General features: G+C 41.4%; 9 protein-coding genes across 9 annotated transcripts; 4 read left to right on the top strand and 5 right to left on the bottom strand.

Moving 5' to 3' along the window:
- The first annotated feature begins 36,225 nt into the window (after positions 1 to 36,225).
- On the top strand, positions 36,226 to 39,397 carry fmc1 (formation of mitochondrial complex V assembly factor 1 homolog). The gene is made up of 2 exons (XM_080723773.1): positions 36,226 to 36,357; positions 38,614 to 39,397. Exons 1-2 carry the CDS (start codon positions 36,229 to 36,231, stop codon positions 38,815 to 38,817), a joined length of 333 nt encoding a protein of 110 aa, XP_080579899.1. The 5' UTR covers positions 36,226 to 36,228; the 3' UTR covers positions 38,818 to 39,397.
- A 1,885-nt stretch (positions 39,398 to 41,282) lies between these two features.
- On the top strand, positions 41,283 to 63,767 carry LOC308283840 (heme-binding protein 1-like). The gene is made up of 4 exons (XM_080724342.1): positions 41,283 to 41,619; positions 50,205 to 50,364; positions 59,650 to 59,833; positions 61,606 to 63,767. The coding sequence occupies exons 1-4, from the start codon at positions 41,542 to 41,544 to the stop codon at positions 61,781 to 61,783; spliced, it is 600 nt and encodes a 199-aa protein (XP_080580468.1). The 5' UTR covers positions 41,283 to 41,541; the 3' UTR covers positions 61,784 to 63,767.
- Positions 63,768 to 63,923: 156 nt separating this feature from the next.
- wbp2nl (WBP2 N-terminal like) lies at positions 63,924 to 75,861 on the bottom strand. Its single transcript, XM_080725029.1, has 8 exons — positions 75,776 to 75,861; positions 72,235 to 72,343; positions 71,932 to 72,070; positions 71,689 to 71,781; positions 70,078 to 70,272; positions 69,609 to 69,716; positions 66,047 to 66,123; positions 63,924 to 65,636 (listed from the first exon to the last, which is right to left on the bottom strand). Exons 1-8 carry the CDS (start codon positions 75,832 to 75,834, stop codon positions 65,586 to 65,588), a joined length of 831 nt encoding a protein of 276 aa, XP_080581155.1. The 5' UTR covers positions 75,835 to 75,861; the 3' UTR covers positions 63,924 to 65,585.
- A 1,296-nt stretch (positions 75,862 to 77,157) lies between these two features.
- LOC308282857 (zona pellucida sperm-binding protein 2-like) lies at positions 77,158 to 82,665 on the top strand (the record flags this gene model as incomplete). Its single annotated transcript, XM_080723245.1, has 7 exons — positions 77,158 to 77,316; positions 77,996 to 78,101; positions 78,776 to 78,959; positions 81,098 to 81,236; positions 81,698 to 81,767; positions 82,009 to 82,143; positions 82,658 to 82,665. 7 exons carry the CDS (start codon positions 77,158 to 77,160, stop codon positions 82,663 to 82,665), a joined length of 801 nt encoding a protein of 266 aa, XP_080579371.1.
- Positions 82,666 to 82,811: 146 nt separating this feature from the next.
- rrp7a (ribosomal RNA processing 7 homolog A) lies at positions 82,812 to 85,470 on the bottom strand. The gene is made up of 7 exons (XM_080724194.1): positions 85,397 to 85,470; positions 85,000 to 85,142; positions 84,784 to 84,906; positions 84,370 to 84,493; positions 83,995 to 84,092; positions 83,704 to 83,911; positions 82,812 to 82,982 (listed from the first exon to the last, which is right to left on the bottom strand). Exons 1-7 carry the CDS (start codon positions 85,461 to 85,463, stop codon positions 82,897 to 82,899), a joined length of 849 nt encoding a protein of 282 aa, XP_080580320.1. The 5' UTR covers positions 85,464 to 85,470; the 3' UTR covers positions 82,812 to 82,896.
- A 1,589-nt stretch (positions 85,471 to 87,059) lies between these two features.
- poldip3 (polymerase (DNA-directed), delta interacting protein 3) lies at positions 87,060 to 100,257 on the bottom strand (the record flags this gene model as incomplete). Its single annotated transcript, XM_080724707.1, has 10 exons — positions 87,060 to 90,218; positions 91,235 to 91,301; positions 91,507 to 91,636; positions 92,200 to 92,277; positions 92,976 to 93,242; positions 94,204 to 94,284; positions 94,417 to 94,461; positions 94,708 to 95,156; positions 99,082 to 99,182; positions 100,187 to 100,257. 10 exons carry the CDS (start codon positions 100,255 to 100,257, stop codon positions 90,002 to 90,004), a joined length of 1,506 nt encoding a protein of 501 aa, XP_080580833.1. The 3' UTR covers positions 87,060 to 90,001.
- Positions 100,258 to 102,268: 2,011 nt separating this feature from the next.
- On the top strand, positions 102,269 to 112,498 carry fam234b (family with sequence similarity 234 member B). The gene is made up of 13 exons (XM_080724277.1): positions 102,269 to 102,362; positions 103,725 to 104,261; positions 104,643 to 104,759; positions 105,098 to 105,349; positions 106,597 to 106,712; positions 106,997 to 107,147; positions 107,431 to 107,572; positions 108,037 to 108,231; positions 108,706 to 108,784; positions 109,977 to 110,144; positions 110,253 to 110,373; positions 110,945 to 111,171; positions 111,775 to 112,498. Exons 1-13 carry the CDS (start codon positions 102,326 to 102,328, stop codon positions 111,775 to 111,777), a joined length of 2,145 nt encoding a protein of 714 aa, XP_080580403.1. The 5' UTR covers positions 102,269 to 102,325; the 3' UTR covers positions 111,778 to 112,498.
- A 2,879-nt stretch (positions 112,499 to 115,377) lies between these two features.
- ndufa6 (NADH:ubiquinone oxidoreductase subunit A6) lies at positions 115,378 to 117,139 on the bottom strand. Its single transcript, XM_080723977.1, has 3 exons — positions 116,996 to 117,139; positions 115,963 to 116,078; positions 115,378 to 115,595 (listed from the first exon to the last, which is right to left on the bottom strand). Exons 1-3 carry the CDS (start codon positions 117,132 to 117,134, stop codon positions 115,464 to 115,466), a joined length of 387 nt encoding a protein of 128 aa, XP_080580103.1. The 5' UTR covers positions 117,135 to 117,139; the 3' UTR covers positions 115,378 to 115,463.
- Positions 117,140 to 120,021: 2,882 nt separating this feature from the next.
- triobpb (TRIO and F-actin binding protein b) lies at positions 120,022 to 140,474 on the bottom strand. Its single transcript, XM_080724016.1, has 13 exons — positions 140,110 to 140,474; positions 137,022 to 137,078; positions 135,933 to 136,001; positions 135,589 to 135,678; positions 135,141 to 135,250; positions 133,718 to 134,168; positions 132,828 to 133,086; positions 128,736 to 128,847; positions 126,020 to 126,179; positions 125,035 to 125,148; positions 123,856 to 123,942; positions 121,368 to 121,564; positions 120,022 to 121,066 (listed from the first exon to the last, which is right to left on the bottom strand). The coding sequence occupies exons 1-12, from the start codon at positions 140,113 to 140,115 to the stop codon at positions 121,403 to 121,405; spliced, it is 1,677 nt and encodes a 558-aa protein (XP_080580142.1). The 5' UTR covers positions 140,116 to 140,474; the 3' UTR covers positions 120,022 to 121,066; positions 121,368 to 121,402.
- Positions 140,475 to 144,179: the final 3,705 nt, after the last annotated feature.

Raw genomic sequence — 144,179 nt, 5'->3', positions numbered from 1 at the left:
GGTAATACAAGGCTCTGGGCTACACTAAGCAACAGTGCATTTTGGCTTCAATAGGGCTGCACGCAACAATGCCTCCAAAGATTTTCAAAGACTGAAACTAAGTCATTTCCTATACAAACATGCGTGCATGTGACATAATTAAAAATTATTCACCAGGATCCTGGATGGCATGATTTGGATTTTCTTTTTGGCACCACGCCCACTGCTATGCCCTATACAATTACAATACCAGTGGTTATCAAACCTTTTAATTTCAAGGACCACATATAATGAAAGTGTACATTTGTACAGACCTGCAGGGTCCATTTGGAACCCAAAATGGTTACAATCCGAAATGATCCCCAACCCTAGGTTCCATCTTTACACTCTCAGAATGAACTTCTACTGTGTAAGAGGAGAGGCAGTGAAAGGAAAACAGGGTACAGTAGAGAACATTTCTACTTATTTTTGGCTTCAGTTTCAATGGCTCACTGCAGTGCTCTCTGATTTTCTTCTGCCTTGCTCTGTAGGTGCTTGTGTGTGCGTGTCTGTGCATGTGTGTGTGTGTGTGTGTGTGTGTGTGTGTGTGTGTGTGTGTGTGTGTGTGTGTGTGTGTGTGTGTGTGTGTGTCTGTCCTACTGTGCTCCTATTCTTTGTCACTCTCACTGACTGTTTTGTTTTAGGTCTGGCACACTAACAATCACACACACGCATGCACACAAAATATTGAATGAAGCATGCATACACATACTATAAAAAACAATTACACATAATCAATTGCACATAGTCTTGGTCTTATGAACATCAAGACAGCACCTCACAACGTCTAATTCATACTACAAAAATAGCCAATCTACAAGATCACTACACGTTGCTTTGCAATGAGTTGTGAGCATGTAGATCAGATCCACAATTTTGTACGATAATCTATGAAGTATGTACATCAGGATAACTATTTCACCATGGCAAAACTGCCTCTTACACAACTACAACTATGACACATAATATACCTGTACAGTACACAATAAAAAGGAAAAATATACACAGCAGATTGCGTTCCATAGCATGACTGTCTTTGAGCTTGATCAAAAATACTATTTTCTATTTTTGCTTAAGCCTGTGAGGATTTAGGTTTAAAGGACAACGTTGTTTTTTATCTGGTGGAAACCAGATCAGTAATCACCTCACTTTCTTTGACGACCATTGATTACCTCTTCTGGATAGGCTATTCATGTCACATGGTAGAGCTAAGGGCCAATCGCAGGACAGTACCCCAGGAGTGCCCTTCCAGACAATGGGGCGAGAACCAGGCTATGGGGGAAATTAGCAGTGTTGGCAAAAGTACTCAAATGTTTGTTGTCCCTGCTTAGCATTGACTTAGCATTGACAACATTGTCATGATCGTACAACTATCTAGTTTTAACGTTCAGAACGTTTTCTTTTTGGACAATAAAACATTGACAGGCAGGGGGAAAAAAATCCATGAAGGACACGGAATGCAATCGTTCACTCGCCGTTGGAAAATTGACTTATTAGACTATTCTGGATGTGTGGCTAACGGCTAACGCTAACGTTAGCTGCAGGCTAACGCAGGCATGTTATACACAATTAGTCATGGAATAAAACGGCGACCCAATTCACTAAAATGTGATAAAGCCACAAAAGCATCTCAAAATATCTAGGCTACATTTCACATAAACGCCAGAGCTTAACTCTGCATGTAAATAGGACTTTTTTTAAATTAATGTGAGAGATCGTGACATATTTTTGTTGGTCCTCCCAGAATATGGCTAACATGCTAGTCCTAGCCAGCCTGTATTAGCCCTTTGTAGCCAAATGCGGTAATATCGAGACTCCATTACTTAGCGATATTTATTCCGGTATTTATTCCGTTAATGTAATGCCACGTATGTTCCAAATGAACAATTATTAACCACGTAATGTTGTTATAATGATTTAATCTATTATTTATTTATTATCCCGTTTTCTTCTTCTCTGGCTTTGGAGGGAAAAATGATCCGCTTGCTTCCTGCCTGGAGGCGTCTGTGACTTCCTCAAATGCTGCGGTCCTTTCCTTTGTTGTTGAGTTAGCTTAGCATTGAATAGAACAGTATCCACGTCCAGAGCGTTTTTTTTTGGACAATAAAACATTGACAGGAATGACAGCCAGGGGGAAAAATCTATCAGAAGGACACATGGAATGTAATCGTTCCTTTGCCGTCAGAAAGTTGACTTATTAGACTATTCTGGATGACTGTTTATTAGTGGCTAACGGCTAACGCTAGCTAGCGCTAGCTGCAGGCTAATGTAGCTATCGTATAAACAACTGGGTTACTGGAATAAAACGTGATCCAACTCTATTTTTGCCAATCTATGAAAATCTACAAGCTCACAATGCGAGGTGGTTGAGCCTGTAGATTGTGGTTTATTATCAGAGTCAGATGATCCTTCACAAAGTTACACAAACACTGAGACCCATGTTACACAAAGCACTTAGCATAGCTACAGTTAGCTATTTTAGGTGTTGATGTCCAGTTTCGAGCAGTAATTCACACAGTTACTGTGTGTGAATTATTTAGAAACTGACCATTAACACCTGAAGACTATTGGCAAACGTGGGCTTATGACAGCAGAACAAAGGATTACATTTGGGCATTATGAGAAAGAGATAGAATAGTAGTTCTCGTTTATTGATACCAGTGGTGGAAAAAGTACTCACATACTATACTCAAGTAAAAGTATCAGCACTAACTAAAGTTTTCAAGTAAATGTAGTGGAGTAAATGTATGATATTTGGATCTGAGATGTATTGTGGAGTAGAAGTAAAAGTATTGGAAATAGGAAACAGGTACAGTACAGTAGGCCTACATGTAACGGAAGCTTTTCCCCAATAAATAAATAAATACATTCACAACAAAATACATGCTAACTCGGTATCATAGATGTATGTCTATAAGCATCCACACCACAGTTGCACATAATTATTATTTAAAGCAGGAAAATGTAAATAATATAAGGAATAGACAGGACATTCACAGGCGTCTACTGCAGATTACATCCCACAATAGTCAGTCAGTTATATGTTCACTTTGTCACGTTCATTCAAAGCATTATGGGAACATTGAGCAGTCATCATCATCTTCATCTCAATATACTTTTCCAAATACAAATGTGTTTAAAAGCATCGCCTGGTCTTCCTGGTTGCTGCTTCTTCTTTTCTTTGGGGTTTATTGGTGGTTGGTGTAACCTTAAAGGTGCATTACCGCCACCAACTGGAGAACCCACTCATGAAAACCCATTTTATTTCAATGGCTGAAGGACAAAATGTTTGACACTGCAGTGGTGTAATAAAAAAACAATCCACCATAGAACTAATTTATTCTTTGTCAGAATATCTGAAAGAACCAGGGAATTTGTGTCTGAACAGCCAATTGATAGGATTATAGCAGAACGATTCGAATTGGAATGGAATTGTGTTAAGTGGCCTTTAATAGCTTGCATTCGACGAATTTCAATCTGAAAGAACCAAAATGTGTTGGGACAATTAGAAGTAGCCTACACTAGTATATAGACATGCATCAAATACTCATCTTTTAAATACATTTGTATCCCTTGCCCCTCTTACTGTTTTAGACATATTTTTTATTTTTTTATTTACATATCGACTGCATAGTACTGCGTTCTATTAGTCATTCAATGATATATGAGATACTTTAATGGTTTCCTGTGGAAATAAGCTTAGTCTTTTCATGGATCTCCTTTTAGTGGACATTGTACCAGTGAACGGTATCATCCTGAAACTGTACCCTTTCCTATGCAAACTTCTAATAAATAAAAATCAATGTCTTTTAAATGATACATTATTTACTGCACTTTTATTTTGAAGGCTGAGTGAATCTAAGCAAACAATGTATCGCACAGTTATTTGTAGGCTATATAAAATCCAAAACTTCAAAACTTCAGAATATGATTGTCTCCGACCTATCCGAGTAACTGCTGCATGTAAAGTTATTCTTGTAGTCAGGCTCGTACAACGATGTAATCCGAAGTCTTGTATTTTTATATATTTAAATATTTATGTGGTTATAAAGTAGCAGATTTAGCAGCTACAGTGGTATGGCCAGCAGAGGGCGATAGAGATAATGGTAGAACATAGGAGGAGAACAGTGGCGTTCTATCCCACATTTCCTCACAAGGTGGCAAAGGCCACCCGTGTATTACAGTAAACATTAGCCACGTATTATGTTGCAAATGGGAAATTAATAAATTAATCTAAGGTAAATAATTATCAATGTATTGTAAAGGTTTAGCTACTTTCACATAAAGCCGACAGTGAATTCTAATATTATGCAACATCGATGATAGGAAACACCACCAGTAACTTCAAATGTGCAATTTATTACAAAGGAACAAATCACCCAAAATACTTCAATAAAAGGCTGAGTGAATCTAAGCAAACAATGTATCGCACAGTTATTTGTAGGCTAGATAAAACCCAACTATGAAAAAAAACTATGCAACATTACTTATAATATTACTCCGTTCACGCCCCACTCATTATCATTATGGATAGACTGTTCAAAGTCCCCGACTTTTCACCACACCATTCCACCAGATTTTATATTGACTGTGTCAATTCTTGTTTCCAACAAGGGTTCATGTTTTAGATATAGTACTTAGAGCAAATAAAAGATTTGTGTTAAAAAAAATCATGGCTACTGCTTTCTATCGTTTTAGCGATTTTACTTTTATTTTGAGTGGGTGGAGGCATGCGTACAAGAGGCTAGTTATAACTCAATAAGCCGACGATTTATGTATTACTATTACTGTAGGCCTACTAGCTCCCAATAAGTCACAATATCCCATGAAGGACCATGGGGCATCTTGGGAATGTGGGAGGTGACCTGACTATAGGCTCGAGTCCTACACAGTATAGCCTACTGTGTAGCGGTCGAGTCAATGCTCACCTCTCCATCTATTCTTCTAGTTAGAGGACTCATGAACACAGACATCAGAAGCATATTAAAATTGGCAAATGGGAGGGTGGGCCGGCCAAAGGACCAAGGCCATGTCACTATGACGCTGACATAACCATAAATAAACCCGAAAGATCCATATATAGGCATGTCACTATAACTCATACATAAACAGACTCCGTCCGAACCTCTAGTTGCGACCGTATAGGACTCAGTTTTACATGAGAAACGGCACAGCTTGTCCGTGTCCGTCCGTCTGGAGGACGTGTACACTTTTTTACGGTCTATGTGTTTGTCACTCTGACATCATGCTCTGATGTCACTGTGATGTCAGGGGAACCACTCTAACAGAATGGGTTTGCCGCTCTGACATCACGCTCTGGCTTCACTGTGATGTCACACTAACAGAATTCCTTTTATGCCCATACAGTATATGGAGTTCCCTGATGTCATCAATATTAAGCCCATATCTAACAGGACTTCATATGGGAATGCCCATATACTTCTTTCGTGTATCATCATCCTTGATGATTGGTTGACAACATTTTATTTCACAAGATTTCTTGTTACTTAGGGGAGGCCTGTATGGAGGCCACATCGGCCACATACAGTACCAAACTAACAGAATCCATATATGGCCAAGACAGATTTGTCCATATACAGCAACAATAAATGGATCAATATCACCCTATACAAACTTCCAAGAAATAAGGTAGCATAAACAATGAGTATTTCCCCAAAATGCTCTCTATAGTACTGATCCTCAGTAGTTATCCTCCCAGTTGACCCTGCCTACCCCCATTTGTTTTGCAGAATCTGTTAGAGACTTGCGCAAACAACCTAGCTGTGTGTTTTGTAAAAATAAATGTGTGTTTTCGATTTCGACTGGCATGAAGTAAAGTAAATAATTACAGAATTTCATTGTGTGTGAAGTTTATTTTATTTAACACATGAGCCTTCTGTACAGATTTTGTATTTACGGCCTGTTCTCTCAAACTCCCTATCAAGGATTTGATGAACATGGCCTGGAATCAGGGGTTCTGCAGGTTAGAACTCTTGCCACAATTGGTTATTTAGGTTGGAAATAAATCCTTAGATGGTTTGAATATTCTCTTTGAGAATATATAGAAGGAATTAGTGATTAGACTGAATAGTTAGAAAACTTCTAGCAAACAACGATAATAACCAGAACGAGACATTCTGCCTAATACGAAGGCTTATAAAGTTGAGGAAGGGTGAGAAACTTCTTCCCTAATCCTCAGCCTCTTCCCTCCACCGTTCCAAGACTGACTTGACCTAAAGCATCCTTGAACCCCATCTTCCCCCTCTGCCTTCATTTCATCCTTCACTCCCCTCTGACTATATTTCCTCCTCCCCATCCATCTCTCTCTCTTTTGCTTTTTCATCCTTCCCCTACTGCCCCCCCCCCCCCCCCATCCCATCTCTAGTCATGGTTAATTAATTGGCAATCTGTTGCCATCTGATGCCAACTGTAACAGAGACAAACCACTCGTTGAATCCCCCTTTTCATTATTACCATTACTTTAGTGGGCATTAGTGTGCAATGGCACAGCGCAAGTGTTGGACAGGCCTACAGAACTACAGAGGGGTGACGGGGGTCCGACAGGGTTCAGTTTCAGGAGGTGTTAGGGGAAGCTTGTATTGAAGTTGTTCATCCAGGTCTGTCTGTGCCTTGCAGGTGTGGTGAGCAGCAGCCTCAGAAACAACAATGAAAGAGGTCAACTCTTCCTCCTGGCAGATCTATCCTGCCTAATTTGGGAAGGGATGTTTTCAGCATGAGAATGTTTGACAACATCTCACTGAGAAAATCCATTGCTTTGGCAGACATGAGTAGAGGCAACTTTAAGGGGTTAATAGTCTGGGTGTTATTATGTTTCTTTTCCCTCAACAAAATGTAACAAGAGTGGAGAAAGTCATTATTTAATACTACAAATAATGCATAATCATGTTTGGGTTTGAATCTGCAGTTATGGGGGGGGGGGGGGTAAGAAATGACACTCAAATCAGCATGTTGCTTATTAAGATCAGCAGTTGTACCGAACATCATGAGTTATTCTTGCTCCTATGCAAAGACATTTCACAGCTTGGCAGTTTTTATTTTTTGTCTCCACCAGGCCGAAGGCATGGGGAGGCCTGGTCGCTGCCAAACTGTGCACACACACTTGGATGCCAATTCAGAACCTCTGCCCCACATTTTTCAAATGGGCCTGTTCTAGACTAGCACCATAAGGAGGCCGATTTTTGCAAAACTAACTTTTGCCCAGTACTCCTACAGATTTTGTCCAAAAAAGCAAATCGATAGACAGTATCTCTACAGTCATGTGATCGACATGGATCTGTTCGATTTTCCATATTCCATCCTGAATGGCTAAGATTGGTTTCCAAAGTTTGCAGGATTGGTCGGTTTAAAATGCCTCAAATCATGAACACAGCGTGCGATTTTGGTGAAATTGTGCACACACACATTCCCAATAGGCAAGGCAAGGAAGAAATGCCACTTTAACATTTTCAAATCAGCGTCATGGTGGCGCTATAACAGGCCAATTTGTGTTTTAACCTATAACTCCACCGATCAGTGTAAAACATCTGCATTTTATAGCGCCACCAGGAGGCCAACTTATATATAATATATATTTTCCTATTATTCCCTTAGATTTGATCCAAAAATCACGCAAATCAGTGAATAGTATCTCTATAGTCATGTGATCAAGACGGATCTGTCCGATATTTCATATTCTATCCTAATTGGCAAACATTGGCTTCCAAAGTTTGCAGGATTGGTCCATTTTGAACAAAATGACTTAAATCATGAATGCAGCTTGTGATTACAGAGAAATTCTTCACACACAGTCCCTCTAGGACCTAGGTCAAGGAACAAATGCCACTCTTTTTACATTGGACTTTTATAGCGCCACCAGCAGTTCGACTTTTGCCAAACTCATTTTTGGAACAAAATGCCTCAAATCATGCATGCAGCGTCACATTGCCGTTAAAGGCAGAAGACATGGCACCCTTCTCACATTGGCCTATTATAGCGCCACCAGGAGGCCACAATAACTTACCTGACCTGGTGGAGACCTGTACTCAGAAGAGCACTGCTTCTAGTTTATTTTTGTTTTTATTACTTTAATTGTAATTGTTTGCACATATCTTTCTATTTCTGGTGTCATACGTGAGACGCCTGCATGACCAGATACAACTGAAATATTGTTATGTTGTAGGTTGATTGTCCTAAAATGGACATTTACTCTGAAAATATTGAACACTGATTAGTTCGGATGCCATCTTGCCCTGTATCACTTCTACATACGATTATTATCAGTATAGTGAGTGTACCCAACTGCTCTGGGCAAGACCCCAACCAAAAACAGACATCAACTGGGTACTGTCAGCCACAAAAACCCCCATCACCTGGAAGAAGTGATGTATCTATCACACATTACATGGGGTGTCAGTGGCTCAGAACACTCAGGAGGTAGAGCAGCCCTACCCAGTTCCATCCCCAGCTCCTCCTGGATGGATATAAAAGTGCCCTTGAGCAAGACACTGACTGAACCCCTACAGCTACTCGATGAACACATTGGTGCCTTTCATGTTTGCCTATGCTGTTTGCGTGAGGATGTGTGAGAACGGGTGCAACACACATTATAAAGTGCTTTTGATAAAGTTGCTATAGAAATAGGCTATTTACCATGATGTAATATTAAAAAGACATGCATCTGGTGCTTGATTATATCGGTAAGCAATTACAAATTGACAGATACCGGTACTAGTCTTTCTCTGCGACTCCTGCTTGGTTCATTGCTTTCTTTCTTTTCTAGTCTATGTCTCACTCTTTCCCCCTCCCTCCCTGCCTCCCTCCCTTGCAGCCTGCCTGCTACATATCACCCATCTTGACAGTATGTGGAAGGAGCTCCCTCAGGGGAGCATTAGCTCCCTATTGGGAGTTCTTTTGCTGAACTCCTGGAGGGCATTTTTCCTTAACGCAACCCAATCAATAACTTCTAATATTATCTACTAGCGAGTCGAATCGCAGGCAGGGCTGGAGCAGCAGCCTCCAGCCCTGGCTGAGTGCGAGGTTGTTGAGAGGCGGGGAGGTGGTGCGTGGTGGAGGCAAGGCCAAGCCGTGGTGTTCGGTTGGTGCACACAGTTGCCCTGGCGGAGTCACTGAGGTGTACATTAGCTATGACATTTTCACCAGCAGAGACCAGAGCTGTGGCCCGGGTGGTCTGCACTTCTACTCAGAGAATAAAGCACAACCAGGAATGGTCAAGCCGAGGGTCACTGAGCATACTTGACCATTTCATCTCGTTTACATTGCCAAAGCAAGTGCGAATAAATACAAACAAAAATAAGAAATGTATACAACTTAACTATTTTATTAAAATGTACTAGAATAAAGAAATGTCTGAACATAGCTCTCCAACATTGCAACTTTCCCATCAAATACACTGTGTAGAAAAGTTTAACTAACTACAAATACAGCATTAGAATTTAGCCTTTTCTGTTAAAAAATATACATATTTAGGAAAAAGATAACTCTCTTTCTCTCTTTACTCTCTCTCTCTCCTTCGCTCTCTCTCTCTCTCTCTCTGAATCTCTCTCAATATACTGTATGTGCCACCAATCTCTCATCCCATGCTGTGCAGGAGGTGCAGGCCAATCCTTGCAGAACACTGACTCTGGGTGAGAAAAATAAAAATAATCCTTGGACTGATTTATTGTCCACCACAGCTTTCATAAGGATGGAAAGCAAAACATTGCTTAGTCGAGTGGAGATAAAAAAGGGGGAGAGAGAGTTTAAATAACATTACTTAGCGGCAGCGTCTGCACAACAAGACATTAATCAAGTCCAACAAGTATATCATTAATCACCAGCAATGAAACAGGTGTTATTATTGGGGACTAAAGCTGGATCTGTGGATTTGTCCCTATATCAAGGATGACAGCAGAGACGTACTGTACATGGTACACAGTTATGTAAAACATATATATATCTGGCTTAAATAAAAGTTCAAACGCTGTCGAGAAATATTACAAATATACAGCCGTATTGGAACAGTAATCTGAAGTTGGCCTGTTTTACTCTTGACTGCTGTGTAATAAGGGTTTTACAGATGTATAGTATACACTAAGTCTAAGTAGTAAGTACAGTATATGAAAGGAGGATTCCAGGGCTTTATTGTCCTCAATGTAAAGCGGTTTACAACAGCAAAACCAACATTAGCTTCCTGCCAAATGAAATCAATAGTTATCACTATTGATGTCTCTATGTCTCACCAGATGCATGTAATAATGATAACAATAATACAATTTGTTGTATGTACAGTATAGTCCTTTTGAAGTGATCAAAGTAATTATATAGACATTTAAAAATACCAGAAAAAGAACAAATAAAGGGCAAGTAAAACACAACACATGGAGAAAAATAAAATGGAATCAGGATTGGGATTATAACAACAGAAGCACAGACAATAAAACACGGCAGCATTGTTTTGAGTTGAGATTCAAAACCAGACTTGTACTGGTGTTACAAACTGTACTACAACACTGGTTCTCAATGTGGGGTGCTTGGACACCCATGCAGGGTCCTTGAGGGTCCATGATCAGGCGATATAGTGCCAACTATCTAACAAAGATAAGTTCTGGGAAGTTGGAACCCATGGGAGGAGCAAGCGGTGCCGTTCCTATTAGGAATGGGACGATACGCGATATTATCGTTTATCGTGATAATCGTAAATCGTATCGTGGAGATTTAAATTATCGTGATATCGTCCTCTCTCATGCACTGGGATCAATTCAGCTTGTATTTGCCAAGCTGCATATCCGGCACCACTTAAATCCTCTATTGGTAAAAGGTACTTATAATATACGTACTTGAAACAGTCTTTTTTTTCACTCTCTATCAAATGTCTTTGCCAAAAAATAGCCGAGCTTGTAGATCTGCTATTTTTTGGCATATGTTCCGCCCCAGGATAATGGATTTTGATTATCGTGATAATATCGGAGAATCGCGATTTCTTTTGTCACAATAATCGTGATATGAAATGTTCATATCATCCCATCCCTAGTTCTTACTTCTTATGACCAGAGCTGCGTCTCAGGTCCTTAATCTGATCTTTCCTATCTCCTACATCCCATACTGTAGCTCCTACAGGAAGTAGAATTCGATCTGCCATTTTTTTCCTCGTGTCAAGTCTCTTGACACGAGGACATGTCCTGTTCGAAGGACATAGGAAATAGGATCAGGAGGCATCAATGAGGAGGTAGGACGTAGGAAACCTTGATGCTTCCTACAAGGAAGATGATCCCGCACCTCCAGCTGACAATGTAACGCCCCTACAAGGGAGTTTGCCTGTCACCTGTGAAGTTGTCATCAGAAATGGAAGTCACACGACATGACACTTCTGAGGAATTGACGTCCCACCACTTCTCTTAACCCAAATGTCCTCTTTTCCTCTCTCCTCTTTCGCTTCCTACATGCTTACTCAGTGGGCAGGACTAACATACAAGGAAAGGATAGAAGTAGGGACCTGAGACACAGCCCTGGTCATGCTGAGGTGACGACACTGGAACCACAAGTTAGAGCAACACAACAACACCACTTACGTACAGTAGTATGTTATACTTTAAAAGATCTACATGCCTACATAGAAACTGAAAAACTGTGAAAAACTGATAATGGACAACGTTTTTAAATGACGTACAATCGTACATCCACCTTCAGGGGTTGTTCTGGATATAACTATAATAGACACTACTACACTTACAGGTCTGTAACTTTGGTTCTTCTGATTTAACAATGTAGATTGGGGTCCCAACAAAACATGAAAATGGGGATCCATACGCTTATCAAACTCGGGGTCCTTGAAATGTAAAAGGTTGAGAATCACTGCACCTTGCTTATTAGTGCCTTGGGATATTCTCTATAAACTGTGCCGTAAAGCCCACACTGAAGCCTAATTTAAACTATGTGAAGGTGTTGTGCGATGTAGTATAGGCTAAATTGAGCATAACATGTTTAGCGTAACAAGTAACAACCATAAGCCGACCACGCTATGAGAACAAGGGCTTTCCGCCAACTGTGACAGTGTAAAGATGCTGACCTGTTTCCTTGTTGAATTCACTGAAACAAATTATTCGCCCGGTGAAATAACACAACCTCCAGGTTACACCGCAAAGAAAGTCAGCTGAACCCGAGCCTGGAGTTGGTATTACAGACAATTACGCATATCATGTACATGCTTACAATTCACTGTACAGACACACACACACACTCACACATGCTCCAAGACATACAGTACACCCCAATAAACACAGTTACACATGGCACAAACAGATACACAGAGATGGAAATATTATCCACACTACAATAAACACGAGCACGCGCGCGCACGGACGCACGCACGTGTGCGCACACACACACACACACACACACACACACACACACACACACACACACACACACACACACACACACACACACACACACACACACACACACCTCTGCAACAATTGGAGCATGTACGTAGTACGTACACTGACAGCACCTGAAGAGTCCCCCCGAGCAGTAGGTGGAGGACGTAGCCAGAAGAGAACAGCTGTCACCAAAGCAAATGTTGGAAATGCAACGTTCAGCTAATGATTGGATCTGCGGCCTGTTTTCCAGGTGACTTATGTTATTGCTCCTCTGCTGGAGACAGGGATGAGTGAAGCCGTATTGATCCGGTGTTTTGCGACCCAATCGATGCCCCCTCGCAGACCCCGGCCATGTTTTTTTAGGTCAAGCTGTAAACTCTGGACCCTACAGCGGAAATTCAATTAATATTCATTGATGGCATTAGTCTAAGATAAATAACCATAGGAGGCACACAGTCCCTCACGTGAAGTCGTGTGCGCTGCTGTATCGTGCCAATTTATTAAATTACGTTTTAACTGAACGCAGGCAACGCTTAGGTCAAGCACTATCAATAGTTTGCATTCCATAGAGGAAACGGGTGCAGGGTAAGTAGTGTACTGCTAACATGGAATAAGACTGAGTTATTGAATTAATGAGATGTCAACCCCATACTGTAGCATAATCTTGCACAAGGATGGAGCAGGCTTATCAGAAAGTCTTCGTTCAGGAAACACACAGCTGCACTATTCCTCTACGAAAACCACAAAAAAACAAAACACTTACCGCCTCTCTTATTATTCTCCTTGAGACTACCTTCCGTCCTACAACTTCCCTCCATCAAAAAGCCACATAGCTCTGCGGCTCTTGTATTTTTGCTCCAGTTTATGCACGCACGTTTTAAGTAAATAAATAAATAAACGCTGTACCTATATCCAAGCTATCCAAGGATAAAAAGAATCGTGTCAGTTATTGAATGCCTACCCTCCCAAAAATAGGCATGCTGGGCCTGTTCAGCAGGAGAAGAAAGCAACGATGTGGCCTGTGAAACACTTGATCAGGTAGACAGATATGCCACAGGCAGCCTCATTCCTCACACTGTTGCAGAACAATAAGTGACCGGGGGGTGGGTTTGGGGGGGGGGGGGGGCGGTGCTGCCTATTACTCTAACTCATCCTTCGTTAATTAGACTCTCTACAGGAGAAGGAAGAGACAAAGATGGAGATCATGTTGATCCTAGAATATTTCTTATTGTGTGTCAGAGCGCATTTAGCTGGTACATGATAAAATACAGAGCGCTCATTAACTGTGAAAAGAGTATGAGTATGTAACCAAATGGACCGTTACAAGTTATATTTGTAGTGTACACTCTCAGTTTACAATTTAGTTATTTAGCAGACATTCCTACCCAGAGCGACTCACAAGTGCGAAATTGAAATAAGCAGAGTAAGCATGAACTGAACTCTAGTCAATAAACGAGGCAACGTGTCACATAAGTAGAGTGCAGAGAGAATAATGTAGAGCCTCAAAGAAAGTAGGATAAATAATAAACCTAAACAACAACATGCTATCACAATAACAGAGTTACAAATGGAGTCATATAGCATGCAGGGGAAGACATGTGACGCAACTCAGGAACCCGCCACAACATCATCATAGCTAGGTTCCGCTGTGGTACGCGTTCCACCAGGTGCCTGCATGCTGACGCATACCAGGTGGGGAATCAAGCCATGGTTTATTTTTAAAATGGCTTTGATGACTTAGTAAAAGAAAATGCCATTTCTAAAAAAGGGCCCCTTTTCAAATTGCCCATTCGGCCACCTGTTCTCTTGTTTGCTCCTCTCTGTTTGGACCTCATCTTTCTCTCTCCGTCAGTCAAAGGACAAACTACTCTCATAAAAAAGGCCACAGTCATAAAGTCCCATTTAGAATTTTATGCACAGGGCTGTTAGATAAGTCTCTAAAAGGATTCACGTGCCACAGCAGTATTCGTCCTATTCTACATTATGTCCTCATCTCAACCAACCATTTTTACAACCAGCCAATTCTCTAGAAGAAAAGGTTTATAAAAGAAAGGCAAAAAGTTAATGTAATTGAATATGAGACCTAATGGAATCATCATCAAAGACATTATGGTGAGAGAGATAGTGCGACGATTCGTAAGGATCAAAGCGAGTTCAGGGGGCGGTCCCAAGGGAGCGCGCGCGCGGAGGGGGGTGGGTCACTAGGTCCTGCCCCCCCCCTTACCCATAGTTCTTAGGGAAGTCAGATGGTGGGACTCAGTCTTGTTGCATAGCACTGCTGCTGCTACCACGCTGCAGTACACACACAAGTGCCACACTTGTGGCTTGCAGGTAGCTGTGCTGTTGCCCACCGCTTGGAGAGGGTGCCTAACTTGGCTGAGTATTTCTGGCTGTTTCTGCTATTTTACTATCGCTCAATTCATGTTCTTAGCTGCCAAACTAAGAAGCTGTGTTCTTGGCCAGGTTGTATGGGAAGTTTGAGATTGTTATTCTGGTAATCGCTGAATTCTAAACTGCTGTTTCAAGGTTCAGATTTCTTGCTATCGTTGCTGGTGCCTAGCTGATTTCTGTACTTTCAGTTGTTTGTTGCTAAAGCTATTTCAAAGGTGCTACAGGCTTGCTAAAGTTGCTAAAGGTAAACTCAGTATCATAGAAGTTGGCTGTGGCTACGGGCTAAATGCAACTTATTTCGTGCCCTGGTGGGCCTTTACTGGGCTACCATGAGTTAAAGTAATCTCAGTTGTTGGGTTTGTCGATAACAATGTCAGTACTTTGCAACGGCGCGGGCCGTATCGGCTAGCGCGGAACAACAGGTTTAATGTACAGTCAGCTTGGAGCTAGCTGGTGGCTATTGCTAGCCGGCTATTTCGGTAGAGCGGCGGCCCGCGTGAAAACATGGCCCCGTAGCAAGTAATGAATCACGCTAGGAGGATTCAGTTTGTAGGTTGCAGGTGGCTGTAAACGGCAGCGTTCACCTAGCTCTGAGCTAGCCGAGTCACGTCAAGCGGTGATTTACGGCATGACGTTCGGCAGCGATTACTAAGCGCTGCGTGTGGGAAATGTAGTTCTCTATCATGCCAAGCCTCGGCGTCGTGCTAGTAGCAAGAGTCGAATTACTTTCGATTCAAGCTTCGCTCGCAGCATGCTTAATCTAGTTAGTATGGGGCCTATATTGCTTCTGCCTCGCCTCGGGTTATGTGTATGTTTGTAGGTTGCAGGTGTCTGTAAACGGCAGCGTTCACCTAGCTTCTGAGCTAGCAACTCAGAACTCATGTAGCTAAAGAGGTTTGCTAATGTTCCGTAATGACTCTTCAAGCTGCATATTCCATGGGGGTTGCGTGTGTCCGTGGTCAGCAGCTACCTAGCATACAGGCTAGCAGAGGGTAGCGTCACGAAGCGAAGGGTGGCGCACGTTCTGCGCATACTGAGCGCATGGGTAATGTGGCTCTCTAGCATTCAACCTCCTTGTCACCTGGTCCGTTACGATTCTTTTTCGTTATTATATTATTTTATGTGCACGCGCAGTTCAATAGGGCAGGGATGCGCATGTATTATCAATGTCTATGCTTCGCTTGTGCCCACTGTTCAAGCTTAGCATACAGGCTTCGTTTGCTGTTCATGAGGATTTGCCTGGTCTCGGTTAATGCTAGCTTTGCCCAAGCTGCGGCTGCCTGCTGGCATAGCAGCTGATGAGGGCTGCCGATGCTACGCTTGGTGAAAACGCTAACATAACATGTCCCCGTGGCGTTTCCGTAGCTGCGGCACTCGAGCTAATAATTACAGCTAGGGCTACTGCTAGTGAAAAGTTTATCGTTACAAACCATGTTAAAGCGGCTACAGGACTGTTGCTATCACGTTCACCATTGCAGCTCCAGGATAAAGGCTGCTAACGCCATGCTTTCTTTTCAGCTTCAGGCTAAAGTGCTACATGTCTGTTGCTAACATTACTTTATCACTACAGATCCATGCCGGAGCCGCGGCAGGCCCGCTACTACAGCATCAGGTTATCATGGCAGCTTTATGCTAAAGCGGCTACATGTTCCACTAATCGTGTTTTACTTTATAGCTTCTTGCTGCGGCTGCTACATGTCTAACTGCTAACATGATTTCTATACTTTCAGCTCGTGCTGGAGCTGCTGCATAGCGGCTACAGCAGCAGGTCGCCATAGCAGCATGGCGCTGCAGCTGCTGAGGTTTCTGCTAACAGATTTGTCATTTCAGCTCCAGGCCGGAGCTGCAGCATGCCCCTGCCACGGCATCAGGTTAGCATTGCGGCTTTGTGCTAAAGCTGCTACATGTTCCACTAAATCGCGTTTTTCTTTGTAGCTTCGGGCCACGGCTGCTACATGTTGCTGCTGACATCATGTCTGTCCTTTCGGCTTCTTGTTGGAGCCGCTGCATAGCGGCTGCTACAGCATGCCATCGTTGCAGCGTCGCGCTGCAGCGGCTGAGTGTTTTCTGCTAACATGTTTATTCTTATAGTTTCGTCCACTACTGTATAGTTCCATGAGACCAGTCAGGAGTCGGTTGGCACTGGAAAGGGCGTCGCTACTACAGCTTCCGCTGCTTCTGCCGCTGCCATGGGCTGCCAGCCTGCCCACCCGCCCTCCCGCCTGCCCGCCTGCCCGCCCGCCTGCACTGCCTGCCCTCCTGCCCGCCCGCCCTCCCGTCCGGCTGCCCGCCCACCCGCTACAGCATCAGTTGATGCTATTACCGCTGCTACCATGAGCATGAACCAGCGCTGCGTCGTGCTGGAAGCCTGGGGTGCCGGCCCATCTTCCGGGGGCGCTGTCAGGCTGTGACCGTCGTCGCCACCGCCAGGTCGCAAGGGAACATGGGAAGCTGCAGTTTCAGCACCAGCGGTGGGAACTCCATTCCTCTCGCCAGCTGCAGCTTTCCCAGATGCACTGAGGAGCCACACTCTAGCAGGTAAATAGCAACGCATTTGCTTGTTCGATTCTGTGAGCGTTCAGCCGCTCTCTAAGCTGCTAATAATAGGCAACCATAGTTACATAGCAGCGACTTACTTGTACTGAATGTTGGGCTTTAGCCGCTCTCTAGGCTTGCATAGCTTGCCTTTAAAGGTCAAGACGGGTATCTCGTGGAGATTCTTATATGTGCAGCAGCAGACTCTGCAGCAGAGCGCTCTGTGGGCTGCAAAAAATGTCTCGGTGATCCTAAAAAATCAGCGACCCTAGGCGTGGTTTCATTGCTATGGTCAGCTAAAGCTAAGATTGTATTTCTGCAGCAAGCACATGCGGTCACCAAGGCCAGGCTTAAGATGTGACTAGCACATGGCCTCTGAAGATTGCAGCTCGCAGTTAAACCAGGGAAGGTACACCAGTGTCAGTCGCAGAACTAACTCTCCCTTCTGTCCTTTCATGTCCATGCTGAACACCGGGCTGTCTGCCCGACGTCCTCGTCACACGACCCCGGAGAGAGCTGCTAGATTGGCGGCCCGCCCCTCTTCACTCTGCATTCTCTCCGGATCGGTGCAGCCACACCACCAGCACTTCTGGTGCCCTCAGCTAACTCAAGATCCTGCACGCCCAGCTATCAAGCACACATAACACAGGACTGACCAAAGCGTGATGGTTCCAAGCTGGAGTTGGACGCGCTTCAGTTAACGCTTCTGCTGCTGATGCTAATAGTGCTGCAGGCACTATTAGCAGGGTTGTTCCATAGGGTTTCACTTTGCTGCTTCTGCTGCGTTACTCGGGGCACGCGCCCCTGATAGGTTGCATGTTTTCTTTGCTGCTTCTGTTGCGTTACTCGGGGCACGCGCCCCTGATAGGTTGCATGTTTTCTTTGCTGCTTCTGTTGCGTTACTCGGGGCTCGCGCCCCTGATAGGTTGCGGGCCACGATAAATTTTACGCTTTAATATTTCAATCTCCGGCTCAGCAGTAATCGCACATCCATTCGCTGTTGCCTTTAGTATTCCATAGCGCTCTGAAGCATTAGGTTAGGCGGTACATAGTTTAGTTGCCCCCCGCTCCGCAGTAAGGTTAAAAGGTATTTGCTTAGAGTACAGCCAAGCTGCCTCCTTCGCCGTTGGCTAGCACTGGCATAAGATTATTATTCTGAATAAACGGTGCTCACCACTGCTTCTGGTTCTGCTGTCAGTTATATAGTTTTCAGTGATGCTGCTCCCGTTATTCACTTGGGCCGTTTAGCAGTACTGCAAGTTAGATAGTTTCAGTATTGCTGCAAGTTAGATATGTCAGTGCTGCCGCACTATATTAGGCCACTGTGTTGCTGATAGGTTTGCTCGTTCTAGGTTAATTGCATCGCTGCACGCTCCAATATTTCTATCATGCAAAAGCTAGGTGGTTGCTGGGGTGTTAGTTAGGTAGGATGTGAAGCTGTATGGCGCTGTAGTTATATGAATTAAAGGTTTCATCGCTGCTTCTGGTTCTGCTGTCTATATATATATACGTCCATGTTGCTGCTCCCGCTTTTCTCTAGGGTGTTTTAGTATGGCTTCAGTCAGATTGCAGTATATCGTTATAGTCAGCAGTACCACCTTCCTCACCGTTGGTTCGGTCTGCCAGCTGCTAACATTCTTAATTATTAAATTGCTTTAGCAGTACTTATAGCGTTTTTGGCAAGCTGCCAATATCATTGCTTAGTATTTTGCCTTAGTAATATTCGCTCTGCCAGATGCTAATATGCTTAATTATTATTTTTGCGTTAGCAGGAAAGGCAGTTCATAGTTTGCCCCGCAGTAATGATAACTTAATCGCTAGAGTCACAGCAGAGCTGCCTTCCTCGCAGTTGGCTAGCACTGGCATGGGATTCTGAGATTTTGGCGTGCTTTGGGGGTTTGTAGTTTTGGGGGGTATCGGGCCAGGGCTCGCTGTAATTAGATTATGCCCTCGATGCTCATGGTAACATGAGGATCGTGGGTTCAGCGAGCCATGGCCCGAGGCAGAACCCCATGCCAAACCATGCTAACTTAGGCTATAGATTCTATGCTGTCTTATAGTAGAGCTAAGGTAGGCTGCCAATACTATGCGCTTAGATATAGGCTTAGATTCTATGCTGTCTCTATAGTAGGGTGCTCAATATGCCATGCTGTGTGATGCTTGCTTTCTGCTTCATTCTGGTCAATAAAGTATATCTTAACCCAAGTGATCGTCTCCTGAAATAGTGCGACGATTCGTAAGGATCAAAGCGAGTTCAGGGGGCGGTCCCAAGGGAGCGCGCGCGCGGAGGGGGGTGGGTCACTAGGTCCTGCCCCCCCCCTTACCCATAGTTCTTAGGGAAGTCAGATGGTGGGACTCAGTCTTGTTGCATAGCACTGCCCCGCCACCACCCCAGCGCCACCTTCAGGTTCTGCCTTAGATCCCCCTCGGGGGGTATCGGGCCAGGGCTCGCTGTAATTAGATTATGCCCTCGATGCTCATGGTAACATGAGGATCGTGGGTTCAGCGAGCCATGGCCCGAGGCAGAACCCCATGCCAAACCATGCTAACTTAGGCTATAGATTCTATGCTGTCTTATAGTAGAGCTAAGGTAGGCTGCCAATACTATGCGCTTAGATATAGGCTTAGATTCTATGCTGTCTCTATAGTAGGGTGCTCAATATGCCATGCTGTGTGATGCTTGCTTTCTGCTTCATTCTGGTCAATAAAGTATATCTTAACCCAAGTGATCGTCTCCTGAATTAAATATATGCTGTTGAGTGTTTAAAGAAGGTGGGGTTGCGCTAAGGGTAGTAGTATTCTTAATAAGATTCAACGGCGCTGTTAATTCATCTATATGGAAATGCTTTATGACGTGAAGGCGATAGCGGGCAATCTGCTGCATCAGCAAACGAGACAGCTGTGTGACATTCAGCCAATGGCGGAGGGCTGAGGAGGCTGTTCATTCAGAGCAGCGCTTCTCTACTGTCGGATATGGGTGCCTAACCTAAGAACCAGCGTTAACAGCGTGATAGCGGCATTTGTAGCATGCTCACGCCAGAGGCTATCACCCACACCACCAGCATCCAAAAAAGGAGAAGAAGAAATTAGTCTCACACTTTCACTCCTCTGCACTCAGGCTCTTAAACGTCACAGCTGATTAATAGTGCATGGACAGAGAGGAAGAGAAGGAGGGAGGGAGGGTAAGGAGAGATAGTGGGGGGGGGGCAATCGCTTAGCAAAAAAAGTATGAGTAAATAAAAATAGCAACTGAGGAAAAAAATGTTTTAATGGAGTTAGCGCCAGGGAGAGGAATGAAGAAGATGAATGCACAGTAAAACGGTTACATGCTGATATGATAACGGCCCTTCGTGGACCGTTGTGGCAAGTACAATTGCTGCGTAATTTGGTCCAGGGATTTTAAAGAGTTACATCTCTATAAGAGAGTTAGTTACACACTCTATTATCCTCTCAATCTTTCATAAAACACACACATGCACCTCTTGTGAGTGGTTGGTGTGTGGACATGCAAAACCATCTAGATGGCCAGATACTTTTGACACCAAATTTCGTCCAACAAATCCTTTAATTGCCAGATCAATACTTGCAGAGCCATGCAAATGAACCAGATAGTCAATAGGGGCTGGGTCAGGTTGAATATCCACACGCTGACACACAACCATTGATCAAAGTGGCCCCTGTGCTAAAAACCCAGGATTAAACCATTTGTCTATACGCTCCACCTTGAACCATTATCCTGACCCTCAAGTAAACCTGGCGTGAGATACACAGCAAAAAAGGCTTTGGTACTCCTATATCATCCATCATAGAGCTTTAGGAAAGGCACGTGAGCTCACAGATGTACTGTATAACACTACGCGCACAAACACAAACTCCCCTCCACACACACACAGATACACAAGGTTGACAGGGATAAAAGCAGAGAATTAGCAATAACTCCAGGTGTATAAAAGGCCCATACATGCATCCCTGTTGTCTTACCTTGTGTTTTGCCAGCCAAACTCTCATCCCAGCTTCTCAGAAGTAGCATGATGGTGTGACCTGGGACTTCTCTCTCCCTCTCATAGCCTCAGACAGAGGGAGAGTGAACTACAAATATAAAATACATTTGAGTTAGCAATTATAAGCAGTCAAATAGATTTTAGTATAATCTAATGATATTTGACACAAAATGTAAAAAGTAACTTTTTATGCACCGTTAAGGGAGTTACTTGCCAATTCCATTTTGCATGTTTTCTAAAGCAAAAAATAGAAAGCAATAATGACAAAGTAACCCGCGGTGACATTGAGGAACGAGTCATTAGTCCCAATCAACTAGATGAAGCTGAATCTGTATACCTCCACTGAAATAACTGAATATGGGATTAACAGAGGTCTCCCCTTCCGTGGACACCTCATTAGGGGTGAAGGGTTTTTCACCAAAAACCAGATGTCCACAAATAACAAGATTAAAGAATATGAGCTGCCACTCTATTTATCTCCCCTCAACATAATAATCCATTCACTGTTGATTGAGAATGAGGGTGTGGGGGGTTTTATGGTGTGGTGGTCTATAATCACCTAAAAGAAAGCAATCCAGACACGCTCCATAACATAGCCCTCAACCATAGTGAAAACCTATAGGGTTGCCCCCTCAGTCAGCTGGCCCAGGGACAAACAGAAGCACAACTACCAAACGGAAAACACTCTGTACCAAACCAGATTATAAGGAGAAAAAAAAAAAAAGAAAGCTACCTAACATACTGGAAAGAGACAAACCAAAGCAAAATGGAATGCTATCTGGCACTAAAAAGAGAATATAAATTAGCAGAATATCTGAGCACAGTAAACAACCCAAAACCTAGGAAAGCCTTGACTAGGTACAGACTCAGCGAACACAGCCTTGCAATAGAGAAAGGCCGCCACAGACTGACCCCGATCCCAAGGGAAGATAGACTATGCCCACTGCACACAAAATGTAGTAGAAACAGAGCTACACTATCTAACCACCTGCCCACTATACCAAGACATCAGAGACACATACCTCCCACAGATTATACACACCCGAAGTGAGTTTAAAAACATGACCAATGATGAAAAGCTCCCATACCTACTGGGAGAAATACCAACAATGCGCAAAGTCGCAAACACAGCAGCAAGATTTGTGAACTGTTGCGCCAAAAGTAGGCTAGAAACACAACCACCCTAAGGACTACAAACCATCGATTGACATCTAGACTTACTGCACATGCAGTAGGAAACAGAGCTGCTACCTTTAAATGCATTTTGAGAAAAAATAATGCTGCCATTTGTTCCAAAAGCTTTATACCCTGTATATATATAAAATGTGACATACGTAGCTCTGTTTACACAATGCTGTACCCCCTCCAACTGTATATATGTTACCAATTTTCAACTGTTTTTATTTTATTTGTGACACTTGCTTTGGCAATGTAAACGTATGTTTTCTCATGCCAATAAAGATCATTTGAATTGAATTGAATTGTGTGGCTCTGCAGGAGGCTGACCATCTATAAGAGGGTCTGTGTGTTTCTGGAGTTAATCTCGCCAACCCCTGGACCAATCAGCACCAATCTTCCTATACATGCTGCCAGTAGTACCTCCACCTTCCACATGTTTTATACGTTTTGAAATATTAAACTTTTATTTTATAATGGAAAAGGGGCTTGGATCAGCCGGAAACCATGTCCAAATCTGTCAAACTATACAGTTTTATGTCATAGATGTGTCGACACAGGCTGCCCACATGAAGTCTGGGATCTACATGGGATCTCCCATGTGGATCCCGAGATCCACAATATTCTTATTTGTTTTTGACACCAGAAACTCACAGCAGTTTTAAGGGAAATCCTCAATGGGTTTTGCGTGGTAATTGCACTCCACAACAGTAGTCTTCGTAGTCTTTTTTTTCTTCTCGTCTCTGCTCCAAGGCTATGTTTGACGTTGCTTCTTCCACTGACGTCTGCAAGTCTGTTATTCAAGAGGGTACACAGAGGATAACTGTTAAAGAAAGGTCACTTCTCATTTTGACATGAGCAACATCTTGTTGATTTCTGGTTCATGTGCAAGCCCTCTGGTCTTTGCCATCATCTCCCCTTAAACTTAGTTTGACAATATGAAATGTTAAATAATTGAAAATGCATGCTTTAACATTTTATGAAATTAAACTGGCCCCTCTCTTTTTCTTACTTTCTCCATTTCTCTTTGTCTCTCTGTATTACTCTTTACAACTAAAATATACTTTGATTTTAGGCCATTTCTGTTCTATAAAAACGATGTTTACTGTTCCATGATCGTTCTAAATGCATCTCACAACTCACTCTCGTTGAACTGTATGTTTGTGTGCAGCTAGTATGTGCGTACATTGGTGCTGGGGATAAAGCAGAATTTTACCCCAGCCTGAGCCCAGTCGAATATGATGATGAATTATACTATATCATCCAAATGTATTGCAGTACTAAATTGTCTCTGCATCCATGTTCCCCAACTATACACTAGATCAGAAGAATAATGAATAGCTTCTATTAATCCTGATTATACATAACTCATATATCATGAACATGTTTCCTAAATTAGACAGTTCATACAAATTTCTCCATTCGGGGGTTACGCCAGAGAGGCCATACTTTAGGTAAATAAATGATTCATTAAAAAATGTTGATGAATAATAAACCAATCTCTGCAGGGCAACAGATTGTGGTTTCTATATTTAATAGACGGATAGGCCTCACACACACTCACGAAATATATATACAGTACACACACACACAACGTATAATCTCAGACAAACGCGCCAAGTCACATGTACAGTAGCATGTATCAACGCACAGCTTGCGTGAGCCGGCTGAACGAGAGAAGATTAAAAAACATCAAAGAAAGTGTACAGAATATTCATTTTATGCTCATGTTTGTATCTTCTGCCAATAAAACCCAGAAAAGGGATCAAATCCTGCATTTTTCCTTCATCCTTCCACATGTACAATGGCCAGGTCAATGCAAGTCCTATTAGTGAGCAGCCCCGATGAATTATTGAATGCTCTTTTTTTTTAATATCAGATCATGACCTATATTACCCCTCCCATTTGAAGTGAATAAGCTGCCAATAAAAAAACTGAGAGCTACTTTTAAGTCTCCCATTCGTCCCACATAGGGCCTCCCAGTGAGTGCTCTTCTGATTGAACCTGATTCAGACACAGTACCGAATTTTATTAGCTGAGATTGAGCTCAGCAGACACTCTGCTTTGATTGATTCATCCAGCCAAAAGAAGGTGGGCATGGTCCCCACAGGAAATTACAAAACTGTGACTCTTCAAGGGCCTAAAGAGGTAAAACGGTATAACAGCTATAAGCTTTCACAAGCGAAATAGGTTTCTGCATGTTTTGGCACGTCTGATTCCAATTTCCAACTAGTAAAATGTAAATTCTAACGCACACAGCATTCAGTATTCAATATTCAAGTACAGCACAGCACAGGGTAGATATTAGTTATGGATAGAATCTTTGCTCTCTAGTGGGGTGTTACTTAGGGTAGGTGCAGGCCGCAGACCCAGGCATGAAAATTGCATTATTTTTACAATAGGGTGGTAGTCTAAAGAGAGAAAGAGAGAGAGAGAGAGAGAGAGGGAGAGAGAGAGAGAGAGAGAGAGACAGACAGACAGACAGACAGACAGACAGACAGACAGACAGACAGACAGACAGACAGACAGACAGACAGACAGACAGACAGACAGACAGACAGACAGACAGGGAGAGAGAGAGAGAGAGAGAGAGAGAGAGAGAGTGAGGGGAGAGAGGCAGACAAAAGCATAGATAGACAGAAAGAGACAACGATACATACTGTATGAACAGGGTCTGAATAGATGATGAATTTCCACAGACCCTGAAGACTGCAAACACAACGACCATCAAATTTCATTCGTTGTGGATAGAAAAACATTGACATTTGTGAAAAAAAGTATATTTATTTTCTTCACAAAGGCATGTTGCAGCTAGAGACACTCAAAATTGTTGCAACATTTAAAGTATTTCAGGGTGACCCAATTCAGCAAGATGTCTCCCCACAACTAAAGCCACAGTGATATAGGCTCGGCTGAACTCTCAATTCAATAAACAGCTGTTCAACTTTAAAAAATGTGGGACAGCTTTTATTCTTATCTGATTACATTAAAATGTAGATTGTGTTCTAATGAACATTGTCATTCAGATTGGAACACAAGTCACATAAACACAATGTGTTCCGTTTTAATGTAGGGCTCCCCAGTAAATGACCTCTATGTTAAAAACCAGGCCATGCCAGGGCCATTGTAATGGGAGACATGTTCAACTGTAATCCATCATCTTAACAGTTCATTTGGACAGCGATTGCTCAGTCTACCAGCCAGCTCTGTTCTAAAAGAGCAGTGAACACACATCCAGAATCATCTGCGTAATACTGGTGAACTCAACTGTGTCTACTGCAATTTCCCTGATGAGTAGGACACAACAGTCACAGCACTGTCTATTAAAAAAAAAGGATAATCATCAGACATACTATGTGGGATGGATATGTCACCTGCACATTCGCATTTTGGTCTTCATTACAAAGTAAAATCAAAGTAGTATTAACCACTTCCACTTTCAACCCTATTTTGGGCATGTCATCTAACTATTAATTTACCGAATGTCTGTCCACCGTCTGTCTGCATGCTGACATCACTGATACTAAACAGTGTTGCTGCCATGGTAACAGATTTGGAGATGACATCACAGACTGAATTGGACACGGAACACCATATATGGGCATAAAAGAGAGCCAGACAGACAGAGATAAGAGATCTCCTCCATATAATAATGTATGGGCATGAAAGGGACACAGACAGACAGACGGACGGACGGACGGACGGACGGACGGACGGACGGACGGACGGACGGATACAACAGGTATTGCACAACTGGACGTCAATGGTGACTATTCTGCCGAACAGGCACCGGTCTTGGTTCTCCAACATTACTTCTGAGACTCCTCAGGGACATTCAATCGCTTATATACTGTGCACTCATATATTGTGCACACCCCTGGGCACAGGACTAATAGGCAATTGTTTTCTCATTTCTAACTAAAAGTTTGAGATTTTCAAAAATACAAATATTTGGAGCTTTGGGATTAAGAAAAACTTTTACCCACTTCTTTACACCTGTAAACCTGTGATGTAACAATAAATGTATTCTTTATTCTTGATATTTTAAAAACACCAAACAAAAGCAAATTGACTAGCTCACAGCATGGCGTAATGCAACACGATGTGAGCTTTTGGATCAGCTATTTTAGCTATTTGTTGTACAGCAAAGTATACTGTAGGTTAAGTGATTAATTTAACACTGAGAATTTTACTGTGTACATTGAGGAAAAAGACGGCAGTGCTGGGGCCATGTATCAGATGTTGGGGCTTGCATTCCAGACCTCCATTTGCCTGCATGGCAGTACTGACAGACCTGACAGACTGCCTGAGCTTAAGTGCCCATCTGTAGGTACGCTGCAGGGGTCACATGTGTGTTGGGAATGGAGAGCGGAATGGGTAATGGTCCAGGGTTACGGGAGCAAGTCCCTGCTGGATTTGATGGGTATGGGCGCTGTAACCTTGACCAGTGCCATGTGCCCATACACTACACACAAATACTGTATAAATTCACCCACTGTCAGACAAATGATAGGAAAGTTAATCAGAGAAATGGGGTCAACAGCCACAGAACCCATGATGGATGAATAGACATATACAGTAATATAGATGTGTGTGTGTGTGTGTGTGTGTGTGTGTGTGTGTGTGTGTGTGTGTGTGTGTGTGTGTGTGTGTGTGTGTGTGTGTGTGGGGGGGGGGGGGGGGGGGGGGTGCACATGTGTAAATGTACTGTATGACCGTGTGAATGCATTTGTGTTTGTATTGTGGTGCTTTTACTGTCAACATTTGCATGTATCATTATGTAGAAGTGTGTGTGTGTGTGTGTGTGTGTGTGTGTGTGTGTGTGTGTGTGTGTGTGTGTGTGTGTGTGTGTGTGTGTGTGTGTGTGTGTGTGTGTGTGTGCGTGCGCGCGCGCACGGGTGTGTGTTTTTACATACATTAAACTACCATCCATCTACTATGAAGGCCTCTGCATGTTGCAACACACTGATGTCCTGCTATGAAATCATGACAGAGATGCTGCCTGCAGATGTGTCCAGAAAGGCCAATGTACTCTCTCTTTATATCACTCTATTGATCCATTTACTGTATATACTGTATTCCTCTCTCTCTCGCGCGCGCACGCGCACACACACACACACACACAGACTTCTATGCTTTAAAAGGATCTCGAACAGCGCAATGAATAGGAGATGGGGTGATATGACGAGCAGGAGTTTGGTGATAGCAGGGGAGGGGAGTGTAGCTAACAAGGTATTGACGTATTGATGAGGAGCAGAGATTTATAGTATTGTGCGAGGTAATACTTTACATTCACTGGATGGGAGCATACTGTATGAGCGGGCCAGATTTCTATCGCAGATTTAGACTACCACGACTCAATGCATAATGAGTAAGAGTTAGGCTATCTCTCAAAGAGGGAATCAAAGGATCATGGGGGGGAAATCCAAAGGGTAAATGGAGGTGAAGTGCAAGGGAAATTACAGATCAACTGATAATCCACCAATATCCATTCAAAAGATATGTCTCCTTTACAAAGCACACACACACACACACACACACACACACACACACACACACACACACACACACACACACACACACACACACACACACACACACACACACACACACACACACACACACAGAATGAAAATATATTTTAACTGACAATGTCTATATAGGGTGACAAAAATATACATGTCATGAATCAACAGCATGAAAGGGAACAGAGACACCGAAGCACTGTACTCACCTAATTAACTCTTAAGAATGAGAAAACTATGTTCAATAGACTTTGTAGACTGTAGGAATTGTAATAATGATGAATATTATATCAACTAAAAGACAAAGATGTTGGTCGAGTCTTTTAATCCTTCATAGGAAAATCCCATTACGTTTCAATAGTCAAAAAATAAATACTGAAATCAGCTTTAGTCCATTAAGAGAAAGAGTGAAAAACGAGTCTTGAATTTCAACAGTTTATGATAACTGTAAATTAAATATTTATTTTCTTTTTTTAAATCCAATCCAGGGGCTTAACGGGTAATTCCACAGGAAAACAGCTATATCCACAGAGCCTTTATCATTGTGGTGATTGCTCCCATTATCTTCATGTAATGTAGAGGGAGAGGCATTAACTATCCTTCAAGGCAGAAAAAGGTATATGAGAGATGAACAAAAAATGAATCATATGGCTTGCTTCAAGTTGCTATGCATGTCTATTGCTGTGCGTCTCTGTTGCTCACACGCACACACACGCACGCACGCACGCTCGCACACACACACACACACACACACACACACACACACACACACACACACACACACACACACACACACACACACACACACACACACACACACACACACACACACACACACACACACACACCACACACACACACACACACACACACACACACACACACACAATCTTCTACTGTTAAGTTTGTAATCAGGCTTAATCCCTTGACTACGATGTTTGTCAAAAGATTATCCATGAATAACTAAATAAAATACAGTATGTGTTATAATCTGGTAATTGACAGCAGACAATTCGATAGTTTGCTAAATGGTTCCCCTTACAGTATTTACTAAAATATGAATACCACCTTGCTGAAATCTGATGCAAACATATGTATGAGGTTTGAGAGGGAGGACATGTGAATTATTCTGTAATGGAGAATGAAGATTATTTTCAAATAAATCAAGGATAAATCCAATGGGGTATAAGTGATGAAAATTAGATAAGAGAGGTTGTTGTACAGAGAGACAAGCTTATAGGAGAATGGTGGAAGAAGTGGAGTGAAAATTGGATGCTAAAAGAAAATACAGCAAAGATGGTGTTTTTTTTCTTGTTTTTTGTCCACTCTTTTTTATGCTTATATCCGAGGGAACAAAATTGACAGCTGAGGAAACGGTGGAGGTGTAGAAGTGTACACATACAGGTGACAGGTCAATGGAGGGAACATGTGTTATGACAATTAAGCCTTGATGAAAAAGAGCAGCAGTTTAATTTATCAACCTTCCTCGAATGTGCTTTACTCTCTTACTCTATGCATGGAACAAGGCCAGATAACACACCTCAATCCCCCTGTTTTAGTCTTCTTCTACATCAAATGTGGGGCGTGTGCAAAGTGATGTCTGAATGTGTCTTACTGTGTATGAGAGTAAATGAAAGAAAATGAGACAGGGGTGGTGGCGTTTGAGACGTTTTAATGACAGAAGAGGAACGGACTGTTGGTGCAACACCATGGGAATGACGAGACAGTCAAAATGTTGATTCCCTGGAGGAGAACACTGAGGACGGCGCTTGCTCGATGGGTCACCTCGGTCTTGGCTCAGTACAGAAACGGAACAAGTGAGAAAACACGGACCACAGTATGTAAGAATAGAGTGACGTGAAGATGGCATGACATGAGGACAGTATCAGCTGAGAGCTTGATGGGAGAGGAGCCATTCCTATAGGCCTACCAAGCTAAACTGTAGGCTAGGAAGTGTGTATATGAGCGTGCGTGCGTGCGTGCGTGCGTGCGTGCGTGTCAGTCAAGTTGTGCTTTATGAATGTGTAACGCACACTCACACAAAGCACACGTGTACACATTGAAATAAACAGACTTTGAAACAGACACTAGAAACTAAAAGAAAGACCTACCTATGATTATCATTAAGAACCGGCCCAAAAGAGATGCATATTAGGATGGCAGGAGTTGAAAAGAGAAGGGGGGAAAATAGCAAAAGGTACAAAAATGAAAAAGGCATAAATGAAAAAGATAGAATCAAGCAAATTATCAGTTATCTGTTTGAATTAAAAACAAAAAATAAAAACATAAATTAATTGAAAAGCAAGGCAATTAAAACATTTTTAGATTAAAAAAGTAGTCAAAGTTAAGGATGGACAGTGAGTGGAGCGGTAGGGAGGAGAGGAGGGTGGGTAAAGGGAGGAGCGAGCGTGGGCTGCACAGGGATGGAAAGAAAGCAATGGAGAAGGAAGGGAAATAAAGCAAAATGAACAAATCGAAAGAAAAAAGTAAAAAATTAAATTAAACAAACAAAAAAATCCCCCTCCTCTCTCTCTCTCTGTCTCTCCCTCTGTCTCTCCCTCTCTCTCTCCCTCTCTGCCTCTCTGTTCTTCCGTGTCTGGCTCATAAATAGAAGAAATTGTAGACCAGGTAAATGGAGAAATAGATGAGGAGGCAGAGAACGGAGAGAGCGAGCAAATGAAAAGATAATGCACCTCCCAGCAGCGCGATGAGGAAGAAAAAGAACAAAAAACGAAAGAAAAAAGCAAATACTCCAGTGGCCTCCGTTGTCTCCTGTCTATCTGCGGAAGGGGGGATTGGCTGTCGCCAGTTGTTCCCCCTCCCTGGCTGGCTTCTGCTGGCTTCTTCTTATCCTCCCAAAAAAGACTTCCCATCCAGATGAGCACCAAAAAATGAATGAAAGAAAGAACAAAAGAAAGAAGAACGAAAGCAGGAAAACAGTCCGTTCCTCTTTCTCAACTCAGTTCTGACATCACATGCCACTCGCACAGGTTAGACATTGTTGCAGCAGTGCACGGCACCATCAGTATAGCTCAGTGTAGGGAGGGAAAGGAGACATGGGGCTGCTGCTTAGAACTGCCTGCCTCATGAGAAAGAATACAGAGCTGGAGGTGCTCTCTCTCTCTCTCTCTCTCTCTCTCTCTCTCTCTCCCGCCCATTCCTGAGAACGCTGGGTGGAAGGTAGGTGGGCCCACTCACAGCATTAGTATTCATTGAGAGAGAGAGAGAGAGAGAGAGAGAGAGAGAGAGAGAGAGAGAGAGAGAGAGAGAGAGAGAGAGAGATGAAGGGGAGGTGTGGGGCGCCTTTCCAACAAATGTCTAGGAACCAAACCAGTGTGTTGAAACTGATAAGTGACTGGCTCCCCCTACAGTTACCTTAATCAATACACCAGTGCAGGCAAAGTTCCAAGTGCTGTACTGGGATGGGATGAGGTGTAAATTGTACATTGTGCCCCGTAAGTTACAGTTCAGATAAAGTGAATCAGCTTTTTGAATGACCTTTGAATCATGAGACAGATATATATTGTGTCCAAATGGCATTTTGTTGTCGGTGTGTGGTATTTTATGCACCTACAGAACATGTATTTATATATCCTGAGTCTGACGAAAGGCATGTAGCCCGAAACGTCACGGACGGCACATGTATATGGTGCAATAAATTAGCTTTCTTTAATCGGAGCCCATCAGTGTGCGAGGATTTCATTTTCTTAGTTTACTGTTATTTTTCACTGCCTAACACAGGGTGTGAATGTGCACGTCTTTCTATTCTTTTCAATGATTTATATATCGTCTCTTAATCAATAATGTATTGATTATCCATCTACTTCTGTCTACACATCCTTTGCCAAATGGAATTTTACAAAAGAAAAAGGAATTTCAGCCCGTTTATGGTGCAATTAAGAGAGTGATCCTCTGTGATTTGTCCTGAGCCAAACTCACAGTTGCTATGGTGACACAATACTGCTCCCAAGTGGCCAACTCCACGCTAGTGGCCAGCAGAAGTCTTTTATGTCACAGCATCATAGCTCAAAGCAGGTATTGGTCTGTGAAAAAACAACCACTATTTATTTTGTCTGCCGATATTTGTCTCCTCCAGGCCAAAAGGCAAGGATGCATGGTTGAGACTATGTTTTAACCCCTGTCTGTCCGTCTGTCCGTGTGTCCATCTGTTACCAGCTAATATCCGAGACCGTTGGCCCGGTCGCTGCCAAACTGTGCACACACTCCCTCAATGCCAATTAAGAACCTCTGCCCCATGTTTTTCATGTGGGCCTGTTATAGCGCCACCATGAGGCCGATGTTTGCAAAACACATTTTTTGACAGTACTCCTACAGATTTTGGCCAAACATCACGCAAATCGGTAGACAGTATCTTTACAGTCTTGTGATGGACATGGATCTACCCGATGGTCCATATTCCATCCTGACTGGCTAAAATTGGCTTCCAAAGTTTTCAGGATTGGTTCGTTTTGCATAACAAAATGCCTAAAATCATGGACACAGCAGTGTGCAATTTTGGTGAAATTGTGCACATTCCCACTATAGGCCTAGGAAGAAATGCCACTTAAAAGATTTCAAATCAGCCTCATAGTGGCGCTATAACAGGCTGATTTGTGTTTTTACCTATAACTCCACTGATCAGTGAAACATTTGTATGCACACTGAGATTACAAGTCTACACTCCCTAGAGGCCAAGGAAAAACCTTTGCCCTGCATTTTCCACATCTGTCTATTATAGCGCCACCGGAGGCTGACTTATGTAAAATATGTCTTTTTATATAACTCCTTCAGATTTAACCAAAAATCACACAAATCAGTACACAGTGTATCTATAGTCATGTGATCAAGATGGATCTATCCGATATTTCATATTCCATCCTAATTGGCTAACATTGGCTTCCAAAGATTGCAGGATTGGTCAGTTTGGAACAAAATGCCTCAAATAAACCATGAACACAGCTTGCGATTTCCATGAAATGCTGAAGCACATTAGGTCAAGTAACAAATGCCACCCGTTTCACATTGGCCCATTATAGCGCCACCAGCAGGTCAACTTTTGCAAAACAAATTTTTGGAACAAAATGCCTGAAAATCATGCATGCAGCGTCCCATTGTCGTGAAAGGCAGAAGAAGACGTGGTACCCTTTTCAGATTGGCCTATTTTAGCGCCACCAGGGGGCCAGAATAACCTACCTGACCTGGCAGAGACGTGTGCTCAGAAGAGCACTGCTTCTAGTATAAACTTTTTTTTTTATCCAGGGGGGTAATTCAGGTGTCAGGACAACAACAACAGTAAGAGTGAAAGACAGGAGAAGTACAGGTAAGAGTCCAAAACTATCCACAGTTACGAATAAAACTTAATAATTTAAATAAAAACGATGAAAGACTGACTCTAGGGCCTAGCAGTATCAGGATTAATCAGGACATCGCCTGCCACTCCTTTTTACCGGACAGTGAGGATGTAACGCATACATGAGGAGGATCACGTTTCCCTTCCCAGTTCTGCTCACCGTTGAACATTCCAACCTGTTGGAGTCCCTAGTGTAGCAGGTTGACAGAGATCATCCTCCCCAGCCAAATTCCCCCAATAATACTTAAGGCAGCTCATTGAGAAAGTGCCTTTCCAAAAAGTGGAGGATGGAATCTAAGCTAAGGAACCGTTTCACTAATGAAGCCCAAATACGGCAACACAACTCCTAATAGTCAGGGTCAAATACGTTTTCTCAGACGGGTGGCTGGCATCTCCCTTAGAGATAGGGTGAGAAGTTCAGTCACCCGAGAGAGACCGCTGCTCCTACGCTTGGAAAGGAGTCAGCTTAGGTGGTTCGGGCATCTAGTACAGATGCCTCCCGAGCATCTTCCCAGGAAGGTCCCCTATGCACGTCCCACTGGGAGGAGACCCTGTGGCAGAACAAGGATTACAACCACACTGGAACGCCTCGGGATACCCCCGAAGGAAGTGGATAAAGTTGCTCAGGAGAGGGAACACTGGAAATCTCAGTTGGAACTGTTACCCCGCGACCCAATTCCGGAAAAGCAGTTGAAGATGGATGAATTGTTGTATATCCCCCTGACCCTCAGCCCCCTTCTCTTCTCCCCATACACCTATGACTACGTGGTCTTGCAAAGTGGTTGAGTTTACGGACGACACCCCAGTGATAGGTGAGATCACAAATGACGATTAGACAGCCTACAGGAGAAAAGTGAAACAAACTGACAAAACAAAACTCTGCCAAGGGAACCTATGCCAACTGTGCCAAGAGAAGCTATTCATAGACTACCGGAGGCCTCTTAGAGAACACTCCCCCATCCAGATCGGCGGCGCTGCAGTGGAGAGGGACATAAAGTTCCAATTCCTAGGGGTGCACATCACTGGAGGACCTCACCTGGAATGTGCAGACAGAGCTGGTAGTGGAGAAGCACAACGCCTCTCTCCGACAACTAAAGAAGGCTGGCATGGGCCCCAAAGTCCTAAGAGCTTTCTTCTACAGATGTAACACAAGAGCATTCTGACTGGCTGCTTCTCTTCCTGCATATGGTACTGTAAGGTACTCAACCGCAAGGCAATGCAAATGGTTGTACGTACAGCCTAGTGCATCAGTGGATGCGACCTTCCCCTATTAGTAAAAAACTGAATCTTGTTTTTCTTTTTTCCTTCACTTATTATTATTATTACATTGTCTAAACTAAAAGAAGGTGAACAAAAATACATTTTTCTCTTATACCTGTGCACAAGATGTAAAAACCCTGAAACCGTCCTGAAATGAATGGAATCCAACAGCTTCCTCGAAACACAAACAAACTAAAGGAGCTTTGGGAAATGGTTGTGGGCTAAATGGGCTAACCATGCAAGACCACCAGTATGGTCAACCAGTCAGTTGTACCTGCTTATCAGTGACAGTAAACATATATTATTGTTCACATGGAAATATAATAATAAACCCACCAACAAAAAAATTAAGAAAATATATAATCCGTGGACTGACACTTTAGGACATTGGCATGTGGCAAACCTTAATATTTGACTTTTTATTATTGTATTGTTGTGTTGTACTTGTGGCACCGTATTTTTGGAGGACCTATTACATACACGCATTTCACTGATTGTACCTGCAGTTGAGTAGTGAGAAATAAACCGTGATTCTTGATTCTAGATTCAGGTTGAGTTTTTGTGCATACAAACAACAATACTCACACAGCTGTTGTTCACTACTGCTGGCTACTAGGCAGTTTCACACACAGGAACATAGCCTATTGTAGTTGCTTACCTTGACCATATTTGTTTAGGACGGGAAGACATGACTCCTTTTGTTTGTCTGGCAAGATTTCCCTTCTGGTCCACTTATTTGAACAGTCAAAAAGAAGGCGACGAGCCCAATGTCTTTAAACCTCATGCAGTCACAGCTCCAGCAGATAGCACAGGGAAAGGGAGGTTCAACTGGCCACCTCCAAAGACAGGTTCCTGCATTGAGAGTATGTGAGTGGAAGATAGAAGAGACAGGAGAAACAAAATACTGTATAGTGAAACCACTGTGATATTAGACAACATACACATTTTAGATTAGACGACACCAGTACACCTATAGGCCTAATGCAGAAATGAAATATATCAATTGATATACACTACAGTAGGGATATATTTACATTTTACATTTGATATACTGTTGAGGCTTTGTGTACACTAACATCACCCAAAGAGGGCGACATGTCACTGTTTACTGTCGTCTCGTCTGTAGCAGAAATCCATGCAAATTACAATAGATTAATGTATCTAATTTATCTCAGTCTCTTGACGTACAATCTCCACTGCACTATCCAAAAACTGTGTTTTCGACAGGGTGCATTATTATCAGTTAGGAACCAAATGGACCCTTAAGACAGTTAAGAGTATGCAACTCGAGTGTACAAATGGAACCAAATAGACCCGATTTGTACACTCAAGACTAAGTTAAACTAACATTGAGATACCATTAAACGAGCATCCGCCCTTCGTAGCCGTTGCCTAAAATAATGCATGTCAAACTGGGTGTCCTTGATATGAAAAAGTTTGAGAACCACTGCATTACAAAATTGACTTGAACGAGATGTCCTGAACTCGATTGAGTGTGCCTGTGCCTACAACTAGTCAGACGAGACGAACAGACATAGAGCTGCTGCTGCATAGCATAGTCTCTAGTCTGAACAACATAGATAGATTAGACAACGATGGCGGCGCTGTCCTCGCCTCTCAGAACGTGCCGAGGAATATTGAAGGAGTTGCGGACACTACAGGGGCCAACTTATAAACAATCATTGGCTTATAACTATGTTATGGATCAGTTTCGTAAAAACGAGGTGAGCACGCCAACGAACGACTGTATGCATACGGTAGTAGTAGCTAGCTTAGCTAACAACAGCCAGGCAGCAGGCACTTAGCTAGCAGCGCAACATGTAATGGTCTTATTTAACCTTGTTGACACTTGTCAGTTTTATTTGCTGCTGGAAAGTGGTTCCCCCTCTTCAACCATTTATGATTTTCGAGTGCAATTTAACATGTTGTTCCCGGGGTTACCCGTTCACGTACTGCAATAGGAATTACAATCAATACACAAAGTCAAAGACACAGGCAAGGTGACCGTAGCTTGCTCACTTGCTCAGGGTGTAGAAGTCGATAACACTCAGTCAGTTAAACAACCAGCTGTCATCGTTTACATTTACAAGTTGCTTCAAACTACAAAAGTTGTAGTTTAGAACCGAATTCGACTCAATATGGCACAACATTTTGAACATTTAACACATTAATTAGACCACTAAGTCTAGTATAGTATCGTATCTTAACTAACTTGGGGGAGAAGTCTTGCGACTGCGCTACATTGGATTTCAATTCGCAGACACTTAAGCCAATCGCATGATTAAGTTGTTAATTGATTAACGGTACAATTTACGTCATCATTGTATGTGTTGTGATTAGGACAGTACAACATATAGCCACTAGATGTCGCACACGAAGTGGTTTCTGACGATTCATTGCACAACCCGCGTTTTATGTGCCAATGACTTATTTTGATTGATCGAGTTTGATTGAATACTTATTTAGTTAGAAATGTAAACAGCCCGTAGAACAGTGAGACATTAAGGGGACTTGTCCATGGGGACTTGTATCCATTGTGGATCATATGTATTCAATTCATCAACAGAATATACAAAATTAACACAATTACATTAATCTCCCCTTCTGGTCTCATGATAAATTATTTTTCAGGACAATAAAAAAAAAATGGTTACCTTTTAATGGATGGTGTCAGGGCATTCCACATTTTGGTGGCAGAGCAGTAGAATGAGATCTTAACCATGTTTGTTCTAAATTTGTGTGCTAGGCTACTAGATCATGGTTATAGTTATGGTCAATGGTCGTCGGTGTCATTCAACTTTGGCAAAGTAGTTTGACAGGTAACACTAGATTTATTTTAATATGTTGAATTTAGGGTTGCAAATACCTCCCATTGGCAGCCAATGCATCAAAACAGTTTTGTTTGCTATCTGATTGTATTAAACAAGGTCAAGCTCACCAACATTGCGGCTATATGGAAAGCATGAATTATCCTCTTTCTATCTGCAAAGTGTAAAAATCCACCGTTGACATGTTGAATTACTTTCTGTGTTGGAGTTTGGAAGCTCTCGTCTTCAACATATATCAATCCACTGCCTCCTGCATTATGTGCCATTTAGAACCAGGTGGTACACTGGACCATTCATTGACTGGTTTCCCACAAGCGCTTCCAAACTCCAACACAAAATAATCACCTGAACAGAGTTTTTTGACAGAAACTAGCTCATAACATGTCTACGGTGGATTGTTATCAAACAAACACTTTGCAGATAGAAAGAGGATAATTCAAGCTTTCCATATAGCCGCAATGTTAGTGAGTTTGATGTCATTTACATAAAATCAGATAGAAAAATAACTGTTTGAATGCATTGGCTGCCAATGGGAGGTATTGCAACCCTAGATTCAACATATTAAAAACATTCTAGTATTGCAATTTGCAGCTTCAGGGCATTGAACTTGTGATCTTTCATGGTTAATTAACAACATGTCATGTAGTGCATTATCTCTCTAGATTTAGGTTACTTTTCTTTGGTGTTATGTTTCAAGATGCATGTAACATTGTCTACACTGTAGACAACTATACTGTGTAGACTAGTGTAGACTACAGTAAATGTCAATTCTGGGATATGGTTCAGGTAACATTTTCTCTCTCTCTGGTTTGCATAATGTTATGTACATTATTATTATTATTACGTTGCTTTAACCTAACCTTCTCCATATACAGTGTATTGTATTGTCTTATTTAAGTTAGTGTGTGTGTGTGTGTGTGTGTGTGTGTGTGTGTGTGTGTGTGTGTGTGTGTGTGTGTGTGTGTGTGTGTGTGTTTAGCGCCACTGGGGGGGGTGTCGGTCTGCTACATCTCCAGATCGCTTTCAGATAACTGTGCTGTGCTGCTCTCCTTGTAGTACATACTAGTGCTTCAAGATAGGCGGAAGAGATGGAACTCGTGTCAGATTTATCTAATTATCCTGCGACTGTCTTCTCTCCCTCCACATTTACAGGTAACAGGACAGAGGTACTGCCGTGCCCAGCAGGAGGCTCTTCATGCCTCACACACCTATCTCTGTCTGTTGGCCTCTACCAGGAACCACATGGCCTTGCATAACCTCTACCACGGCAAGGGGGAGCGCAGCCGTGAAGAAGTGGCTGGACTAGTGGGTCTCAGGTTGCCCACTCAACCAGGGGGCAAAGGCTGGGAGAAATGAGAAGGTGTGAGAAGTTAAAAGGGTGGCTAGACTGGGTCTAATTACACCGTATAAATGGATAACGTTTCTTCTCCAAGATTGATTGATCTTTCCTGACACAACAGAAACATTAGGTTTGTCCCTTTAATAGAAGGGAGTGGACCCAGTTCTGGTGGACAGTAGCTGTAGACTGGATATCATGCCATCGATAGCCAAGAGAGATACGTCTGGCAGAGAAGACCTGGGGACTGTAATTAAGACAAGGACTGTCATTAATTGTGAAAGTGGTCTGGTTTCCTACTGGCTGCACAGCAGTGGCTGTAAAATCATTCAATTTTGCCTCCTCTGTCCCATTAAAGTATTATTACTGTTTAATTGAATTAGTTTTGTTATTGAGACACATGGGATCATCCTGTGTTGTGATAATACAATAATAGTTGGAGTTCATATTATATATGTATTTCCTTAAATTAATATAAAAGAAAATGGCAACATTCTGATTGTATTAGGTCAGCGGTTATAATGGTATGTAAATGTTTAACTTATCAACTAGGTAGTAGGCATAGCCTCATTTTTTAGGACAATACAAAAAAATGTGTCAACAGTTAAAAATCAAGCATTTGTGTGTAATGAGAAATGTAATATGCATGTGAGCTATTAAAGGTTTTTTGACCTTTCACAAAAATTTGCCTCATATTTTAGCCAGAGGTGATACTGCAATCAACCGACGGTGACAGAAAAGCTACTGCTGTGTAAACGCCACTAATCCCCACCCCCAGCTGTTCCGAGGGTGGGGATAATGTTTTTGCTTCATAATGACGCTGTCTTCCTGTGAGACTGGAAAGCAAGAAATCCTTGGACGTTGTTGTACCGATCAGTGTGAACTTTGCACGCACACTACCAGTAGGCCAAGGAAGCACCTACACCCAAAATTGTTCAAATCGGCCCTACAACTCTTGAACCATAGGTAGAGAAGCTACGGATTTGAGTAGGCTAATACAAAACATAGTTTGAATACATTTACCTTATCCACCCTATCCACATATGTTCACTGAACAGGAATCCTCTTTTTCAGCTACTTTGTTCGTAATAGTTACAGATTCACAATCGCACCTGGGAGCAGTGTAGGTGGGTGAGTGAGTGTTGCACTTTCCTGCCCAGATTTTTACTGCCAGTCTGGGGGATCTGACCAGGAGTCTCTAGGCCACAAGCAAGCTCCTCTAACATTTAAAAGCCACCTCTTGAATCCGTTTCTCATGTAGTACTACAATTATGACAATTACATTGAATGCAAAACCTATTTTCATGTCAGGGGCCCTTAGACAGTATCAAATTGAAGTCCACTCCATAGTGTAAAACTGATTTCTACCCTCTCTGCCTCTGCCCAGTTGGTTTGTATGTGATAGGCTACTGAGTAGGTCTGTGGCGATGCCCCTCTTGCTGCCCGACTTAATGATTTTATTGAGTGCTTACATTTTGTATTTCCTGGCTGGGACTGTCTTCTATTCCCCATATACTGTAAACCTCTCTTTATCATCTATTTTGCTCTGCTGCGCATAACCAGCACAATACAGCTTTTTTTAATGTGCCTTTTCTGTTTCCTCCTGATCTCCAATGGTGACTAACGTTGCTTTCAGTCTGAATTTAAATAGATCATCCCTGAAGCTAAGCAGCATACACATGACACATGGTGGCACACATGCGCACTTGCGCAGCTGCAGGACCAAACATAAAACAAAAACGCACACATGCTGAGTGCTGGAATAAAAATCCAATGCATACTGACAAACCAACAGCTAGTGTCAAATTATATTGCATTAAAATCTGAAAATGCACACCCCTAACCCTATTTTTCCATTTGCAAGCAGCGTTAGAAAAAAAAATATATTTTTATGTTTCTACCAATTAAAGACAGTAAAAATAATTAAATAGTGCAGAAAAATAATCTAGTATATGCCTATATACTCTAAATGACCGATCTGAATAAAGAAATCTTAAAACTAGTCATAAAAAAGCAAGAAGGAAAGGATGCAAGCCTATTGATTGCCAGTGCCAACTAATGCCAGCCAACTTGACGTTTTCTCGGACATATGAAATAGGAAGACATGAGTTCCTACAGTCACACATCCCTGCACCTCATTAGCTATTCAAGTTAACATACATTTTTTATGCAGTGCAACCTGAGCCCTAGGGTCAATTCACGCCAATAAACAAACTAAGTCGTGGAAAATGTCTCCGTCGGCATACCATTGTAAATTGTTTATAGTAGCCTATGATTGATGATGGTAATATGCTGTAAGTGGTTGTCAAGTGGATAAGAGGACAAGAGGTAGGCCTACATTTAAGAGCGAAGGAGGGAGGGAGGGAGGGGGTGGAGCCACCTCTGGTCAAACTGGATGCTGGCTATTACTCCGTTTGACGAAGGAGAGTGAAGTCATTTGTTTAAACGCTTGCGTTTGACACAGTAAATTCATTTGTTTAAACGTAACTTCCTTAGAAACAAAATCGGGCTATATGAAAAAGAGGGGGTTATTTACATAGTTAACTGGAGCAAACTGCGCACAAATCCTTGTAAGATAAATTGGTCTTTGCTAAACATCTGGATAGTCCCATACCAAGGTGTCAACAGAGTAGGAGGACTGTTACTGTGTAGGAACAACTTGTTTTTAGAAGCGCAACAATCAACATAAGAGAACAGGTGTAAACAGGCAGTGCGCGGAGAGGAGAGGAGACCTGTCCAAAGAGATGTTTGGAATGATGAAGAACTCCGTCTTCGGAAACATCGATGAGACGGAATATAAATTGCTCAGCAATGACGCAAAGGTAGGTTATTGTTGTTGTGCTGATACTCATCATAGTCTTCAACTTATAGACTAGGCTACAATATGGTTTTGATAATAAGCTTTGACTTGTAGCCAAGGCTACTTAATGCATCGTTTTCTAATGTCCTTGGAATGGATAGCCTATAGTATTGAATTTGTTTAACCATATATTGTGACTCTTTTGCAAGTGTGTGCTGACAGAAGCATACCGATAACTGTCAATTGATGTTGTCAGAATCACTTTATTTGTCAATTTCAATTCATACATAAAGAATATAAAATAGGCCTACCGTTCCCCCTCAGCCACTTGCAGTGCAACATCAAACCACAAAAAAGCACAATAAAAGACAATCTAAAATCCATAATAACAGACAAACATTTTAAGATGTAGGCCCCTCTTTTATCCTATTACATGTTAGGCTTATATTTATAATGTGTTTAATTCGGTTTTTCAATCGTTTTGGGAGCTTTAACTCTTTAAATGAGCACAACCATATAACCCCTGATTGACTGTTCAGTTCAGTCTGTTCAGTTAATTGCTTGTGACCTATGGGGCTCCTGCTTCGTCACAGTGGGGTGTATCAGGGCCTCTGGCATAGAGTGTATAAACATATGCAAACATTTATCTTGAGACCAAAAAGAAGAAACAATTTAACATGCTAAACATTTATCTTGAGACCAAAAAGAAGAAACAATTTAACATGCTATTAACCTCTTAATATAGTAGGCCAGGGCATATAATTAAATATAAAAAATGTTCACAGAATCAAAGGTTTTATGGTCATGATTCACCAGGATTCCATGGAAGGCTAGATTCTAGGCTTAAAATAGGTTAATTGATATAGCCTAAATATTTTTTGAGCGGTGGTCACAACGCTCCTATACGTGGCCGTGTGTGTGGGTCTCCGTCCGTCCGTCTGTGTCTGTATGTAGCCTAAACTTCGGCGCGTAACTAGTGCCGCACCATTTACGCCACTCGCGCAATATATACATCAAAATGTGCCGCTCGGCCGGGAATGGTGTGCTATTACCTTTCGTTCCGATCCGCCTTACCATGCCGACGTAATCGGCAAAAAACGACGCTTAATTGTCCCCATTGACTTATAATGGGACAATGCAAGAAATCACTTTCAAGTATTTTTCTCTCGTAAACCATAGGAGCTACAGTTTCAAACCTCGGAGAGGAGATTCATAATGATTTTAAGAATGAATCCAAAAATCACTCGGCCTCATGGTGGCGCTATAACGGCCCACTTTGCGTTTTGCCCCGTAACTCTTGAACCGTAGATCGGAAAATTAAAATTCTTTTTTCCCTGGATTCCTTGGGTCAAGACGCATCTCCCCATATAAGCCACGCCCATTTGCGCCAGGATAGATTTTCCGCCATCTTGAATTTTCTCCAAAACACACTTTTTGCTCCTTTTCCTACATATTTTCTTCAAATGTCACAAAAATCGGTACACATGATCTATGAGGTGGGTAAACCACCGCTCAGTTCACACGGGTGTGATTTTTAAATCTCTATGGGAAAAATGAATGGATGATTTTTAGCGGCACAGTTGACCACCCCACTGCCATGCCCTATACAATAATATTCTGACATATCATATCTATTCTGTTTTATTATGAGATGCTGTGCCACATATCTCACTGATAATGCCTTTGTATACATGTACAGTACACAGATGTGTGTGTGTGTGTGTGTGTGTGTGTGTGTGTGTGTGTGTGTGTGTGTGTGTGTGTGTGTGTGTGTGTGTGTGTGTGTGTGTGAGAGAGAGTGCGTGTGCGTCTGGCTGTCTGTTTATTGATAAATCTTGAACTTGAATGTGAAGTCAGTGTGTGTATTCTGATACACTAACCATTTAGGTAATTAGGGGAATGACGTACTGTAGTAAGACACTGAGATCACACAAGAACAAGGTCATGCCCTCTGTGTCTGTCATTCTCTCTCTCTCTCTCTCTCTCTCTCTCTCTCTCTCTCTCTCTCTCCTACCTCTTTGTTACCATTTTGTTTACCCCACTTGTGTTTCTGAGTGTGTGTGTGTGTGTGTGTGTGTGTGTGTGTGTGTGTGTGTGTGTGTGTGTGTGTGTGTGTGTGTGTGTGTTGTGTGTGTGTGTGTGTGTGTGTGTGTGTGTGTGTGTGTGTGTGTGCGTGTGTGTGTGTGTGCGTGTGTGTGTGTGTGCATGCGCGCATGTGTGTGCACATGCGTGTGTGTGTGTGTGTGTGCGTGCGCATGCGTGCGCATGTGCATGAGTGCAACTGTGTTTGTCTGTGCACACTCCAGTGGGCCCAGCCATGTGTACTGTTAACTGAAGCAGTACCTAATTGCCATTTCAAGATTATGCCTATATGCTCCCATAACCTACTGTGCCCGTGTAGCCTATTATATAGTGATATAAAGTCACGGTACATACAAGCTTTGAAATTGGATTTGTTTGACATACTTCTGTATATTGGGTTTCAAGAGCTTGACTAATGTCTACCTTTTGACAGGAGACAAAGCTAGACAGATGGAAACAAAAGAGCTGCCAGCTCAATTGACCACACATTCAGGGTATCAAGTGACCAAATCAGACACTTTTATCCATGCGAGAAAGAGATTCAAGAGAAGATTTGTTACATCAGATATACTGGTAAACAAGAGTACATTTGTTTTGGTTTTGGCTCCTTGACATTCTTGCAACAATAAAAGAATAGAAAAAAAGGAACCTCTTTCTGTCAGTCTGTCTGATCTGCACCTTTCTCCGTCAGGGGGTTGAGCAATTACTCTGACTTTGCACCAGGCCATATTACCATTATCATATTTTGTAGATATGCAGTGACGAACACCATTTGTCTCTTTTCCCAAATTTCAGTTTTTCATTATCGTTTTTGAGTAAACACAAGAGATTTGGAGTCCCTGCGCATGCTTTGCCACAGGCTATGGAATCTGTTATCATGGTTTCGAGTAGCTGCTCAGTGGCCTTAGCTTTGGGGCTGACAGTAGACTTACACACAACGCTATACAGAGAACGGCAGAACAGACTACAAAGTTATAAAGGACTTTGATTTAGCGGCCGTGTCCACAGACATCTTTTTATAGGCTGACGGCCGCTTTGGATATCATGTCTATCCATACTAGCACGTCCATTGACACGCTTCGATGCCGGGTCACAAATGACTGGGTTGTCACACACACACACCACACGCACATAACTCAAAAGCCTGCATTAGCTTCATATAGTTTTGGTGTGCACAATCCCCTATTTAGACCAGTATACAGTATATATATTTATGCAACATGCCTTTAATATATCTTGTTCATAAACCTGGTTGCCTGGTGGAAATAGTTGTCCCAGTGCCTGTTGTTCCGGGCCCTGAGGCTGCGGTACTGCTTACAAGATGGAAATAGCTGAAATCTGTTCTGACACAAAATAAAATAACTAGGTTACTGTTTGAAACAGAAAGGCAAAAAAAGAATGCTGAGACCAGTCAAAACCCCTCCGGAGTAATGTGATCAGGATGTATCAGTCAGATTTGTCATATTCCATTCCAATTTCCTATTTTGACTTCCAACGTTTTCTGGCTCTGGGTAGTGGTAGCCTAGCGGGCCTGGTGGAGAGCTCAGAGGAGCATGTTTTTCTAGTTACAATGTCATATTTATCTCTCTATAGCGATCTGTGACAAGGGAAAAGTGAAACCACAATCACAAGTCATACTTGAAAGACCACGCTTTAAGTATGGTAAAATCTCTGGACTTGATTGGTGTCAGGTATTGAAATCAGAGCATGTCACCTGATCTATGGTGAGCCAGCTTGACTCCAGCACCTTAGGGGCTTAATTAAAAGGGACATAGAATACAGATGAACCACACACACACATACACACACACACACACACACACACACACACACACACACACACACACACACACACACACACACACACACACACACACACACACACACACACACACACACACGTAAATCAGAGGTTTGTGTGATTTAATGTCAGTGATGAATGAAATAATAAAAATAAACGAATAATTAATTACAGAGTTGATTATTTTATCAGGATGTGAAATTACAGGATAATTTAAATATTTCCAGTTTGATTGTGCCTCTTGTCAAACTAAATCGGAGCAGAGTGATCATTATTGCGACGGTAGTTTGAAAACACGCCTCATGTCACGCCTCATGTTACGCTCCATATATGGCCAAGATCCCTGATGTCATCAATATTAAGCCCATATCTGGGAATGCCCATATATGGACAGTCTCATGATAACCAGTGTGGTTATCGGGGACGGCCCCATAGGTCGAACTCCCGTTGGGTCGAACAGCGTTGGCAGGTTAGATAATCATCCGCGAGCGTCTGCAGGTTAGATAATCACCCGCGTCACGGTTACTGAGGTTAGGTCTAGGGTTAGGGTTAGATTAGGCATAGTTTTACTGAGGTTAGGATTGGGGTTTGGGTTAGAGTTTGGTGGTCAATCCAAAGGGTGTTCGACCTAATGACATGTTACCGTGGTTGTCGCGACGCGAGTTAGACTTGCAAACAAATTCCGTCCATGTCCCTTTTAAGCCCATATATGGAGATCAATATTAAGCCCATATCTGGGAATTCCATACAATTTACTGTCTGTATGGACATATTGTGTCAGTCTCTGTTGTATCAGCGCGACCGCGCTTCTTGCCCTTATGTATATATAGCCGCACACACCCATGCACACACACACATTCCCATACGCACCCATGAGCACATGCACACATACACACACACGTGCACGCATGAGTGCACACACACACGCACGCACGCACGCACGCACGCACGCACGCACGCACGCACGCACGCACGCACGCACGCACACACACACAAACAAATAAAAACAAATGTGCACACACAATGACAATACTAATTGCCTTTCTTTACTGAATTTAGACTGGTTGTCTTGTATGTCACCTTTATGCAATGCTAATGGTGGCCCCAGTGACATGCCGTAAAGTGCACAGCTTGATAATTACTATGCAGGAGCTTAGCCACCTGTCACATGTTAAAACTTCTGGATAACATGTAATTACTGTAGCTATACTGTGTTCATGAAGATATGGACCTACTTAACCACTTAAACCCTGTACGTGGTTGACCAGAGTCCCTCAGGGCTCTAGTGTACCGGTATATTACTAGTGATGTTTCTGTTTTTGCTCTACATTAAATATCTTAGCTGAAAACACCCAACTCAGAGCTAGTAGATTTGCTATTTTCTGCTGAGGCTTTCCACAGAATATGGATGCTGAGGTGTTTTAAGAACTTTCTTACATGTTTGTTAGATAGTAATTTGCCACTGAGCTGTAGTAGAGTGAGGTTAGAATTTAACTATGTAGCCTACACACATACACGCACACACATTGTTTTATTAAAGGAGCAGTAAGCAATATTTCTTTTTCAAACAAAAAGTTGCTTGTTTTTGTTCTGTAACAGTCATCTCCCCATCTCTCCAACACTTTAATAAACAGAAAGTATTTTTTTCAGGTTGGTCACCAATTTCATCCAAATATTTATCACCTTCAATTTGATCATTTCACTTGATTATCCTGTATCCTGTATGAGTTCTCTCTCCTGACTGGATGAAATTGGGATCACGACCTGAACGTTTATTCTCTTTAGTAAAGAGCTGGAGAGACCGGAAGGCTCCTGAATAGATAGATAGATAGATAGATAGATAGATACCTTTATTATCCCAAGGGGGAAATTCAGTTGTCCAGTTGTAGCACAGCAGTATACAGTTATTTACAAAGTTACAGAGAAGTAAGAAAAAAAGATAGATAGGAGGAAATAAACAAGAGCAGTACAGTACCAATAAAGAGGAGGTGCATCAAGAGAGGGGGGGGGGAATAATATATAAATATATATACATAAAGTGTCTTACAAAAAGAGACCATAGCAGTCAATGCTAGTTAGTGCAACAAGTATCTCACTGTCATTGTAAATAATGAATGTCTTTATGAATGTTCTTCATAATTCTCTGTATCAAATATTATTTTATTCCAAGGCAACATGCTCTTCCATGAGCAGAGAGGGAGAGGGCTCAAGATTGCACTGGGGATAACGGGTTGCGCAATCTTCTCTTAAAGGCAATGGCATCTGGCACGGTGATTGGTTTTGTTATTGTAACGCCCAAACCACACCTATGCATAATGTAACGGGTAGTGCAGGTGTTTCTAGGGATAAAGTGTCCAAAATAGCAACCTTTGCTCGGGAACGCCCCTTCCTAAATGCTAAACCCCCAAATTGCAGATTTAGATGACTTGTGCGAAAATATGGCCCTGTGTGCCCTTGTAGTGCCTGTGGTAAAGATATATACTGTAGGTGCATGGGCATAACAGCAGATGTATACTGTACGTGATATAGACGGGTTTCTTGTTTACAAACATTGAGACTAAATGCACAGGTGACTGTATCATGTAATCAGTCCGTCCAATCCCCAAACCTGTTGTTTTGGGGAGCGCTGGTTAAGCCTGGTTTCATTGGCTAATTTTGGTACCGAATCAAACGTGACGTGGACCAGACACCCATCTATACTATGGACGTTAGTTAAGGTGTGAAAAAAAAAGAAAAGAAAAGGTCAGCGTGTTATACATGGGATTAATAATGAATTGCATTTTTATAGCGCTTTTCCAAGTGCTCAAAGCGCTTTACAATGGTTCATTCATTCATACATTGGGAGGATTAAGGTGCGAAATGTCAGCGAGTGTCGACCACATAATCCATACAAGGTAAACTGACAGTGGTCTCATCTTGTAAACCTACACTGTTGCTGAACAAATACTCTAGCAATGATTACAATTAGAATATAGAGCTAATAACACTTATTTTAACAAATAATATCACTCTACCTTTAAAGGAGCTATAGTCAACTTTTTCATTGTAGGGCTGACACTTTGTTTACATCCTAGTCTATAGACTAGAATGTAAACAAAGTGTCGATCTGACAATGGCCAAAATGATTATTTTATCATTATTTTACGCTTTTTGTGGTCATTTTTGAATAGAAACACATATATGAAGCTTATTGTTTTATAAAATATTTTCGAAACATTATTTTTATTTTAGCATCCGTTTTTCAAGAAAAAGTTGACTATAGCTCCTTTAACTCTATTGATAATTTCATCCTAGTAACTAAATTATTTGCACTGTATTGATCTGGGTTGTTTTAGTTGGTTTTATGAATGAAAGTGCACAGGCAATCTGACATCTAAATCTGAAACAGATTTACATGCAAAGCATCCATATGCCAAGGACGAGTTCATTGCAAACCTGCAGTGTCCATTTATCTCTGAGAATGTGGGACCAATTTGGTCAATCTTTACACTCTCAGAGGCAAATGTGTACTCAGTAGACTGGATTCAAACTAAGCATATTGTAGCCGTTGTGTAGGGGAGATACTCTGCTCCACATTAACCTCACTAGATAACGCAATGCGACTCTTGTCCATCACATTAACCCCATTGTGTGTGTGTGTGTGTGTGTGTGTGTGTGTGTGTGTGTGTGTGTGTGTGTGTGTGTGTTGTATGTCCTGACTCTACTCCACATTAACCCTACGTGATGCAAATCAGGTCCATCACATTAACCCTGTGTGTGTGTGTGTGTGTGTGTGTGTGTGTGTGTGTGTGTGTGTGTGTGTGTGTGTGTGTGTGTGTGTGTACGTGTGTGTCTGTGTTAATGTTACGTAAGATGCATCCCAGGCCCATTATTCTCTTTAGGTTGATTGAACCCTACAGGGCTGTGTGAGCAGAGGACTCAAATCAACATAAATGTTTGATCTGCAATTCCATCCAGTGCATAGACATTTGGCTGTACCCTGTGTTCTTCTCAAGCACACAGCTGCGCGCACGCACGCACACACACACAAACACACAGAAACGCATGCACGCACGCACGCACGCACGCACGCACGCACGCACGCACACACACACACACACACACACACACACACACAAATATCTAACACACAATGGAAACTGACACAATTAAGCCTCAAACACAAACCCGGCGAGTGCCAAGCATGTGTCCCTCTGAGCAGTCTGTCAGCTCAACATGAATGTATCAGAGATGAATCGCATTTCAGCTTCACCTCCCTCCCACGCTTATCCTCAGGAACAGAACAGCTAAATTAAGTTAAGCTAATTCAACAGGGATGGACCCATAGGGTCCATTTGGTTACATTCTGTACACTCTCAGAGTTACAAGTAACACAGAGGATTGTTCTGTATGTGGACAGTGGTCCATGGACCCGACCACAGGGTCTATTTGGTTACATTTGTACACTCAATAAATCAACAGGATTGAGGATTTGACTGTATGTTTGCACATCTGTGCATACAGTAGGCGTGTGTGTGTGTGTGTGTGTGTGTGTGTGTGTGTGTGTGTGTGTGTGTGTGTGTGTGTGTGTGTACATGCTCATGCAACCTCTCAGCTGAACATGCAGGCGTACCAGCCTGCCTGCTTGCTTGCTTCCATGTGTGTGTGTAATGGGCATGTATGTGTGTTGTAGCTGTGGTTTGCCTTCTGAACGTCCTCGTCCACTCACTGTGATTGCTCCACAGGACGGTGTTAGCTACGAGGTGCGGCGGTATGATGCTGCGAAATACGCCACGATATACTCCGAGGGGAGGAACTTCGACCAAGTGACGGGGGAGTTGATCCGGAGGCTGCTGATGTATGTTGGCGGGAGCAACACCACCAAGGAGGATGGTGTGGACTGTGGTAAGAGAGAGCACCAGCAAGCAAGGGTGTCGCAAGGGGGGGGGGGAAAGTGGGACTGAGTTACTAGGGCCCAAGGTTGAGGGGCTTAATCATTTTATACTTTAGCTATTGAAAAAAGGATTTGAAATATTCAAAGACTTATTATTTTCAAGATATTTCAAAAATAGCAGATCTACAAGCTCCCAGTGAGCTTGTATATCTGCTGTTTTTTTCAATAGTTATAGCACAAAATAATGCATAATAATGCGTTCCCAGTCTAAATGGGTTAAACCCCCTCCCCCTATGAAGAACATTCATGGGGGCCCTGCAGTGAATCCTTGTACCCAGGGCCCAGAATTTGTGTGCGACACCCCTGGGTAAGAAAGAGCACGAGCAAGGTCATGCAGCCGCAGGCATGGATTGTATCTCTAGTGTAGGACAGCACAATATTTTTATTTCAGCATTGATATCGCAATGTACACATACTGCAATCAAGACGTTGATATCTGTCGTATTGTATTACTAAAACATAGAAAATGAAAACTAGCAGGGCTTGCATTTGTGTCACTAATCAGTAAAACAGTTTAGTCAGCTGTTAAATAACACAACTATTTAATGACTTATTGGTAACTGGTCTTGCACGCACATTCTGTGTTCACAGAGGTGTCAAGTTGAAACGACCAGAGTATTGAACTACTAGTTGCCTTAGTTGACCCTCTAAAATATCCCTAATCATTGGTAGAATGATTGTGAGAGTCAGTAGCTCCGACTGGAGCTACAGTAATGAGGTTTAGAGATATATGCAGATCGGCATCTCTGGTGAAATTATTACAATATATTCCATAAAACCGACAATATTGCAAAGTTAGTTTCTCACAATATTGTATACCCCCACTCCAGTGACCTCTTGCCATAGTGTCCTTGATTAAGACACTGAAGGGCTATATGGAGCCTCATGACATCATTTCACAGTGGACAAATAATGAGGATGGAAAATGAAAGATCTGACAGATCCATCTTGACTATAGAGATAATGCGTTCTGATTTGCGTGATGTTTGCACAAAATCTGTAGGAGTAGTATAAATATAGCTCCAAGGAGCGAAAAAAAAAAAGAAAGGGAAGTAGAAGGAGGGCAAGTGGGAAAGGAGATTAAACCAAAGCCAAAATAAATTGGCACGGATTTCCATGTATGGAGATCCACACACTACAACACACAACACACAAAGTTTTCAAGTTTGAAGAAGAAAACGCACCTATGCAAAGTGATCGGTGCAAATACGACACATGTGCATATCTTCGGCATAGATATGCATAGATATGCATAGATATGCATTCGGCGGCATAGCTCAGGGGTAGAGAAACCGTTATTAGAACACGAAGGGTTCCCGAAGGGTTCCCAGTTCGAATCCGGGCTCCCCCTGAGTTAATGTCGAAGAGTCCTTGGGCAAGACTCTGAACCCCTAGTTGCTCCCGGTGAGTAGGATGGTGCCTTGCATGGTTTCCTCTGCCACCGGTGTATGAATGTGTGCGTGAATGGGTGAATGTAATGCACAATCTATGTAAAAGCGATTTGGATAAAAGCGCTATATAAAAAATGCACCATTTACCATCTTCTTGTATGGGACGTTCTGTCCGTGGCGTCAGTCACTTTATGTGTAAGGCAACAGATCTCCATGTATATTATATGTCATAAATATGGACTGTCACATTAAAGGCTCAGTAGCGACTGTACTGGCTCACCGCCTGAAGAGATTCGGAGTAGGAGACATACCGCATCCTCAGGCTGTACTACAACAGCTCTGTTGAAGGCGTTCTATTGGGCTGTATTACGGTCTGGTATGGAAACTGTACTGCCTGAGAAAAGATAAGCCTACAGCGAGTAGTGTGATCGGCAGAGCGCATAATGGGGAGGCGAGCTCTCAGCGCTCCAGGAACTCAAAGCCCAGTGCATCATCAAGGACAAGCACCATCCAAGACACAAACTGTTCAACCCTCTACAACGACTGCAGCCAGTCAAGGGGGCCTAATGCAATATCAAGAGCAGCACCACCAGGTTCATGAACAGCTTTCACCCACCAGACTGCTGAACAAGGCATGGGCCTGATGACAGGCAGTGTTGTCAGGCTGGTCTCAGACCATTGCTCTTCCTTGGACCTACCTGTGGAATATACCAGGGACAAGTGATTTGCCTTTTTTTCTTTGCTCTTCCTCAAGGACCTACTTGCGGATTGCGGAGTCTACTTTACTTTACTTTGTGGATTATTCGGTTGACACGCATTGACATTTTGCACCTTAATCCCATGTACAATGCACTGACTTTTGTCCTTTTTTTAGCACCTTAACTAACGTCCATAATTATATCAATCATGCACAGTATACAGTACATCTGCTGCTATGCTCACGCACCTTTATATCTTAGCTCAGGTACTGTGTAAATATGTAGATAATTAGTTTTTAGTTTTCTTATTTCAATCTTTAATTTACGATCAGAATAGTAGCTTCTTGTTCTAAAATGAGAGTGGCCAGTGTAAGGGTTAGCCGATATCCAAGAACACTGTTTCTGTTATTCACCTCCAAAACCCCATAATCATAATCCTTGCAAATATAAGCTTTATTTAAGATATAAATAAATAAATACTTAACAGCAAACATGAAACAGGCTATGCTCTTTCTGTCAAAAGGCCCTGGAGGCTCTCCCCTGGATGTAGTCAATAGCTCACCCTAAGCCAAATAGACACAACACTCTCCAGCCTCCAGAGAAATACCAAGAGAACATTTGTAATTGGCATCAATTTAACTAAACCCAGGCTAACCATGAGTTACAACCACAACTAGAAGCAGTGCTCTTCCGAGCACAGGTCTCCGCCAGGTCTGGTAGGTTACTGCAGTGGTTCCCAAACCTTTTAGGTCGAGACCCAAAAGAGAGATTCTACCACTTTTTCGAGTCACGTGTTCAAATACTGGATTCTGATTGGCTAAATTCCGGAGGTTATCAGAGGACAACTGCCGCAAAGTTGTGTGTCCGAGATCAATGCGCCTCAGTGTACATCCGGGGACTTCAGGAGGTCCTTTCCCCCAACCAACAAATGACGGTGGCAACGGTCCTATGTTTACTAACGTGCATGCTATAGTCGCCGATTTATTTGGATCCAATGCAATCCGCCAACTTTAAAGCCCCTTTTCTCTGAACCTATGCCTTTCTGGAAGCGAACAGCCTCTATTTACGGCCGGAACGGTACTTCTAACTGACGTTAGCTTAGCTGTAAGCTACACGCATGGATTAGTATGGAGTTGGCGCCATCTGTTGGTGAGTAGAAGATGTTGTTTGTGGAACTATCTGCTGTCTCGCGGAAGTTTTATAGGCAATAATGATTGTAACTTAAGATCCTTGCAAGTTACAACTATGTGTTTTCTTTCATGTATACGGGAAAAAGTGGTAGAAAAGCTATTTACCACTCGGGGTCGGACATTATGCTCTCATAATGTCCTGAGTGATGGTGTTATCGGACTCGGCTGCGCCTCGTCCGATAACACCATCACTGCGGACATTATGAGAGCATAATGTCCTCTCACTCGGGGTAAATTGCTTACTTAGACGCTTGGTTTAGTGATGAGTCATCACTTTTCACAAGGTGTATGGGGTAAATTTTTGGCCCAAGGAATGTTTTTCGTGCAAAAAAAAAGCTTGCAATGGATTCAGAATAATTAGAAACACCTAGTGTTTCTCCCTTATAGTACAGTGTATACTCCCTTATAGTACAGTGTATAGTAAGTGAATGAGACCCAGAATTACCCTAGCTGTCAAACATTTTGCTAGGGATGTTGAATTTCAATCTTTGTTAGATATGTTACTAGACACCTTTACGAACACATTGGTGAAGAAATTGTTTGGTAAGGAATTTATTCCCAGATTTGACAGGTATTCTGCTAATTTTCCCTGACTACGTGTCTTCTTCGGCCTTTCACGGCAATCGGACACTGCATTCATGATTTGAGGCATTTCATGATTTGAGTCAAGCTGCTGGTAGCTCTATAAAAAGGCAAAGTGAAAAGCATGGCATTTGTTCCATGTGGGAATGTGCGTGCAACATTTAACAGAAAGCACATGCTGCGTTCATGATTTGAGGCATTTTATTCAAAACGGACCAATCCTGCAAACTTTGGAAGCCAATGTTAGCCAATTAGGATGGAATATGAAATATGAGAGATAACTGTCTTGATCACATGACTATAGAGATATTGATTTGCATACATTTTGGATAAATCCAAAACATAAGTTTTAACATACATTTTGTTTCTATATTAGCAAATGTGAAAGTCTGACAGTGAAGTCACAAGAGAGGGATTGTTTCCTTTGAGACCGACCAGGGTGAAGTGGGTCGGGAGACAGCACCACTTAAGTCCTATATACGCTGTCATGTGACAAAAAACAAAAATAGACAGTCTACAAGCTCACAATTCATCGTGATGCGTATTTCTCCTGCTTTTAACAATTGAAAATAAAATGTTTAACATTTTGAAAACTTTTGCCCATTTAGAACGAGCGACCGGCCCTTCCTCCTCCATTGAGTTCAATGGTCAGGTGGTGCCATCCTGGGAGGTTTTCAGATATTACTTTCTATTAGGTACACCAGGGATAATGTGGCTAATATGATTAGATACAAGAGATGGAGTACATTGGCACCATTTTGTTTTTCATGATTTTTAGAGACCATTTTTATGGCTTGGTTGAAGGCCAACAGGGTTTTCATATCTGTCTGTATCTATGTCTGTTTCCTCAAAATAGACCAATCACAGCACATGCTGCTACGTGCCTGACATCACAAAACAGAACCAGCCTTTGGCCATAAAAAAAACAAGAATTGACACAGTCAATATATAAGCTGGGCAGATGTCACAGTCAATTTATGAGCTGGTCTCAAAAGTTTGGAAAAAAAAATCTTTTTGAAAAAAAAAAAAAAGTTTGAAAAAAAAATTAGAAAAAAAAAAAGTTTAGGTCCAAAAATGTGTTAAAAAAATCGACCTGATGGTGGCGCTATATGGGACAGATCCATGTCGATGAGATAAGTGTAGACATACTGTGTAGCGATTTGTGTGATTTTAGGGCAAAAACTGTAGGAGCAGTATTCAAAAATGTGTTTTAAAAAATTTGGCGGGGGTCCCTGGAGCTGCGGGGGTCCCTGGAAGGGTGGAGGTTGTGGATTGGCAGACAAGGATTGTGTGTGGAAAATTTCACATGGATAGGGGCAAAAAAGTGTGATGTGACGTGACAGACAGACTGACGGACAGACAGGCGGTGGAGGTTTTCATAGTAACTGCGACCTGACGGTCGCAATTATAATCATTAGTATTGTTTATTTTAATTATTATTATTAAGGAACTCTAGAAATCTCAGTTGGAACTGTTACCCCAGTGACCCGATGCTGGATAAGCGGTTGAAGATGGATGGATGGATGGATGGATGGATTATTTTAGAGTAAGCTACTTTATTTACCATTATTGTGTACTCCGCCACATGGGGAGCAATCTTCAATTCAATCTTCAATTCAAAGAAGCTTTATTGGCATGAGAACACAAACGTTTACACAGTGTTGGAAAAGTACATACATTCTAACTTGGAGAACTTGGCTATTTGTACTTTATTTTAGTAAATCCAATTTCCAATATTTTAACTTCTACTCCACTAGGCCACATTTATTTCAAAACTTATTTACAAATTATAATATAAAATAGGCCTATACATAAACCACTTTAACTCACACAGTAACTGTGTGAATTGTTTCGAAACTAACATTGGCCTATTTCAAAACAATACTTGAGTTCTATTGTTTTATCACCGTCACAATAACTGTGAATTGCCTCGAAACTAACACATTGGCTATTCAAATTACACAGCTATGCTTTAATTAATAATTATGTGCAACTGTGGTGTGGATGCTTATAGACATACAGCTATGATACCGAGTTAGCATGTATTTTGTTGTGAATGTATTTATTTATTTATTGGGGAAAAGCTTCCGTTACATGTACTGTACTGTACCTGTTTCCTATTTCCAATACTTTTACTTCTACTCCACAATACATCTCGGATCCAAATATCATACTTTTACTCCACTACATTTACTTGAAAACTTTAGTTAGTGCTGATACTTTTACTTGAGTATAGTATGTGAGTACTTTTTCCACCACTGGTATCAATAAACGAGAACTACTATTCTATCTCTTTCTCATAATGCCCAAATGTAATCCTTTGTTCTGCTGTCATAAGCCCACGTTTGCCAATAGTCTTCAGGTGTTAATGGTCAGTTTCTAAATAATTCACACACAGTAACTGTGTGAATTACTGCTCGAAACTGGACATTAACACCTAAGATAGCTAACTGTAGCTATGCTAAGTGCTTTGTGTAACTTGGGTCTCAGTGTTTGTGTAACTACGTGAAGGATCATCTGACTCTGATAATAAACCACAATCTACAGGCTCAACCACCTCGCATTGTGAGCTTGTAGATTTTCATAGATTGGCAAAAATAAAGTTGGATCACGTTTTATTCCAGTAACCCAGTTGTTTATACGATAGCTACATTAGCCTGCAGCTAGCGCTAGCTAGCGTTAGCCGTTAGCCACTAATAAACAGTCATCCAGAATAGTCTAATAAGTCAACTTTCCGACGGCAAAGGAACGATTACATTCCATGTGTCCTTCTGATAGATTTTTCCCCCTGGCTGTCATTCCTGTCAATGTTTTATTGTCCAAAAAAACGCTCTGGACGTGGATACTGTTCTATTCAATGCTAAGCTAACTCAACAACAAAGGAAAGGACCGCAGCATTTGCGGAAGTCACAGACGCCTCCAGGCAGGAAGCAAGCGGATCATTTTTTCCTCCAAAGCCCGAGAAGAAGAAAACGGGATAATAAATAAATAATAGATTAAATCATTATAACAACATTACGTGGTTAATAATTGTTCATTTGGAACATACGTGGCATTAAATTAACTGAATAAATACCGGAATAAATATCGCTAAGTAATGGAGTCTCGATATTACCGCATTTGGCTACAAAGGGCTAATACAGGCTGGCTAGGACTAGCATGTTAGCCATATTCTGGGAGGACCAACAAAAATATGTCACGATCTCTCACATTAATTAAAAAAAGTCCTATTTACATGCAGAGTTAAGCTCTGGCGTTTATGTGAAATGTAGCCTAGATATTTTGAGATGCTTTTGTGGCTTTATCACATTTTAGTGAATTGGGTCGCCGTTTTATTCCATGAGTAATTGTGTATAACATGCCTGCGTTAGCCTGCAGCTAGCGCTAGCTAACGTTAGCGTTAGCCGTTAGCCACACATCCAGAATAGTCTAATAAGTCAATTTTCCAACGGCGAGTGAACGATTGCATTCCGTGTCCTTCATGGATTTTTTTCCCCCCTGGCTGTCAATGTTTTATTGTCCAAAAAGAAAACGTTCTGAACGTTAAAACTAGATAGTTTTACGATCATGACAATGTTGTCAATGCTAAGTCAATGCTAAGCAGGGACAACAAACATTTGAGTACTTTTGCCAACACTGCTAATTTCCCCCATAGCCTGGACTCTCGCCCCATTGTCTGGAAGGGCACTCCTGGGGTACTGTCCTGCGATTGGCCCTTAGCTCAGTACCATGTACATGGATAGCCTATCCAGAAGAGGTAATCAATGGTCGTCTAAGAAAATGACCTGATTACCGAAGCTGGTTGCCCAGCTTAAAAACACAGCATTAAGAGTCAGCACGAGGAAATGTCTTGTAAATTGAAAGAGAAACGTGTGCATCCATGCATAACTTATTCAAATGTTTTAATTGCACCAACATTCTTGTGAAGCATAATCTTATCTGTGAAGTATTTATAAAGTGTTTAACTTCGTTTAACTTCCAATTGTGGAAGTAAATGGCAAGATACCTGAGCACAAAGTGAGGCGCACGGTGTAAAGGGGTTGTATTTAAACTTTGAATTAGTCATGGGTGTTGCATTAGTTAAACCTCCATGCACTTAAACCACTTTGCTATTTAACGGGATATTTCACTTTCAAACATGTTTGGGGTCATTTTATCATCTACTCAGGCTTTTGTGAGCACCCAAAGAATTTTTAAGAACGCTTGATTCAGTATTTAGATATTTGATATTAATTTCTTTTTTTTTCCTTCTTTTTTTAAGATTTGTTTTCAGGCTTTTATGCCTTTATTGATAGGAAATGGGGGGTGAGATGCGGAGTGACACACGGGAAAGGTCGTCCGGATTGGGAAACGAACCAGTGACGCCGCCAGGCATCCATGCCTATGTGGCAATGCCTAAGTGGTATGTGCCTGGACCAGTAGGCCAGCAGGCGCCCTTGGTATTCATTTTATTGCGTGCCCTTCCTATACAAACCCATTGCAACTTCGAACCCCATTTTAACCATGATAGATTCATCGAAAACATCCCTACCTCCTTGGTTCTGGTGACTCCTACTGCCCACCTGATACGTGAGGAGGCCATGTTTTTCGATTACTTTTACATAGAAAAAGGCAATTTCCCCTCCAAAATGTAAAAAAAGATTATGAAAAAAGTAAAAATTAAAAAACAGCCCCCTCACGCAACTAGAAGGACAATATCAGTTGAAGTTACAATGGGTTTGTATAGGAAGGGGGCATGTCTGGTAAAATGAATATCAAATATCTAAATGCGCTACCCTCCCATGTTAATCTGGTTGCCACCATAGTCTTTTTAAGTCCCATCTTTATACCTTGGCTTTTAATCCCACTTGAGAGTTTCTGTGGTCTATGTTTTGTTACTTACACGGTTTCATTGTTTTATTTTTGTGTGATTTTGCTGTTCTTTTTCTGTGTTTATTAGCATGTTTCTATACAGTGTATTTAGCTTATGATTTTCTGTGCAGCACTGTAAACCTCAGTTGTAAAATGTGCTACTGTATATAGTGGTGGACTGGATTGGATTGATTAAATACTGAGTCAAGCAACTTGGGGTGCACACTAAAGCCTGAGTAGACGTTAAAATGCCCCCAAAAATGTTTGAAAGTGAAATATCCTTTAAATGACAGATTCTGCGATTGGAGGAGACGGGAGCAGAAGTAATAATGTAATAAAATGATGTCGGGGGACGCAGGGGAAACAAAGTAGGATTCAGGTTAGAAATCAGAGAAGTTGTCCTTTAATATCTTGATTTTTATTGTAATATTATGTAGGATTGAATTATTCGTTTTAGGTAGTTGTACTTCATCTTTTTTTGTACTCTGTCTGCTACTGTTTTTCTTTCAACACCTCCATGTCAGGAAGTGAACCAATGGGTGTAGCGCCTCCCATCATCATCACAGTGTACCCACGTGATGACGGGGTATTGACTCGCCGTCTGGCTGTTGGCATGAAGATCCCGGCCCCCTACCAGAAATGCCCTCCTACTCCTACTGACAGTGCCATCAAGGTTGAAGAGCGGCCTGGCATGACCGTCTATGTGCTGTGAGTGTGCTTTTATGTTTTCAATTTCATTTACGTCTTTCATTTGATTTCATTAAGTGATATATTAGCATTTAAGTATACATATTTAATTGAGTAAAGCAAATGTTGAATGTCCCAAAGGGGAATTTTGCTTTACAGACACATTGCAGTCACAGCAACAATGTAATACATACACATAACAATACATATGTAAATATTACATATGCAATTCATAATACAAATACAAACCATGGTCACCATGGCATGACCAAGAGACAGACAAGTTCAACTTGTCATCCAGTATAGTCCCAAAGCTTGCACCGATCTGCCTCCATTACCTTACCATGTACACCCTATATATAGATAATCAGTAATCAATTAGAAAATCAATGTACTGGAGAGTGCAGTTGTCCACTTTCCCAATGGTGGGCTTGTTAATTATATGTGACACTTATTATTATACACAAATGGACACCTCATAGAGATAGGGCACTCACATCGATGTGGCCCAGGTGCAGGACAACAGGAGGGAATAAAGTCTGCACACCGCATTACTGCAAAAGCTGCATCACCTCGTAATGTATACCTTGAGAGTACACCTTGTCTACCTTTTGAGTATAGGAATCCTTTTGTTATAAATTATGGATGGATTCTAGTCTGGAGTGCAGTGAATATAAAGTAACATTCATGAGATGGTAAAAATGTCAAGTAAAACAGAGGTTGGGAAGCCACTTGCAGCGCAAATGACTGAAAGTTATCCAAAACTGTGCACACCTGTCCAGGCCCTTCTTGGTCCTAATACCCATCTTCTCATCAAGGTTATAATAGTTTTGGATTTTCTTGATAGTTTTACTTCGTTTTTTATTTTATTCTTAAATTCAGTTTTTATTCGTTTTTATTTTTATGACAATGCTTACTTAGTTTTAGTTTATTAGTTATTTTTAGTTTTGTTCATACTTTGGGTTATTTGTCAGGTGCAAGATTCCAAAAGGTCATAGTAAGTAGCCCTATTGTGTAATAAAAAAATTATAAAAAGATAAAAACTCATATTTAAAATAATATTATATTTAGTTAGTTAACGAGAAAAACTAAAACATTTTGTCTATAATTATGTTAGTTTTAGTTAGTTTATAGTTTTTAATTAGTTCAGTTAACTAAAATGTTTTTTTTAATTGTTTGTTTTCGTTATTTAGTTTTAGTTAACTATAATAACCTTGCTCCTCATGGAATAGACTCAAGGCCTTCAAAACTCTATAAGCAGAACCTACCCTATTAAATGCCTCCCCAATCAAACATAAAATATGTACATATGATAGGTAATTTTAATCTCAAATTGACACATTTTAAACATTTTCACAGGTTTATACTGTGGAATAAATAAATAAAACACAATGTGAGATGTCACTTCTACTCCGCCTCTGATTGGCTTACCCACAACCACAAATTAGAGGTAGACAAATGCTGTTTCTTCTGTTTTCTTTAGTGGATACATGGGGATAGGATAGCTGCCCCCATGATTGCTGCTATAGAATACTAACCTCAAGACACCACTTGCACGACTGCCCTAAACATGTAGTGTTGTTGTTAGTAGGAATAAACACAGAAGCATCCGGGAGGAAGTGGACTAAGAAAGGGGAGGAGCCAAACCGAGTTCCTGTTTCCGCACAAAAAAGGAGGTGGTGCCCTCAGCGGCAAAAACAAAGGGGGAAACATTTGTTTCCTTTTTCTTTACCGAATCGGTTCCCAAATTGATAAAATACTAACCTGGTACCTCTTTTACTCCCTGTTCACAGGCAGTTTTCTGGCTTTGCAGCCGAGGCCGACTATAGAGCGGAGGCCTTGCGTCTGACACGCACCCTGGGGGAGACTGCACCCTTTCAGCGCAAGCAGTACTTCTGCTGCCCCTATGACCCACCATTCAAACCATACGGTCGCCGCAATGAGGTGTGGTTTCTACAAGAAGAGCCATAGACATCAATTACAGTATTCAGATCCAGTTGTCATGCTGAGTTCCTCACTGAAACTCATTTACCCCTACTCACCTGGTCTTGTACATCTAACTGAACTGGACTGGCTTAAGCAACATGACACCATGAAAGAGTTTTAAGCATAAATGGTCTGCATTTTGAACATTTTGAATTTCCCACTTCAAAAAACGACACCACAAGGGCTGACTCAGCAAAGCTTTCAGATGCAAGGTAAACAATAATGGAAAAGAAATGTCGAAGAAACTACTATTGAGATTATAAGTTATACTGTTCAGTCTAAAATGGAACGCCAGGCAGGCATTGTATTGAACCTGATGGAAAGCGGATGTGTGATAACTTGATATTTCATGTACAGAATTTGCCCGCGACTAATGGTTTTGAGTCGTTAGCTCAAGGTATAGCCTAGCCCTAGCCCAACAACCTTGTCCTTGGATGCCTTTGTTGATCCTAGTGATAACAGTGGGTAATGCAAGGTAAGGAACCTGACATCCATCTCTGTAAATAGTGCATTATTCATTCTACTTCAAATTACGTAATGCTTATCCTCATGACTTGATAGACTCCTTGTAGAGCTCTTATTAGACTTATAAGGTTGGTGTGACAGGCATATTTCCTCCTAGATAAATGGGTATCTACATTTCAGTGTTAAAAAGCTGTTCCGTGTGTGTGTGTGTATATACATATATATAGCGCCTATAAATAAACAAACATACACACATATACGTATACACGCACGCGCACACACACACACACACACACACACACACACACACACACACACACACTCTATATATGGGACATAGGTGACAAAAAGCACAACTTACTTTCCTCAAAGAGTACTGGAAAAGAAAATAGGACTTAAGCCATAGTCAGGGAAAATTAGCAGAATACCTGTCAAATCTGGGAATAAATTCCTTACCAAACAATTTCTTCACCAATGTGTTTGTAAAGGTGTCTAGTTACATATCTAACAAAGATTGAAATTCAATATCCCTAGCAAAATGTTTGACAGCTAGGGTAATTCTGGGTCTCATTCACTTTACACTGTACTATAAGGGAAAAAATCACTCCCAAAAATATGCTTTAAGTGGGATGTGAGGGGTCTAACTAGGTGTTTTTAATTATTCTGAATCCATTGCAAGCATTTGTTTTGCACGAAAAACATTCCTTGGGCCAAAAATGGACCCCATACACCTTGTGAAAAGTGATGACTCGTCACTAAACCATTGTTTTTTTTGCGTCTGATTTTGGCCCAATGAATGTTTTTCGTGCAAAACAAATGCTTGCAATAGATTCAGAATAATTAAAAACACCTAGTTAGACCCCTAACATGCTACTTAAAGCATATTTTTGGGAGTGATTTTCTCCCTTATAGTACAGTGTGTAGTAAGTGAATGAGACCCATAATTACCCTAGCTGTCAAATATTTTGCTAGGGATGTTGAATTTCAATCTTTGTTAGATATATTACTTGACACCTTTACGAACACATTGGTGAAGACATTGTTTGGTAAGGAATTTATTCCCAGGGTTTTATTAAAATTCCCTGACTAATAGAATTAGAATTAGTTCATGTTTTCTCTTGATTATGAGCAGGGATAGGCGGACATTTATAACTTGGAAATTACTTTGCTATCTCTCGGTTTTCTTTTCCAATCTACATGGTAGGTGTTCCAGAAATCACTCAATACCAGTGGTCAATACCAGTGGTGTTCTGAGGCTTAAGATTTCATTGGTGTTTATTGATTCTTGAGACTGTGGTAATATGGTATGTGATTTTCTGTGAGAATAGAGGGGACATAATGGTTCAGATTCAACAGTGTTTCATTATTATAATAAATGTTGTCTGTCTCAAGTACTTCTTTGGTTATGGAATTTCATTTTAAATATTTAACTATATTTACTGACCGGGCTCCCCCATGATTTAAAAGCTCGCAACTGCAACGTATTGCAAGCTTGTATATCTAGTTGCGAGCTTGTAGATCTACTATTTGACACGCCCAGAATAGGGATATTATTGGTTCATGTGGTTAATATGGTAACATCAACAATGTTACAAACAATAAAAAAGCAGCTGGGATGCATTTTTCATAGGCATTTATTATAATCTGCAAACTGATAGAAGGAAATCAAAAGAAGGAATAATAAATTCTAAAACAGTAAGTTATCACATATAGTCTGATTAATTCAAGCAAACTGAAAAGCAATCCTCTATCCATTTAAACTAGTGCAAAAATGCTGATGCACACACACACACACACACACACACACACACACACACACACACACACACACACACACACACACACACACACACACACACACACACACACACACACACACACACACACACACACACACACACACACACACACGATTATATGGTTGGTTGGTTGCTTTAACCCTGTGTAATCAGGAATAAAAGAGACGCATTCACAGGTAACTGCAGGCAAAACACTGATGAGCCATGATGATGCATCTGCACGGCATTGTAACCCCACACTAGTGTAATTACACAGAGAGTAGCGCTCTGGTTTCAGCACGGCTTAGTATACATAGAATACAATAACAACTACGACAAATGCTTAATTGATAATCTGTCGCATGACGGTGACGTTTGCCGGCAAGAACTGTTCTTCAAACCTTTTGGTAAGCAGCATCATCATGAAACAAGAGTATAAATTTAGCTCAGGGCTGAGGGTTTGCTAGATAACCACTGCTATAAAGAACAACAAGCTTAGAGTATTGCACATAGACTTAACATAATGTATGAAATCTGCATCTGACCTCCAATCTCAAACATTATGAATATGAACATCCTGGCATTAACAGCTATGACTCTTTGACAGGATATGCTGGAAATTGTAAGACCAGGGTATATTATAGCTGGTTTCCAAAGGGGAGAGTGTTTTCTGCTGGTGTTTCAGTCCGAGTGTATCAAAGGGTGAGTGTATCAAAGGGTGCGTTCGGAAATGCGCACCGGGTGTGGTTAGGGTTAGGATTAGGGTTGGGTTTGATACACTCGGACTGAAACACCAGCAGAAAACACTCTCCCGTTTCCAAAGACATACTTGATTAAGTCAACTCAATTAAGGTACCTGCAATGATCAACTTTACCAAATTAACTGTTCAGGCCAGTTCTGGGATTGTAAATGAACCATCCTTCATACTCTCTAGTCACATTTCACGAATGCATGAAGCTCCATTACTGTGTTACTGTGACTGTAAAAAAATCAAAATAAACCTTCACAATGACACTGACAGTTACAATAGAAAATGCTATTGTCAATAAGTATAAGAATTGCAATCAATAAATTGCTACAAAATATTCTGGTAATAAATCTCTTTTTAAAAATACATTCCACAAACTGCAATTTTCATTTAACTCCAAGGGATACAGATAAGCCCTTTCATAAATGTTAAGCAACCATAAATTCAGACTAAAGAAAACCTAAGCTAAGGTAAGGTTTAGAACTGTCTAAAATAAATCACAAATTAGCAAAGTGCCAAAATAGGTCAAAGTATGCAACAGAATATAATTAAAATTTTCCCTCAGGTTTTTGTTTAATGACTAAACATGTGATTTTATCAGACATTCCAGTATTTAAAATATCAGCAAATTATAATTGGTCATTGACGTCCTCACACTCGTCATGAGTCACAACTACCCATTTCCTTTACTCAAGTTTATAATTATATAAAAGTTATATGATAATACTCATAATAATACACATATTTAATACAGAGAGGAGTGAACAGGGTGTTTTAGGTGATGCTGCTACAGCCTCACTTGTTTTTCTTTTCTTCTGGATAAGGAGCATAAGGAGGTGGCTGCTCCTACAAAGACATGAAGAGAAACATTTTGCAGAAGCACTGAAAAGAGTAGTCACACCAGACATGATTCATATCATCACTGTCAGGCAGATATGTCCAAATATGTCTTCCAATGGATTAAATGTATTATTATTTCATTACAAGCTCTTGTTAAAAGCCTATTTTTCATGGGTTCAATATTTATGAAACCCAGACAAGACCTTTCACTACCACTTAAAATTGCTAAAATAGCCGATGTACAAGCTCATAACACGTTGCACTTGTAGATCGGCTATTTTTGCTACTTTTGTGTGTAGTAGGGCATTAAATTACGAAAAAACATAAAAACTTGAAATGAGCTTTCTGACGGACAGCTACGATATAAAATAACAATTTCACACTAAAGTAAAGGACAAAAACATAAAGTCACTCACCATGGGCATGTAGACCTGGTGTGGATTGTTAGGGTTGTAATAGGCGCTTCCTGCTGCTTCAGCAGCCTTGGAGTTGCCTAAACATGAAGGAATGGAATGGCAGGGAGAGACAGGTGTTAGCCATATAAAGATGACTGAAAACAGATCTCTTATCCTATATTGAAAATTTAAAATTGCCTAGAGGGTGGGTGGACCATGGACAGCGGTCACAAAATGAACATCTGGAGGATTCCAGACCTATGAGTCGCACAGTAGCTCTGATCCACACCTAACTAGGCACCAACAGCCTACGTCATGTTGTAGTCCTCAAAGGACTACACTTTGACCGGAAAGATCAAACCGGAAACAGTTTTAACCCAAAATAATTCCCGGTGCTCAAGGGCATAATTTTAGGGCTTACCTAATAAACCCCTTGATTGGCCGTAGTTTTGCTTATTTTGGAAAAAGTTCATTCGTCTTTTAGTCCAACTCTTAGCGACTGGCAAGACTACACTTCACAAGCATTTAAACAGGGATTGGGGAAACAAACAGGGGGCCCCAAAACAAAGCGACACCGCTTCTTCAGCTTGTTTCCAGTTTAGGCCATGCCTAGACCGGATCACACGGCCTGTTGTAAACGAATACCAGGATTTGCATCGAGGTGGAAAGACTGGTGATGCGAGGTTACCAACACTGGTCAGGGGTCTGCCATCAGAATAGCTACACCATTGCTCTGCCTGGACACACCAGTCGGTGTGCTGGCAGGTCGCTCAAAACAAGAGGTTTTTTTTTTCCAACAAGTTATACCTCAAAGATGATTAATAAACGACAACTATATAAAATACAATAGCATTGGTATTACTGAAGGGGAGAAATAATCGACCAAAGTTCTGTTTTTTAGTCCCCTTAGTATAGTCACTACTGTATCACAATCAACAGAAACTATTTTATCGCATAATTACTATTGTTGCTGTAAATAGCTATGTGTCAATTGTGCACAGTTGTTATCCACGTTGAGGAAGCCCCGGTACCAGAATTTCACTGCTATTTACACACTCGTTGGCATGTGTTAGTCCATATGTTTCTAATAAATTAATGTTTACTAAAACTTTTCCGAGACTCACGTCTCCTCGTCGCCTTCAGAACGCTTCAGAACTACAGAACGTTGGAATACTTCCGCATACAAAAACGTCATGTCCTAGTATGAGCGAATCGCAACGGCGATCAACGTCACGTGATATGGTCGGCCATTTTTACCCAAGCAGTTCAAAAACAAGGAAAGCGATGAGACTCGGAGAAGTTTTAGTAAACATTAATTTATTAGAAACATATGGACTAACACATGCCAACGAGTGTGCCGTCCGGTAGATATAAAGCTGTTTCGACGACTCGGTGAGCAACTTATTGATTTGTACATGTTTTGAGCGTAGGATGGACGTTGGGGCTCAACCAGCGAGAGCCATATGACTCTGGTTTATAACTCCAGGAGAGACATAACCTCCGCATATTAGCATCCTCTCCTGGTAGTTATAATTTATGGCTAGGCATGGATGCCGGCGTCGCCGGTTCGATTCCTGATCCGGAAGACCTTTGCCGCATGTCACTCCCCATCTCTCCCCCCATTTCCTGTCAGTCTACTGTCCTATCAATAAAGGTATAAAAGCCCCAAAAGAAATCTTAAAAAAAAAAAAAAAAAAAAAAAAAAAGAAACAGAAATAACGGTTCATACAACTCCATCACAGATCAGAACAGTGCAACCTCATTAGGGATTTGAGGTTGCACTGTATACAGGGGTTTATAGTTTGTATCGATCAGATTGGATCATTGTTAGGTTAAGACAAAATATCCCAGGGGAGTGTTCATACTTCCGAATCTTGATATCGTGAATGAGACATCTGCTCCCACTTTCTTTTACTGGAGCGCTTCAATGTGATTCACAAAAATATCAGAACTGTCAGGTGCAGTGACACATACATACAAAGAGCAGGAGAAAACACAAGCCGAGACATATCCATATCCTGTGTACGCGCGCTAGAGCCCTGCACGGGCCTAAAATGTGGGCCCGGGCCCGGCCCTGGCCCGTGGACTTCAGTCCAGGCCCGGCCCGTGGCCCGTTTGGTGCCGCTATTTAAAGCCCGAGCCCGGCCCGAAGCCCGTCGCCTTATTATTAATTAATTATTTGTGTGCGTGGCTTTCACTGCTGTGCGCTACAGCTGCACTCTCAAGGGGAGTCCATACTGTCACAGACCACCGAAATTTGCGTCGGAAAGGTCCAGTTCAACTACAAAATGACATCTCTTGCAACTTCTGAAAAGGATTACTCATAATTTGAGTTCGGAAAGCTGCACGCACGTCAGAAAGTCGAAACTTTCCGACGAAAACTATGGTCGGAGAGGACGGAGACTGAGAGAAGTATGTACAGCCCTTATAGCTGTGCTCGTCTTGCGCTCTGATTAAAAGAAAGAAGTCAACACAACACAACAGCACAGCAAGTAATTACACACACATCACAACGCAAGAAATCTTCCTCCACCCACCGTTTGTTATGTTACTGTATATCTTCACAGCAATTAGATATTGATATTATATTCGGCTTGCCGCCCGCGGTTTCATGCCATCTCGTAAAATACAGAGTATCGTCCAGTACTTAAGAGTAAAGACGCACGCACGCATCCCGTAACTGATACGGGACTCGGGAGGTCGGGGAATCATTACAGGGCGATTTATTTGAGAAATGACAGTGAAATGGGTGAAACTACAGTAGTGCTCCTAATGTTCTAGTCTCGCTGTGTATGAACACGCAGAGTCGCAGAGTAGACTTGTGTGAGTGTGTGAGAAGAAAAGCAGTCGCCCTCGGCTCGTTGCGGCTCTCCATTGGCTAATGTACTCATGTCACGACCAATCAGAGCCGTAGATACGAATAGAGCCAATAGCCTAGAAGGCTATTAGCCTAGAAGGCTATGGGAGGCAGGCAGCCAGCACTCACGGTGGGACTACACCAAGCCGTTTCGCGCGCGTGAGTGCGTATGCGTGCGTATGCGGGGCACGCACGCGTATGCGCGTTTTGGATAGATCCAATGTATATCAATTCAGCCGGCTACACCAGGCGTACGGATAGCGCGAACCACGGATACGCATTCCCTAAAAATAGGATCGGTTCTATTTTTTAAGCACGCCTATGCGTTTTGTACATAGACTATCTGGTCTTCCTCACATATACTGCCTCCTTGGTGTAGCCTGGAGCGTTTACGCATACGCGAGCCTCTTCACGGACAGTACGCGCGTATGTGCACATTTTTTGGTGTAGTCCGACCGTCACTCACACACACCACACTCCATTCTAAGCGCACACACAGAGACGTCATGTGTGAAATTCACAGCGCGAAATGTTCCGAGCATGGTTCTGAGCCCGGGCCCGGCCCTAGGCCCGTTGGTGAGTTTCTAAACGAGCCCGAGCCCGGCCCGTTTTGGCGGGCCGGGCCGGGCCCTGGTCGGGTCCCGTCGGGCTTGCAGGGCTCTAACGCGCGCACGCACATGCACACACACGCACACAAACACTATATATATATATGTGTAGGCAGACCTGGAGGTGGTGGTGCAGCCCAGGTCTGTGGAGGTGGAGCCCAGTTTTGGGGTGGCCCGGGGTATGGTGGAGGTGGGGCCATGTATGCTGGGGCTGATGGGTATGCTCCTGCGTGGACAAGAGAAAGGAAGACATTTTTACACTCTCTGCCCCTCAGTGACAAATTAGTTTTGTAGTTGTACTAACACTCCCAAAACAGGGGTGAATGAGAGAGAGAGAAACACACAGAAAGAGAAATGCATCGTGTTCATCTTAGGTACATATCCATGTGGCTAAGCAGAGATAATATGACAAACATAATTTTGCACTAACAATACTATGCATGCTAAACAATATTTTTCCACTGATCTGAGTGATCTCCAGTCGTGTAGAAATGTAGCTATGTAATACTTGGTTTCCCAAAACGCTTGAGTCTTGCATTCAAAATGAAACATACAAAAAGAAAACTACTAAAAAATACACTCCATACCTGCTGGAGCTGTCGGATAAGGGTAACCAGTGTTGGCCATGGGAGGGGGTGGGCCTTGGTAGAACCCATTCTGTGGTGGAGGGGGTGCATAGGAGTAGTTCTGAGGAGCGGGTGGAGGACCATATCCGTTCATCATTCCAGGTGAAGGGTAACCATACGAGGCAGCGCCATTTTGAGCTGGAGCAGCGCGGGAAGCTGAAAGACAGTGAGACATTGGCTTCCTCCCAACATAACAAATGTAACACTGGATTTTATCCAAACCTGTACAATAATGTTTTTTTAAATACTTCTCTGAACCCAGGTTTACGAAGGATGAACCAACCATAGGTGGATTTCAATAGAATAGAATAGAATGTATAGAAGGGACTAATTGCTCCAAAGCATATTTTGGATTCTGAATTAGACATTTTTAATATCGCTTTCCCAGATAATCGGAGACAGAGAGCTCTAACTACCTACTTCTAAATGCAAGGAAGTTGCTAGAACTGGGGCAAGAACTAAACACCAACACACCTACAGTTTGCCTAGTAGGGAGGAACTGCTATTGGAAACCAATAGTCACGCCCCAATGTGAGAGGTTGCCCTTGAGACTTTGGATTGGTTCTGCAATGCAGGTCTTTTTTCGTATTATTTTGGGGCTTTTCTGCATTTATGATGAGAGTATTGACAGGGTACAGGGAAAGAGTCGGGGAGTGACACGCATTAATGGTCCGTTAGGCTCAGGAATGAAACCCATGGCCTCCTTCTAAACGGCCCTGAAAATTCACTTTTCAGGTGACCAGAGGCGAAGGTAGTCATAATCACTTCTCCCATAAGACAGGCGAGAAGTGAGTGTCTTTTGATTTTGTAAATGCAACAAATGTTTTTATGTTTGTAATTTGAGTGCCAAGGACTTCCGACGTAAACAAGACTGTAAAAGGCCTTATTCGGGATGTTCCTGTTGGGCAGGATGTTCTAACTGTACCTGTGCTGTGCTGCATCTCAAATGTGACTACTGTACATGTGATGTTGCTCACTGTGACTAATAAAATATTCAAACCCAAGCCGTCATCAGAGCCTACAGTATATATGGTACACACCGCTTAACCATTAGGCCATCTGCTCCCCTGTAATGCAGTCTTTTAAACTCTAATTTTCCACCCAGGTTTAGCAGAAAAGGTTAAGAGATTGTCCTCAGTCACAAGTTGAGCGAAGCGTTCAGAGATTGACTTGTGAGTCTAAATGCAGCAACACATCAGACCGACGTGAAAGCTCTGTGGGTGAAAATCTGTTGCAGTAGATGCGGTGTGCCACACGGTCGTGGCGGGTCTTGAGTTGTCGCGAGGCGTCGCTTGCTGAACGAGAAAGCTCAGTCGGGGCACGGCCACACTTTAGGCTTGTTACGATTGGAATGACGCTTTCCTGCCATTCCATTGAACTTTGACACTTGGCTAATGGGAGTGTCAAGAAAGGGCTGTTCTGACGGCGTTTAGGTCTTTCCCATTTGTTAGTGTGTATCACTACCGGGTGACAGTTGAGCAGTGCTGAACCCTGAACCTGTATTCAACCCTTGTGCATGTGACCCCGCAACGGCTCAATGACACTTCGGTCATCGTCATAACGCCATCTTACCATTTGTGGCCAGTTTGAAGAGATGCTGTCCAAGCTCTATAGCTCCCCCACTGTTGAACGACATCTTGAAGCTGGCCTGACCCTCAAAGCCACCTGACATGGGGAAAATGCTATGTTAACACACCAGTTGCACCATGGGAACAACTGTCCTTCAAAACGTATGAATTCACATGGAAGCCACAAGAGGTAGACACTGACCAAGCTGAACTGTAGCGAGGAAGAGGCAAACAAACAATCTCTTACCACCAGGTTCAGCTGACACTGTCCCTTTAATGTAGTTGGCTGCGAAGACCGGTTGCTCAATGCTACAACCCTTCATCAGATAGTAAGGAAACATGGCCGACCCCAGACAGTCCTTGGTATTACTGCTGACAAACACCAACTAACCCACAGAAAGAGAAACAGATATTAAGAGAGGGAGACAGAGGAGGGTGGAGATATGAGTGTGAGATGCAACATGAGGGGAAAACAACTAGCAACTACCAAGAAAACACTACATCACACATAACTAATCAATGTTTTGACAATAATATGCACTGACTGTACCCTGTATGGTGTAAGGTAAATTGATCCTTTTTTGGTTCCTTTAAGAAGATCTGTCTTGCAGGAGACATCGCTGAAGGACAGTTCCACATGCTTACTCTCTCTCAGGACACTTTGAAAAAAGAGGAGACGTATGTCAACATCACAAACGTTTAATATGACATAACATGTGTGTAATGATGTAACTTTCCAAAGTGACAACACCTCCCAACCACAGCAGCAGCATATATCCTGTTTGTGTTGCCTGCTAGCATTAGCCTAGCTTAGTGCTAGTCAGTGGTGGAAAAAGTACTCACAAGTAAAAGTATCAATACTCAGTTACAAGTAAAGGTCTGGATTTCAAAATAGAGGTGTAAGTAGGTACTTAAAGTACCAAAAGTAGAAAGTACTCATTATGCAGAATTCAGTTTTCAAATATATATAAAATTATAAAATGTATAAGAAAACTTAAAAAAGGTAACTTGTAACTAAAGTGTTCAAATAAATGTAGTGGAGTAAAAGTACAATATTTGCCTGAAATACTCCAGCAAAGTAATAATAATAATAATAATAATAAAATAAAATCAAAATTGTACTTAAATAAGTACAGTACTTGAGTAAATGTACATACTTGACACCACTGGTGCCAGTCAGCGTAATGCTAATTGTTAGCTTCTGACAAGTATACATGGTTGTCAAAAGCATGCAGTTACATAAATGTGACTAGGTCTGGTACTTTGTTCCTTATGTCTGCATTGGTCATTTTTCTTTTTTGTACAGATTATCCAAGTACAGAATCTAAGCTTTCATATGATGTATCATTTGTTGGAATTGGAGCATATTTGAAGAAGTTATGGATATTTTAAACTTGTTGCACCATAAACCCCAAAGTGCTTAAAAAGCCATTTGAATGCCAGGAAAATTTTTACACCTCTAGGTCGCCAGAAGTGGGTGTGACAATGGGAGGGACAATAGGTACTTACCTACACCCCTAAATCACTCCCCCAAGTCAAACCACACCCACAGTGGTAGCTGTCAACTTCAAATTTACTTTTATTTACTACAATTATTTAAAACTACTATTTAGTAGTAGACCTGTGGTAATATATTGTGCTATAGTGCTTGCAGCCATGTCAGAAATAGTGGCCAGTGGTCTTTTCTACCTCCTCCCCTCCTTATATGCTCATCCTGTCATTTTCTTCTTTTTGTAGTTTTTATTTTTCACTAAAATAGTGTGTTACAAAATTACCTACATTTTATAATTAAGTAAAAGTATCAATACTGCAATGTAGAATCACTCTGTTACAAGTAAAAGTCCAGAATTAAAAATGTACTTGAGTAAAAGTACAAAAGTATTGGTATCCAAATGTACTTAAAGTACCAAAAGTAAAAGTACAAAATGTTTGAAAATAGCAGATCTACAAGCTCACAACGCGTCGCACCGCAATGCGTTGTGAGCTTGTAGATCGGCTATTTTCAAATAGCCTTGGTATAACATAGGGCTAAAGTGGTTTATGTATGTTTTAAACTTTAGTTGCTTTGTAGATTAGCATTATTGGGCTAAATGTAAAGACGCTACGCTGCGCCAACCGTGAATTCAACACAATCTGCTGTTGAGCCGTTTAACCAATTTGCTACGTACGTCTACACAAACGGTCAGATTACAAAGATAAATTGCTTTAGTGAAGGCTCACGGATGTCACCATAGGGTACGCTCCCGCAGAATGTCCCGTAATGATCGTATTATTTAACGAGGAGCATTTTAATCCGATCGGTCGTCGTTTCCTTAAAAAGGTATTAATGTATCTAAGTGCAGTACACCTCGCAACCGATGGGGTCGCATGGCTGAAAAACAACAGAAAATGGCGTCTGATCGGATTAAAATGCTGTTTATTAAACAATACGAAAGATACGGGTAATTCTGCTTGAGCGTACCATACTGTGACATCTGTGAGACTTCAATAAGCACTTTATCTTTGAAATATGAAAGTTTTTGTAGACGTACGTAGCAAATAGGTTTAACTGCTAAACACGAGGTTGAAGTGAATCTATTACGTGCGCTGTGCTTTATATAACATCGTCGATTTTTCTGTTTGTGTAACTTCAGTCAGATTGAAGGATCATCTGAACTAATGAACCACAATCTACAGGCTACGCTTAACCGCCTCGCGTTGTGAGCTTGTAGAAGAGCAAAAATAGAGTTTGGTCGCGTTTTATACAACAGATGCCTACGTTAGCCTGCAGCTAAGTGCATGAAGCTAACGCTATAGCGTATCTCGCATCTCGGCCACTAGTCTGTAGTATAACAAAGCCCCGCTATTCTCGAACGCTTCTTGCCTTTTGTGAACATTATATCCAAAAAGTAAAGGTCCTATGCCGGTCTCTCATCTGTTTACTTCATTAGCGTGGAAGAAAATCGAAGCAGCTTGTTGAAATAAAGTTTATATCGCTCATTTTTGTCAGCCGGTCCTTTGTTTTTAGACATGCTGCCTCCCCTGGTCACGTGGTATAGACACAACGAATAATAGAGGGGAAAATAATGCAACGGCTGACAAAATGAGCGATATAAACTCTTTATTTCAACACGCTGATTGGATTTTCTTCCACGCTTGAAAAGTAAACAGTTGAGAGAAGTGTATAGGACCTTTACTTTTTGGACAGAATGTTCACAAAAGGTAAGAAGCGTTCGTGAGCGGTGGGGCTTTATTTTTTTACCACAGACGAGGCTGAGATGTGAGATACGCTGTATAGCGTTAGCTTCCCACTAGCGCCGGCTGTTCCATTGCGAGAAGACATCATCGCTGTCTTTCTTTGTGTGCCCGAGAGCGACTCAGAGAGTCAGATCACGACGTATAAATCAAAAAATAAATCCTTCCAGAATACTGTCTTCTGCAAATCAATAACATTAGCGAGATGAAGTTAGTCAGACTGAAGAGTGTTTACACACTAGATCCAGATGCACCATGCTGTATGGGCGGTGCTCAGAGCGTGAACACGAGTGAAACCTGATGAACAATGGATTCCGTCGGCCAATCGAAACTAATCTAAAGAGCTGACTTCTCCGCCTCCAGAAACGGTCTGTAATCTCTCACAAAGTAAGGCAAGTTTACAACACTAGTGTTAACATTTGGCAACCTTAACAAAGATATCTTATGGAATGAAAACATTCTAATATATTCAAACTGTCTTAATAGAAAAAAAACGAAAAACGAAAAAAATAAATAAACCAATCTTATTTTAGCATTTTCTGACTTTTAAAAACGGCGACAAATGGACCTTTCCACCAGCACCAGACACAAATGTAAAGACAACGCAGCAGCAGCTATGCTAACTGATGGAAAACTATATGAACTTTGTCGTCGGATAAACGACGTGTTTTCATTCATGATGGCGCAGACACATTTCCAAGCTAGCGTTAAGGCTACCTTACTTAGCCAGCGTTCATAGCCAACGTTAATGCCATTAAATAAACTCAATAACCGTTTGCTACGTAAACATAAAAACATGTACTTAACAAGTTAGGCCACGGTAGCAACCCAAATATATTAATGACATGTCAGTGTACCTCTCTCCGTTGTTTATCAAAAGACCACCGTTTGGGGAATGATTTCGATTCAGAGCCATGTTTACTTCACTGGAGTCAGGTCTGTCTTCAGCGTCAACTGGGTTGTGGATGCCTCTAAACCTCGCGTCACAGAACCGGTAGGAAGCCTGTTTTCTATTTACTGCTCGGTGCTCAGATCCGGTCTAGAGCCCGTGGTATCCTGTCATTTTCACGCACACATTAGATAGATACATTCGACACACAAAAGCCGTTTCCGTATCTGCTCCAGGCCGGACATGCAACCTGCCAAGCAAATGGATCCCAGCCTAAATGTCAACATGTGACGTAACGACGTCAGCTGGTACTCTTGTGATCTACGGTAAACAAGCACATTACATTGATTACTGTTGTGTTATTGTACACTTGAATGTCTTCTGTAATCCTTCAGTACTTGTATTTATCCAATTAGATCGCAACATTAATTGCATCCGGGATTAGACCCCAAAATTGGCAGTAGGACAGTATTTGTCGTGAAATTTCACATTGAATTATTAAACCCCATTTAATGATATGGCCTACTACTTTAATTGGGCTTGTAATATAGGCTATATCTTGATGCCATGTGATGTAGTGTTTGTAAGGGACAAACCAAAGGCCCAGTGTTCTGACTCACTGCATGAATCACAGGACCTTTAACGTGACATTTAAAAGGAAAGAACGGCTGGCAATGAAGTGACAAGTGGTTATATAATAATTAGGTGCATAATTAAGCATTTCCACGGGGATAATGAGGAGGATGGCTTCCATGAGGAGAGGCTGTGCTGTTGTGTATGTATTTTGTCCTAATTTTTGTAAATCTATTAAAGATTATTAAAACAATAAATAGCTACGTAACTTCACCGATACAAATGCAAGTCTTGAACTGATTAGTATAATTAACATAAGTCACGTGATTTTTAACGTGACCAACATCCAACCAATTTGGTTGCTGTTATTATAATGAATTGCAAATTACTCGTTCAATACACAAACATCTACACTGCAACAAAAATGAAGTATTGCTCATCAAATCTCTCTTTGATTTGGATAATTGCTGGCCTCGCGGCGCAATACATGTGTCTGTTTCACAAGATAGAACAAACACTTGGGGAGAGGGAAGTCCTACCCAATGTTACCTGTTCCAGTCGCAAAATACGTGCTGTGTTTGGTCGACTGGTCCAAAGTAATCTTTACGTGCGAGGTAAGATAGATCTTTTTTTTGTATAACAGTCAACGTTGGGCTACAGCTTTAATTGAACAGGATAGTCATACTCAAATGAAGCCCTATATCAAGTTGATAGTGATACCATTATCATAATTCCTGTGCTGTATTATTGATGATTTAATCACGTTAAAAGATATTAATGATCAACAAAGTGACCTTTCTAACACCTCCAGACTTGACAGGAGAATATCCAGTGCGTAATGACGAACACTGTGGGGTACAGTGGAAGAGAGATAAGAACAACACCCTCATTTTTATCAGCAGATATGTCAGCTGCTTTACTCTTAATGACACGAAGGTAAAGTAGCCTCTCTATCTCTGGGACTCTGGGCCATTGCATTGTATTAATCAATGTGTGTGATACTAGTTTCCTGTAGACTAGAGTAGCACAACCCGTTGTTGGTGAGATGCTGACAATGGTTGATTTGGCCAATAAACTGAAGCAAAACATAAAAGTCACATGTTATGGACTGGATGCAACAATATTTATTAACTCTAGAACACTAAATGCTGGACAATTATGTTTATGTGATTTTCAAAATGTTGATGTCTGAGGTGGGTGGGTCCTTGGGTACCTTCAGGATGGACATCATAGATAGATGGTAGGGTAGAATATTTCTAAAACAATACCCACATTTTCACAGATTTTGCCCCCCATGATAGTTTTTTTTGGGGGTGAAATTTCATGTTTCATGTTGAAAAAAGAGATTGTCATATATTGTTGTACTTTAATATATTTTGATGATAAATTTGTTATGGAATATTATATCGGATAAAATAGACCCAGCATTAGTGATGGTGTGACAAAATTAAGCGCTAGTGTTCTAGGGTTAAGAATATTGCTAGCAAGGCCTTATCAAGTCCTTAAAAAATATTTTTGGCATTGAGGTTGGAGTGTGTGACTATCTTTAAATATTTTCTTTCATAGCATACTCTAGTTTCCTAACATCAATCTTTCTATTCTTGTTTATCATCAGGGTAACAGGTGGGTCATACCGCTACTGGTGCAGCTGATCGGAGATGATCGTCGGTTCGAGGTCAATATCAGCTGTCCATGGCCTCGCCCCCACATCTCCACCACACGTGAGTACATGTGTGATACACATCTTTATCCTTCATATCTGAAAACCATGAATAACTATTTCCTTTTCACCAGACTTTAGTAAATTTCGTGAGAAATTAGAGAAAATCTAAGATGATTGTTTGATACAATGAACTATTTACCACTGCTTGTGGGTAGTTCACTACTATAAGTGCTAATATGTTGTTCCTTCGTCCTGCTGCTACAAAGTCAAGAGTTCAGCAAAAGCACAGTCGTTATACTTTGCCACCAATCCACCTCCTGTGACTTCCTTGGGGACCATCGCCACCAATCCACCTCCTGTGACTGCCTTGGGGACCATCGGGACCATTAAAATGAGAATTGCAAAAGGTACAGGAGTGAAATTGGATTCAAATTTATGATTTAAGAACAGGGAGTATGAGCATGTCATTTAATTTAATGTAGAATAATTGCAATGCAAAAGCTAGTTTTCTTTTTTAGCCTTTTTGCTTTATTGGAAACTTCAGTGGAGGGAGACAGAACATAGAGGGAAGGGAGAGTGGCTGTTATGCAACAGGTATTTAGCTGGAAAGAAACTCAAGTTACATTGCAACTGTAATTGTGTAATTTGTTTAAGTGCCAGTATTAACACTCAGCAATTTATAATGTAATCTTCACAAAACATAAAACTATTGTCCTTTTTCTTTTATTTCAGATGCATCATTCAACTCCTTCTTCCAGGAGGACCAGCTGCCTGTTGCCGTCCACCTCGGTAAAGCCATATATGTGGAGATTAAGATGGATCCACCCTCTCTAGACCTCCCCGTCTCCCTGCGTGTACGAGACTGTTTCGCTTACCCAGCCTCCAGACGATCTGTGTGGACACTCCTCTATGATGGGTGAGTCATAACATTGCCCTTTGCCCACACAGATCACTGTAGTTCTGGAAACATGCTGTTTGGCTTGCTCAGTTAATTAGAAAGTCACATTTGCCCTAAGACAAGGCAAATAAGAGCATGTCAACTTTAGATAAAAGTAACAGAAGTTACAAACCTGCTGTGTTTGGACTGAAATGTTTTTCATCCATTGGAAGCTGCCTCACATCCAAACTTCATCAGGCGATGAAACCTTAATAGTCGCTGCTGAGCTTTTTTCCTCACATCCCAAGTTCCCAGGAACTTGAAAGTAATGACCCTGCATCCCTGCATCACGATCAGCTCCTTGGCAGTGTTGACGTTAAGGACGAGGTTGTTCTCCTTGCCTCATCCCTGTAGGCATAGGTGCAAAATTATGTGCACGCTCCTGGGGACTAAACCTGAATCAAGCGCGACCCCATTATTATTAGCCTATTATGTTTTTTTTTAATGAATGAATGAATTAAGCAACCATAAAACCGTAACAACACTAACACCTGATACTGTGTTGACTGGTTCCGTGTCAACTTGTGACTTTGTCACTTGTAGCAAGTGAACACACACACACACACACACACACACACACACACACACACACACACACACACACTGACAGACTCGTCAACAGCGAGTCTCAAGTCACGACACCTCTGTAATTGAATTAATGAATCTAGGAACATTATCAGTAGCCTATGCCCACCTACAGACTACACTACAGTACTTAACAGATCACATGGACCATTGATAAACACCGCTTTTGTAGCATGGTAAAGGTGCGACTGGGGCAGCCAATGTATGTACTATAATGTAAATCTGACCAAGCACGGCGGCGCTTGTGGTGAGTGCATGTCATTCCTAGAGGGGGAAGCACCAAGCACTCATCATTGTTGACAATCTGGCCTATCACTGTCATGTCATCAGCGTACATGATGATGACATTGGAGCTGTGCGTGGCTATGCAGTCATGATGAGTGTACTGGGAGTAAAGGAGAGGGCTCAGCACGCATTCCTGGGGGGCTCCTTTGCTGAGGGTCAGGTGATCAGATGTGATGTTGCCCATTCTAACTACCTGGCAGCGTTTCGTCAGGAAGTCTAGTATCCAGTTGCACATGCCTGGGTGCAGCCTGAGGTCTCTGAGCTATGTCAAGCCTTGCTGGGACTATGGTGTTGAAAGTCGAGCTGTAGTCCATTAACATGAGTACATGCTTGTCCTTGAGCTTCTTGTCATTCATGTGCAAGAGGACGATTTGAAGAGCCATGTTGACGTCGATGTTGACGTCTGCAGTGGAGCACCGTTCATTAATTAAAACAGGAGCGTTCCCAGCATTGACGTTGGCGCGATGCTCGATGCGCCCAGTGGAGCCGGGGGGTATGCCCATTGCCCGGTGTAATTCCTTCAGTGCTGTCTCTTGTAGACGAACAGCATTGTCATTATCTGCATACATTTTTCAGAAGCTTAGAAAACGTTTTAATAATTTTTATCCCACAATTTTTGTAACCCATTTTTCACCCAGTGCCAATTATCTAATGTAATCCTGGGCGCTACACTCCCTCTTCCAACCTGGGGAGAGCAACGGACTGACTTCATGCTTCGTTCTATGCATGAGTAGTCCAAGCCGCTGCTTTTCAACTGACAGGGGAGAGATTCCCTGGCTGGATGTAGCGCGTGGAAGGAACATGTTATTCCAACCAGTTCCTTTCCTTTGTCACTCATTAATTAATAGTTTAATGTTATGTTATGACATAATGATGCCTTACTTACAGTATGTAACTGCTTTTCTATACTATTGCTTTTCCTCCTGCCTTGTGGAATGTATACTCACATACCCACTTCTCTCTCATGCACACACAATAAAAATGTTATTAATTTAACAAATTCCTAAACACTCTCACTCGCACACGCACACACACACACACACACACACACACACACACACACACACACACACACACACACACACACACACACACAAACACATTTTCAGATACATCTCGTGTATGGGACCGCAATGGAAATAATTAATCCTTAATGGTGGTGAATTATGTATTTTCTGTACATAATGATCATCGTCAATAAAGATATCAATCAATCAAAAACACATTGCCCCCAACACTGTGGACAGGTGTCCTTATGCTGTGGATAACATGAGAAGTTCCATTCCCAAGGACAGCCATGGGATGACAACATCCCACTCCCAAGTCAGGCGGTTCGATGTCAAGACTTTTGCCTTTGTGGACAATGGCCATCCAATTGTGGAAGAGGTAAAGTCTTAACATCAGTCTATTGCTGTGATAAGAGACTGTATTGTATAAACACCTGCTACTATTACTTAAAAGTATGGTACCAAGATACCTTCTCAGTCACTTTCTTTGAATGTTGAAAGCAATCTGGGAACCCATCAGCAAAATAATATATATATATATATATATATATATATATATATATATACACACACACATACAAATATTTTGGGAATCTGTTCTTATTACATTGAAAGTAATCCTGATTGTGAAATTAAATGACTGCCTACAGCATCCATAAAAAAAAGAAAATCCTTGCAAAATCAAACTTAATCTTCATTAGTAGGGGAGCAAGTGCAAATGGAGATAGGAATAGAATAATATACTCTTTGCATAAAGCTCCACTTAATAAATAGGGGAAATGGGCTAAAACTGTGCCAACAATGATAATAATAATCAATGACTGCTTTAAACTATTTCAGATATACTTCTACTGCTGGGTGGAAATCTGCACAGAGGATGTGGAGTGTGCACAGCACTGCACGATTACCTGTGAGTTTTGAGACATGCAGATTTCAATTGATGCTGCATCTCTGGATAAATGGCAGTGATTTCTAGCAAACCTATTATCTTTATATAATCAGGATTTCTAAACTGATTCAGTCAATATTAGTTATACTTATTGAATGCAATACATTATCTTAATGTTATGCGATATGCATGCCTTTAGTTTGAAAGAATGCTGTAGGCATGTTCAAACGGTTCTGTTGCTCTTGTGACTTTAATTCTACAGCACCTGAGATTGAGAGGCTGAGGAGAGAGGCTTCATCTGGGTCCAAACAGGCCCAGTTTGTCTCTTTAGGACCTCTGTTGATGGGTGAGAACAGCACTGGACCAGAGGACGATCCATGTGTTGAACAGGGTATAGGTAGGCCCTACATTACTTTATTATATTATAGCTGCCGTGGGGGAAACCCTTTTCCTATGGTGTTCCAAATAATATACTGTAGCTATTTAGTCACAAGCTCTTGTTAATACTTTTCATTGGTTAATATTTATAAAATCCAGACTTAACCACTTTCAACCTGATGTCCGTATTTTGGGCATGTAGGCGATATTATCGGAAATGTATGAAAAAAAAGAAAAGAAAAGTTTCTGCCCCACAGTTCAATAATTGTCAGAACACAATTCTAATTTGATTTATTCCAAAGATGTTAGAACATTGTAATTACAAACCTCGATTTCCCCTTTCCTCAGTGTTTCAGTCTACAATGTATGCTCTCTCTGCTGTGAGCAGTGCTCTGCTGCTGCTGTTGTCATTTATGGTCTTGTCAAGGATGAGGAAACGTCCAGTAACACCTTGTGATACGCAACTAAGCATTGATCCATGTCAATAAAGCATTTCAGCTCAAATGTATTTCACGGTGCATCATTTCTTCTAGACTCCTGAGATGCACTTGGGTTTTAATATAGCAAAGCAATCTCAGGTGATTTAGACTGCACACCAGCATCAGTACCCTAAATCATTAAAGGTTTTCTAAGCTCTAGAGTTTCTAGAAACAAATTAAGCACACTCACTGTGCAGAACTAGTGATATATTCACAAAAGGAGTACTTTATTTTTTTGTGTGTTCATATATAAAAGAAAACAATGGAAAGGAGTCCTCAGGGTAGCTTCTGGTTTAGTAAGGTCGGAACTTCCTCTGTGCTCTCAGCACAGCTATTCTCTGTTTGTCCTCTTCAAACTTTTTCCTTAGTTCAGCAATATCTGAAAGACATGGTAGTTACATTTAGAACAAGTTCTGCTATAACCAGTAGTGTGTTCTAGATGTTTTTGAGGGCATCCTACAGTATAATTCATGGGTTTTTAACCGGTGGGCCGGAGGCATTGCAGGTGGTCCCTGGGATGTGTGTGTGTCAGTTGTAGACTGCATCATATTTTAACCACTAAAAGGTGTAGACTGCATCATATTTTAACCACTAAAGGAGTAGTTCAATCCCCAAAATGGATAATCCTATTGATTATAGTAAATGTACCCCCATTGATTCCAGATGGGGACCCAAAAGCATTTGGGTCCCCATCCGGAATCAATAGGGGTACATATACTATAATCATATTTGTGTCTTAGGAATGCGACAAATACAAAATATTATTGAACTCAAGTTTCCATGGCGTGAGTAATCAATAGGAAAGTCATTTTGGGGGAATACTACTTTGACTGTGGTCCCCCAGAGGTCTATACATGATCCCCTCAACAATCTTTGCAGAAAATAGCTACATGTTCATAATGTTCACAAATCACTGTTGTGAGCTTGTTGATACTTTCACTCAATGTTCGCCCTAGAAAAAGGGATTGAATCTGACTTAGATCCATGCCACACGATTATCGTCTTATCTACTGAAGCAGAAATGGAACAATTATAATCTGGTGAGCTCCTTCAAAAGGTTCAGTAGTCCCAATGTTTGCATAAAATGTTAATGAACTTACGTTCTTTCTGTGTATTTCTGTGCTGCCAGGTGTAAAAATTCAGGAGCTCCTTCCTCTTCTTCTTCCTGATCTCCTTCTGCAGAGTCTTCTTGTTGGCTGCCTCACTATGGGGGCGGGCCTTGGCACCTTTGTTTCCTTTTGTCACTTTAACCCATCCATCTTCATCTTCCTGCTGCTTCTCAGCCTCCTCCTTCTGTAGCTCTTCTTCCTGCAACAAAGATGGAAGTCTTCAGGAGCTAGAATCACTGGGAAAATGTGTGGATGTTGGAGGTAAAGCTACATAATCCTCACCTTCTCTTTCCTACTGTCATAGACTTCCATGAAGGCGTCAACCTTTACTTGCAGCGTATCTGGAGGAATGAATGACTCTCTGTACTGCGCAATCCATTCTGGAAAAACAAAGAAATTAAAGAAACTGCAGCCATTGAAGGGATTTGAACGTTTTCATGGCTTTATATAATTCCTTTGACAACCTCTAACAAGTATGGCTTTGTGTAGAAACAGTTCTGTGACAAAGAAGCGTCTTTCACTTTTACTGATATAAGGATAACACAATTATCTCCCAGACTTCAATAAAGGTTTATTTTATTACATTGTCATTTAATGTGGTTGTCTCAAAACTAATTTCTGCACCAACAGACAATAAAGATTAAAGATCTAACTTACTTTGTACACCGGTCTTCACTTTCCGCTGCTCTGTAGAGACCACCAATGGCACATCATGGGGGTGAGACTTGGCTGCTGAAATACTGGAGCCATTCTCGAACACAACGTAGCCCACTTTGAAACCCTGTAACCAACATGATACAAGGGGGGATACAGTAAATGACCTGAAATAGGGCAGATACCAGAACACATTGATCTTCATAGCCCTGAATCCGGAGTAGACAAAGTCTTAAACCCAATTTAAAACTGGATTCCCCAATGGGCATTTTATCTTATTTTAATGAATAGGGTTTCCAATGGTAAAATTTCTTTCCTACAATGTCATCCAAAACCCAAACCACTGGCTAAGAATAAATGATAGGGGAGGGGAGGGGGGTACTGAGAAAAAGAGAGAGAAGCTACATTATGACAAACCTGTTTTTTAGCTGGTTTGAATATGTTGCTCAAATCGGGTTCAGGTTCAGAGGAACCAGGCTGGTCCATCAACGATACTGACTGAACAGTGCCAAACCGAGAAAATAATTCCTTGACCACCGCCTGTAACACGAAAACAAAATGAGACGTTTTGTATGCCAATCACATGTTAAGTCTATCTATACAGAAAGGTAATTAGTTTGGAAAACCATCTACCTGTGAGCAATACGGAGGAATGTTTAGAACAAACAGTGTTCTGTCTAGGGGTCTGTAAGTCGTTTTCTCTGCTCGAACTCTGTGCTCTTTCACGTACAACTTATGCTGTGCAACACTGTTTGGGGTGAACTGTAAAGACAACTCTGCCGTAAAAGACAGAAGACAGCTAGGTCAACAAACATGCATGGATACATAGGGCAGAGGAATTCACAAAACGTACACATTACCACAGCAAGCACATTGTCGACACAGAATAGCAGGAGGTGCACTGCTTAGCTTTACAGGGAGTCAGGACCCGATACGCGACACATTAAAGATTGCACGAGTGAACACTATTGACACGGGTTCTCCATGTTGGCAAAATATGTATATATGAATGTAAACGACATATTAATACCTGCAAATCCCCCAGGAATGATACAAGCTTGACTATTGCCATGTTTCTTCTTCTTGGAAGGCGCCATGTTTGGTGTAACCTTTTACACAGGAAGTAATAGATACCGTCAGATGCCGTCGACTGGTAGTTGTAGTCATTTAGGTGAGGGCTTTTTGTAGTCCTTTTTTGAAAGACGTGATGCTGATGTTGCAACTTGAAACCTCACTCAAAATTGGTCTGAAAAGTTACCTACAATCGGCAACTATTCGAAACGTGTAATAAACCATAAACTAAGCCCATACCTACCTCCCCCTTTCCTTTGTAAATATCCCCTATTTGCTATTTCACTTAAACATTTTCTTTTTCCATTGTTTTATTTTTTGATTGACAATTCCTTATAGTCTAGTAGCCAGCCCATAGAGCCCCATTGTAGACCTGGACATTTTGAGTCCCCTAAAGTTTTATGTTAGAAATGTTGAGTATGGGTCCCCAGCATGTAAAAACCACAGGATGCTAACTTGTATATGTTGAGCAATTTTCATAATCAGCCGCTAGAGTTGGTGTCCCATTAACTTTACATTACAGGAAAAATAAGCAAAAAAATAATCTGCTTTAAGTAGCATATGAGGGGTCTAACTAGGGGTATTTTATGATTCTGAATCCATTGCAAGCATCCGTTTTGCACGAAAAACATTCCTTGGTGAAAAATCGGCCTTGGTTTAGTGATCACTTTTCACATGTTTCTGGGGTCCGTTTTAGCCCAAGGAATGTTTTTCATGCAAAACGGATGCTAGCAATGGATTCAGAATCATGAAATACCCCTAGTTAGACCCCTCATATGCTACTTAAAGCAGATTCATTTTTTGCTTATTTTTCCTGTAATGTAAAGTTAATGGGACACCAACTCTAGCGGCTGATTATGAAAATTGCTCAACATATACAAGTTAGCATCCGGTGGTTTTTACATGCTGGGGACCCATACTCAACATTTCTAACATAAAACTTTAGGGGACTCAAAATGTCCGGGTTCACATTCTGGCTACTAGACTATTATGCAAAGTACTGTGTTCTAATGTTATAAGACAGTGGTTCCTGTGTAAATAAGCCGAACAGCTTACTAGGATCTCCTTTTAGTTGACCTTGTACCAGTGATTGTACTGTCATGAAACTACTTTTTCCTATGCAAACTTCTAATAAATTCTTCAATCAAACTTTAGTACAAAACAAATCCCCTTTTCCAGAAGGTAATAAACCAAAATGTCTGTTGTATCCAGTATCCTCCATGCATGGTTATATCACCAGAATGTCTATAGCCTACAGTTCCTAAATAAGTTTGATATGAGTAAAGAGCTCCCAGTATGTGATGTAACTAAGGGTGAGAAAAACAACAAAAACAGCAGCAAACAAAACCGAAATGTTTGCTTCTGTATTAAATCTGTTCAGCCCTGGATCCTTATCTAACGGTATCTCGCTGCTTATTTTATAAAATATGCACCATGGTTCTGTAACCGATTGTGATTTATTCACATAAATAGGTGCTTAAGCAGCATTGATGAATATATCTTTGCATCTTCGAAATGATGTTCATGTTCATTTACTTTTAAACAATGTCAGATCAAACAATGCTGACTTTAAAAATGAATGTCAAACAAAAGGGTACAAAGCAATATATTTAATGGCAGAATTTCACGAGACATATTTCACCTTACTACCATATTCTTAACTGGCATACCAGAGAAGTAGAAAGGGTCATTTTACAGTTCTTAAAACACAAACTGAGTGAGTAGTAAACTAGCATGGCATCGATATAATGTACACTGCTTCAAAACTATATAACAAAGTAAAATAAGTCACAAAAAAGAAGCACAGAACAATTTGAATGCCATGAGAATGGCAAAACCACAGCAATAGAATATGACTATGTAGGATTCAGTTTGCTCCAACTGTGACCGTTACTTTCTGGTAGCCTACTTCTGGATAATTAGAATGTTCACCTGTGATTGAGGGCATGACTATTACCACTGATGATGTCAATTAAATCAACTCAAATCATGGAGTGGTGATGATCAAAATAAACATCACAATAAAAAAAAACAGGGTGGTGTTCAATGTGAACTAGCTGAACAAAAAGTGAGCCACATATACAAAAAGAAAAATGACAAATCCCCACAAACTCGAATCCCATTTTGCCTCCCTGACCACATTCAAATAAAATACCTACATATACACGAAGAGTCTCCTTCCTGTTGGTCCATGTCAAGAAATGTATGAAATGGCATTTGATCGCCACGAAAACAAACTCCACCCAAAAGGATAATAACGGCAAGTATGTTCATTTCAATGACGTTGAAAGTTAAACCAGATTTTGTATGGGGACATTGAGTGTGTACTTAGTTCAAACACGGTAGCCGCACACTCCAACGCAGACAATCAATTGTTTTGATGGCTAGGCAATGTTCATGGCAGAAGGCATCCAAAAAGTTTGCATGAGGGGTGCCTGGTGGCGTAGCCCATTAGTATACAGACTATTATGCTCCTCATCAACGGTCATCTAGTCCTGCATGCTTCTACTCTCTACCCTTCTTGGTTTCCTCTCTCTACACAAGGGGTGTCAAAGGCAAAATTTGACTTCATGCAGGCCTAACCAGATTAAAATACAATTGTAGGTTTTGGTATCCTCATCCTTAACATTTAAGTCTTACTGTGTAACGTTCCCAAGTTATTTTTGATCTTTCAACGGTATATCTTTCTCGAACAATTTCACAAATGTGGCTTGACAACTTCTTTAAACACTATTAAACACTTCATTCACCATTAACCCATTTAGACCTGAGGCCAAAAATCCTAACCTAGGTTTTCAGAAAATCTTAATTTTTGTATAAAAGATATTCTTAAGAATTCCTGTTGCTATATACATAGCAACATCTAAAATGACACAGATACATTCCTAGGGATGGGTATCGTTCACCTTTGAATCGATACAATACCCTTTTCGATACCATTTTCGATACTTTTTATTTATTATTATTTGCCTTTTTCTATGGGCTATTTTACACACTAAAATAGGTTATTAAGCCAGTTATTCAGCCATTTTCATGAAAGAGCAGAGTATAGATGTTGGATAATCGTCATAATAATAAACATTATAGGCTATTGTCAGCTATTTTCCACAGTAACGAGTGTAGCCTACTAAAGCAGTCATTAAACTCTCAGTAGCCCACTGTTACAGATGCGACCGGCCAGGGGTGCGTTCAAGAGTATCGAAACGAGGTATCGTTCGTTTTTACGTGAACCGATACTCGATAGTATCGCCGTCATGCGATCGATACCATTAAAAGTATCGCAAACGATACCCATCCCTATACATTCCTGGTTTTAAAAGGTATAACAATGTATAGGCTTTTCCGGTCTTAATGGGTTAAACACATTTTATTCACGAGTCTGTCCCCAACTCTCGCTCCAAAATGTAGGCATACTGTAAGTATTTTAATGTTAACAAATAGTTTCGGAGAACTTGTTACATTTCTCTGGGGCGTTTCCGTGTAGATTAACACTGTAATGACTGGGACGTCGCCAGATGTGTTGCCAAAAAGACTTCCAACATTCTCAAAGAAATGTTACAGTATTAATGTAATACACCATTTGAAATTGAACAATATCTGACACCAAAGTAGGCTACAGAATAAATGTAGGCTACATAATTGCACCTACTTTTTATGAAGATAAAGAGTTGAAGCACACAGCTCCAAATACTTAAATAATTTGGGTGCACGGTTAAAAGAGCCCACCATGGCCCGGATAGCTAGGGTAGTGGTCCGGGCATCTAAGCTGCTAATGCAGCCTGACAGTGTGTCGCGGGTTGGACTCCTGATCCCTGCGACCTTTGCGGCGCTTCACTCCCTCGCTCTCCGTTTCCTGTCAGCCTACTGTAATCTCATCAACAAAGGCAAAAGCCAAAAACATATTTTAGAAAAAAGAAAAAGTCCACCAGCAATCAGTGGAAGGAAGGGCAAGAAACTAACATTTCACTTCTGTGAGTCTGATGATGGCCTCTTTAACAAGTTTTTTCACTCAATGAAATAGGAAACAATTCTGAAACTCACTTTTCAGCCATTATACCCATAACAGTTGTTCCCATGAGCGATACACACAGACTGCAAAGAAGAGAAATTAACTGGGTCACTTTGGGGGTTGAGTGGAGTAATATTAACTACTGATTATTGTTCACAACAACAAGCTGCGTGCTAGACTACAGTAGTGAGAGACGGCAGTGAGCAAAAGGCCTGAGATCAGCAGTCATAGCAGTCTTCTTCCCCAAATCTTGTATTGGACAGCTTAGCAGGCCGGATCTGGCCCACAGGCCACCAGTTTGACACCCCTGCTCTACACTAACCTGTAAGAAAGCATACAAATGCCTAAGAAACTTGTTTGCATCAGAGTAAGCGGCTACCTTTTTAAGTTTGACTAACTGTCTGTAGCAAGCACTCCCTCAATGCATGTGTGCAATACCTTACCACTGAATAGTACTTCGAGGACATGGCAAATACTGTGTGTGTGCATGAAAGTGTTGCCTTTGTCTATGCGTGCGTATGTATGTGTGTGCATGTGTGTGTGTCCTCATAACAGTTATATCTTGATGCGAAAGGCAGTGGCCTGGGAGCTTGAGGGCTCAGTAGTTGCAGTGGACTGGGTAGTGGATTTGAACAAAGCTTTAAGGATGGTCTGAGGGTCCACTTCTGGGCTGGGCTGAGAGGAAGCTCGCTGACCGTGAGGGCGAGACAAGGAAGGTGGCAGACCATTTTTCTTTGTACCGCTGCTTGAGCCTGGAGTGTCACTGAGCCTCCTGCAAGAGGGGATCAGGAAAAAATTAGAAGCCCACAAAATGTAAAAAAAAGTATAGACAGGGCTGCCCAAACTCTTTCAACACTACACTAACGTTTAACATAAAAAATAATCAATTTCTGAACATTGCCCGAACCCTAGAATAATTGGATCAAATGCCCATGGTCTTGTTTTGGGCCGCTGTGACTGTAAAGAGAATGTTTTGACCAGCTGTAGACAAACTGGAGGGATCAAGTGGCATAACAGTTGATATGCCTTTCAAAGCGCTTTAGAGAATCAAGACGGGGGACAGTAGACCAACAAAAAAAACATTATTTATAGGACAGTAAATAGACCACGGTCAGCACAGATCCTGAAAATGAATAGGTAGGTCTGTGAAACTAGAGTTAGCCTTCTCAGATACTAGCTGGTGACATCAGTGCTTTAAAACGGCAGAAATGTGAGAAACTCAATAATCAAGGTACCAACCAGTGTGTATATTATGGCAAACTAGCAAAATATAACATTTGATGCATCTCCTGCCATCAATGTGAACAATAATTGCGAGTGTCCCTTTAATTGGTCTTGCTATATTTGCTGCAGTGCCTTCGCCATAAATGGGTAAATGCAGAGGACAAATTCCACATCTCAACTACTAGAAGCACTGACTGCTATTAATATGGCACCTGGAGAGCAGTTAGGTGTTAAACAATTGGTAAAATAATACTTGGTTGACTGGAGTTGGCTCTATACTTGCATCGCTCTACACAAAGTATTTTTGCCAAAAATAGTTGCGATCCGTCATTGTAAATGTGCCATTGTTATTTTTTGTTAATGTTCCTCCAGAATAGGGATGCTAAGGTTCAAGTGATTTAATATCTTGCTTCAGGACACGTCACCATCAACTGGACAGGCCAAGGAGACCCCTTGCTGCGTCACAATGCCCCGAGTGGCCACAATGCACTGATACTTTATAATCATTGTAAATTGCTTGTTGACATTAATTTAAACTAAAACGTAAATTGATAGCTCACTTACAACAGTATAGGCTGATCTGAAGTGATGACATTTCCCTGAATGTGAAGGTTACACTTCATGGGCTGACCTGGTTGTGGAAAAAGAAAACAATGTTTCAATCGCACACAGGAGAAACGCCTAAGATCTGAAATATGAAATGTTACAGTCTCTTGTTTTATTATTATCACATATAGTTTGTAGCAACAATGATGCAAATATCTCGATTCAAATTTTGCAACCAGTGTCTGCAAGTGTGAGGCAATACTGTATGTGCCCTTGCTCCCAGCACCTACCATCCAGGCAACGGTTGTTGTATTTCCTGTAGGCATTTACTGCATCATCTTTGCGGACAAACACCACCTCGGCCACCCCCACCTTCACTAACCGTGCTCGTTTCAGGGCACCACACACACAGAACAATTCCTGTGGACAAACACAAAGAGAACACATTGAGTCATGAGCCAATTTTATTTAGGATCTTAACCATGACCCCAAATAATAACTTTATTTTCAAAGATATTCTCATTTATTTCAAATGACAATATCTCTTAGAAACACCATCACTTACTGCATACTTTTGTATGTTATTGGCCAAACCTGAGAGGCAGATTTTCCATTATTTGAGGGAAGAGAACCGGAAAGAGGGTAAAGTAGGGACATGGGAATGGCCTTGCCCAGGGGTGTTTTGCTCTGGGTGCTATAGAAGTAATCAGATAAATGTCATAAAGTACGGGGGAGCGGTGGAACGTGTTGTTTCGGAAATTAGTCCCAATATGTGCTCCCAACTTGGGATTGAAAACAGGGACAGACGTAGTCTGATTTCAGTATCAATCTGCTAGAGGTTGAGAGACTCAAACTGTTACGCTGAATGCTCCTTATGCTGTATAAAATTGATTTGGAATAAATCTACTATATTGAACTAAACTTCTACGACTCATGACCATAATTAGTAATGAATGGTTTTAAACCAGGGTTGACACACTCACCACTATGTCTTCCTCAGTGACACGAGGATGCAGGTTGTTAACCGTTATCTTCGTTCCCTCCAAAGGACTGGAAGCAGGCTAAAAATGATCCACAAAACATGGTTATGCACAATATGCAGGTAGACAAAAAATATTCCCATCTTGCACATGCTATCTATTCCAGTCCTGCCATGGCTGCCATCAGAAAATAGATTGCCTCAAACAACTTGTATCTCTTTGCGCTCTGCTGCCAACACATTCCTCTGGCAGTGACTTTATGTAGTATCATTTGAGGAAGGGGTAACCAGGAACCATCTGGGGTAAAGTTTACTCTGACTACTTAACACACAGGGTTCCTATCCCGACTAAAGTCGGGATTTCAAATCCAACTGCTGAGTGCTTTTCCCCACAACTGCAAATATAGATATCTCCATATATGGCCATAAAAAGGACACCAGACAGATACAAGCCATAAAAGGGGCACAGAGAGACAGCTGGTACTTTGATGGGTACAACTGGTATTACATAATGCTTTGCCATGCTTTCCAAATTTGCATTGTTCCCAACTTGCATCATTCCCGAGTAGGCCGGTGCCCAACGGGCACAGTTCTAGTTGTGTCATTAATGTAAAGTAGCTTCTCCTCTGATATTGTGCAAATTCCTGACCCATGACTTAAAAGCTGTAACTTTCTAACTTTGTTCTACCCTGGATTTTAACCAAGGTCTCCTGCTAAAGTTCTGAAATGGGGGACTTAAAGAGAGGAATGGAGTGAGACCATACGCCTCCAGTTGCTAACCTGTGGTGGAGTGGGTGGCGGCGCGCTGGTCACCGCTGGCGCTGGGGTCTGTTGGAGGGTCCTGGAGATGGGCTGCAAAGGCTCAGCAGGGGGGCGCAGGGGAGCTGCAGGGGGCCGGTAAGCTGCCGCACTAGTGTTGGGCCTGGTGGGGGCCACGGGCACAGGGGGACGGGGAGCTGTGTATGCATCGTTTTTAACCACCTTGGTGATGGGCGCTGACATGGAGAATGGTGAGCCTGGTGAGAATGGTGAGCCCAAGCGACCAGGCTGACAAAGACAGAAGGGGAGAAAAAACACATTAATTTTCATGTAAACAACAAGTGGTACAGTAAGACATTATGGCTAAAAGGATAACACAGGTCATGAAAACTTCAATAAATCAACACAAATAAAACTTCCTTTGCCTTTGTTCTGCCGATTTAATAAGCGCTGACAAGTCTCTGTCAATGAGAATTAGAGTTCTTAATAGGCCTGAAAATTAAGGCACGGCCCATCTGGGACGGCCCGACTAATTAGCGTACATTTTAGGCCCTATCCAGCCCGAAAACCTCGGGTCAGGTAGAGTTGGTTCAGGTAGAAAAGGTAGAGAACTCTAATGAGAATCTTAGGTTCAATGGATATTTGTACATGTAAGGAGTGTCATGTGCATAGGTACAGAATGTATGTATAAAAGACTACAATGACCATTGTGATGGCAAATTTTTTATTCTGCATAATTTATTTATAACCATGGAACTGTAAACATCAACCTTTTATGTGTATGCTATGCACCACATTTGTTTTGTGCAGCATACCATGTCAAGATGGGGTGCATCTCTCCATTCCGACATGTCTCCTTTCCGACATATACTCTTACCCTAACCTTAACCTCTATGGACGTGTTACCACGACAATAAGAAGTCACTGTCGGAGTGGCGACATGTCGGAATGGAGAGTCCCCCGTCAAGATAATCACAGGTGCTTACTGTGCATGCTAAAACACATCAAGGATTACTGAAGGGCAGTGTAACCCTGAATGTGTGCCAAAAAAGATTTAGCTAATAAATGAAAAGTCCTTTTCGTAGACACTTTCTTTTTTTGCCTTCTGTGGACTTGTGAGCCTAACAATTCATTTAAAATGTAAAACTAGAATTTCAATGACACCATCAGGTATGACTGAACACCCACTAAGTGGCAAAGCTCCCCTTCATGAAAGTATGTCAGTTAGGCCTGTGTGCCATAAGCTTACCCATGATGACTGCGGCATATTGTTACTGGTGGTGATCTTCATTTGTTTATTAGGTATGCCATCAGCCTCATCGGAGACAGACTAGAGGAGACAGAACGGTGCATTTAGAATTAAATCTTAAGGTATTATTACATTGGAGAAATACTTTGCATTGAAATGTAAAATGTTTTACTAAATGACATAGAAGTCAAAGATGATTAAAAAGACCTTTACCTGTGTTCCCATACGTATCCCACTAGACATCCCTACTGGCCGTTGCTGTAGAAAGATATTGATAACATATCAGAACATGATGGGCTTTGGAAAAAACCAAATGAACTGGAAATGTTCAACTCGATATTATACAATACATATTGACATCATCCTGACAACATTATCCAGTATGGCAAGTTAGTCAAAGACTGTTATAGAAGACAATCAATCTAATTGAAAACATCAATGAGCAAGCATTAATTAATTTCTGCAGTTGCACAAGGCCAATCATTCATCAGTCATGATCATTACCTGGATGGTCTTGGTGATTTTAAAGGGTGCTGCTGATGCAGCAGCAGTTGCCTGCGTCTGTGTCCCTCCGACACTTCTTTTGAGGCTTAGTCTGTCACGAGCATCCATCATCCTCTGTGGGGCAGCACCCAGCAGTGGTGCCCTTACATTCATAAGATTCATTCCTTGTGTATTGGGTGTAAACTGCCTGTTGTTCACATTAGCAAGGTTGTTGCTGGTCTGTATCTGTATGGGTGGCACATGCACCTGGCTCAGTAGGTGGTGTGTCATGGCTGGTTGTTGAATAGTCTGTGAGGGGACCCCAAACTGATTCTGGACATGTTTGCGCGAGTTGATCATCTGTCGTGCATCCTGCACCCCTCCTCCTGGTGCGCCGCCTCCTCTGCCACGGATTTTGAAGCGAGCATCTTTCTGAGCCAACTTCTCTCTGGCATCCTTCACTTGAAAACCTGCATGTAGCAGATGGAAAAAAAGAATGAATCCTTAAGAAATACATTTATCCTCCATAAGCTATGCTTTTTTTTAATAAAGCTCTGGCAGCATGTGGCTCAGAAGGTGGAGCACCTCCAGGCTTAGTGTCAAAGTGTCCTTGAGTAAGTCACTGATCCAAAACCACTCCGTGGGCGCTGCATTAATGTCGGCCACTAGGGTTGGGTTTATGAAGAAGAAAAAAAGAAAATGCAAAATAATCAATGCAATAATATCTTTTTGGCACCGTTTCGGTTTCAGTCCAGCTCTTTAATGTTGCAGCTTTCATTGTGGGCTCGCTGAGAGCAGGCACACGTATAGTATGTTCTCCCAAATCTTTATATGGTAAATGGTGCATTTATATAGCGCTTTATCCAATGCGCTTTACACATTCATACACCGATGGCGGAGGAAACCATGCAAGGAACCAACCTGCTCACCGGGAGCAACTAGTGGTTCAGAGTCTTGCTCAAGGACTCTTCTACATTAACTCAGGGGAAGCCCGGATTCAAACTGGGAACCCTGTGTGCTCTAATGATGGTTTCTCTACCCCTGAGCTATGCCGCAAGTAAGTTTATTCTCCTCAAAACTGGCCGACAGTACAAAGGCAGGGCCTTAAGCCAATGAGGGAGCAGTGTTCTTGGTGACATCACCACCAACACGTGTGACCTGATATATAAACCAGTAAGACTCCCTAATCGGGAGATAAGCGACCGTTGGTCGCTTATCTCCACAAATATCACAACCTCCACCTCTCACGTCATACGGGCAGCCATAGTTACACCTGGAATGTTGAATCTCCATATATGGAGATAACCTACGCATCACACAAAGTCTGACCTCACCAGCCCATACTTGGGCATGGACGACTTATATCTCCATATACGGAGATGGCCATATATGGAGATACGATGACATCACAGAGTCCACAGCTGATGATGTGGCGTGATGTCATACAATACACATGCCAAACTTTGCACACACACTCCTTGCCTGCCAATCCACAACCTCCACCTCTCACGTCATACGGGCAGCCATAGTTACACCTGGAATGTTGAATCTCCATATATGGAGATAACCTACGAATCACACAAAGTCTGACCTCACCAGCCCATACTTGGGCATGGAAGACTTATATCTCCATATACGGAGATGGCGATACGATGACATCACAGAGTCCACAGCTGATGATGTGGCGTGATGTCATACAATACACAAACAAGCCCTATATAAAGGGGCAATTCTCACCAGGGAAGAGAGCATTCCCCACTAGCTGAGTATCTTAAGATGGTTGGATGTGATGATAAGCTATAAGCTTAGTTGATCCTGGCGATAAGGTCTGAGTCGAGGAATGCTCTCTTCCCTGGTGAGAATTGCCCCTTTATATAGGGCTTGTTTGTGTATTGTATGACATCACGCCACATCATCAGCTGTGGACTCTGTGATGTCGCCACATCATCAGCTGTGGACTCTGTGATGTCATCGTATCTATGAGTTGGGGAAAAGTGTGACATGACGGACAGACTGACAGACAGCCGGTGGAGGTTTTGGTAGTAAATGCGACCTGACGGTCGCAATAACACCCACATGAAATTTGGTAGTTTTTGAAATATTTATTAACTTTAACCACCCAATGCATTTCCAATGGGAAATTAGTCTGGAGAGTCAGTATCTGAGGGATTGAATGTAAGAGTTTCAGAAGTAATGTTGGAGTGCCCGTTGGGCAGATCTTTATGCTCATATCTGGTGTTCCATGTTGGAGTGTCCCTTGAGTAGATCTTTATGTTTTTGAAGCGGTGAAAGCCGCTTCCAAGGAGTGGCTTTGTGTGTCCCATGTCCATATATGGTCATTTCAGTCCAGAATGAACAGGTTTTATCAAAAACAAAATGTGTGTCCCATGTCCATATATGGTCATTTCTCATTTCAGTCCAGAATAAACAGGTTTTATCTGTCCCGTACGTCCAGAATGTGTGTGTAGTGTCCGTCCCGGTCTGATGATTGGATATTAGGATTGGTCAAGCTTCACATGACAATTCGGCCCTCCAGATAAAATCCTTCATTCATTCAGAATATAAAGATTTTATAGATCACAGAGTTCATAACTCTAGAACACATAGAATAAAAGTTCACCGCATCACTTCGAACCGGGGTTTGATTTTTTTTTATCTGTTTGTGTGTTAATTGCAACCATCAGGTCACAGTTAGTATCAAAACCTCCACCAGCTGGTCACTGCTCCTACAGATTCTGCCCTAAAATCACGCAAAGCGGTACAAAGTATCTCTAAAGTCATGTCATCAACATGGTAAAATCACGCAAAGCGGTACAAAGTATCTCTAAAGTCATGTCATCAACATGGATCTGTCCACCCATTTCCCATATTCCCTCCTGATTGCCTACCATTGCCTTCTAAAGTTTGTGTATCCGACCTGATGGCGCTTATCTCCAATTAGGGAGTCTTACTGGTATTCCAAAATGGTACATCTGAAAGCGAACACTCCCGACTATTGTTTTGATTCACTCAACGTCATGCGTATGTGCAAGGTTTTAAGAAATGCATTTTTTGTATGTTTTGATATTGTAGCTCACGCATTGCACATATGTCAGTGAAATTCGATCTCCTTGTTTCCGACGGCTCATAGGAGTCGCCCTCTTTTGATTGCGCATTTTGCATAGTCGTTTGTGTTCAGTGAGTAGATCGAACAAGCTGTAATCTGCTGTAATACAATGTACTAGTAATAACATCATGCACATGCATGAGATGAGTAACCCTCCACACTGTGCACTGTGCAGTTGATTCCCAAGTCTGGCATTCCTCAGTTAGTAAACTAACATGTTAACATCTAAGTTAACGTTGCCATATAACTTAATAAATATACCACATGGATTTAGCGCCATCGACCAGTAAACACAATGTAGTCAACATAAGTTGCTTTTGCCAGCCCTCGATGTCATTCAAAATCAGTTTAAGCTTGTACAACAGACTGGACAAACAGTAGATTGATCCAGTCCCAGGGTAATCCTAATAAAGTCCTAATAAAATGTTGTTGATTTTGATAAATTGCAGCGTTAAATCCGTGTTTGATATAATATGGCTATGATTATATTCAGAATTTCGGATATTGGAATAATAAATAACTTAGTTTTAAATTGATTTCAGATCAGATACTGTAATGTATGCATTTCTGTGCCTACAGTACATATGCCCTACTATGTCACTACTCCTTGGAAAGTCAGAAACTCAGGATATTGACAAAGAAACAAAGTTCATGGCAATAATAATAATAGGAAAAAGATAATGCTAATGTGGCATAAATTTGGATGGAAGCAAAATAGAGATTGAGAATTACCAAGCGGGATTCCCTTCAAATGATTTATTTACGTTTTAAGTGACTTATGCTTGTGTCACACGGAAAGGAACGATTTACAACATGTTGCGATACCTCAGAGTTTCAGTGCCTAACAATGCCGTTCGATGAAATACACATAGCCAACAGAGGGGGATGGGAGCTTGCCGAGTGCCTGTATTAAGTTGCAGCCACACTGGAGAGGAGACCAGTCCCGCAGGACTTGCCGGACATCCTGGATTAAGTGCTGAACGTATTCATAGCGTAGCAAGATAATTAGTATGCATCCCGTGGACACCGTGATGGTTTGTTTAATGTGTCCATTTAAAAAATATATATGCATCAGAGAGGTAATGATATGAGCAATGAGCATCACTGTAGAAGGATAAATTAAGCAATTCCAAGTATAACTAAAACGTACTTGGCAAATACCTGAACCAACCAAATATATGTTTCTCACAACCAAACCATTCATACAAGTCAACAGGCTTTTCTGTACGACTCTGCATACCATGGTATCTGTACATCAGCGCTCTTGTGGCAATTGCACTGATTCATACCTGTTCCACCCCCAAGCCTCTGTCTGACATCAATGGGTCCAATCCTCTGCCGAGCATCAAATCCCCTCCCAGCCCCACCTCCACCCCTGCCAAACATTGTCCTTAGAGAGAGACAAAAAGCATACAGTGTTTATGATATTTACAATGAGAATTGTGGTTTCTTCCGAGTTCTGATATAAACATTATTATAAACTTGATATAAAACATTATTATAAACTTAGGGAAGTGTGCTGTTCAAATTTAATGGTGTATAATTTCGGAGAATAATAGAAGGCTTCATTTCCAAAACCTTGAAGGCATGATAAGGGTTTGTCATATCAAGACATGTGTATGCTAGGAACTACCGGGGTTTTGTAGGAAGCAAGCAAGAAAACATATCTTCAAAGTAAAAAAGAGAAGAAAAAAAAGATGAAAACAGAACGTAGCCAGGCAGTAGTTTTAAAAGGCTATGATATTAACTTCAACGTAAATACGGTATATCAATAATTAAGTATTATGACTCCTAAATCCTAATACTTAGCCATGTTTGCTCAACTGAGACTAATGGGCCTTTTGAGAAATCAATGAACATTTTTGCCATTCACGTCAGCACTATATTCTTGTCTGCAACCTCGTTAATTATGGTCAAATTAAGTTAAACACTTAAAAATGTAAAACCCCAGATGAGACGACCATCCCCCAACAAATACTTGTTACAAGAACAGTCATTTGAGTACATGTTGTTTATTTGCATTTGCTGCTAAATGGTTTACGACGTTGCCTTGTTGTGGACTGTAGCTGTTGCCAGGATAGATTACACGTTTCTTATATGTGTTTGTATATTCCTATATATTCAGCTTATGATTTTAGGAGAAGAGAGGAAGTAAACAAACAAACAGATGAATAACAGACTCGGTAATTTTCTAGAACGGAGACAGGCCTGTGGCCAAAGGGCTATCTAGCTAAGAGCTAACTTTAGCTTGGCTATCTATCGAGATTGCAACGCGAACAGCTGCCTTGCTACCGCTGGCTTGGTTGTTTTGGATACGTTCGACGGAAAAATATTACCACTAGACAAAAACATCGTTGAATAAAACTCGTATCAGCATGCTATAAGCTCTTTTACCTTTTAACCGGTGGTTTGGTGCTGTTAATGCCGCGCTGTCGGATCACTTCATCCAAGGAAATGTCTGCCATTTTTCATTCCTTGTTTTGTCTTGCGCCTGCGTTCTGAGTTACACCCAATTATATTTCGACGTACGACGGCGTCGTGCGCCAAAAATAGCCGATCTACAAACCCACAGCGCGTTGGACCCGCGACACCTGATGGGATTGTGCATCTGCTATTTTGTGAAAGCCGACACCGTCGTACGACGGAGCACAACTTGGATATAACCCAGACGCGATTACGGCTTGCAGATAGGTCCAAATTGTACGGAAGAATCGAGATTTGATAGCGGTTTTTTGATAGTGTACATTATAGTTAAAGGCATCTTTATATGGATATGTTCAACATTAATATTGTAAACAATATATATTATACTGAGCGAACTATGTCCAAATAATATAAAGGCAAACAAATTGTTATCCATCGTATCTGTTTTTGATTATTAGTCCTAGTCCTCGGGTGCAAAACAGATCTGCGTCACTGGTTTCCCACGAGCCTTTGCGCTGAAACGCAATAAAGATTTACTATATTTGGACTCATTTCACATTGAAAACGTGTTTACAACACTTTATCCTGTCATTTAACAGCAATTTAATGACAATATTCATTTAAATTTATGCAAAAACATAAATAATGTCTGTGTAGTTCACACCGTGACAAAGAACGTCAGACTATAGTGACTAGCTCTATTTTCGCAGGTTATTCAGGTATGCCTTAAACTGATGAGTAAGGAAAATAACGACGCGGGGTGACGCCCGTGTCCTCGTTCAAAATTCGAGATTAATTTTTGAGTGGGTACAGGTCCGTCTGTTGAGGTGACTCACTTACTTCGTGAGATGCCTTGCGGAACTAGGATCTGCCCCGACCTAATCTGTTCAAGTTAATACTATATAGTAAGAAGAACCTGATCTTTTATAAAGGCATTTATCAGAGTATACTGTATTACCCACAATGTAAGTTCATTCCTACATACCGATAGCCTATAAAGCTCAGTGCGTCGAGACGAGACACAATGTAAACTTGTAGATCTGCTATTTTCAAAAGATTTGTATACATTTGAAAACTTGTGAAATGGGACATTCTGCATACTACCTTTGGTACTTTAGAAGATGGATAGCAGCCCCTAGCCTTTAGACCTTACATGCAGGCTTGGGAATAGGCTCTTTGCTTTGATTGATTGAAGAATTTATTAGAAGTTTGCAATAGAAAAAAGTACAGTTTCATGACAGTACAAATCACTGGTACAAGGTCAACTAAAAGGAGATCCTAGAAAGCCGAGGCTTATTTCCACAGGAACCACACTTTAAGTATCTCATATAACATTGAAAGACAGACGGATAGAACATAGTACTTAGTACATAGTGCTTAACTGTAGCCTAGGCTATTCATATTCATTTATATTCTAAACCCTGTGTCGGTGCAGTCTACACCGTGATGAGGAACATCAGACCATAGTGACTAGCTCTGTGTTCGCAGGATCCTCAGGTATGCCTTAAACTGATGAGTAAGGAAAATAACGACGCGGGGTGACGCCCGTGTCCTCGTTCAAAATTCGAGATTAATTTTTGAGTGGGTACAGGTCCGTCTGTTGAGGTGACTCACTTACTTCGTGAGATGCTTTGCAGAACTAGGATCTGCCCCGACTTTACTGTACAAAAATACTTACTAAACTGAGAAGGCCTATCTAAGCAAATCTTAAATCAAGCACATACTTTGCTGGATGCATCGGTATTGTACAGTAAGTGCATCACATGCATAGACTGATCACATGTCACAATAAGCATTTGTGTAAACGCATGCCATTACCATGTTAGTAAAACTGCAAGGTCCATCATGCATTTCTCCACCCAATTTACTGCACATGCAGCTATGTTAAGCACGCTGTGTTAAGCACACCTCGCACCATAAAGTGATCTATTTTACTTTCAAAATAAAAAGCATTTTATTACTTATTGTTTTTACTTGTCTTACTTTGATATCCACCTACCGGAAGTTGTTGTATTTCATTACAACCGACTTGACGGAGGTACCTGCAGCAGCTCATCACATCTGCTGCCTGCCTGCAGATTCTTTATCATTGAACCGTTATAAACAGCCATGGCTGCTGCACTGTCCCGTGCTCTAAAATTACCTGGTAAGATGCGCTACAATTTGCTACAATTGTTTCTTTGTTTTAATAACTAAGATAGATTATACCTGCATGTGTTGTGGGTTTTAACAGAATCGCTATTAAGTCGCTATCGGCCGTGGTGGCTGGTTTGATGCGGTCATTGAGCTAGGTTGGCTATTCGTTTTCAGTTTGTTTTGCCAAATACAGTATGACCTGCGACACGATACGTTATATGTATTGCGACACAATGTATTTGGGATAATTTGTAGAAGGTGTTGACGTTTAAAGAGTGTTTTTGTGCGTAATTGTTTTTGCGCTTCAGACAGTGGATCTAAGCTCAGTTTGCATGCATTCGCTGTTTTATTGTGTGTGTGTGTGTGTGTGTGTGTGTGTGTGTGTGTGTGTGTGTGTGTGTGTGTGTGTGTGTGCGCGCGCGCGTGTGTGTACTGTGTACACATACACGGATTTGTCATTTGCATAGTGCCATTACTGAAAATAGATATACCCTACTGTAGTCTGTAGATTGTGTATGAAATGAAAGCCAGAGGCTAATCGCCTTTGTGTGTGTGTGTGTGTGTGTGTGTGTGTGTTGGGTGGATTAATAATTTCCCCATCACTGCTGTCTGCAGAGTGACCAAGTTACTTCTGCATTTGTTGTTTGTCATTTCAAATGATCCTTCACCCCAAAAAAACAAACAAAAACAAATAATACATATCTTATTTCATCACAGATATTGTACACATATCATTTAGTCCATTTCATACTTCAGCATGGTCAATACTGTTGATTAACTTACACTATTCATATAATTATAAGTTTATAGGCCTATAGATCATGTCCAGCATTAGACCTGTGCATCACTGTGGCCTTGGAACACCCCTGTGATTTTGTAACACCCCTGTGATTTTGTAATGGCCCTGTACTTTTCCCCATGTGTGTCTCTATATCACAGCATGCAATCTGTGTGTCTTGTTTGTACATTTCTCTTAACTTACCTTTCTGCATTAAACAACCCACAATTAATATTTAGGAATCCAGCATTTAAGCGGTGAAAAGATGATTATCCTCAACTTGATCTATGTCTCGACAATAGATTATTGTCAGTAATGGAAAGTGGGCCCATTAGCAGTGTGGTATAGCTATAGAAAATGATTTTAGTTAAGCAAAGTTGGAGGCATCCCCCTTCTAAATCATTATAACAGTATTACAAAATTCATGAAATAAATGGCTTTTAAGGTAGGAAACTAAAAGTAGTAGTTTAATAGTAATACAGTAAAGAGAACACAATCATCAGAAATATATAGTTTTGACAACCCTATTGCTCATGGACAACTGAAATCACTGTATCCAAATGTTACTTACTCGCCATCTCTGGGTCTCTACAGGTAAAAAAGGATCAGAGCTGGGTGAGTATGATCCTCTTACTCAGGCTGACAGTGAAGATGACAGTGAGGAAGATGACCTGGTGCTCAACTACCCTCGCAATGGTCTTGGTAGGGGAAACTGCCTCGGCACCGGTTCTTCAGACCTGCGAGGTAGCAGGTCCGGGAGACTCGTGGGGGGAGAAGATGAGGCGGAGGAAGAAGAGGATGAATGGAGAGAGCATCTGCCCAGCAAATCCAGGCAAGACAGAGATGATATGAAAGGCACACAGTACTGGAGTCAGAGGGACACCGGAAGGGACAGAGGAGGAGAGGATGGACGGGGTCCCAGTGCAACGGGGGCCACTGGGGTGGGCACCGTCGGAGCTGATTCAGATGGCAAGAGGGCAAGGGCAAGGGGTGCCATCAGAGCCGCGTTCTTCCTGGTGCCTCTGGTCTGTGCCATGCTGCTGGTGCTGCTGTGTGCTTTTTTGATTCCTTGCCAAAAGGGGGAGCTGGATAAACGGCCGCAGTGGGAGAAAGAATTGGGAGATGCAGGAGGTGAGAGACTGTTCCAATCTGTAAGGCAGTCTTTAAGTCAAGCATTCCTATGGTACAGTAGGCCCTTGGCTCCACTTGGGAAAAAAATAAAATGAAACCTAATAGAAAAGAGCAATGGCAGATGTTTGGGTGGCACTGTGTGCAAACCAGTTTACACAACAGTTCATTCATTGTTGTTGTGTGCAGAAGAACTGAAAGGGGCGTTGCTGATGGTGCTGACTTAAATAGACTTAAAGTTGAGTCTCTGTGGCTAGACACTCTTAAGATAGCTATGATTACATATAATTACACATACAATTACTACAGAAGAAGCCCTAGCCCTATTCTACAATCTCTAGGCCCATTTCCTGGTTTTACTGTACATTTTCACTCTCCACTTAGGTGTCACTCCACCAGCATTGGCTTTGTGGGATGTTGATGGAGATTCAGTGGAAGATGTGCTGCTGGGTGTTACAGAACGAACCAATGACACCCAGCCCTCCATGGGAAACAACAAAGGTAATTCAATTCCTTGAGATAGCAGTATGGTTCATTTAATTCCTATTAGTCATTAATTCACATTTATTCAGCCTTTGACACGCTTTTTTCAGATTTCAGGTTCACCCAAAAAAGAATCTTATTTCCTTTCAATTACTCACGTAATTAAACATAGAATGCATGGATATTCTTTTGCTTTTGTCGCATTCATAAGCCAATAATCTGATAATAATAATAAAGACCCTCATGTATCTAGTAGGAGACCCAAAGGAGACTCTTTGGTGTCCTTTGTGTCTTTGGTCTTTGCTGAAGCTTTAGGCTCCTTTTGAAAATTCTCTCTTTCTCTTTCCTTTTGGCAGTTTACAGTGCAGTGGCATTGTCTGCTGTCAGTGGCCAGGTGCTGTGGAGGGTAGTCATGCGGGAGACTGTCAGTTACATCCAGTGTGGTCTACAATATGAGGGTCACCCTGTCCCACTGCCGGCTGGTGGAGCTGCCCTCAGAGCATACCCAGAGACAGCTCCTCTGCTTACAGGCCAGAGGGAGAGGGCTAGTGGGCCTGTGTGTCTCCTCATAGGAAAATCAGTCATAACTGCTGTCAACGGAACCACAGGTTAGGAGGCTCTCCATTCTAGGCACAAAATACACTAATGTTGCAATAGTGTTCACATATCGTTGGTGTCAGGCATAAATCTTGTATTTCCAATGCCCTACTTTGTTGTACAACAGTGTTGCAAAAGAAGTGAAAATAGCCAATCTTCAAGGTCACAACATTGGTTATTGCTCACGTTAAAAGCTTTTGAAAGTATACATGAAAGTGCTTTTGTCTGTATGTGGGTCTTTATAAATATTTAACCAATGAAAAGTATTAACAAGAGCTTGCAACTAAATATAACTACATTGTGTTCTTTGAACGGGCTCTTTTTCATTTCTTAAATAGTTAATTAGGTTATTAGGTGGCTAGCTTACATGCTGTTATATCATTGCTAGTGAAGATGCAAATGAGGCACATTAATGTTGCAACAGTGTAGACCTGTTCCACATTTAGTCAAGCACCTTCTACACTCAATAATTGTATTATCCACAGGAAATGTGCATTTGCAAAAATACACTGAAACCTTGAAAAGCAGTTCTCACAGGCCATATCTTCCACAAGCAAGGGAGTACATTATTTTAAACAAGATTCAAGATAACTTTGTCACAGAAACCCTCCTTTGAACATGCATTTAAATGCACGTTTAAAACACATTTTAAAACCATACAATTTTAACGTTGTTGAACAGGTCAGAATACAGTGCCTATTTGAATGCCTATTGTAATTTGAGTGATGATAGCAGAGGAAATAAAGGATTTCCTTAGATGATTTATGGGCCAGTGGGACTTAGTAGTGTCGATCTGATGGCAGTAACTGGAAGAACTCGTGGAGGGGATGAGAGGGGTGAGAGTGGCTTTTCTGATTAGGGTGTACAGTTGAGATGAGATGGGGGAGTTTGGGGTGAACCAATTATTTTCGCTTGTCTGATTAGTTAGTTATGTTTGGTGGTGGTGGTGGTGGTGGAATTGTGCCAGGATGGAATGTAGAAGGTAATTTCAACATTCAATTTGTGTCCAGTAAACCAGGCTTGAAATATATTTGCTGTCAGGCAGGTTACCATGCTGATACAATTATTTTGGGAGCATTAAGACAGTGTGCATACCTACAGTATTCTTCTCTCCAGTCTTAAATCTTTTGGTCCAGCCCCCGTCGCAGTTTTGTGGATGTGCGTGCATCCACCGACCGCTATACGGTAGGTTACCACCCCAAACACAGAAAGAGGCCAAAATATTGAATAACTGATGCCTTTGTTTTGTCTCTCCCAGGGAAGACGTTGTGGCCAGTTCACATAGAGAACATTGAGTCCCAGGCCGTATTACTTCCAGACCTTCAAGGAGACACAGTCCCAGACCTGCTGATTGCTACACTACCAGCAGATGGGGTATTGTTGCCTAATCTCTTGTCGACTTATCTCCTCTCTGGAGATGACCTTCTGAAATTAATCTGGGAAATTAGTCTGGAGAAAATAACTCACAGATTTAGACTTTTCGGTCCTTCTATTCATTTGTTTGATCAATAATAGTAACTTGCTTGATTCAAACAGCCTTATTGTCAGGGTCTCAGATTCAGTCTTAATATCTCTCTCTCTCTCTCTCTCTCTCTCTCTCTCTCTCTCTCTCTCTCTCTCTTTCTTTCTCTCTTGCTCTCTCTCTCATAAATTTCTAGACGTCTGACCTTGCACTGATCTTGCTCTCTGGGCTGACAGGGGCAAAGCTTGGACGTCCAGTGCCCTTCAACCTCACTACACAGGGGAGGCTGATTGGTCCTCTGCTTCATGAAACACAGCCAGGGGCATACTACATCCTGTTAGGACTAGGTACTCTAAAAGCATCAATCTATGATGAATCCATAGTCAGTTTTCATAATGAAAAGCAAACACATCTGAATTATTGGTTCTACACTATGTTCTCAATGTAAATGTTATATTGCTATAGATTCAACTGAAACTCTAGATTGAATGAAATGAAACATATCACATAAATATCTATGGATGAAAGCTATGTTTATTTGAATAGGAAACAATTGCTTATTTTTTACTTTGCACTCTGACAACTGCTCCCCCTAATCTTAGAATAACATTTGTTTAATTCCCTTCTCAGGCACTGTAGAGGCTGTCTCCCTGTGTGATATCTACATGCGTGCCACTGGCAAAATGCCCCTCATGCAGGCACTCAGACATAAGGACGCTACCTGGGAGAAACTCAAGAAAACCAACTCTTCCTCCCTCATACACATCTACAGGTAGTCTTAAGCGGCTGGTAACCTTATTTGGTTACACATCACAATACCCTCTCTGTCTGTTAAATGGTGAAACCTTTAATCTGCTCGATCTGTGTAATGGAGAAATGCATGCCGAATGTAATAGTAGAAGTGAACCTTTTAAATATGCATGGTGGAGGCTTTTTTTCTTCTCTTCCACTGAGGTAAAATAAAATGTATTCAACTTGTTGAACATGGTTAAATGTGGATATTTAAGTATTTAAGTAATGTTTTAAATTTGTCTTCAATGGTTAATCATTTTGACAATTAAACTAATTTATGGATGTTTTAAAACACAGACTGTGGAAACACAGTTTGGGTTGTGTGAGTGTTACATGTCTCTGGCATCCACACTTAATGAGGTGTCAGTCACAGCTGCTTTTGTTTGCACTATTAGCCAGTTAAAGTCTAGATTTATTCAGCTCCACCTTTTATTGTCTCTCTAGTGAAAAAGATGCTGTGGACTTCCTACTCCCTCTTGTGTCTGGTTCCTGCAACAACCACAACAGTCTGGACACTGTTGCCAAACTCAACTCCACCAGGAGTGACTGGGCACTGGTCTATGGTTCCAATAAACTGTCGGTTTTGAGAGAGAGGGACGCACATAAACAGTGGACCAATATCTTAGCTCCCATTCACAGGTACAGTATGGTGATAGTCACTAGTTTCCTCTTCTAGTACTACTATTCTGCTGGTTAATACTGACTGCGTAGTACAGTGTCAGTGGCTGTACCTCTAGGTCTAGCCAGGCTCCATTAATGTTTCTATATTTGCTTAACCTCTGAGATAATATTTTGATTGGTTCTCATATTTTCCCCTCCCCTGCCAATACCGGTAATTGAGCTCCATTACCGTTAACAGAAAAACACATAGAAGTTGGCTAGACTTAATTAATACTTTGTCACAAGTCTGTGGTTGTAACAGCATTATTTTCAAAGTGTTGATGTGATTGCTATCGACACCTTTTTTAGACGGTGGGCACTCAAATTAAAGTGAAGACAAAGGGGCACATGTTGTTTATTAGGTTGACTGGTAGAGAGTTAAATTACTTTTAATAAATGAGAAAATGAAGACCTCAGACTTGAAGTATGCCTTGTCATCTTGTTCCATCATAGTCAGCCTACCCCAGGCCACTTCAATGATGACAGGATACCAGATCTCATTGTTCAGCATTCTGAAAATGGAACCCGAAAGGTAAAACATTTTATTCATGCATATACATTTACACCGTTATTGCACACCCTCCAGTATACATTTCTAACGTATTTCTATATAATTTGTATAAGATTCTTTGGCACTGTTTTTGAGCGGTGCTAACCGCTCCTACATCTGGCTTTCCTGTCCTGTGTCTGTCCGGACTGTCATTGGTATCTGTATGTACAGTATGTGCCGCCCCATCCCACATTGGCCAAGCGTTGCAGGACACTTAATGAAATTAACTCATAAATAGCACCGCTCACTTCACACTGGGTGTAATTCTTTCTTATATTAAAATTGGGGGAGAAAAAATGGAGGGAGGACTGGCAGGCGGGTGGGCATCACTATTATGATCCATAACCTATAAGGAGTTGCCAATGCAGCTACACCCCAAATATGGAGTGCGTCAGCCGCAAATAAATCAGTCAGCTCCATATATGGGCACAAAATGGTGCATGCATTGCCCATATATGGCCATATACTAGGGGTATAAAGATACATTTAATAGCAATACACATGACGATACGATACATGGACGATATTGGTTCATTCATGGCGATATGATACGATTCGATTCAATTATTTAAAATCGATATAGTAACTATTTAGCAAAGAAATGTAATCTGTGTGAAACGTGTCAATAGTGTATGTTTTTTAAAGGAAACATTTATTATTATGGATATAAATAACTAAACACTGTAATTCTTTAGCAAATACATGGACATTATACAACACATACAGACAAACCCACACCTTGACATGAATACAGAAATTACACACATTTATCGATAGACCAAGAGTAGCTTTATGGAATGGAAAAGTAATTAGACCCCTCTTTAAAAAATGTCTTCTTAAAATTGCTAAATACAAGGCACAAGTACTTATACAATCGATTATTTGCATTGCAAAACGATTCGATACCGATTATTTGTTGTTGTAAATTAAAATAGATTTTCGATTCGGTTACCCTATTGTTACACCCCTACCATATACCGATGACATCGGCAATCTCCATATATGGGCATAAAAGGGACAAGGACTGACAGATACAGACATATCCATATATGGGCATATTGGTTCATCAGCTGTGCGATGTAGGTGTGAGGGCTGCCTGCACAGCTTATGTGGGAGAATTAAATAAATGTAAAGAATGACAGCTCTGTTACCTGTTTGTCTCTCCTTTCTCCAGGTGCAGGTGATTGATGGGGCTAGTGGAAATGTCCTCTGGGCAGCAGAGTTTGTGTGTCCTCATCTTGTATTGGAGGCTTCCTCAATCGCCACCACTAGTGGCCTATCAGTTTTCCTATTCTGGGCCGGTGAGCCCATCAGAGCACAGAAGAATATGACTAAGACAACTGTAGGTATTCTTTGATGAAAAATCCTTATAATTCATGTCCATGGAAGTGTAGACATTGATACAAAATGTATGTCTAAATAAACCCATTAAACTCTATGTTGACAACAGTTGGCACCAGGTGTGGCTGCTGAAGAGTCCCACATCAGAAACCTGTTCCTGCTGCATCCATTGTATCCGACAATCCTTCTGCAACTCAACAGCACCTTAGACACTGCTGTCACTGCTGCAGGTAAAAGTCACCATAGTGTGATGACTAGCGACAGTAATGTATAGAACAGGGGTTCCCAAACCTTTTTGTCTCAGGGCACCCCATAAATATTCTTTTTTTAATCCGAGGCACCCCTACATTATAATTTTCACTCCCAGCACCTTTATCATCTATAAAATGTACAAAACTAGTGAAAACAGCCGATCTACAAGCACACAACGCCTCAAGTCTTGTATGATGAAACAGGGCTTTGCCTTACCAAAAGACGTACACATTTGAAACTTGGAGATACGAGGTTTCTGCCCGACAGTGACGATATTTTAGTGATTATGTTGCGAGGAAAGCGTTGAGATAATAGCCATTTTGGTTAAAACTGACTGAAAATAACTTTGTACTTCAAGTCTAAAATGATACTAAATATTTTTTCAAGTGTCCAAATAAATTCCAAATATTATCAAGTTATCTCGCGGCACCCCTGGACTGCCGTCGTGGCACCCTGAACCCCTGATATAGAATACTGTGATGCCAGAAGTCACCATTTACTCTGCTGTTCTATCTCTCATCTGGTCATATATTATGTCCTCCCGCACAGTGAGCTACCAGGAGCAGCAGAAGGATGCCTCCTACATCTCTGTGCTATCGAGGTCAACAGTTGACTCTGAACCATCCGCTCAGATAATCAAGAGCATGAGCCTGAGGGCTGCCATTGCAAAAGGACAAGTGGTGAGACTGGGTGACAGCAGCAAGGCCAGTGGAGCCATCAAACCTGGGCTGTTTGAAGTGAACAAGTTCTTCAGGCAGCTCTCCTTCAAACAGCAGGTGATTTCTCATCAGCATGGAATATATTCATGGTTTTTGCCGTTATATTTTTGCTGTAAATCTATGGTTTAGTGATGAATCATCACCTTTCACAATTTTGTGGGAGCCGTTTTTATCCCAAGGAATGTTTTTCGTGCAAAACACATGCTTGCAATTGATTCAGAATCATGAAAAAACCCTATTTTGACCCCTCACGTGCTACTTAAAGCAGATTTATTTTTTGTATTTTTTTCTGTAGCCTTTAGTAAAGTTAATGGGACCCAAACATTCAGCAGCTTTATGTTCCACCACTGGGATTTCTTAGGACTTTTGATATGTTGTTACTAACTTATTTATGAAAAAAAAAAAGAAAACGTGTTTCTGTTGCAATTTGTTTGAAGTTAATTCCTATAATACCTGCACTAAAACTGGACGATGGGCAATTCTGCAAATAGACCCCATCAATATAATAAGTAGTAAAATGAGGATTTTAAATAAAATCCATCTAAATCCACCTTAGTTTGCTGGATTTACCTTCTGCCCATATAGTTATTATAAGTGCTGTAATCTGTTTATTACCTGGCTACTACATTTGATTTTGTATTTATTTTTTACTTTGTTTAGTGAGGAGCAACCAACTCTACCCTATCCTGTATAACAACACCCAATCCTAGAGGTGTGGTGAATGGTACTCATCACAAGGAACCCACGCGAGGACACTGGAAACTAATGACAAGCTGTTTACATATTTTCACAAAGTATGAATTTCTGGTCATCTATATAACTTGATTATTTTATGTGAATTCTTTGTTGCTGGAGTATTTGGTTCTACTTTTTAAAGATATGATACATATATACACATACATGCAGTGAATGTGTTTAAGTTATTTAGTTATGGAATAAGAGTTTTTAAATATTTACTTGAATTTTTATACTTGTTTTGAGTTTGATTGTTACACACTAAGTTAAGGTACAATACATATAAGAAAGGGTATATTATTATAAAGGCAAACCATGAGGCCAACAAGAGAAAGTGTAGATATTGTGTTTCCATATCCCACAATATTTAAGAGTGAGAGAAATCTACAAGACCAGTTCACTACTATAGATGCAGGTCACTTGCACTTTTCAAACCACTAATAGTGCGTTTTTTTTATTATTATTTATATATATTTTTTTGCTCAATACCAGTTATGTATAGCAAATCTGTACATATTTTATGGCTGTACAATATTTATTGGTTTGCTTTAATGCTTGGAAATATTTTGTTGATAATATAAATCCCCAAAATGACTTTCTTCTATTGATTACTCATGCAATGGAGACTTGAGTTCAATAATATTTTTATTTTTTGTCGCATTCCTATTCCTAAGTATATTATAATATATATATATATATATATATATATATATATATATATATATATATATATATATATATATATATATATATATAATTGAACTCAAGTCTCCATGGGATGAGTAATCAATTGAAAAAAGTAATTTTGAGGGTGAACTACTCCTTTAACACTTGATTGCTGATGTGGTTGTGAAATTGAAATGTAAATTATTTGCGACTGCACTGTTAACTGTAAATATTTGTGGAAAATGAAAGAATGGAAATTGTTACCGCTTGTGACCTCTTCATTTCTTTCTTTTTTTAATATATATATATATTTTCATTTCTGTCTCTCTCTTAATTATATAATAGCCTACACCTGTGTGTCTGTGCACCTCTCTCTCTCTCTCTCACACACACACACACACACACACACACAATAATGCACTGTCAGTGTCTATTATAACAGTAAATCATAAATGTTGTGCAAGGTGTAAAGTAAACTATCGGTAGCACATTCTTTAGGGCGGGCTGGGCGGCACTCCTCACAAGAGAAGAGAAGTGATCCAAAGTAAATCTCAGTTTTCTGCATTGCTGCTGCTGCGTCAACCTGTAAAGATGGCGTCAGCCTACGGTCGTTTGGCCGGGCTGTCGGTGTTTCGACAGTTTTCCACTTCAAGCTGGTCGAGAACGGCGCTGACACCGTGGCGGACAGCCGTATATAAGGAATCTGGCGCCATTCGGCCAAAGCCCAAGAAGGTGAGTGCTAAATTGAATAGTAAACAAGTCTACGAGTAATGTGTGTTTGGGTAATCAGACTGGTTATGATCTGTCGTACGACCGTGTCGTGCACCGAAAATAGCCGATCTATAAGCTCACATTGAGTAGCATCCCTGACGCGTTGTGAGCTTGAAGATCGGATATCGACATGCAGCACCGGATCGTATGGCGAAATCTGTGTGGACACGGGGATTATGGATAAGGGGAGGAGTTATGACATGTATGGTTCAAGGTAGGCATTGTGATGTGATTGGAATCATCTCCTTCAATATCCAATCATTGGATATTAAAGGAGATGATAGACACACACACAGCATCTATTTACATAAATACTATTATTAATAATAATACCCTCTCTCATTACATCCTGTACACAACAGGTGTTGTTGGTAACTTGGTACCAAATAAAACCAAGATCATTTTGTATTCGGTTTAATTGTCTGTCTGATTATGTGTAAGGGGACCACAGTGGAAATACGTATAGGACTGATACTGTTGTTCTGATCCTTGATATACTAATTAAGGTTTAGTTCCATTTCTAGTGAACAAACATAATTAGTATCCCTGGTAAGGTATGGGATTATTACCCTACTATGCTGTTCAGTATAGCTGCTGTGAAAAAGGTCTGAATAATTTAAACAATATCCTATCAAATAAAAAAAGGGAAATTACCCCATTAAAAATTTAGTTTTATAATCTTACCACAGCCCCTTACATTTTCTCACATAACATAACTAAAGGTAGCCTTTTTTAGTTTAGATGAACTAAAAGTTGTTTCTGTGATGTGATGTTTGACTCTGGAGAGCAGACCGCCTTCGGCCTCCTACGGATCACTATGGTAGTGGTTCCGTTCCTGTACGTGGGGACCCAGATCAGCAAGAGCTTTGCTGCACTGCTGGAGGAGCATGACATATTCGTCCCCGAGGATGACGACGATGATGATTGAAGAGTCTGTGTGCTTTCTGGTAATCTTGCTATGACTGGCATGGATTGTGTCTAAAGTTTTAGTAGTGACTGAGAAAAACACACAGTTCTAATATATTTTTACTTATAGTCTATAGACAAGTTGTCTAGTTTTCTGTTTTCTATATTTCTGGAGATATTTTGTGTTACAGCTTGCTCCGTGATGACTGTACTTCACCACCCTGCAATATTTTCTTCCTCCCCAGATCATCTTGCTTTATGTAAAGCAAACCACCACCTCCACTCTGGGATAGAGCTGTGAGCTTCCGTATAGACAAAGCAAGGATAATGAGCCTTCCTGGAGTTCTCTCTGCTGCCTTTTCCTCTGTCTGCCTCGGATATAAAGCTGTTGTTGATCTCACTAGATAAGGGTGTCCCACTCTGGTGATCGCATTCTTTGTTTGCATGCACTGGTTAAGTCTTAATAAAAAGGGAAATTGTAAAATCCAGCACTTTGGTATCAAGTTGATAGGTTCATGACATCTTTTGTATTCAAGAATATGGTAGGACTCATGTGCAAAGGTTGTAATGGAACAGGATCACAGGTCTGTTGGTTGATGTACACGTTCCATGTTCTTTGTATACACAACTAACTTTCAATGACACATTGACATTTACCTACTTCACTACATGGCATTAAGATACATAAAGTATACTGACTGTGTCCATATATACACACACACGCTTACAAATTGCTTATACACCGTATGGTGAAACATATCTTAAGATCTAAGTAATTTAAAAATGTTAATTATCCACAACCAATGCATGGATTTCCCCAAGATACAAAGAGTATCTTTACAAATCTGTCAAGGTCCATGTGACTAAGATATCAACCCAAGACAACTATTTATTAATCACTACTTTGCATAAGATCATTAGAGGTGTAAGGAAAAGTAAAGACTTGGGACCCACAGACCATTTAGTTTGACTTAATTGGAATGTTCAGTCTGCTGTTCAGTGTATACCACATAACCACAACCTCCCGTACTTAAATCCAGCATATGCCTCTGGACCATGTCACTTCCCCTGTCAGCAAGTACACAAAACACCAGACCATTCTTTCTTCAAGGGATCTAGATTAGCCCTAATAATAAAATAAATACATTCAAAGAAAGATCATGAGGCACAGATTTAGACATTTGTGTGTAATGTGTATGTATTTACAGTTTTATAAAGAGGAACACAAGCAGGGAAGAGCCAGAGGTCGCAGAATATAATGTATCAAGAGTTCAAGGGTCGTGACCATGATAGAATTTGGATAGGAAGTCTGTAGGGCGAGGTGTCTCGGACTCGTGGAAATACCGCATAACGTGAGTCTTCTGCTTCCAAACGTTGATGGTCTCCTGGAGTTCCATCTTGCCCTGGTAGAATATAAGAACACACACAAAAAAAAAAAAAACAGAATCCTTAAAACACTTAACAGCAAATAACAGAACCATTACTACACTTAATAAATAACAGCACAGTATATACATTAATAACACCATGTAGTATTAGGCCAATTAATAAATATTCTATTCATTAGGCCCAGCAAACCAGTGAAGTCAAACTAGTCCAATTCTAACTAACCAGAAAATATGTTCAAGAAAGTCTTGCTAAAACATTTGTTGTAAAAGTGCATTAAGTGTATATATTAATGCGAGTATCATGATGAATGACAAAAGTAGCTTAGTCTTCACGTCTCACTGAACAGGATAGATGAGGCAAGAGCCAAGTTGAGAGGTTTACCTTGATGACGAGCAGGTCAATCACACGTGGGTCGGTGACGTGCTTGTTTTTGTCAAACATCTCTCTTACTTTGTCTCTTCCCTGACGTGCAGATATATCCAACTGGAACAATGCCACTATGGATGGACAGATGATGATGTATTATAATGTGCCTTATCCATAAACAAACTAGACTTCTTCACAATAACAAAATAATATGAATGCTTGAAATTTATATCTAGATGGCATCCACCATTTCAGCACAAATTCTGTACTGCTCAGACAGGGTTGTACCATACCACAGCAAATAAATCAAACAAAAGTGCACAACCAGTAGACCAACAACCAATAGATTCTGCGGTAACAACCATAATACAACAAAGGGAAATAGGCTGTTTGTGCAGACATGCATGGGCATATGCACAAACAAAAAAGTGGATTATTTATTTATATTAATAATGTATATATATTAAGCTTGCATATGGAAAGCATTGTGTGAATGTACAGTATGAACCCACACCAGGCAATAGAATTTAACATGTTAAGTGTCTGATTTGATTGTAAGACACCAAGACCAATACCTACGAAATTAGTTCACCTGACTGTTATCAAGCAACATATGGATGCTCTCTTGGAGATTATTGTGTCCATTACTTTGTTCATTATTTTCATTCTCGACCAAGTAACCTCAGTACCATCAGAACACTGTCTTTTTGCTGAATTAAAGTGTGTTCATTCCTATCCATGCATGCAGCTAATTGCTGTCAATTGTAAGAGTGAGTTTGTCCAGCCAGAAATGTTGCAGCTGACAATCCCCGAGGAGGACCCACTCATCTTGGCGTTAATAGTGATACACTTCAGTTTATTCCACGAATTCCATTATGTTCCGCATCTTTTACTAAATGCGTGGGATATTACCATGTTTAAAAAGAGCAATGTATATTGATTAGCCACTGCCAGTGAGGTACACTTTCGGCTAACAGACAGATACGACCTTGACGGCTAACGCGGCTCTTTATATGCATGTTAAACACGAATCTAGTTGCCAATATACCTGAATTTGGCACTTCACGGTACCAGGCCCGGTACAGTTCCCGAACTCTGCGTTTCGCTTCATCCAGGTCCCGGGAAAATATAGGTTTAACCACTTTAGCAGCACCCGCTGCTGTTCGGGTCGCTGCGGTGGACGCCATGACAGTTGCCGTTTACTCTTCTTCAGTGGAAGTGCAATATTTATTTATGACACTTCATTATTGTACAGAGATCGTGCTACTGCCACCTACAGACGAGGATGTTTTTGAATAAGAAATGCATTGTTGCGACCGTTAGGTCGCATTTACTACCAAAACCTCCACCGGCTGTGAGTCCGTCCGTCCGTCCGTCAGTCTGTCTGTCACACCTCACACGTCACACTTTTACCCTGCTCATATCTTTGCAACCGTTGACCCCATCCATGCCACATTTTGGAGCTCCAGGTCCCTGGGGGACCCCCAGGTGTAAAAAATGACCAAATGTGCAAAAATGACCAAATTACCACCCCAACGGGGCTGCTCACGGGGAATTCCCGGGGACCACCCACTCCTGCTGCTCCAGAACGGATGCAAAAGTGGTGACGCCCCCAGTGGAGGACCCCCTCCACTGCAGCTCACATAAAATGCCGTAACTCGGGCTAGGAGCGTCCGGGAGAGCCGAGGCCAGTACCTATTCGTCCGCCAAGGCAACACGGAGAACCCACCCCTCATTTCTCACATGGCCCTCTTCTAGCGCCACCATGAGGCCGATTCTTGCAAAACACATTTTTGGACACTGCTCCTCCAATTTTTCCAATACAGTCCGATTGCAGTACTCAGTAGGAGGCAGGCATTGGAGGAGGCGGGCATTGGAGGAGCTGGAGGCAGATTAGAAAGGTTCATAGTATCCAATAGAATCATGGAGCCTTGGAGGTGCTGAAAACAGCAGACCTACAAGCTCACAACGCAAGCAAGCGCAACGCTTTGTGGGCTTGTAGATCGGCTGTTTTCGCCACCCAACACAGCCACCGGTGCCCAGTCGTTTTTAGAATACTACAACGACATGGATTATTAATTCTTATTGAACACAGGAAAATAACAGGTTTCTTTAAGAATATTATTAAAAGAAACTATTTACTATATTAATAATATAGTAAATAGTTTATTTTAATATAGTAATAATAATAATACAGTAAATAGTTTCTATATTAATAATATAGTAAGTTTCTTTTAATAATAAATCAGCGGTGAGAGACACCCCGGTGGTCAGCAGCGAGGCCCCCGCCGCTATAGCCCCGGCGGAGCCGTTGAGCCGTTGACCGTCACCGGCGAGGCGAGGTGACGGTCATCGGCGAGGCGAGGTGACCATCGGGTGACGGGTCTCCCGGTGGAGGGTCGACGGATCCCCGCACGGTAGCCGTGTCAGCCGCCCTGCGGGGTTCTCTCGCCGCCGACCACGGGGTGACCGCAGCGGAGATCCGTGAGTAGTAGTCTCCCGGTGGAGGGTCGACAGATCCCCGCACGGTAGCCGTGAGTCAGCCGCAGCGGAGGTCCGTGAGAGGTGCGGGGGTCAGCTGTCAGCAGCAAGACCCCCGCACCTCTCACGGACCTCCGCTGCGGCTCCGCTGCGGCTGACTCACGGCTACCGTGCGGGGATCAGCAGCGAGACCCCCGCACATCTCACGGACCTCCACTGCGGCTCCGCTGCGGCTGACTCACGGCTACCGTGCGGGGATCAGCAGCGAGACCCCCGCACATCTCACGGACCTCCACTGCGGCTCCGCTGCGGCTGACTCACGGCTACCACCGGGAGACCACTACTCACGGACCTCCGCTGCGGTCACCCCGTGGTCAGCGGCGTGAGACCCCCGCACTCCCGCAGGGTGGCCGACTCACGTCAACCCTCCACCGCCGACACCGGGGTGTCTCTCGCGGACCGCCGGTCCTCAGGGGGGATCCCTCGCCGCTAATATTTATTATTAAAAGTTATTTTTCATTAGGAAACGTTTTCTTTTTTTGTAATATTATTTTCTAGTGTTGAATAATGGTTTGAAGAGTCATTTTCGGCAATAAGAATGAATGCAATACAGTTATTTATTATTAAAAGTTACTTTTCATTATTAAAAAAACGTTTTATTTTTTGGGAATGTTGGTTTCTGTGTTCAATAAAGGTTTGAAGAGGAATTCAAAGCCCACCTGGGACAGAGCAGCGTGCACGTGACATTATTGCCATGATTCTATTGGATACTATGAACCTTTCTAATCCGCCTCCCGCTCCTCCAATGCCCGCCTCCTCCAATGCCCGCCTCCTACTGAGTACTGCAATCGGACCCGTCTCAATTTTTGCCCTAAAATCACGCAAGTCGGTACACAGTATGTCTACACTCATTTCATCAACTTGGATCTGTCCCATATAGCACCACCTTCAGGCCGATTTTTAAAAACACATTTTTTGGCCACTGCTCCTACAATTTTTGCCCTAAAATCACGCAAATCGCTACACAGTATGTCTACACTCATCCCATCAACATGAATCTGTCCCATATAGCGCCACCTTCAGGCCGATTTTTAAAAACATATTTTTTGAAAATGCTCCTACAGATTTCGCCCTAAAATCACGAAAATCACTACACAGTATGTCTACACTCATGTCATCAACATGGATCAGGAAGATTTTGGAAACACAAATATGTTGCCCTATTTGTGGAGATAAGCGACCGTTGGTCGCTTATCTCCCGATTAGGGAGTCTTACTGGTTATTTTAGGTTTAAACCACTTGAACTTAAAACCTTAGAATGTAATATTCTTATATATTAACAAATCTTTGCCAAACATCTAATATTTTCACTGGATGTTTGCCCCAGTCAGAAGAATATGCACTGGGTCTGGTTCATGTAGTTCAGTAAAGTAACATTTCACTAGTTGTGACTTGTGAGTCATCGAAGCCATTATACATGTAGGCCTATTATTGTGCAACTTTAAACTTATGTAGGTGCATCATGGGTAAAAAAAAACATTCACACGTTCATCTAATAACCTGTATTTTATTGATTGCAAAATGTGGATAATTTACAAATTTGTCAATGCTCTACAATACATTAAATATGAAAACATTGTCAAAAGACAGGTAGCTAAGTTTATCATGTTAATCACAATACACAATATAAAAACATTGGCTCATTGACGCAATACTTGACATTTGATGTGATAGTGGCACACAATTGCCAAATAATGTTAGGAGTTGGAGACTGGGGATTTGATCTCAGTTAAGATCTACTTTTCTCGGTCACGGTTAAAATAAACCAAAATCTCAGATGTAAGACAAACATTCATGAACAACATTTAGGAGCTTCTCCACCAAAAGACAATCCCAAACGTGTTTTACATAGTCATGGATAATGGATATACTGTTCCAATTTGGCTCTCCAGGAATCAGAATCTTTCACAGTCTCTTCCTGAATTAATCCCAAATAAAAGTCTCAATACAGTAATAATTAATGTCCAAAAAAAGACACCACAAATGTTTCAGGATAAAAAAAATTATAATAATAATTACAGCAATTGAAATATGCTCCCATTTCTGGAAAAATAAAATAAAATTGTGAGGCCATTTTATATGGTAAACATGAGACAAAGCTGTACAAAATTTGAAAAGTTGACGGTAGTTCTGCTTTTGCATTCATTCTGTCCGTCTCACTCAGGTAGCAGACACAGAAGCAAACATTAACAGTTTCTACAAACTAAAGAATAAAAACAAAGAAAATGGTGCAGACAGTCAAAACTCATGTCCTGTGTTTATCCGCAAGACGTGATAATACAAAATTTGTCGTTCAAATATTCCAGTTTTCAGACCAAAATGTTCAATCACCCACACAATCTCTCTCACACTCACACCAGATAAAAAATAAAATAAAAAGTGCAGATTCATATATCATGCGCGACCCAGTGTACAGTAATTTAACCTATCAGCTGATAGTCTATGGTGCTGATTGGCAAAGCTAAGGCACTAGCATGGTCCCCGAATAACCAGCATTGTCCAGTAATACAAGTCCACCAAAGTTCTCTTCTGCTTTACTGTATCTTCTTTTGCTTCAGTCACCATAGTGCAGACACAACTGGAAAATAAAAATATGTAATAAAATGAATAGGTAACACTGAATACTACTGTACCATACAGAATGGATAAAATACAAATTCATTGTCATATTGATATGAGACGAAGCCTTGTTGCCCAGCATCAACTGTTTGTAATAAAGTTTATTATTCAATGGTATCCTGCCTCCAGTGCTTTATTGTACCATGACTTGTTTTGGTAATACATTTGTTAGGGATCCATGGCAGCTTTACATATAATAATTAAATAAGAAAAAGCTTAGGGCAGGGTACATCAATAAATCCAGCTAAGCCTGTCCATACCTGTCTGTGTGTCCATTAGTCCCATTGGCTGAGTGTCAGTGGTCCAGGCTGTTGCCCAGCATCTGTCCCTCCTGCAACGCAGCCATGGCCAGCCTCAGATTCTCCTTCAGATTCTGGATCTCCCTCTCGCTTCGGCCCTTCATCCCACTGAGCTCCTCGTGCATCTCCTTATACCGATCACAGGCCAAACGCTTCTCCTGCAGTGAGGGAATATTTTGTGGAATTGGCTTGTTATGAGGACAGGCGAAAAGGTTATACAAATGCCACAGAATCCTCATAGAGTTTAACTTTGCCTAAGACAGCTGTGCAGTTAGAGAAGGAATAATGAAGACAGACTTGAAGTTTATAGCAGGAATAATCATTCATACAACATTCAAAGAATACTATCAACCCATCAAATGCCATTCATTTATCACTACTCAACAATACAATCTTGTGGCTGTGTTGCATGCACTACAGAGGCTACTGTGGGTGTAGAAATTGGTATCCCCTTTTATTATTGTCGAACATACAGTAGGTGCATAATATTGAGTCTAGAACAAGGGTGATTTGGGATAAAGGAAAAAATAAATACAATATTTTGCAAACAAATATTCACATAAAGTTTCACACACTGGCAGCCACTCTCTCTTTCCGCTATAAAGCTAGCAAAGCTGCCAAACATTAAACAATGGAGGCAGCAGGTAACCACCATGCTCTGTTTAAGCACGTCATGAGAGCCAGCGTTGCACTAAAGACGAGGCAGCATTCTGGTATATTGCAGGAGATTAGTCAACTAACTTTTGCAACTATTACAGTCTTTATAATTAAGTACTTCCACTGGTGAGTAGGAACGCAAATAAAGCAAAGGCATCTGTACAAACCAGATAATGTATGTAATATATACCCTTTCCATTTAGTCCTATACCTGAAATCAGTAGCCTAAGAATGCTACAGATCATTATGTTTCATGTTATGTGACAGAATATTACCACACAGATGCGGCCCACAAGTTGCATTTTGACCAATCCGGACCATTACCTAATATGAGTTTGACACGCCAAGTCCAGAAATAATCCTTTGCTCTTTTAATTTTAAGGGATTTTGGATCACTGACAATTTGTATTGCTCATGTAAACTCGTGTAAGTACACAGACCTCATTGGTGTAATCTCCAATTGGAATCTGTTTGCTTACAGATAGTAGGTTGACAACTTGTAGCTCGGTGGACTTCAGGAAGGCCCAACATCAGCAACCTTGCTTGTTCTGTGTTACCTTCCGGTTAACACTGGGGTCTGCAAGTTCTTCTGTACAATAAGCTCACAGAATCTCAAGTAGGAGGAGAACATCACCTCCATCACCAGGAGGGCACAGCAGAGGATGTTCTTTCTGTGGCAGTTAAAGAAATGCATCCTGCTCCAGGAAATGATGGTTAATTTCTACATGGCCATCATCCTCAGTGCACCATCTGGGTTGCTTCCTCCACTGACATAGACAGGTGCAGACTACAGTGGATCATTCAATCAGCCAAGAGGGTCCATCAACTTGCTATTTCTCCAGGATCTACACAGATTCCTATTTCCCCCCACCTCAGTCACCACCTCTTCCAAAAGATACTCCCAGCAAAAGTGCCGGTCTATCAAGAGCACTTCATCATGCCAGTCATGCTTGTGGTAATGAGGCTCACAAATATCTCATTTGTGTATTGCTAATATTTGATATTTGAAGGCTTTAGTCCTATTCCACAGGCTCATACATTTAAATGTAATATTTCTATAAAACCAGCAATGCATTAGGCTCCTTACATCTTATCTTATACTGTATATTAAAATTGGCTTATGGGTGGACGGTGGCTGCCCTGGGTTTAACAAACCTAACTGCTTAGTGTCAAAACCGTGACATCCAGATTTGATTGGCCAAGCATTGCGCGACATAGTGCGCTAAAAAAACTGTATAGAACAGTTTAAATAGCAAATAGCAAAAAACACATCTTTGATATTTCAAACTGTTTAAGAGTTGGAGACCTTCAAGGTTTTGCTCATTTTAAGTACATTTATTTTTTGGAACTGTATTTTCAGATAGACGTAAGATAAGTACGTTTAGATTTAAGGTTTTTAGTTAAGATACCAGGTTATTTGTTCTGATGATGTGGGTGCATGGAACACAAACTGTTTTTTTTTTTAGCCACGAAAAGAACAGAAAATATCAAAAATAAGCAGCACGCACGCACGCACGCACGCACGCACGCACGCACGCACGCACGCACGCACGCACGCACGCACGCACGCACGCACGCACGCACGCACGCACGCACGCACGCACGCACACACACACACACACACACACACACACACACACACACACACACACACACACACACACACACACACACACACACACACACACACACACACACACACACACACACACACACACACACACACACACACACACACACACACACACACACACACACACACACACACACACACACACACACACACATTTACCGTATTGAGGAACTGCAGCTCATTCCGCAGACAGGTGATCTCCTTGTGTAAGTACTCCACTTCATTTTCTTTAACTCTGAGAAGAACCTGGAAAGAGCAACAGAGTGTTCATCATACTGCCAAAGGCAAACACAACACCTATTTAAGCATCCATATAATTAACCCAAATCTATATACCGTATTTTCTGGACTATAAGGCGCACTTAAAAGCCTTTAATTTTCTCAAAAAACTACAGTGCGCCTTATAGTCCAGTGCGCCTTATATATGGATCATTCATTGACATTGACATTCCCTTTAGCACAGCTCCATCTGTTGGATGCATAACGCAACGGTAGCGTCTATTATGTGCGCCTTATAGTCAGGTGCGCCTTATATATGAAAACAGTTTGAAAATAGACCATTCATTGACAGTGCGCCTTATAGTCAGGTGCGCCTTATAGTCCAGAAAATACTGTAATTAACATACAGTCACCAAGGCGACTGGACAAAATTAACCTTTAACCCACCCAAGATGTGAAGTGCAGAGGGTGATGCATTTCTTTAAATATATCCACAGCCCATCCTAGGTTTCAGGAGGAATTTACAGGAGGCTTTCAGTGCACACATAACTTGGGAATGTAGCCACTTTACAGCCCCTGGATGTTCTCAAGCCAAATGCAGTTTAGCAAGCAGTACGTTGGATTTATGACATTCCCTTTGTTCATTTACTAGAACAATGCATGAAGCGACACTTAGATCCAATCTGGTTCATTTGAAAGGTATGAAAATGGCAACGGTAAGAAATTAGTGGGTTGCTACATGTACTAACTGTAGCAACACATGTCTTCTTAACACCCGGGCGGGCAGGATGACATGTTTTTATTTTTGTAAGTTTGCTGCATGAATTCCAACTGTATGAGAGAAGACAGGCTTGCTTGTTATGTTTCAGGCACTGGTCTACCCAGGTGGCCTTTTGTAAGCCATGACAACCATTGCTCATGATTAATGGACACTCATTAAAAGGCTATCCAGAAAGCACATATCTTAACGAAAGGGGTTGCCCACTAGAGGGCGCACTAAGGCACTATCTGTTAAAAATGATTCCATATGGCTCAGTTCAAGACTAAAGTTGTAGTTATATTTCTGGTGGGAGAATGTTGTTAGATCAACCCCCCCCCCCCCCCCCTCCTGTGACCTACCTCTAGTTCACAGGACGTCCTGTCTCTGTTATCATTGGAGACTCCCTCTGACCCTTGACCTGAGATGACAGCACGCATGCGCCTGATCTCCTCCTTTAAGCGGCTCTGTAGGTCCTGAGGGAGGGGAAAATGTAATTGCGATTATTAATATCTATTGTTTTGGCAATAAATTATACAAAGTACTATAAAACACAGCTGCTTTCCATAGACCTATAATGTCCTTCCTTGGCAATCATTTGCCATTCATCAAAGACCTTTGTCATAGATCTCCTGGGTCGCATCACATGACCAATGTAGTGACGCAAAATCTTGATGCAATGAATCCAGGGGAAAATGTTCAACTTGATCAAGAGTTATAGGCCAAAACATGAATCAACCTGTTATTGTGCTATACCTTCCCCCTAATTTAGCATTTTCTTAAAAAAAGGTTTTGCTACTATTCCTACACATTATATCTTATCTGGAGTCATGTGATCAAAATGTATCAATAAGATCTTTCATAATACATTCCGATTGGCTGCAATTAACTTCTAAACCTGGCCAGCCGGAGATCTGAGGAGCGCACCTTTCCAGTTGAAAGATTTATGGTAGCCTGATTTAGCTATCAGAAACAAACAACTCCCAAACCCCTACATTAAATGCATGTAGTTGAAATGAGTCAAACAGGATGATATCTAGCATAAGCAATTTTCTTTCTGGGATGCTGCTCATACTTATCGGTAATGATTTAGGGTAAGCACTGAAAACGCTTCTCCCTATTGTGAAAATAGCCGATCTACATGCTCACAACGCCTCGCAACGCGAGGCGTATACAAAATGTAATGCCTCAACTCTTAGTGCTTGTCGTGGTGGGGGGTCCCCAGTTCAAATATGATTATTTTGGGGGTCACGGCCTGAAAAGGTTGAGAAACACTGGCTTAGGGTGAACAATAGTTACCCCTTTTATTCAGAGACACCCGCCTGTACTCATATACAGAAAACTCACCTGGTTCTCCTTCCTCAGCTGTTCTATGTCTCTCTCCTTTCGACAGATCTCTCTCTCCCTCTCTGCATTGTTCTGCTCAGCCCTGTTCAGCTCAAGGCACTTCTGAGAATATCGCTCTGAGAGGCCGGCCAGCTCTCTCTGCAGGGCCTGGGTCTCTGCCCTGGGGAATACATGCATCATGACTGGACACTGCTGCAGCTTATCTCAGGGATGTTGACACATTTTGCACATCTGCTGTGCTAATAGTCTGTGCTAATAGTCAGGGGATATCTTTAGAAATAGTGTCAAATCCTTACCAAAAGATTTCTTCACCAAAGTGTTTAAAAAGGTGTCTAGTAACACATCTCACTAAGACTGAAATTCAGTTTCCCTAGGAGAATCCTTCATAGCTGATGAAAGTTGGGGTCCCATTAAATTAACTATACAGCATAAAACACACCAAAATAAATATGCTTTAAGTAGCATGTGAGGGGTCAAACTAGGGGTTTTTCATGATTCTGAATCTATTGCAAGCATTTGTTTTGCACAAAAAACATTCTTTGGGCTAAAAACAGCCCCACAAAAATATGGTTTAGTGATGAGTCATCACTTTTCACAGTTTTGTGGGAGCCGCCTATACGCCAAGCAATGTTTTTCGTGCAAAACAAATGCTTGCAATGGATTCAGAATCATGAAAACACCCTAGTTTGACCCCACACATGCTACTTGAAGCATATTTGGTGTGTTTTATCCTGTATAGTTAATTTAATGGGACCACAACTTTCATCAGCTGTAAAGGATTCTCCTAGGGAAACTGAATTTCAGTCTTTGTGAGAAGTGTTACTAGACATCTTTACAAACACATTGGTGAAGACATATTTTGGTAAGGAATTGATTCCAGGACTTTATAAGATTTCCCCTGATTATAAGCAAATAGGTTTGTAAACAGGATTCATCGGAATAAGTTGTTTGAGGAATGGATTGCGCGTTAATCTGCAAGTATAAATACCCAATACGTTGTCCCATGTGGACAAAATGTATTTTAGTCTTGGTGTCATAGCAGTGGTGCAAGATGCATGGAAAATACTTCTAATCTCATGTGTTTGAATCCAGCTGATGATCAAGTCTCTACCATAATGCTTGACCACAATGCTTGACTCTCGACTTTCCATCTAGTAAATCAATGCAGACTTGAAATCTGTAGGAATGTCCAATATTTACAATCAAGATAGCAAATATGGGCTGATATAGCCAGCATATGAAATGTGTTGTGTAAATTATATCAAAACAAGGTTTATGAGGAATGTCCTTTGTTTAAACAACATGCACAGACCTTTGATTAAACAACATGCACAGACACACACAACCAATGAAAATCTTCCTACAGGACCTGCAGCAATACTACTCTACTCTTCTAATTGTGCAGTTTTAAAACAAGCAGAGTTTCACATTATATGACTGCATACTAGTAAAAGAGAAAGAAGTATTGCATGGGCATAGCATGTTTCCGTTTGAGTTCTCAAATAAAAACGACTGTTTCCTACTGTGGGTAGAAGTTCTTTTATTTTCACCCCGTTAACCACAAAAATAACCACAGTGAACATGTGAAGAGCATTGGCACAGAGAGTGTAGCACATCTCTTCTGCATAATACAGGCTCCAGTAGTTATCACTGAGACGGCACCGTGTACAATAACTTAGGAAGCTAATAAAGGAAAACTAATCCATGGTCAAATTCTTCTTTTACATTCCAAAAGTGCCAAACGACAACCACTGGCCATTGCGGCTACTGGTTTGGCTAACACAAAGAACCCTGGATGGTTGTTGTGGATTCTCTGAATTCTGCTTCTCAACTCAAAGCATAACATACAAAGCCTTTTTGTGGCATACTAGCACCCACTTAAAAGCACGAGACAGCTACTCCCATGTCGGTCTTTTCAGAGACTGAGTCCATGACCCTGATAATATTATGAGGCTAAAGTCTGTAATGGTAATACTTTTTTGACCCGGCTTTCAAAATTGTGTTATCCACACTGTTTTGGCAATATTTACCAGTTGCCATAACATCTAGTAATTACAATATATTCCATCCCATACGTTTACATAAGTCTCCTTCCTATCATGATTATCCAGTAGTGTAGTCTCCATCTTTGTCTAAAACTTGTAATGTATGTGCAATGTTGTTATTTCGAAAAACAATTTTGTTATTTTGAAAACCAGTGCTGTTCACCAGAAAGAACAGAAATAAGAAGGGGTTGTCTATTTAGATTGTCTGTGGACTAGACCACCTTTACTCTGTAGTGGTGTTAGTCATTTTGATTTGAACACAATTGACTTGTATCAAGTTTCTGTTTCTGTGATTCAAGCTTTTGAGATGTTGTTATCTACTACTAAGATGATGTACTTATTCTACAGTAAAATCATCCTTACCGTCATTCTAATAATTCATTCTGTGATGCTATAACAAGTTAGCTTTGGCTAGGGAATGTGTTCATCATGGCCCAGGTTATACTAAGATGGACCCCAGCAGGGAAAAGGAAGCCGGCCCAAAACAATTTGATGTAAAAATGTGACAGCTGAGATAAAAGGATATGAACCTTAAATAGGGCAAAGGCACAGCATACAGCACAATACAGGCCCTGGTGGAGGCAGATCATTGAAGCCTTATGTCCCGCTTGGGAGTTGGGACAAAGAGGACTAAGTTAAGGTAAGTAATAGAGTGTACAGAAGTTACTTACTGTTGATGGGAACGGAAGGTCTGAGAGTCCACAACCCCTCCACTTAACCTTTTGGCTTTCTCCACCTCCCTCTCCAGGTCCTCCTTGTGGGCCTTCCTCAAAGCCTGCATCACTAACATGCATACAAACACACACCCAGAACATGGAGTTACATCCCTTGTAGTGTAATTTCTCTCTCTCCCACATAAACTGAACAGGTTTATGTGGGAGTAAAAACCTGTTTGTATTTGTCATCAAATACATTTTAAAACAGCTCACTTGACTTTAACCAAGCATTACACCCATTACTTTGGATGCATAGGGCCCTATCTTACACACCACCTTACCACTAATTCTTTTGTAATTTTTACTATTTTGAAAACCATTTAAAAAAAGTTAACATAGCAGATCTGCAAGCTCACAACATGTCGATGTATATAGATAGCCAATTTTAAACTCTTTTAAAATGTTTTCAAAATAGTAAAAATTACAAAAAGCTTTAGGCATACATTTTGGCATTAAATATGGCAGAGCGCAAGATAGGGCCCAACATATTGGAGGGTGTTGCATAATCCATATGCCCATAGTTTCTTTTCCCCCACAGTGTATTGTTTAGTTAGAGTTAAGATATCAAATTGGTCAGTGGCCCCTATTTGACCTTTGTTACGGTTCTGATAAAATGCTTGTCACTAAATGTCATTAAAACAGCTGATCTAATGAACTTTAATATATTTTAGAGTTTTTATAGAGACATTATTAACTGGGGCATATGGTGTCTTATTTATATTTCCCTATACATAACAATGTAATACTCCTTTCATAACATGTTTAAGACTTCATTTTTATTTAAATTGGATATTTAGTTTGCAGCATAGCATGAGACACACAACACATTACGCAATACAGTCTCTCAATCGACAAAACAGACACAAAACACGACATGAACACACTGATACACGTATTACAACACAAACTTTAAACAATGAAAAATAAACAATACCAGCACACACCTGCAGCGAGTCAAGGTACATCAGCCCCATACTCAAACATGTCACTCACATCACTATTATAGCCCAGGGTATCTGCAGGGCATCACTAAATGTCATCATCGCCAATCCATATCTGTCTGTATCTAGTTAAGTAAGCAATCCCAACGTTGGGATGCATGATACAATCCAAATCCCTGTCAGTTCTATCCCACAAGTGATTACACATATGTTGAGGCACTCAAATGTCAATTTGAGGGAAGCCATCACAATTCATTTTGTTAATCAGTGATCAATTATATATGGTCAAAAGTGACAAATATGCTGCCTGTCAAAATACCTATTTTACTAAATTGCCAAAACAGAATCTAGGGCTGTCGTAATTACTGCACCACTGCAAAACCACAGTGGTGTCAGGAAACCTGTGGTGGAACAGAAAATAACTGCCAGTATGTCTCCTTTTCAAGTAGTATATAGGTCCACTTGCATACTATTCTTCTTTTTCCTCTTTCTCCGTCATAATCAGCTCAGTGGCCTTGTGAGGTCGGGGATCGATCCCCGGTCGAGTCATACCAAAGACTGTAAAAATGGGACCCAATGCCTCCCTGCTTTGCACTCAGCATCAAGGGTTGGATTGGGGGGTTAGATCACCACTACTGATTTCCCGAACGTGGCACAGCTGCAGCTTACCGTTCCAAAAGATCGGTCAAGTGCGGAGAACAAATCTCACATACAGCAATGTATGTGAGAAATGCTGTAGTAGGAATCTTAATGTCAGTTCTCAATATGCCAATCATGTGTAGTCCCTGTCACTGCTAACCCCTGCAGTCAGACATGTGGGAGGGTGTATACAAGGCAAGCACGAGTCTCCTCCAGTATGAAGTCGCCAGTCACATTTCCCCTGACAGGGAGGAGTTTTAGCGGCAGCGTGTAACACATGCGGAGTGAACAAGTTCCCTGACCAACCTGTGGAAGTCACTAGTGCCGGTGAAAGAGAACACCCACCCCTGCCGGCTTCCCACCGTTGAGCACCTGGCAAAGCCGGATGCACCATGGAGGATTCAAACCTACAGTCTGCGGAACTGTGGGCAGTAACTTTAAACTACTTGAGAACAATGGGACCTTCAAATCTAGAGACAAGTGCGGAGATAGAACACACAGAACATAGAGTGTTTGTCAATTCCCGAGCAGAGCCTGACTGACTTTGTAATGCCATGCCCGTTCGGCTGATTTATTTTTCGCAACTCTATGAGAGATACACCCGTCTTTTAAACAAGATCGCAGTGGGAAATAATGGATGGATATTTTTCTATAAAATCGCAAAGGTAAGGTACTTTGATGGCAGGGAAGGAACAGACTATAAAAATCCTTAAGTGACAGTAATTTTAAAAGAGTTAACCATGAACATCTCCCTGATTCAAACTAGGGTTGTTCGATTAATCGATTTTTAATCGTAACCCGGTTTTTTTCCTTTGGAAGATTTAAAAAAATGGAAATCGTAAAATCGATTTTCACTTTAATTAGGGAAATTCTTACTCATTGGAGCCTTGCACGCGCAAAAAGTACACAGCCCCGTCCTCCTAAAGCAGGACGACAAGGTCCGACACCAAATTAATACTACTTTCTATCTGATGTGTAATTTCTTTGATGCGCGTTTAGCGCACGTCAGACTGAGCAGAGTTCACCACCGCTCACTCGCGATGGTTCAAGCAGCAAACAGAACAAAACGCTGCTGAGCTGGTAAACTTACTTACTTGTTGTAGTTTGAAAGAAGCTTATTAATTCTGTGTTACCCACCTACTGACTGTAGTCTACTCCTAGTCCTACTGTCCCTGTCACTGTGTTAATTTTGCGTCGGGAAGCGAAGCGCTTCGCCTCCGTTTACAATCAGTCAACATCTCCGTGCATGAGTGGTGCAGGGCAGGGGCGTAGCCAGGAATTACATTTTGGTAGGCGAAATGCCTACCAAAATGCCTCACCAGCCTCCAAGAGCTGGCTTGTTTTGGTTGTTTTGTCACTCACTATTGATAATGAAACACTAAGGACGCTTGTATGTGATTGTTGCACAACTAAAGTTATTATTATTAATACCCTTATTGTTTTATTGCATTTTGCTATTTGGCTATATAAAAAAAATCAAAAAATGAAACAATAATGAAAAAAAAAATCATTTCCTTGCATTTTTTAAATGAAAACAAAATAGTTGAAACAATGTATTATTCTTTTAACAAAAAATCGAAATCGAAATCGAAAATCGGGATTTCAGAGAAAATAATCGAGATTTTATTTTTTGGCCATATCGAACAACCCTAATTCAAACCACCATCAAGCATACTCCAATTTAAACAAGCCAAAAAGCTTTCTTGTGTCTTTTCATCCTTTTAGTTGACCGTGTATCTGTGAACTGTACTGTCCTGTACCTTTTCCTATGCAAACCTCTAATGAAATCTTCAATCAATCAATGAAACTAAATGAGTCACATGTTACAAGTTACGTTTCGCTGCAAAATGCACAAACGCACACACAAGCAGAAGCAAATATCAGGCAGTGACAAATGTTCTAATCAAGACATTTCTCTTAAAAAGATTTCCAAAAGGATAGGATGAATTTTATAGTCCTTAGAGAAAATGTGAACACATAGTAACTGCCAAATTTGCCAATAATCTAAGCTATTCATAACAACTTTCTATGAAAAACAAACTATTTAAGACTACTAAAATTCTTATTTGAGACTTTTTAGGTCTTCATTTTGGCATAACTGATAATCTTTCAGACTTTTGAATAATCATAGAGATCTGGCCTGTACCACATCCAACACCAATGTGAATTCTGCCCTGTGCCATCCTATACGTTTTATCAAGTCCAAACCCATCCTGTGCAATCCCTTCTATTATATACAACTCTAAATGCCCTCTGGTATTCCTTTACCTATCCCGTCCTATCTATTTCATACAGCTTTGTCCTATCCCGCCTATTATTAAAGCCTCACTCTATCCTGTCTATACAACATGCCCTGTCCTATTATGTCTATATTACTGTCCATTATACCGTGTCCTAACAGACACTGTGTATTAGATGCAGTCCAATCCCATATCTATCCTGACTATTACATATAGCCCAGTCTGACCTTGTGCAGTGGCCTGGCTCTCCTCCAGCAGCAGCCTGTCCTTTTCCGTCTCCAGCTCCCTGGTCTGTCTCTGGTGCTGCCTCTGCAGTTCTTCCAGAGCCTGCCGGTGGGCACGCTCCATGGCTGCCAGGCTGCGGCCGCAGGAGGCCTCCGGACCACAACCACCTACTACACCACCACCACCTCCTCCCGCTCTCCCTCCTCCTCCTCCTCCTCCACCACCTTGCAATCGCTCCACCTGTTGCCTCAGTGACGCCACCTGATAGAGGGAAAGAATGAGAGAAGGGTAAAGCCAACTGAGAGAGAGGGTGGTAGAATCCATTATTATGGGTCAATATGACGGCATGCAGCAACTCGTGTTGGCAGCGAGAAACTCCATAGTGACGAGGACATTATATGAGAACAGAAGATGGCCCAATCATGTGGGAACAGTAGGGCTTCGGATGGCCCAATCATAAGGGATAAACAAACAATAGGCGCAATTATTTAGGCTCACTTAGCTCATAAGTGTGTATGTTTACCAAGCGAAGACTGTATTCACCTCAATGAATCACTTTACGTTTCCCAATGCCAACATGTTTTACAACAGGAGACGAAGAAGCAAGACACAACACTGCACACTAAACAATGACAGAACAGGAGTTTCAGCAATGCTTCCACCATCAATGGACTGCATGTGTGTCTTACAGCGTCAAATCGTTCTTGTTTTTTACAGAGGGGAGCAGGTATGACTAACTGCTTTGATTGGAAAACATTGCTGAAGAGCTAACGGTATGCACAAACAAAGGTGTTAGCAGGCAGAAAACGGATGCACTTCATCTGGGAGGATGAAGGGTTAATTTGCATGTTTGCTGAACTTTGCAAATTGGAAAATCAACTCCACGCACTACCTCCCTCTGCAGCGCCTCATTGGCTGACTGGCTAGAGGATCGCGACCCCACAGAGGGCAAAGACCTCATCTCGGTTAATGGCATCCTCTCAAACTCTGCCCACTTCCTCTCGATATCTTCTTCCGTTTGCAGCCTTGGGTCTGAGCCTGAACCAGACCCCTTCCTGGACAGCACTGCCTCCCATTGGCTCGTCAAAGCATCTTTGTTCCTCTCCTCCTGCCATTGGTTGTGCTCACGGCCCTGGCCCTCCCCTGCTTCTCTCTGACTGGTTGGGAGGGGGTGGGATGGCACAGGTACAGGGGACAGCTCAACGTAGTCAAAGCGGCGAGTGGTCGGAGGGGCAGAGGTCGGCGCTGCTGACCGCGTGTCACCATGGCGTGACGGTGGCCGACGAGACACTGACAGAGAGCGAGTGTGGGAGTTCTCCTTGTCACTACTGCTGTCAGGCAGTCTAGAGATGGAAGGAGAGGACAAACAGATAATGCTGGAAATCATCAGTCTATCCAGCTTTGAGCTTTCATACTATAATCTTAACACCTCCAATATCGCCCTACTGGTCCCTCAGACATCAGCCAGGTTCCCTAATAAATCAGAGCCACAGAATAAAATGACGTGCTAAACTTAACTGCCCAGCAAAGGTGATTCTGATTCTATGAATAACTAAGGCTCAGCTGTAGGTGAGTCATTATGTAAGCGGAACATATATTAACATTGGCAGTGATTAATGAGCCTTGGAGTAATCTTTGATTGGCCAAGCTCCATGGGCAGTGCCTAGGCGCCGCTACATGTGAATAACACAACCTCTTATCTGGCTGTATTTAGACAGGGCAGAGGCACAGAACAGAGGTGATCTGGAAGCTCCAATGCAAGAGTAACAAAGAGTGTTTCTTGAAAGAGATAGTGAGTGTAGGTAGACTGTAAACTGGTCTCAATGACATCTCTTATTCCGCAAATTAAATGCAAGTCGAGTGATTGGGAGTTTACAACCTTGGTACTTTGTGTGCCATCATAGGAGTCTGTTGTGAATTCACTGATCTCAGGAGAAAGGTGTTACTATAGGGTAATAGATAAATAGTAATAGTGATTGTTAACAGTCAGTTACAAGCTGTGTGGGAAGCTGAGAACTAGGAATGGATTACCCATAGCCTTATTGCAATTGACGAAATACATCCATTTCATACGTGTCAAATAAAATCTGAATGCACGTACAGTTTTACAGTTTAACAGAACTTAAACAGAACGTTTGGCGGGGGAAACAATGACTCAATCTTCAAGAATGCTATAAGAAGCACAAAACGGCAGGAAAAAGATAGGGGGAAACAACAATGTCCCTTTGGAGATTTATCAGTTTGAGATGCAAAAACCCTTGAAATATCACATTACTGCTTGTATTCAAACAATCCTCCAAATGTCTGTAACTCACTGTGTGAGGTCTGGAGAGCTGATGGGTCTGACGCTCTTTCTCAGAACCTCGATCCAATTCCGCCGGATCCCTGCCGTCATGGCAGACAGAGTAAACACCGCCTCCCGTGTCTGAGGGAAGAGTGGAAAAACTGGTTAAGAAGAGAGATGGTGAGAGAGGGACAGAGATGTGATAGAACAGGATAAGATCGAAGGGGGGGGGGGGGGGGGGCAAAGTAGCAAGCAAATGGCTTTGGAGACAGTTTTGTAAGAAGACAATGGAGAGAAAGGTTGAGGTGGTACTGAAAGACATAAGAGTCAAGATGATGAGATAAAAAAAACTGGGACGAGGAAGGGCGTGGTGACATACACAAGACGACATGATTATGATGAAATGTACAGAAAATAATTTATCATTGGGCTTCGTCTGAACTTTGCATAAAAAATGACGCGGTGAACCAGATACTCACCTGTACCTGAAATCCATAGTTCTTCTCCACATCGAACTCTGACACCTTCACGCAGGATTTCAGGTCAATCTCCCCATCTAGGTCATCTTTCTGTTCCGAATAAACATTAACACCCATCCATATGAAACTACGCAAAGACATCGGCAACGCTTACTGGATATCCACTGTATTAACAGTGGCCTAAATAAGAGGCTAAAATATAGAAACAAAACTGTGTAATGGTTACAACTTAATAGACAATTAATCAACATATTTCCGAATTTCCCATAGGAATCAAACATAGGTTTTATTTTAAGACAACTGTAAAACGTGCTTGTAAAATAAATGTTTGGCTGCGATTATACCTCCTCTGCCCCAGAGTCTCTGTAGTACTTCAGTCCAGCATCTGACAACACAAACCAGTGCTTCTTCCACTAAAGACAGAAATGAACAGCATGAAAGTGGTGCCGAACTTCAATGATCCAAAACGAAATAAGCTCATTAAAAACAAACTGGCCCATGAAATGATACGTTGCTTGTTTTATTGCTTGGTCAACATTGAGATCCTGCCGGATGTTCTCAGCAATAAAACAAGTGGAGCTGAGATACCATCGTTGCAGACTTAATTATATTTGACAATTCATCTTCGTTTTTCCAGCACTTGGGTAAGATCGGAGGTGCACGCACTAACGCCTTTGTCATAAAATGATACTTAACAGCAAATAAAATGAACATAAAGGTTTGCTTTTTGTTTCAAATATTTTTATTGTAAAGCACAGGTTAAGGTATACAGTTTCAAATCAAATACTTATGCAGTGCTTCCCCATTTTCTAAAAACAAACAAACATACATACACACACACACATAAAATAAACAGACACAATGAAAGAACACAAACAATGTCAAATGTACATATGTGGTGAATTCTCATAACTGTTCACAACCAACGCTGCTTTTACATAACCAAATGTGTACACTCAAACCCAAATAAAAACAACAACGAGGAGCATAGTGTTATAAATGATTGGGTTATTAATATATATCTTTTTGTTTAGTGATAAAATGACTGACCCTATGGTAAAGGTTTGCTTTTCAAGTTTTAATTAAATTGACTGTCAAGTATGAAACATACATACTGAAAATGTAACTAGAACAGTTCAAGCTGCAGTCATTGGGCCACAGAGCAAGACGTTCATTCACTCATGCATGACACGTTGACTCACGTGACGAGAGAGGAGACACCTGCTGTGCCTCCGACTGCCACGCTATTACTGTGATAACATGGATGATCTGATGCTATCATCTTACTCACAACCTTTCTCATTAGGAAAGAGGGATCGAGAGACAAGAGGAATGGAAGAATGAAAGAGGAAAGTGACTATAGTGATATAACGACTTTGGACAAGATCGAGAGCTGCTGGTAAATGGTACGAAGCCTTGGCTTAGGACATTACCTCTCCACTTTCATCCAGTTTTGACATCCATCCCTTCTTGAAGTTAAGGAGGTCAGGCTGTGGGGCAGAAGAAACACAGTGTCATGTTCACCCACCTTTGTGCAAGTGTTGTAAAAATAACTAAAAATAAAGAACCTTGACAAAGGAGAGCATTTACATCATAAAATGTCTATTTTGTCCAAGAATCAATCAACAATGTAACACTGACAGAGGCTGCTGTTCTACTGCACTGCAACAGGCTAGATGCATGTGAAATATGGCAGTGTGCAGAGCAAGATAGATCAGAGGTGTTAGAGATAACAGGAAGGAAGCCAGTCTGAAGTCAGAAATAGAAAGAAAAAAAAGCTATGTCTAAGCTGAGGATGAGCGAGAGACATCATCACAATGAAAGGTGGGCAAGATTGTGATCCAGAATGAAGCGTCCATTCCACACGTACGGAGCGGAAGGAAAAAATTGGCAACTCATTAAATTTACAGCAGGAGGAGGACCGGGGGTATCTCCAGTACAGTAACACTACCTGCTCTGTTCATGTCTCCAGACTATATCAGTCTGTGGAACAGTTTGAGTACTGTATGTGCCAAACGGGTGCCTCCTCTGCACTGCTCTCAGACATGTCTTAACTAATCTATCTCCCATCAATTCCAGGAATACCCTGCTTTGGGTTCTGGCAGGGTGATGGAAAGAGGAAATGCGTGTGCTTTGGGTACTGCGTGATGTGATGTGCCGGGATTAAGATTAGGCAACATTTTCCACTGTAAATTCATCGGTTCGCTCCCTTGACTGTAACACTAATCACATTTTTAACTCCTATTTCTTGCCCCACACTCTGCTTATTTGCATCTCATTTCTCAAATTATTCTTTTTTACTTTCTCTATGCCGTTGCTTGTTCTTCTGTTTTCCAACTTCATTATTCTCTCTGTCTGCGGCTGCGCTCTCTCCCTCTTCCTGGCATCACAGTATGTTCTTAGTTTAAGCCACAGTAACTCCAGAGTTCTCTGTCCATAGCTTAACCATACCGTTTGGTCTTTGTTGCTCAAACAAACACATGCATGGCCTGAAGACTAATAAACTGTGGAATGGGGAAAATGTATCCAAGTATGGCACACTCCAGTCACCAAGGACTTAAGTGTATATGGTAAACCTAATAAATCCTTTGGTGAAGTGTTGTGCGACATGTAGCATGCACGGTCTAACAGGACAGAACTATGTGCCCTTTAACAACACTGTAATACCGTGTTGTTCTAACAGTATTAATACTTTGTGAAAACATACATATTAGCTTTTTTGTTTGATCTACTGGGTGTGCATGTATGCACACAGGCATGTGCACAGACATATAACATACATGCAAGCCATGCAGTCACACAAAAACCCAATTATGGTAATCACAAGGAAAGAGTTGGATCATGTATGGATCATTAGTGATAGTGACATGTTTGAGAAGCTGACAACAATACAGCCTCAATGTGGGGTTTTAAATAAGTCTAAGTAAGTAGTAAGTACACAATCAAGATTAATTAGGCTGAATATGCTTTTTCATCCTCCAGTCTGTTCTTAAAAATTAAGTTGTTAGGCTATAAAATGAAAAAGTAACCATCAGAGTTGTTATGTGTGGCTGTGGGTATATCTGTCACAGCCAGACCCAAACTGATTAGTGCAAGGGTCTACAACAGGGGGTCCTCACCCCTCAAGAGTTTATATTAACCACTTGAACGCTAGTGTACATATTCTGAGACATTTAGCCAAAAATAGAAGATCTACAAGGCAAGCGTGCAAGGCGTTGTGAGCTTGTAGATCTTCTATTTAGATTTAGACAATATAGATTTGGTGTATTGGGGGAAAAAGCAGACCAAGTACAGAGTGAAAGGTCAAGTTTATCAAGCATTGATGGTTCAAGTGGTTAAATATTTGAAAACATACACTGATAATTATCCTGTCAAACAATGAAAACTATAAGGAATCTATGAACAGGTAGTCGGGGTGTCCCTACTTCATCTATCAACTAAGGGGTCCTTAGCCTGAAAACGTTGAAGACCCCATGGCTTAGTGGCAAAGTGATATAGTCCCACTCCCCCTATTCCTATAAAGCTTATCTGTGCTGCAGGTCCTACTAGATGCAGTCACTAAGTAGTGCCCGTGAGCATGGTCAGGAGCATTCACAGGGGTGAATGCTCCTGAAAAGGGCTACACGCCCTTTGGGCAATCGTACCTCAGCGCTACTTTTCCTTGTCATGTGCTTCATGATCAATGACCATGTAGAAAGGGGGCAAAGAGCACAGTCAGAGAGGCAGCTGACCAGGAGCCACTGTGTGGACATCATCCACCATTTCCTGGTCTGTCCTCAACCCCTCAAGAAGAGCAGGGGGCCAACCCTCACCCCAGTAACTAATGTGTACTAGAATGGACAGTTTTTTAAATTGCTTCTATTTTTTTGTCATATAGATTAACTGTCAACTATGAGAATGCCCACTTTTTAAAACATATTTCCACCAGTGTGTCAGTTGTACATTTACACTGGTTTAATATAGTGCAGTATCTAGGTTGTGTCACAGAAAACACACGTCTGATCTTGGCTGTGTGGATGCATGTGCATGAACATTATGGAAGACAATGCTGGCTCTCAAACTGACACGTACAGGGTAATGACACTTCCTTCTACTGTAAACAAAACTGAGTAAACAATGAAACTACCAACACCCCTGGAAATAAGCATGTCCTCTTCGGATTCGTTACAGCAATAGACATTTGGAGACATTGGCCATGGGCAGAAAGAAGGCATTTCACAAAAGAAGTGTTTCACGGAGTTAAGTTACATGCAATTCAGTCCACTTACACAGGCACACCCTCATATCAAAACAAAAATCGACCCGAATCGTTGTCAGTTTAAACGCTCCTGCTTACGGCTATCCTTTTTTAAATATATATATTTTTAATATCCTAAAATCAGTAACCATACTGATAAATGTACAGACTATTTGAACAGACTTAATTTGAGAGATAAGATAACTATGAAAAAGCTAAGTTTCCAGTGTCAGACAGATTCATAAATTGCCACCCACACAAACTACCTTCAAGGTACAACTTACCGTCATGGTAACAAAATCCAGAAGGCAAAGCAGAAGGGGGAGAGAAAAAAAAGTACAATTTATCTGACACAATGGCGAGGCCTTGTCGCTAACTTTCTATCTAACGTTAATCCGTCCGGGCGAAAACCTGCGTTTCTCGCTGGAGGCTATGCGAAATTACAACAAACCCCGCCATTTCTTCCCATTTTAGTCGGTGAACCGCAGGCAGACTTTCAAAACGAATTCCCTATTCAAGTCCCGAGCATGAAATACATCCCCAAGACTGAACCCTTGACATACAAAACGCTGGCAGAAACCCCCAAATTTCTCAACTTTTCTGACAAATAGTGAGCAATCGTGCTTGCAGCAGAGGAGCACTCCTCTCTCTCTCCTTCGCCCTGGTTGCCACTTCCTGGGCGGTTCCGTGAAGATGGTTTGAGAAAACAATCCCACCGAACCAATCAACTCATCTCTGACACAATATTATTTGCATGTTGTAATATTCATGTTGTATCGCTAAAGGCGTCCACAGTCAGTGGTCGGGAAAAAGTACTAAAATGTTTTACCTACGTAAAAGTATCAATACTGGAATATAGAAATATAGGTAGACTCTGTGTTACAAGTAAAAGCCCCAGAATTCAAAATGGACTTGAATAAAAGTACAAAAGTATTGGCATCAAATTGTACGTGCAAAAAGTAGGTCTACTCATAATGCAGAATATCCCATTTCAAGTTTTCAAATGTATAGAAATATTTTTGAAAACAGCAGATCTACAAGTTCACACTTTGTCATTGCCACGCATAATGAGCTTGTAGATCTGCTATTTACAAATAGCCATAGCCAAAATGCATATAGGGTTGAAGTGGTGTATGTTTTGTAATAATAATCAAACTCTACTAAGTAAATAGTAAGTAGTAACTAAAGTTTTCAAATAAATATAGTAAAGTGTAGTAAAAAGTAGTCTACAATATTTGAATCTGGGATGTAGTGGAGTAGAAGTAAAAGTACTGGAAATTGGAAATACTCAAGTAAAGTACAAATACATGTTACTGAAGTGAACAAATAAATGTTACTGAAGTACCTAAATAAATGTACTTAGTTACTTTACATCACTGCACAGTGAAATGGTTGTGGGGCCATAACAAAAATGACAAATGTAGACCTATATCAATGTTTTCTATTTTTCCTGATAGACGAACTGGCAAACAAGATTCCCCCCCACCCCAAAAATCCTCTGTCAGTTGCTGTTAAAGAATTTCAACACATGCCCTGGCAGACCACAGTTTGACAAAGCTCAGTCTTACGAAATGCCCTTAGGGTGTAGGTGAAATATATAGACAGACACATAGAACAACCAGTTGACAAAACAGTCAAATATACGTGGGGTTATTTTGGATACAGCTGTTTGAAAGGTAGGCTATGTAAATAAAAAATGTAATACTAGATTGTGTTGTCATTATACAATGTAAGAGTAGCATAATAAACAATAATACAGAAAAACATGTTGACTACAGGCTACATGTCACGATAAAAGTAGGCCTAGTAACTAGTAATAGCAATGAATAGTTTGTCATAATTTCACGATGACTATTACCAGGTGATATACTCATAGAGGGATAGCTGTACAACATACCTGCATTTGATCTGATCCCTGATGATGATCTGTCCAAGATCCGTCCTCCTCTATAGGACTGCTGGATCTCTAGAAAGGAACAGTTCTCATTTTGTAAAGTATTATATTCAGCGTTTGACTAAATAAACATAACGCAGTAGGAGGAGCTCTCTGAGTTTCACAGCAACAAAGGGTTGTTTTTTATCTGGCACATGAGAGATGCTGTTACAAATTTACATAAAGGTGGGAGATGGCAACCACAAAGTACATGCTTTAGTTGCCCCGGAATGCACTATGTTGGAATAATGTCAGGGAGGGAGCTCTAGGGAGTATAACTGCTAGTAATGGCATGGGTTAAAATCTCAGTTCACACTATGACTTTTTTTTCTCATGTGTTTTACAAGGTTTACTACTTTATTACACCATACTTCTTAATGCTTTATTCCATTATATAATAACTGTATTATCCAGTCTACCTGCATGTGTAAAGAGGTGGAGGAGTGAGCTCTTGACAGACGGCCACTGCCTCCATGATGCCACCCTGCATGATCTCTGTCTGGCTCTCGGATGGATGGCTGCTTGGTCACTGAGTGGCTGAAACAACACATTGAGAGATTATGTTTATTGTTTGTTAGAATCCCCATTAGCTGTTGCCATGATAAAAGCTAACCATCCTGCATGGAGTCTGACACAGAGAAACATTATAACAAAAGCATTAATTACATAAAAAGTCAAACTAAATACATAAATAAAAGATACAACAATTAAAACTAAACCAAAATCACATACAACACATGAAACGTCGCGTTGTCACCTTTTTTTCTTAAAGGAGTAGTTCAGCCTCCAAATGACTTTTCTTCTATTGATTACTCACGCCATGGAGACTTGAGTTCAATAATATTTTTTTGTATTTGTTGCATTTCTAAGAAAAAAATGTGATCATAGTAAATTTACCCCCATTGATTCCGGATGGGGACCCGAATGGATTTGGGTCCCCATCCGGAATCAATGGGGGTACATTTCTTGCAATCAAATTTTGTCTTCGGACTGCAAAAAAAAAATATATATATATATTATTGAACTCAAGTCTCCATGGCGTGAGTAATCAATAGAAGAAAAGTCATTTTGGGGGTCAACTACTGCTTTAAGGTGAATTTTGTGTTTGTGTTAGTTACGCAATTAGGCAATGAGTTTCATCCTGTTGCAGATCTATACATAATAGAAGATTTGAGAGGATTTGAGAAGATTTGTTCTAGGTCTAAGTGTTACGAGATAACATGAACTGGCTTGTCTAGTCATAATGTATCCGTGGATCTGTGGATTGTACATGTAACATGTTAAAACTAAGCAATAAGTATGGTGCATACCCAGGCAGGTCTAACTCTAAATCTAGAAATTAATTCATTACTGTACTCTTGACCTTCCATACTGTTACAACTCCACTGGTCGCTTGGTGTAATATGACTCTCACCTGGCCGGTTTAAAGAGCTTCTGCTTTGCTGCGGGCCCGTTGTTCTGGGTTTGACCCACATAGCCTGGGTCCTCCCTCTGGTGAATAACTTTGACCTTTGGTACGTCAGCCATCGCAGCATACTCTTCCCTGTTCCGGCCTGTTGACCCTGCTGACATGTGACCTGATTCTGATGATTCCATTGAGCTCTGGGAAGAGGTATGCCTTCGCATCTGATTCTGAGATGAGGGGGAGGGGCTACGTATCCGGAGGGATGGCCTCTTGTCACTGGGGGAGGAGCTACGAGTCTCAGGACTCCGCCTACCACCACCTGCCCTGTTCACACTGGAACTCCTGGAAGATTGCAAGGAGCCGTTGGATGTCCTCTGATTGATGAATGATGTAAAAGCAGTTTTGCTGTTCTCTATGGTTTCCCTGGAAGGGGAGACAGCGCGTGACAAGGAGGAATTATGGCGGGAATGGTTTGATTCCCGCATGCGTGGTGGTGGTGAGCTGGGATTTGTGCGTGGTGCGTGATTGGAGTCGGATCTTTTGTCACTGTAAGTACTTTTTCTCTGAGACGAGCTCATGGATTGTCCACCGGCAGCATCCCTCAGGACTGAGTAACCTGGAGGGTGATTGTTGCCTCTCCTAGAGGGAGAGCAGCTCTGGCTGTTGAAGGTCCTTCCACCTAGTGAACTGCTGGTTTCTGACTTCCTGAGTATGGAATGGCCACTAGTCTCATACCCTCTCCCGGAAGGTGAAGAATTGCGACTGTCTTGTCTATTACTTCTGACATTACAGTTTGTCTCTGACTTTCGGAGCAGTGACTGGCTGCTAGGAGCATCATAGCTCTTCCTCGAAGGCGAAGAGTTCCTACTTTCACGGCCACGGGCATTTAATGAGCCACCAGGACCCTCGCTGCTTCTCCTTCCAGGGGAGGAGCTACGACTGTCACAGCCTCGACTACCACCATAGCTGCGCAATGTGCTTTGGCTTGCTGTTACAACGAAATCTCTTGTTGCATT

This window comes from Nannobrachium achirus (assembly GCF_963921795.1).
Source record: "Nannobrachium achirus genome assembly, chromosome: 4".
NCBI classification, from domain to species: domain Eukaryota; kingdom Metazoa; phylum Chordata; class Actinopteri; order Myctophiformes; family Myctophidae; genus Nannobrachium; species Nannobrachium achirus.
The sequence above is the reverse complement of the archived record's forward strand: the minus strand, read 5'-3'. Positions and strand labels throughout refer to the sequence as shown.

Coding starts and splice junctions, on each gene's coding strand:
- fmc1 (XM_080723773.1), top strand. CDS start 36,229: ATGGCGGCGCTGTCCTCGCCTCTCAGAACGTGCCGAGGAATATTGAAG. Junction 36,358..38,613: donor ATCAGTTTCGTAAAAACGAG/GTGAGCACGCCA, acceptor CCACATTTACAG/GTAACAGGACAGAGGTACTG.
- LOC308283840 (XM_080724342.1), top strand. CDS start 41,542: ATGTTTGGAATGATGAAGAACTCCGTCTTCGGAAACATCGATGAGACG. Junction 50,365..59,649: donor GGAGGATGGTGTGGACTGTG/GTAAGAGAGAGC, acceptor CCTCCATGTCAG/GAAGTGAACCAATGGGTGTA. Junction 59,834..61,605: donor GGCATGACCGTCTATGTGCT/GTGAGTGTGCTT, acceptor CCCTGTTCACAG/GCAGTTTTCTGGCTTTGCAG.
- wbp2nl (XM_080725029.1), bottom strand. CDS start 75,834: ATGGCTCTGAATCGAAATCATTCCCCAAACGGTGGTCTTTTGATAAAC. Junction 69,717..70,077: donor TTATCCGACAGCTCCAGCAG/GTATGGAGTGTA, acceptor TTGTCCACGCAG/GAGCATACCCATCAGCCCCA. Junction 66,124..69,608: donor GGCTGCACCACCACCTCCAG/GTCTGCCTACAC, acceptor CTTCATGTTTAG/GCAACTCCAAGGCTGCTGAA.
- rrp7a (XM_080724194.1), bottom strand. CDS start 85,463: ATGGCGCCTTCCAAGAAGAAGAAACATGGCAATAGTCAAGCTTGTATC. Junction 85,143..85,396: donor CATTCCTGGGGGATTTGCAG/GTATTAATATGT, acceptor CTTTTACGGCAG/AGTTGTCTTTACAGTTCACC. Junction 84,093..84,369: donor AGTGAAGACCGGTGTACAAA/GTAAGTTAGATC, acceptor TTGTTTTTCCAG/AATGGATTGCGCAGTACAGA.
- fam234b (XM_080724277.1), top strand. CDS start 102,326: ATGGCTGCTGCACTGTCCCGTGCTCTAAAATTACCTG. Junction 104,760..105,097: donor CTCCATGGGAAACAACAAAG/GTAATTCAATTC, acceptor TCCTTTTGGCAG/TTTACAGTGCAGTGGCATTG. Junction 105,350..106,596: donor TGCTGTCAACGGAACCACAG/GTTAGGAGGCTC, acceptor TGTCTCTCCCAG/GGAAGACGTTGTGGCCAGTT.
- ndufa6 (XM_080723977.1), bottom strand. CDS start 117,134: ATGGCGTCCACCGCAGCGACCCGAACAGCAGCGGGTGCTGCTAAAGTG. Junction 116,079..116,995: donor CCGTGAAGTGCCAAATTCAG/GTATATTGGCAA, acceptor GTCCATCCATAG/TGGCATTGTTCCAGTTGGAT. Junction 115,596..115,962: donor TTGACCTGCTCGTCATCAAG/GTAAACCTCTCA, acceptor ATATTCTACCAG/GGCAAGATGGAACTCCAGGA.
- triobpb (XM_080724016.1), bottom strand. Junction 135,251..135,588: donor ACTATGGATTTCAGGTACAG/GTGAGTATCTGG, acceptor CTCTTCCCTCAG/ACACGGGAGGCGGTGTTTAC. Junction 121,565..123,855: donor AGCTGCAGTTCCTCAATACG/GTAAATGTGTGT, acceptor CCCTCACTGCAG/GAGAAGCGTTTGGCCTGTGA.